General features: G+C 45.5%; 1 protein-coding gene across 4 annotated transcripts; it reads right to left on the reverse strand.

The window, feature by feature from the left end:
- Positions 1-24484: 24484 nt before the first annotated feature.
- Positions 24485-86823, reverse strand: CD2AP (CD2 associated protein). Of its 4 annotated transcripts, none has more exons than XM_069975829.1 (18): positions 86588-86823; positions 65176-65336; positions 52845-52995; positions 50381-50481; positions 48425-48545; positions 45423-45619; positions 44471-44558; positions 42463-42557; positions 40112-40210; positions 39833-39869; positions 37679-37741; positions 37369-37528; positions 36127-36269; positions 31730-31851; positions 31136-31237; positions 29876-30078; positions 29434-29497; positions 24485-28139 (listed from the first exon to the last, which is right to left on the reverse strand). In XM_069975829.1, exons 1-18 carry the CDS (start codon positions 86589-86591, stop codon positions 28098-28100), a joined length of 1953 nt encoding a protein of 650 aa, XP_069831930.1. In that variant the 5' UTR covers positions 86592-86823; the 3' UTR covers positions 24485-28097. The 4 variants fall into 4 exon arrangements, with proteins under 4 accessions (XP_069831930.1, XP_069831929.1, XP_069831932.1 ...); XM_069975828.1 differs by having other exon boundaries at positions 37679-37744; positions 86588-86822; XM_069975831.1 differs by lacking the exons at positions 65176-65336; positions 86588-86823 and adding an exon at positions 59262-59374 and having other exon boundaries at positions 37679-37744.
- Positions 86824-108422: the final 21599 nt, after the last annotated feature.

Below are 108422 nucleotides of genomic sequence, written 5' to 3' on the forward strand. Positions count from 1 at the left end.
CTAGGGAATCCCCGCAACGTCCCCAGAGAGCGCGTATCATCCGGGGGCCGGACCGACACTGCCCCCAGCCCCACAGGCGTACTGACATCTAAGGACAGTACGCCTATGGGGCGGGAGGCGGTGAGGTGGGGAGCGGGACCTCCTAACTTCCCCGGGACGGTCCGGTTAGCTGGCCTCCGCGGTCCGGGTTCGCACCGCGGTCCGCCAGTTGAGGGATCGGGGGGGGGGGGGGGGGGCACCATTTGCCTTCTCTGCCTAGGGCACCAAAACTTCTTGTCCCGGCCCTGACATGTAGTACAGGTGGAAAGCAGTACAGTACATATAGTACAGGTGGAGAACAGTACAATATGTATAGTACAGGTGGAAAGCAGTACAGTACATGTAGTACAGGTGGAGAGCAGAGTATACATAGAGTATACACAGGTAATAGCACATCATACACTGTAACTAGAGAAAGCAGGAAAGATTTACTTATATCTGAAAAGATAACCAGTGGCAATATTGTACAATGAGGTTCTGCAGCAGCTGAGGTGTATGATGAGGTTCTGGAGCAGCTAAAATGTATTATGAGGTTCTGCAGCAGCTGAGGTGTATTATGAGGTTCTGCAGCAGCTGATGTGTATTATGAGGTTCTGCAGCAGCTGAGGTGTATTAGTTGGTTCTGCAGCAGCTAAAATGTATTATGAGGTTCTGCAGCAGCTGAGGTGCATTTTGATGTTCTTCAGTTGCTGAGGTGTGTATTAGTTGGTTCTGCAGCAGCTGAGGTGTGTAGTATGAGGTTATGTGGCAGCAGCTGAGGTGTATTATGAGGTTCTGCAGCAGCTGAGGTGTATTATGAGGTTCTGCAGCAGCTGGGGTTTTTTATGAGGTTCTGCAGCAGCTGAGGTGTATTATGAGGTTCTGCAGCAGCTGAGGTGTATTATGAAGTTCTGCAGCAGCTGAGGTGTATGATGAGGTTCTGCAGCAGCCGAGGTGTGTAGTATGAGGTTCTGCAGCAGCTGAGGTATGTACATACATACTTTATGTATACATGCACATCCACAGCTGTCGGAGTAATCATTTCCTATTACCTACATTAGAGCAGTGTGAGGTTTGGCCGCGGAGCCATAAGCTGCTTAGTGAATAGCTGATGAAAAGAATGTTATCCCTCCATTTATATAATGAACAGAAGCAAAGAACCATCCAGAAAATACTATATCTATACTATATAGAAGCAGGGATGTAGCTATAGATATGACGGCTGCTATAGGAGCCATAGTGTGAGGGGCCCCCATCCCTTTCATCATTGCTCCCTATGCTGCGGTTTAGTTTCCCATCATTAGATGACGGGGGTCCTTCTCATTTTGTTATGGGACCCTATCAGCTATTGTCACATGATCACTTATATCAATGTTCTCTAACTTAGGTCTCTCCAGCCAGACTGTGACTTTCTGGGCATGCTGAGACCTGTAGTTATGGAACAGCTGGAGAGACACATGTTGAAGACCACTGTTTTACATGGATGCTAGAAATTATTGGAGTCCACTGGCTGGTACTATTATATGGGCACTGATATGGCAGCATGTCCTAATATAAGAGCACTGCTGAGTGATAAGGGGCCTGGTAATGTGTACCTGTCATTTTATAAATACTGTTAGTACTGGTGACAGATGATGTTAGTGCTGTCACTGCTGTTATTGAGCCGTCAGAACCCCCTCCATGGTGCACAGATATTTCTCATTGCCCCCATTTCTGTGTGAGACCAGAGCTGGAGGATGGACACAGTTGGTGTGCGCTCTCTCTTGCACATAGCACTTCCTGTGTCTTGCTTCGCCTGTTACTAAAGACAGATTTAATCTAACATCAGGCAGTGGACAGCAGATAGCAAGGAAGGGAGACATAAAGGGGGAGATTTATCAAACATGGTGTAAAGTGAAACTGGCTCAGTTGCCCCTAGCAACCAATCAGATTCCACCTTTCATTTTCCAAAAAGTCTGTGAGGAATGAAAAGTGGAATCTGATTGGTTGCTAGGGGCAACTGAGCCAGTTTCACTTTACACCATGTTTGATAAATCTCCCCCCCTAGTGTTCAATGCAGTAATCTAGGGTTGTAAGCAGTGGCGTCGCTATAGGGGTCACAGCGGTCGCCATGGCGACCGGGCCCCTACGCTAGGGGGGCCCGCACGGCCCCCCTTGCCACTTGTCTCTGAGCATCCCAAGAAGCTGCGGCCGCGCAGCTTCTCGGGATGCACAGATTGCTTTGATGTTCCGCCCGCACAGTGAGCGGGCGGAGCATTAAAGCGATCAGAATACAGGAGCAGGACCTGTCAGCGTCCTGCTCCTGTATTCCCTCCCATAGGCTGCTGGCACTTCATACCAGCAGCCTATGGGAGGCCGGGCCGTGACCTCTCCGGCAGGCGTGAGGATGTGACGTCATCACGCCTGCCGGAAGTCCCGTCCCTGCGGCTCGCAAGATGGAGCCCGAAGAGGAGGAAGAGCTGCTGCCTGCAGCCACACAGCCCGGATTAGGTGAGTAGGATGTTTGTTTTTTAAGGGGCACCTCTGGGGGCATTATTAGCTCATGGGGGCACCTCTGGGGGCATTATTAGTATATGGGGGCACCTCTGGGGGCATTATTAGTATATGGGGGCACCTCTGGGGGCATTGTTAGTATATGGGGGCACCTCTGGGGGCATTATTAGTTCATGGGGGCACCTCTGGGGGCATTATTAGTATATGGGGGCACCTCTGGGGGCATTATTAGTATATGGGGGCACCTCTGGGGGCATTGTTAGTATATGGGGGCATTGTTAGTATATGGGGGCACCTCTGGGGGCATTATTAGTATATGGGGGCACCTCTGGGGGCATTATTAGTATATGGGGGCACCTCTGGGGGCATTATTAGTTCATGGGGGCACCTCTGGGGGCATTATTAGTATATGGGGGCACCTCTGGGGGCATTATTAGTATATGGGGGCACCTCTGGGGGCATTGTTAGTATATGGGGGCATTGTTAGTATATGGGGGCACCTCTGGGGGCATTATTAGTATATGGGGGCACATCTGGGGGCATTATTAGCTAATGGGGGCCACCTCTGGGGGCATTATTAGTTCATGGGGGCACCTCTAGGGGCATTATTAGCTCATGGGGGCACCTCTGGGGCATTATTAGTTCATGCGGGCACCTCTGGGGGCATTATTAGTATATGGGGGCACCTCTGGGGGCATTATTAGTATATGGGGGCACCTCTGGGGGCATTATTAGTATATGGGGGCACCTCTGGGGGCATTATTAGCTCATGGGGGCACCTCTGGGGGCATTATTAGTTCATGGGGGCACAGCAGGGGATCCTACATACAGGGGGCACAGCAGGGAATCCTACATACAGGGGGCACAGCAGGGAATCCTACATACAGGGGGCACAGCAGGGGATCCTACATACAGGGGGCACAGCAGGGGATCCTACATACAGGGGGCATCCCACACAGCGCAGTTACTACTATACAGGAACCTACAGGAGGAAGAAGGGGAAGGAAGTTGCTAGAAATGTGCGGAGCCTAAATTGTTTGTCTCGCAGATTCTGAAGAGATGAAACGTATCTGGAAGGAATCATCATGGAGGATGGAGAGGAAAAGGGAAAGTGACTCCTCAGATCAAAGAAGACGTCACCTGTGAGTCACTGTATGACACTTTTCTTATTTTGTAGAACATTATTTAGTAGGGGTGCCCCGAGGTGACAGCTACTACATTATCTGTACTCAGAGATATCACTGTGTTATCTGTGCTGTTACATAGGACTGCAGGTGACTACTACATTATCTGTACTCAGAGATATCACTGTGTTATCTGTGCTGTTACATAGGACTGCAGGGGACTACTACATTATCTGTACTCAGAGATATCACTGTGTTATCTGTGGTGTTACATAGGACTGCAGGGGACATCTACTACATTATCTGTACTCAGAGATATCACTGTGTTATCTGTGGTGTTACATAGGACTGCAGGTGACATCTACATTATCTGTACTCAGAGATATCACTGTTATCTGTGCTGTTACATAGGACTGCAGGTGACTACTACATTATCTGTACTCAGAGGGATATCACTGTGTTATCTGTGGTGTTACATAGGACTGCAGGTGACATCTACATTATCTGTACTCAGAGATATCACTGTGTTATCTGTGCTGTTACATAGGACTGCAGGTTACTACTACATTATCTGTACTCAGAGGGATATCACTGTGTTATCTGTGGTGTTACATAGGACTGCAGGTGACATCTACATTATCTGTACTCAGAGATATCACTGTGTTATCTGTGCTGTTACATAGGACTGCAGATGACTACTACATTATCTGTACTCAGAGGGATATCACTGTGTTATCTGTGGTGTTTCATAGGACTGCAGGGGACATCTACTACATGATCTGTACTCAGAGATACCACTGTGTTATCTTTGGTGTTACATAGGACTGCAGGGGACATCTACTACATGATCTGTACTCAGAGATATCACTGCGTTATCTGTGGTGTTACATAGGACTGCAGGTGACAGCTACTACATTATCTGTACTCAGAGATACCACTGTGTTATCTGTGGCGTTACATAGGACTGCAGGTGACATCTACATTATCTGTACTCAGAGGGATATCACTATGTTATCTGTGGTGTTACATAGGACTGCAGGTGACATATACTACATTATCTGTACTCAGATATACCACTGTGTTATGTGGTGTTACATAGGACTGCAGGTGACTTCTACATTATCTGTACTCAGAGGGATATCACTGTGTTATATGTGGTGTTACATAGGACTGCAGGTGACATCTACTACATTATCTGTACTCAGAGATACCAGTGTGTTATCTGTGGTGTTACATAGGACTGCAGGTGACTACTACATTATCTGTACTCAGAGGGATATCACTGTTATCTGTGGTGTTACATAGGACTGCAGGTGACTACTACATTATCTGTACTCAGAGGGATATCACTGTTATCTGTGGTGTTACATAGGACTGCAGGTGACATCAGGTGACTTCTCCAGGTTGCAGAAGTTCAAACTTCATCATACCCTGCTGACAGTTTATAATGGGAGTTGTAGTTTTGCAGCATGTGGCTCTTCAGGTTGCAGCACTACAACCCCCATCGTTTCCAACTGGCAGTTCATGATGAGAGTTGTAGTTTTTCAGCTGTAGAGTCAAAGATTGGAAAACAATGATTAGACAATGACACAGTACAGTCCATTAATTATAGGGGGCAGTAGTGCAGTACATGAGGTGGAGGCAGTGACAGGGCATTAGAACATGGTGGCACATTAGAGTAATTGGATATAACGTTAGATAGGACTTTGCCTGATCGGGTGAGATGGGGGGCCCCAAGCTAAAATTTTGCACCAGGGCCCATCAGCCTTTAGCTACGCCCCTGGTTGTTAGGTGTTGTTAGCAGTGGGCTAGTTGGTGTTTTGAATGGGCATTTGTCACGGTGGGCAGGAGTGGTGATGCCCACCTCTGGGTATACAAGCCCTAGGCTTTGTAAAAGGTTGCACAGTGTGTAGGTGCGGCGGGTAGTAATAAGTCCAGCACTTAACCAATGGCTTCCCTTGAATACTCTTCAGTGCACTACAGTGCAAAATTATTACAGCAACATGATATCCGTTTTCCTGATGGACAACACAGAGCTTTCAGCTTTGGGTGCTTAGAGTACAGACAGTAGGTGAAGTAGTATACAGGTAAAAAGTGTAGCTGAGCTGAGTAGGTTAAGTGGGTGTAGCTGAGTTGAGTAGGCTTGGGGGCTGTTGTGAGGACCTTGCCTAGTGGTGCAGTACTCTGCCGAGATAACTTCAGCTGTGCACAAAGACAGGGGAGAGTGAGACACCAAGTGGTGATGGTGGGGAAAGGCACCCATCATCCCAGAGTATGATACCTGACCTTTTTACAGGTGAAATACAGGACTTAGTGGCACACCTGTACTGGGACACTACACCTACTTTTTTTCTGAGGTGAGGAGTATTTTCTTATTTATTATCACAGTTGCATATTGAAAGACTAAAAAACAGTGTTGATTTATCAATTACGTAAAACGCATCATTGTACGAAAGAGTAAAAATGGCTCCAATATATCAGATTGGCGAAAAGGGAAGAATACACTTGGCTCAATGGTTCCCATGTCAGACACCTGCCTCTCCCTCACTCCACCTCTCGTCCTGTCCACTTTACATACATTTTGCACTGATAATGGCCGTCCATTCATAAACTGACCATACATTATCACTTGTATGAATAGGGAAATACTGAGGTCATTGCCCAACATGGTAGATGCTCAGTGCAGACGACCTTGAGCCGACATTGATCTCCTTTGTGTAAATCCTATGGGGGTGCGGAGGCTCCTGAAGGTGAAGAAGGATCTTTCTCTGTTAAATAGCTACAAGAGTGATGAGCCACGTGAGACCTTGTGATAAAAGCGATAAGAGGCTCCTCGTGAAGAACTCAGCGTGAATTGCATCCATTTTCACTTTTCGCTGTTGTCATTGAGTAACATTTATTTCAGAGTTATTGCAGTCTGGGCCATCAATGTGTGATCAGTAGGGGCTGATCCCAGTATAGCCCTATAGCCCCAGTATAGCCTCTATATCAACTCTGTACTTCACTTCTGTACCTAAAGCAAATGTACCATCAGGTACATCACTTTGACGTGTCTCCATTAAAGTGAACAGTGTCTCGTCACAGAGTGGAGGGGATATTGTCACACTGGGGGCACGCGGCCCACCTCCAGGGCATAGTGCCAAGCTAGTGCATGAGAAGAGAGAGGGTCCAAGCATGATGGTAAATTAATTTTAACACTGTGCTGGGTTCATTCCTGTGGCGGTGGTTGGTGCTACACTTATATAGGGTCAATATGTTTATATTGCAGTACCTGCGACAGCCACATGAACACAGATGGCACTGTGTCAGTCACTGTAGTAAAGGGGAAAAGTTGCTATAGTAAGTGCCTCAGCCTCATCACTGATGGTCCTAAGCAGAGCTGATTTATCATAGTTCAAATGTCTCAGATGCTCTAAACCCACTGCGGCACATCCCAAGGCCATGGTGTCATGTATGATGCACCTCAGCCTGTCTCTCTGAGGAACTGTCTTTGGGTACCTGAGGAAAGAGCTGACACAAGCAATCTGGGAAAGTAGTTAAAGTCTGTGAAATTATATGTTTTTGCTTACCACAGAAATGCCCCTTAACCCCTAAGTATCCCTTCCAAAGATAAGGTTTGTGGCATGAAAATTTGCTGGCACAAAGCCGTGCACTTTTCTAGTCAGGACCACAGTAACCAGTTTAATCCAGTTCTTTGGGGACAGAGGGTTGGACTTGGGCACTTCTCCCTCTTTGGGAAACCTTGTGGGAATTTGGTGTCCCACCACAGGTGTTTTTGTCTCTCCTGTGCACCTGTCAAAAAGCCTTTTCTTTCAGGTTAAAGTGGTGATGAGGTATTCTAAAGTTTCACCACTAGGTGTCAGTATTTACTATGTCCTTATTTATATGCACAGCTGAAGGTAGTAATGGGTTAATGTTTTATGTGTACCATATGTTTGTTGTTTACCAATAGGAGGTGCTCTTCCCTTCCAACCTATCTCTTTTCTGCTTTCTCCTGCATGCACTCATCCCCACCACTCACGGGCGGGCATGCAGAAGCCCCTGTAGGATGAGTTTCACTGGTGGAGGAAGTGCTGTTTAGTCTTATTCAGATTCTCAGAGAGGGATGACGCAAAGACAACTGTTCCTGATGTAGTTTAGCCAGGGCCTGGTTGATGCAAGGACCCCTGTCAGGGACAATGAAGGCAGTGTAGTCTAGACACAACAGTGTACAGATGCAGTTAGAGACTAACAGTTCTTTTTCTAGGAACATAACATTTACTATGCAGTGCTGAGCACTTTAAAGGGAGAGGTCACCTAGGAACACCCTGACCCATGCTGAGAACACGTCTAAAAGGAGCAGAGCAGTATCCTGAAAACAAGAGGAACTAGCCTCGATAGGACAAAGTAGCCAGTACAGAAGGCCTATGTATGCTATCGCGCAGTGCAGGTAACTGGGACATCCCGGGCACTTAGCTACAGCCAGATGACCACACCTGGGGCTTGTATTACCCTACTGGGCAACTCCTCTCCTCTACTCTACCTTGTAAGCACTGCTACAACTACTTCTCTTACTGCTTCTCAAGCACCTCTTCAAGCACAAAATGTCAAGCACTAAAGTCTGTGTAAAGAGTTATCTATTTTGTGAAACGTGTACTGTTATCCTGAGAAGCCTTACAGTATAGCTGTCTTATTTTTATACTATCTAGACTCTTTCGTCTTCTATACGCACCTTTCTGTGGGTGGCGGTACTGACAGTCCGGGTGGGTCAGTTGCCACTTAGGACTACAGTAACAAGAGCCCAAGGGACCCAGAACAACCTGTCAGGTCACCGACCATCTGGGGAACTCAGCCAGCCATACTACAAAAAGCAGGTACCAACATCACATCCGTGTGGTGAACAAGCACTGGTGTCACAACAACTGACACCTAACACATGCCTAAGTACGTTCAACACAGGAAGGTCATGTGACCTATTTCTCATAGAGAAGCTTAACCATTGCTCAGTCATATACCTCGGTGTATGCACTTTTTAAGCAGCAAAAAAATACAATATATGTTAGACATGTTTAGACTCACCGTATCCATACAGGATCATCCCGACAGACGGGAATCTACCACCTTACATCAACCTATATTGTTCAGCAGATTAGGGGATAGGATATTGTATATGTTTTAAAAACATCCTGATCCTGAAGGTCAATGTTGAGGACTGACCTATTATGTTATTACCTAGATACACTCATCCCTGTCCGCATGATCTAACGCCCTTCTGTATTAGATGGTCGGCCGTTCATCTCAATGACCTCTATGTGTGATGGCCACGAGGCAGGGGACGTGGCTGCTTTCTGGAATGATTGTGTCTTTATGAGATGAGATTTTATCTGTAGCTCATCGTTCACACAGTCCTGATGGATCTATCACCCCAAACCACCACGCTTCTGGTCATGTAACAAAATCAATTCTAGGCCGTCACTCCAGGACCGCGCTCGGCTTTATTCTGTTTATTGGAATTATTTGGTTATTATGAAATCGAAAAATAAACAAAGAAAAAAATAAAGAACCTAAGAAAACCCTCAATGATAAGGTATATAAGAGGCGCAGAGGCTGCGGCCATAGGGAGGAAAGAATAGCCATGGTTGTATAACCTAATGGGAGCTTTGCAACTTGTACTGGTGAAACTTTAAAGTGTCACTGTCGTTTAAATTTTTTTTTTTTTTTTTTTTTGCAGAAATCAATAGTCCAGGCGATTTTAAGAAACTTTGTAATTGGGTTTATTAGCAGAAAAATGCATTTTTATCATGAAAAATCATTTTGAAGCTCTCCCCCCCCTGTCTTCATGGAGAGGGGAGGGGTGGAGGGAGATGATTCACCAAACAGGACAACAAAGAGTTAATTTACAGCTACATGACCGGGCTATCTCCTCTAAAGTCAACACTGACCTCTCTGACCCCTTAATACCGGCTTTCACACAGGTCTCGCTGTGTAATCCTTTGTTTTCTGCTCTCTGCTGCCGACTAATCTCCCTCCTCCCCCTCCATAAAACAGACAGGATCCGACTGATGTAAAAGAGACAAGATTTCCTGATAATGAGCAGTGGATGAGAGAGAGGAGGGGGGGGGGGGGAAATACGATGGTGATACTTTAAGAATAAAATATTGATTTGATCATACTTTTGCAGTGAACACAGGGTAAGGAGTCTTTAGAACCTATATAATGGGTGCTGGTGTTTTTACTTGTCTGCTAAAAGTTGCTGAGATGTCAGACGCTATAACTACACCATATAGGAAGGGCACTGCATGCTTGGTTACTGCACCATTCACTGTGTATGTGGCTTTTAAAGGGGCTGTTCACCAAAAAATAAAATTTTTCATATCAACTGGTCTCAGCAAGTGCCAGAGATTTGTAATTTACTTTACTATTAAAAATCTTAAGTCTTTCAGTACTTATCAGCTGCTGTATGTCCTGCAGGAAAGGTTTTCTTTTCAGTCTGACACAGTGCTCCCTGCTGCCACCTCTTTCCATGTCAGGAACTGTCCAGAGCAGGAGCAAATCTTGTCCAGACTGGAAAGAATACACCTCTTGCAGGACATACATCAGCTGATGGACTGGAACTGGAAGACTTAAGATTTTTAATAGAAGTGAATTACAAATCTCTGGCACTTTCTGGCACCGGTTGATCTGAAAGATTTTTTTTTTTTTAGAACATCCCCTTTAAACATAGCCAGGTTAAGCAATCCTCCGTGTAGCTGTATCCTCCATGTAGTTCATGCTGGATGTGAGGTCTGTGAGTCTACTGTTTGCTGTGAATTCTCTGCTTTCTTTCTACACAGTCCAGGTGATTTTCCTTTTGTGCGTTTTCTGCCCTATCTACAGAATATGAGCTGTCCTCCATGTACGCTCTCCCTCCTCTACACACTCTGAGTTGCTGTATGCAACATCCACCCCCTCCCTGCTGCCATCTATAACACTAAGAAAGTCTTTCTCTGTGTGACAGATTGTTCTTACCTCTTTCTGAGCAGAAGCAAAATGGTAGGAAATTTCTAATAAAAATTATAGGTGGGGTCTATTAAGAATGGTGTTTCTCATGCTGGTAAATTAACATAGTTATACTTGTGGGGCTCATCAAGATAAATATTTTTGTGTGAATACACATATATATATATATATATATATTACTGTATTATACTAACCACTGCTTTAAGAGCAGAGTGTTGGTCGGTAACCTAGACAAACAGCTGTCAACTATGAGAGAAAAAGAGCAGCATATCAGGACAAAGAGCCAAATTTGCTAGATGATCATATAACTATATTAGCTGAGAGGGGAATACCCCTTTAAGTGCACTGGCACTGTGTATAAATATATCTTTATATAAATATATTACACCCCCACCTGTGTTCTGTGACGTGCTATAAGTGCCTCTTTGTGTGTTTTGCTCACGTAGTGGTCTTATCTGACATTGAGGGAGGTCATTGATTGGCGCAGAGGGGGCGGAGCTACTCTGAAATCTCTTACTATTGAGCGCTGATGAAGCCGCTATAGAACTCCATTGATTTTCGTAGCTTAAACTACAGTCAATAGCCGAGGGGTCAGTCAACAAGGCTTAATGTCAGCATCAGCAACAACAAAGAATGTGGAAATGGCAAAATCATGTGAAACGTATGACCACAGGCAACAAAAGAACCTGCAGTAGATTAACACACAAAGAAGGACATGTATCACACAGTGGTCTTAGCCTGCTCAAGGGTTTATCCAGAATAAGAAAAACATGGTCGCTTTCTTCCAGAAACAGCGCCACTCTTGTCCTCAGTTTGTCTGTGGTATTGCCAATTGAATTGAATGGTGAAAGCTGTAATACTGCACACAACCTGAGGACAGGTGTGGCGCTGTGTTTAAAGCTAATTGTGGAAATCTGTTTAGGGTGCGTTCACACCTACAGGATCTGCAGCAGATCTGCAGCAGATTTGATGGTGCAGATTTGATGCTGTGTTCAGTTATTTAAATGAAATCTGCTGCAGATTTGCTGCAGAAAATCAGCTGCAGATCCTGTAGGTGTGAACGCACCATAAGGATCCATTTAGATGACATATATTGACGCAAACGAGCACTGATCAGTGAGATCAGTGCTCAATTTCAGTGCCTTTACAAGACATGACAAATCACACGGCCAGGCCACGCGAATGATTGCTACATCGTTTGTGCAGACATTAACATTTATTGTTATTGGCAACATGTCTCCTGTTAACACACAAAGAAATGTGGGCTGATAACAATACTTACCACTGCCCAAAATATCAAATCGTGGCTCATCGCCTGATCGCTGGACTCCTCCCGCGCCTCATTTATTATGATTTACCCCTGCTTGCTGCTGGAAGTAGGTGTATATTTGTGGCTCTGGGTCCAGGGTCGGGTGTATGGCCAGCCGGATTCACTTAGAGGCGTGAATTTGGCCGGAAAAAAGGGGTACGAGTATGCCAGTCCTTATAAATGTCCCACACAGAATGCCTGCTGCAGTACACACCTGGGCCTGGCCCAGGGCCAGAACCCTTGTCAGGAGCTATAGCTACAGATTTCTTTGATTTCATCTATTAGAGACTTTAAGCACAAGATGCACTGCTATACCCAAAGGCGGGGTAACTATCCACCTTGCCTACGCCTGGGATCCTTCTGAAATGTCAGGACAGTCTACAAAGTCAAGGGACTGATCCCCAGTAGGAATGTACTGAAGTATCCTACTAATTCCGTTCAACTACCTTGGGAAACCTCGAGGAGTTAGCTTTGCCCAGTTGTTCAAGCCTGGGATTCGTGCTACCAAACCCGACAGCCGCTGAGCTGGTTTGGCAAAAGGTGGTCTTCCCTCTATTCTCTCTTCTAAGCGTGAGTACGATCATTCTTCCCTACCGTAAACTTGTGTACTGTACGCCCTACTGTACGCTCTACACTATCCTGACGGAATACATTTCTACTTAGGCAAGGTCCCCAAGACAGCCCCTAAACCTGTTAAAAGTCATGGTAAACTTCTATCTTATCTCGAGTTACTACCTTAAGCACTACTGTCACCTATGCCCGCACCTAGTGAGCTGTTGGTAACTGTAACCTGTATTGCACTGAAGTTCAAAGTAAAAGTCATCTTCTGGTTAAGCGGTGAACTCTTTGTCCGCCTCACCTGCACCCACACCTACCCGTACCCGTACAAGTGCTAATACCATGTGTGGGTAACGCCACTCCTGGCCAATGTGACAAGTGCCCCAGAGAAAACACCAGAGCCCCCCGGCGGTATACCACCCAAGCACCCTGGGCCACGGGAATTGTAGTTCTGCAACAGCTGGAGGGCGGCTAGTTAGACCCCCCTATTGTAGGGCATGTGCTCCTTTTGTCCTCCCTATAATCTGGCCCTGAATACTCCATTCTCTGTACATTACATACAGACATGAGTGCATGTGGATGAACCGGTGCCGATGTCACATCAGGTCTACATCTGCAGGATAATGGATTGAAGGGTAAGCACTGAGATATAAGTGTAGTTCAGGGCCGTAGCTATACACTCAGAGTGAGGGTAACTCCATTAAAGACCCTCATTTATTATAAAGAGTACAAAGCCAAGAAGCAAAGATGGCCGGCAGATCCAGACAGCTATAAAATATGTCAGTGCTGGAATGTAAAAGCGCCTGTACACGTGCAAAAACCACAGCAACACTCAGCTAATGCCAAGACATACATTACATCACCATTACCATATGGCAGCGGCACAGCATGGAGAGATTACAGTGCCCCAGCATACTGCAAGCCTCTCTACACACCATCTGCATGCATCACCACACACTTACACAGTCCTTTCTTCAGGGTCCTGTTAGATGGAAAGATTATCGTGCAAAAAATCGTTATATTGTTTGAATGTAAGCAATAATCATTCTGTGTATATGCAGGAAACCATCAACCGTCTATCGGAAATTCGCTCTTGTGTCATTGATCCTTTGAGCTGACTATAAAATCCTTGTTAATCGTTCACAAATCATCTGGTGCATGTACACCTTGTTCGCTATTACGATTGTTATATCTATCATATACTAGAATAGAGTATACGAGCGATCGTAATTGCGATTGTAACTAACGACTATCGTCCCATGTATTATGGTGAATGATTTCAGGTCCTTCCCAAAAGCGCCCATTCACAATCATTTATCGGATAAAACAAAAAATAGCCTTGTCTAATAGAACTCTTAGGGTCCTATTACACCGTACGATAATCGGCCCTATCCAGTCGATTATTGTTCCGTGTAATAATCAAAACGACCAGCCGATGATCGTTGTCATTGGCTGATCGTTGATATAGGTTTGGACCTATAATTGTCCGCCACCAACCGCGTATCGCTACGTGTAATAGCGGTGCGTGGCCGGTGGCAGACGATTAGCAAAGTGCATGCATTACCTATCCATGGTCCAGGGCTCCTCCTGCACTCTGCTTCTCCCTGGGTCCCGCGCGCTGCAGCTTCAGAGCGTCCTGTCTTAGCTGACAGGTCGCTCAGCCAATGACAGGTCGGGACCGCCGCACCCAGTGATTGGCTGAGCGGCCTGTCAGTTAAGACAGGCGCTCTGAAGCTGCAGCGCGCGGGACCCAGGGAGAAGCAGAGTGCAGGAGGAGCCCTGGGCCATGGATAGGCAATGTGTGCCAGTTTAGCAAGGGCTGCAAGGGCATCGGTAACAGTGTCCATGCAGCCCTTGTTAAACGATTATCAGGCCGTGTAATAAGCCCAGGAAACGAGCGCCAATCTAGCAGATCGGCGCTCGTTAACAGTTAATATTAGGCCCCCATCGGCCCGTGTAATAGTACCCTTAGGGTCCTATTACACAGAACGATAATCTGCCAAATCAGGCCAATTTGGCTGATTATCCCTTCGTGTAATAAAGACAAACATCAGCTGATGGAACGTTCATCAGCTGATCGATCTCGTTTATTAAAGCCTTAAAATAATCGGCTGCAGGGCGTGCATCGATACATGTAAAAAAAAAAAAATTACAATAAACATTATACATACCTCTCCACACTCCTCTGTGTCCTTCTAGCTTCTGCCCTCTGCCCGTAGCCGTTGCTGGAACTTCAGAGCCGGTCTCTAAAGTAACAGGATGTTCAGCCAATTACTGGCCGAGATGGGACAGTGCTGTGGCCAGTGATTGGCTGAGCTGTCTGTCACTTCATGGACCGGCTCTGAAGTTGCAGTGGCAGCTGCAGGAGCGGGCAGAAGCGAGAAGGACACTGGGAATGTGGACAGGTGTGTATAAGGTTTATTATTTTACAATAGGGCACGGACATCGCTAATGATTATCAAACTGTGTGATAGGCTCAGTAAGCGAGCGTTGATCTAGCAGATCGGTGCTCACTTACACTAGTGATGGGGCCGTGTAATATGGCCCTTAGTGCCCTATGGTAATGGCGCAGTGCGCTTTGGAGCAGGGACACCTGTCAAACTCAGGAGACCCTGAGGAGTTGTTAGGGGTAACTGAGACAGTTTTACTTTACACCATGTTTGATAAATCCCCCCTGTGTCTGTGTATACAGTATATGATATTAACTAGAAAAAGAAGTGACTGTAAAGGACATCTTTCTGTTCGTGGACCCAGTGCATTGCATGGACAGACCAGTGATTTCAGTGGGAAAAGTGTAATACTTCATACCACCTGTAGTGGCGCTGCAGAAAAAAATGCGACAGGCTGCTCAGTCAATCACATGCTGCGGGGCTGTGCACATATCATAAACAGTAGCAGCAAACTCTATGGGTCCATTCATGCATTCTTCCAATATTGCAGTTTCCGGGAAAGAAACCATAATGTGACCTCACTGTGCAAACCTTAACCCAATGGCAGTGATGGGCTGAAGCTCCCCCCCCCCCCCAAAAAAAAAAATCTTAGTAGATTGCCGACACAAAAAAACATTAATCCAATTGACAAGTGGGAAAAAAAATCTAATTATTCGCTATAAGACAGACAGGTCTCATCTTAAATGAGTGGAAGGTTCCGGCAATTGAATGTAATGGACTGGACCAAACAATTTACTGACAGATGCATATACTCTATATACTGCTGCACAACATGAAGGTTAATAGAAGCGGCTGCCATGAAACATGGGATCCCTAACAGGTTAGCCCCAATTCCTTAACCCAGGGGTAGGGAAGCTTGGCTCTCCAGCTGTTGTGAAGCTACAACTCCCATGGCTGTCCTGGCATGATGGGAGTTGTAGTTTTGCCACAGCTGGAGAGCCAAGGTTCCCGACCCCTGCGTTAACCACAGGAATTGTGCATCTATCTAACCTTCAACAAGTACTGCGGAGAAGTGACCCCAGGCCAGGTCATACATCTAATCTACAAGGGTCAAGACTTCTATCTATCCAAGGATGAATGGAGCGGCACAATGGACGTGGCCTCGGGGTCATGTGTGTATTTGACAACAATTGGGGATCTAATCCAGGCTGGTCCCGGGGTCATGTCATTCTTCTACCCCTTGGAAAGCTGGAAATGAGTGAGAAAGAATGGCAGCATAGCCTATCCTGAAAAGAAAAGGGTGACCTGAGCCAGTAGCATGATGGAGGGGTCAACTGGTCCAAGTCACAGGGCTAAGGAACTACATCGTCCATCTTACCATTAAAGAGGTACTCCGGCAAAAAGAAAGGAAGTCAGGAAGTTATACAGATTTATAAATTACTTCAATCTCAAGTCTTCCAGTACTTATCAGCTGCTGTATGTCCTGCAGGAATTAGGGTAATCTTTCCGGACTGACACAGTGCTTTCTGCTGCCACCTCTGTCCATGTCAGGAACTGTCCAGAGCAGGAGAGGTTTTCTATGGGGATTTGCTGCTGCTCTGGACAGTTCCTGACTTGGCCAGAGAGGTCAGCAGAGAGCACTGTTTCTGAATGTAACTAAACAACACTTCCCGCAGGACATACAGCAGCTGATAACTATGGGAAGACTTGAGATTTTTAAATAGAAGTAAATTACAAATCTATATAACTTTCTGACACCAGTTGATTTGAAAGAATTTTTTTTTCCGCTGGGCAACCCCTTTAACCCCTTAAGGACAGAGCCTGAAATGGCCTTAAAGGGGTATTCCCCCCAAAATTATTTTTGCATTAATACGCTGCCCACCCGTAGCTTTTCATCTTTCCAATATACAGTTATTATAGATTCTGCAGTTTTGCTGTTATCCAGCTGCATTCACCCCCACGGAATGCATAGAATCATCAGACCTCAGTCCAACCCGACACGCTCCCTCTCCTGGCCCCCACCCTCGTGTCGGCATCACGTGTCCTCAGTCCCAGCACAGTGAAGTGACTGAGAACACTGATGGAGTGACTGCTGTTAGAGAGGGAGACAGTGATCAGCGCAGCTAACTAACAGCAGCCACCCGGTCACCCCCAGCCCAGAGCTCACCCCCTGTGTCCAGAGCCTCCCGGCGCACCGTCCAGCACTCACCCGCAGCACACAGCCCCCCGCCCCACAACCAACCGCCCCCCCCCCATCACCCGTGGCATCCCTCACTCACCCACAGCATAGCCCCTGCAATCGGCCGCGGCAAGCTCCGCCCCCCCGCAATCGCCCGCGGCAAGCTCCAACCCCCCCCTCCCCCCCCGCAATCGCCCGCGGAAAGCTCCGCCCCCGCAATCCCCCGCGACAAGCTCCGCCCCTCGCAATCGCCGGGTCACCACCAACTCAGCTCTGCTACACCGACACCGCCAACTCAGCTCTGCTATCTGCTACACCGCCAACTCAGCTCTGCTATCTGCTACACCGCCAACTCAGCTCTGCTATCTGCTACACCGCCAACTCAGCTCTGCTACACCGTCACCGCCAACTCAGCTCTGCTACACCGTCACCGCCAACTCAGCTCTGCTACACCGTAATCTCCAACTCAGCTTTGCTACACTGACACCACCAACTCAGCTCTGCTACACCGTCACCGCCAACTCAGCTCTGCTATCTGCTACACCGTCACCGCCAACTCAGCTCTGCTACACCGTCACCGCCAACTCAGCTCTGCTACACAGTCACCGCCAACTCAGCTCTGCTACACCGTCACCGCCAACTCAGCTCTGCTACACCGTAATCCCCAACTTAGCTCTGCTATCTGCTACACCTTCACCGCCAACTTAGCTCTGCTACACCGTCACGCCAACTCAGCTCTGCTACACAGTCACCGCCAACTCAGCTTTGCTACGCCGTCACCGCCAACGCAGCTCTGCTACACCGTAATCCCCAACTCAGCTCTGCTACAACGTCTTTTCTAACTCAGCTTTGCTACACCGACACCGCCATCTCAGCTCTGCTACACTGTCATCATCTCCTTCATTGTCTCAGCTCTGCTACTTCACCATCATCAGGCAGAAGCATTGCATGATGGGAAATGTAGTTTCCTATCTTGGATATAGATCGGCTTTTAGAAAAACTTGTAACTCAGGAACGGCAGCAGCTAGAAAGATGGGAGACGGCTCAAAATACTCAGAGGGACTTGGTGAGTAAGGCCAGCTAGGTTTGGGAGCATTACATTATTTTAGCTCTTGGGGAGAATACCCCTTTCTAGGACAGAGACAAATTTTATGAATTTGACCTGTGTCACTTTATTCATTAATAACTTCGGGATGCTTTTACCTATCCGGCTGATTCTGAGATTGTTTTCTCGTGACATATTGTACTTTACATTTCTGGTAAATTGGAGTCGATACTCATAACGAATCTTTATGAAAAAAACAAAATAACATGAAAAAATGCATTTTTCCAACTTTGGAACTTTTCTCCTTATACAGAAAATGGTTATGCCACATAAATTATATATTAAATAGCATTAGCAACATGTCTACTTTATGTTGGCGGCATTTATTAAACGATCTTTCATTTTTTTAGACAATAGGAAGCTTAAAACATTAGCAGCAATTTTCCAAATTTTCAGTAAAATTTCAAAATCAGATATTTTTAGGGACCTGTTCAGGTTTAAAGTGTCACTGTCGTGAATTTTTTTTTTGCAGAAATCAATAGTCCAGGCGATTTTAAGAAACTTTGTAATTGGGTTTATTATCCGAAAAATGCATTTTTATCCTGAAAAAGCAGTTTGAAGCTCTCCCCCTGTCTTCATTGTTCTCCTATGGAGAGAGCTAAAGAAAAGACCAAAACAGGACAACAAAGAGTTAATCTCCAAATCCCTCACCCGTTATCTCTTCTGACCATCACCAGTGACCTGTCTGAGCTCGGATTACAGCTGTCACCCAGCTCCGTGCCTGTAATCCTCTGTTATCTGCTTTCTGCTGCCGGCTAACTCCCTCCTTCCTCCTCCCCCCTCCCCTCTCCCTAGAACAGACAGGGGACGTCTCCTGCAACAAGTCACAATTTTCAGATTTTTCAGAGTGGATGAAAAAGAGGAAGGAGGGGGGGACCTGGGAAAAGGCTTTTTACATGCAGATAATGGCAGATTTGGCTAATAAACCCAATTACAAAGTTTCTTAAAATCGCCTGGACTATTGATTTCTGCAAAAAAAAAAAAAAAATACGACAGTGACTCTTTAAAGTATATTTGAGGGGCCTGTATGTTAGAAAGCCCCACAAAGCACCCCATTTCAGAAACTGCACCCCCCCCCCCCCCAAACTCTGCAAAAGCACATCCAGAAAGTTTTTTAACCCTTTAGGGGAGTCACAGAAATAAAAGCTAAGTGTGTAAGAAATTTGAAAATTTTAATTTTCTGTGCAGAGATTTTATTGTAATCCAATATCTTTCATAATTATAAACCTATTACTAGAGAAATGCACCCCAATATTTGTTGCCCCGTTTCTGCAGTTTATAGAAATACCACATATGTGACCCTATTGCGCTATTTGACGCAACCACAAGCCTCAGATATAAAGGAGCGCCTAGTGAATTTCAACGTCTCCATTATATTTGGTCATTTTTGACCGTACCACTTCAGGTTGGCAGAGGCTCTGGGGTGCCAAAACCTAAAAAACCATTTAGAAAACTACACCCCTCAAGGAATGTAACAAGGGGTGCGGTGAGCTTCTGGACCCCACAGGTGCTTCACAGATTTTCAGAACAATGTGGTGTAAAAAATTTAAAATTCAATTTTTTACACTAAAATGTTGTTCTAGCCTTCATTTTTCATTTTTACAAGGGGATAAAAAAAAAAAAACACCAAACATGTAGCGCAGTTTCTCCCGAGTACAGAAATACCCCACATGTGGACATAAAGTGCCAAGCGGGCGCAGGACGAGCCTCCAAAGGGAAAAAGCGCCAATTGGCCTTTAGAAGCTGAATTTCACTGGAAAGGATTTCAAGGGCCACGTCGCATTTACAGAGCCCTCGTGCTGCCAAGACACTGGAAACCCCCCACAAGTGACCCCATTCTGGAAACTACACCCCTTAAGGAATCTAACAAGGGGCACAGTGAGCATATGGACCCCACTGGTGACGGGCACAAATGTGGAACAATGTGACGTGAAAGGGAAAATTTTCATTTTTTTCACATTCACGGTACAAATGTGGTCGTCATCAAGGGGTCCATATCCTCACTGCACCCCTTGTTAGATTCCTTGAGGGGTGTAGTTTCCAGAATGGGGTCACTTGTGGGGGGTTTACAGTGTTTTGGCAGCATGAGGGCTCTGTAAATGCGACATGGCGTTCATCATCTATTCTGGCCAAATCCAACCTCCAAAATCCAAATGGCGCTCCTTCCCTTCGGAGGCTTGCCCTGCGCCCACATGGCGCTTTATGTCCACATGTGGGGTATTTACGGACTCGGGGGAAATTGCTCTACACATTTTGTGTGGGTTTTCTCTTTTAACCCCTTGTGAAAATGAAAAATTTAAGGCTAAACCAACATTATATTGTAAAAAATGTAATATTTCATTTTCACGCCACATTATTCCACATTTGTGCCCGTCACCAGTGGGGTCCATATGCTGACTACACCCCTTGTTACATTCCCTGAGGGGTGTAGTTTCCATAATGGGGTCACTTGTTGGGGGTTCAACTGTCTTGGCAACACAGGGGCCTTTCAAATGCAAAATGGCCTTTGAAATCCATTCCAGCCAAATCCAGCCTCCAAAAACCAAATGGCGCTCCTTCCCTCCGGAGGCTTACCCTGCACCCCCATGGCGCTTTATGTCCACATGTGGGGTATTTCCGTACTCAGGGAAAATTGCTCTACACATTTTGTGTTTTTTTTTATCTTTTAACCCCTTGTGAAAATAAAAAATCAAGACAAGATCAATGATTTAGTGTAAAAATTAAACATTTTTTACACTAAATGTTGGTCTAGTCTTGATTTTTTTCCATTTCCACAAGGGTTTAAAAAATAAAATGAACGCAAAACATGTAGGGTAATTTCCCCTGAGTATGAAAATACCCCACATGTGGGCATAATGTGCCATATGGGCACAGGGCAAGCCACCAAAGGGACAGAGCGCGATTTTGAGTCTGGAATGGAGGATGGAGGCCATGTCGCAATTACACAGCCCCTGTGCTGCCAAGACAGTAGAAACCCCCCACAAGTGACCCAATTCTGGAAACTACACCCCATAAGGAATCTAACAAGGGGTGCAGTGATCATCTGGACCTCACTGGTGTCGGGCACACATGTAGAACATGTGCCGTTTCACGTCCCAAATGTGGCTGTCACCAGGGAAAATGGTGTCCTTCCTGATCCCCCTGTTACACCACACTCTGCACTTCTTCTGGGGTCTCCTGTTTTCCAGTGTGGGGGACGTCACCTGGAAAATGTTGTCCTGGTGCGATACGGGGTCCTTCATATCCAGAAGCGCTGGGTCCGCTTCATGGCTGCTAAATATTAGGGCTTTATTACGGCTTCTGATATTTTTGGATTGTGCCGCAGTTCGCAGGATCAGTTCCCGAACGATCTTCCCTCTAACTCCGAGAAAGGGGAGGAGGGGGGGGGGATCTGGGGGCTGGATTCTGGTGTCCCTTCCTTCATACACTCTAAGGGTACGTGCACACTGCGGAATGGTGAAGGATAACCCTTTGTGTATTCCGCAGCTGGCACTCGCTGGCGGACTGATGCAGGCGCGCGTCTCCGCTCGTGTCACACTCCATTCTATGCACGGGCGGATTCCACCCTCTGTTCAAAGAATGAACGTGTTCATTCTTTGGACAGACAATGGAATCGGCCCGTGCATAGGATGGAGTCTATGACACGGGTGGAGACATGCGCCTCCATCAGTCCGCCGGTGGGTGCCAGCTGCGGAATACACAAAGGGTTATCCTTCGCCATTCCGCAGTGTGCACGTACCCTAAATCTGTAAGAGTACCCTGAGGTACTGTCACAGAGTTTGTAGAATTTCACAACATACCGTCATCTCTTATTGGGACAGTACTGGCGGAAAAGACGTGTCTGGGGGGCAGCGTACGCTACGCTACCCCCAGACACGTCACTGGATGATGAGGATAAGGATGAATGGAGGAAAGAAGGATCCCCCCATTCATCCTCACTGGCTGTTTCAGTGTCGAAGGCAATAATAGCGTATGCGTCCGACGCCGAAAACACCCTGGGGGCCATCTTCATATGGGGACTAGTATATGGGGTATGTAAATGTGTAGTGGTGTAGTGTAAAACTTTCATGTAATGTAGTGTTTTTTAAAAAAATTTTTTTTTGACAGTAAGAAAAAATATACCCACGCCAATAAAGGAGCTGCTGATAAATGCCGCACTTATGTGCAGCACTTAGCAGCAGCCAGTGGTGGTAGGATATAGCGGGGAAAAAACGCCCCTACGGCAAAAAGGAGGAGTTGCTGATCAGCGGCATACTTACGTGCGATGCTGATCAGCACTCAGCAGCGTTAGGGCGCAAAAAAAGGGGGGGGAAAATTGAGAAAAAAAAAAATCTTTTTAACTCAAAGCAACTGATCAGTGAATAATATTCACTGATCAGCCGCTAGGGGGCAGTAGAATGGATGACCCGGAAAGCTGTCTGTATGGGAGACGGCCCCTTTAGCCTCTGCTAAACTGCAAACTCGCAGCGGGAAATCCTCTGCGGATCCGGTACATGTGAAGCTACTCTCAAGGGGTTATCCAGCGCTTCAAAAAATAGCCACCACTCTTGTCTCCAGGTCAGGTGTGGTTTGCAATTAAGCTACATTCACTTCAATGGAACTGAGTTTCAAATCCCACCCAAACTGGAGACAAGAGTGAAGCAAAAGTGGCCATGTTTTTGTAGCACTGGATAACCCCTTTAAGAATCGGTGCAAACAGGACCTCCCATCCTGGGATGTATGTGCTGGCCCAGTTCAGTAGAAAAAAGGTAAAATGGCTACAGGAAAATATGAGCATTATGGCCTCCTGTCCTGTAGTCTTTTTCAGATTTGGCAACTTGGACTCCCTAAGGTGGCATCCAACTTCTGCAGCCGCTGGGAGTCAAATGCACAGTGTTCTGCTTCGGATAAATTGCTAAAACTGAACAGTTCAGCAAGTCCCCTGAACACTAGTCCTGGGATGTAGGTGCTGGTCCAATCCAGTGCCATCGAAGAGAGGTTTTCCCATGAGTGACCTTGATTATTCTAACAAGCTACAGCCCTGCCCAATGTATACGGAAATGATTGAGATCAGGAATCATTCACGCAGAAACCCAGACAGCTCCAGAGGACAAGTGTCTCCATGACGAGTCTCAGGCGCCGGAGCCATCACTCGGACGTCTCTGACTTGTCACTTATTTGGCTTTTAGGGACAGAGTCTTGGCAGATGAAGGGTGATGAGATGTCGGTAGGAAAAAGCTGCAGTTTTCATACTTTTCATGGACTTGGAAGATGCACAGGCTGATCATTCTATTTCTTGGATTTGGAGACAGCCACGTGGAGGACATCTAGTGGTGGTGAGCAGCATAACAATACAACCCAAACTATAATAAATATACCACGCCGAGAGAGTATATAAGGCAATAGACATTGTAGAAGCATGGACCAAACTGGACCAAGCTGGCAAATCTTCATCTCAGAACATAGAGCCGGCCGGCCTGGAGTCTCTGTACAGGCCCAGGGAATCGCTCTCATCGTATTATACACATGGATGGTACATTTTCTATATAGGATGAAAGGTGACTGCCATCAATTACAGCTGTAACACAATGCCAATATAGTATTGCTATATACACTGCATAGATGAGTGACAGACATAAGCCCAATAACAGTTCTATATAAGGGTCCATTTACACAGAAAGATTATCTGCCAAAGATTTGAAGCCAAAGCCAGAAACAGACTATAAACAGAGCTCAGGTCATGAAGGAAAGCCTGAGATTTCTCCTCTTTTTAAAATCCATTCCTGGCTTTGGCTTCAGATCTTTGGCAGATAATCTCTGTGAAAACAGACCCTAATAAAGGGGTATTCTGACACAAATTATTGTGTCTGGTACTGCAGGTGAAGCCAATGCAAGTGAATAGGGCCAGGCTCCTCTGTAAGGGTACATGCACACTACGGAGTCCCCGTCGTGGACTCAGGCGTCCGCGTGTACCTCCACCTATGTCATAGACTCTATTCTATGCATAGAATGGATTCTGACACGGACGGAGACACGTGCGGCCGCCAGAGTCTGCGAGTGGGTGCAAACGGGTTTTCCATCGCCATTCTGTAGTGTGCACGTACCACCCATGTCCTCAGGTTGTGTGTAGTATTACAATTTCGCTCCATTTACTTCAATGGGGCCAAGTACCTTTAACATAAAAGTTACCACCTATCTGGAATTGACCCATAGAGGAGCAAAATGTGAGTATTTTAGAAATTTCATTGGTGGTCCTGGGGGTCAGGAATAACCATCCCAGGATGGAGAAAGATACAGCAGGACATGGATGAAGAATCTGGGAGAAAGACTTAAAAAGATGACGAGAGACAATGGTGGAAAATTTCCTCATTTTATTACCTGCCCTGAAAGCATGCATTATATTACAGCACCTGTAAACAGTCAATTCAATGCGCTGACATAAGCAGCTTTGTGGGATCTGGAATGTTGAGTATTAACGCTTGATAGAGTTGACATAAGAACGGACATTAATGTGACACCTCCGGCGGCTGGAAACATTCATAGCAGCTTACAAGAATTACTTCAGCCATCATTCCCCATTGCACTTGTATCAAATTTATTGCTACATGAAAAAAAGGCCAATAAATCCCATAGAACCATCATTACTATACTGATTGTCTACATGGAGATTCCGCTCTATGGAACCTTCCTGAGCAGCAACCTGGGGACTACAAATCCCAGCCAGGCTGACAACACTTGTAGTCCCTGCAGGCCAGCTCAGCCTTGTTTGACATCACAGACCCCCTGACCCTGGATAGCTAGGGGCCATACTGATTTTTATTACAGAACAATAATGCAGAAAATTAAAAAAAATCCCCAATAAATCTAAATCTTGCGCCATTTCTTTCATAGTATCTGCTGTTTTTCTGAGCTACAATACCTCTGCATAGATGGAGATAAACTGTAAGATTTTTACTTTATGCTGCCACCTCTAGAGGGAGCTATATATCACAGTATTAAGTGAGCTCCCCCTAGTGGTGACAGCTGGAAGCCAGAAAGGGATATTTCCATGATTATTCCCTACAAATCACCAGAAGAGGGGCGCCTTGTCCACCAAGCAATATAGCATATGCAATAATGCTCCAGCGGTTTGCTGTGGGTTGAACAAAGATAGCAGAGTTCAAGTTTCATAGGGATTCCCAGAGGTTGGAACCCCATCTATCATACTTATAAGTGATAACATCTTGGGACTCTAGGTCTATGCAGAAGGTTTGGAGCTTTGTATCAGCACAGAATTATGAATCTAATAATAAGGTTATAGTGACATGTCAGAAGGTTTGAGCAATGGGGGGGGTCAGGTGTAGAGACCCCATGACTGCTGAAAACCAAGACTTTCTATTAATCTATACACTGTTCGCCTAGCTAGGTGCTTGTGCTTTCAGTGTTCGAAGGACTCTCCACAACCCAGCCCCCCACATATCAAAATCTATAACACGGCCAATAAAGCTGCCATTAAAGCTTGAATATAGCACAAGATCTTTGTACCTACTTGACAGAAGATTTAAACTTACTGGGGGTGGACACGTGAACACAGAGGCTGATCTCATATGGGTGTAAGAGACATAAAAAAAATACAAATCAGACAAGACATTGATAACCATCCCCCCCCCCCCCATATAGACAACCACACATAAGAAAACTGGTGAAAAAAGAACAATGTTCTTGGCTGCAGATTTACTTTTTTTTTTTTGTAAAATATACATATTTCTATATCTCAATGAAGTGGGAATAAATGAATGTACACTCATTATCAAGAAAGGGTTTAAAAAGGTATAAAGTATTGCATAGTGCTAAACAGTCTCTGATCGGCCCGGCGTATAAAAACGGCCACATTTTAGAGGGGCTGATCTGGTCTTTACAAAGGAAGGGGAAGGAACTGAATGGGTGGAATGAGATTTGTAGGTGAATTGGGGAATAATCCAGTGTAAGTGCAATGCTCCTACCCGAGTGCGTATGTCAGGAGATGGTGGCCGTGCAGGGGCCAGGCGCTCAAAAGGTTAATACAGTAGGAGCATCAAGCATCTTCTATACAGGTCCTATTATCATCCATTCCTTATTGTCTTCACAATCTTTGCTTGCTGTAAACCAGGGGAGGGGAACCTACGGCCCTTTACCTGTTGCAAAACTACAATTCCCATCATGCCTGGACAGTCTTTGGCTATCCACGCATAATGGAAATTGTAGTTTTTCATTAGCTGGAAGGCCGAAGGTTCCCCATCCCTGCTGTAAATCACAGACATGTCAAATGTTTTTATCGGTTAGGGTCTTAGTACTGAGATCTCCACCAATCACTAGATACAGTTAGGAAAAGCACTCAGCAGCGGACTACACTCCCCAGCTCAGCGCTCAAGCAGACTCATTGCAGGAGGTAGAGTCCATAGATGTGTGCCTCTCCAGAGTTTATTTGGGGGGGGGGGGTTTGGGGGGTCTTAGTTCTAAGACCTCCGACTGCGCTAATTTTTTGTACTCCCCTTGTCATGTGATACAAGACAGAACCGTATTGTATTGTGTGTCAATCGCCTCACCAGTATAAATAATGGATGTCTGCATTTAGTGACAGCAAGCAGAGATCTTAAAACCTGTGAGCTTAAAGGGGAAGAAGCACAGCAAAAACAGCACTACCCCTGTCTTCAGGTTGTGAGTGGTATTACAATTCATCTTAATTCATGTCAATAGAACGAAGCTGCAAAACCCACTTCCAACCTGACGACATGGGTGGTGAGGTCTTTCGAAGAAACGGTCTGGACAACCCCTTTAATAGAGGAAACAATACTGTATAGAAAGACAGCGAGGCAGAACAGACCTGTGTCACTGTATCACTCTCTCTCTCAGCCCTCACAGGTTAACCCTATAGTGCAGAGGTGCACAACCTGCAGTCCTCCAGCTGTTGAAAAACTACAGTTCCCATCATGCGTGGACACCCTTCGTTTATCCAGGCATGGTGGGAATTGAAGTTTTGTGACAGCTGTTGTGCCCCCTTGCTGTATGGCCACCTCCCTGTTTAAGGTTAGGGCTATAGGGTGACTATGGCTGAGGAGTCACCATGTCGTGCCATATCACAATGTGGTTGTGTTGTGGCTGCCAAGTTGCGTTCAATGCAAATCCATCCTGTTGCGTCGCGCTAACTTGGATATTGCAACACAACCACATTTCGGCAGCATAACACATGGATCTCTGGTCACATGACACAAGTCCTGGCCAAAGCCGCCATGTAGCGCTAACCTGTAGCGTAAACCATCTCAGACAGACGCACTCCAACACGATCCCTTGTATATATCCTAGTGCAAGTGACTTGATGTCCAGGTATATAGAATTTTTTTTTTCTTTTTTTAAAAATGCATATATGAGATGCTTCCAACATACAGTATATTAACATATAACTATTCCATATAAATCTAATTATACACAGCTTGTTATTAATACTCGAGCTGTGCGCAGGCACAACCGTGGGCGATTCTGGGTAAGAAAAGCTAAAAATATACAAAAAAAAAAAATCAATATATTTCCCTTTCCAAGTATAGGAAAATATCAGCTAGCGATGATCTAAGGCTATTGGAGAACCCTGATAGGACTATATTACACATCATTTGCAGACATCCCCTTATTCAGAGCATAGACATAGGTTTCTTTTATAAAATTACAATTATAAGTATTTAATAAAAGTCTGATACACAAATCCCTCTCTTTACATACAAGTTCAGTAGTATATTCAAGCAAACCCAGTTATGCACAGGAGGGTCGCGCTTCCAGCACAGTAAGAAGTTAAGGCCCCTTTTATCTTATTGGCAAAAAAAGGAAAAAAAATTGTCCTCTGAAAAAAAAAAAAAAAAATCTCTGTATAACGTAATAAGTTTAATCATGCTTCGGTAGAGGTGAGAGAACAGATTATTAAATATAAGGAGTGAGGATGCAGGAACCGGGCGCCTCACGACAACTGTACGGCCTTCTTCAGCTTGTCGATTTCACTCTGTGGGGAGAAAACAAGAAAAAAGTTACTGTAGTAAAACTTAAAGGGGTATTCCCCCCAAGAGCTAAGAAAATAAAATTCCCCTAAATCTAGCTGGACTCACTCCCCAAGTCCCCCTGAGTATTTTGAGCCATCTCCTGTCTCTAGCTGCCGCCATTCCTGAGTTACAAGTTTTTCTAAAGGCGCTGGCAGGGAAACTGCATTTCCCATCATGCATTGCTTCTCCCTGATGAGCTGATGATGTAACAGAGCTGGTGATGTTGGGGGGGGGGGCTCCACTCACCTCTGCTACATCACAGACTCAGCAGGGCTGGAGCTGACGTATCTCTGCAATGTCTGAAAGAACACACTCTTCACTGCTGCCGCGGGCTGTCGGCTATGTTGTGGGACCGGGGGGAGGGGGGGCGTTATGCGGGGGTGCCGCGGGCGGCCGGCTATGTTGTGAGATGGGGGTGGGGGGTGCCGCGGGTGAGATGCGGGGGCGGCAGGACACTGCCAGTAGAGGCCACTACAGGCAAAATGTATAGTTGGCCAGATCCTTCTCTGCTAACAGATGGGTGATGCTGGTTTCTGAAACCAATATAAGTTGTTGAGATGAAAAGATACTTTAAAAAGAGGCTATTCCACTTCTTCCAGAAACAGTCCTCAGTTTGGTTCTGGGTTTACAGCTCGGTGCCACTGAAGGACAAGGACAGGAGTGGCGCTGTTTTTTTTTTTACAAGAAAGTAGCTGTTCTTTCTCTCATCCTGGATAACCCCTGGCACACATCTGCAACTCTGCACAATATAGGGCCCACTGTATTCTATGGGCCAGTGCACATGACTGTAGATTCCAAAGTCCATGCATTTTCTTGGAGCCCAGATAGTAAAAAACAGATATGCTATTATATGGACTGTATCTGCAGTTCGAAACTTCTATTGGCCTCCCAGTCCGTGACTGCAGACCGCCTAGGGGTGACACTCTGAGCTGTCTGTGCCCTATAGATCTGTGCTGGCCTATAACCACCTTGTATTTACTAGAACATGAATTATTTGCCATTGATATCCATGTAGAAAAGCAGAGCATCAGTCCCACCTCTGACAATGGGGATAAGTCTTGTGTGGAACTGCAGGGTATCACTGGCACATCCGCAGCATTATCCAGAGAGCGTCTGCTGGATTTACCACAGGTACAATGGGGATAAATCTTGTGTGGAACTGCAGGGTATTACTGCTGGATTTACCACAGGTACAGCAATGTGTGAACATAACCTTATGATCTATAAGGAAGCATGCAGACCGTACAAGCCACTCACTTCTAAACTGCTCCGCAGCATTCTTTCCTCTTCTAAATCTTTCTTTATTTTATCCAGCTCATTCCTAGGGGGAAAAAAGTGTAAAAGTGCATAAAAACAGAAGTCTCTGGGGAAAAGGGCAAATTGTATCACATGAATCCTAATATTTAAAAAATAAAAATACATAAAATAATAAGTAAAGCTCAAAAATAAATTATACACAAATAAATAAATAAATAAATAAATATAAAAAGTAAGAAACTAACAATTAAACAAAGAAAATATATTACTCTCCCCCAGGGGAGGAAGAGGGTGAAGCTGCAGGTAAGTGCAGGAGGACAGACAATGGCTGTCACAACTATTGCTCCCCCTGTACAACATTCCAGTAACACTTCTCACTGTATATACACACAGTGTTCCCCTCTATATTATGCAGGAGGATATAGCAGACAGCACTAGGTACCTATGTTCTTTCCTGAGTGCGTCCACTACTGTTAGCAGCTCGCTCATCTGGGCTCTGAGCTCCTCTATCTCGCTCTTTTTTCCATCCAGATCATCAAGTTTTGGTTTGACGTCCACAATGACAGGACTCATAGGGCTGACGATGGGTTTGGACAGAATGGATATGGGTGAGAATACAGGCATGGGCGCTGCAGTCACTGATGGCTGGAAAGAAAAAGACAGGTCCGTTATATGACGTCCAACTGACATCGACACATGTGACACACAAGATAGCAGCCAAGGCTCGACTGTCTGACAGCTTTGTCTCCCAGTGGCCCGATGACTGGACAGATGGGGTAACCTGCTGTCAGAATGCCCTGGCTGTAGTTTATCTACATGAGGAAAAATGGATCGGCCTGTTAACGTATATGGGCAGATCCTTCTCCCCCAGTACATCATCTTCTCTTTAGGAAAAGTTTGGGGGCCCGCAATACACATTAGATAGTCGGCCAGCTACTATATTTTTTTTTTAAAAAGGCAGGTTAGGCTGAGTTCACACTATGTTTTTGCAATCTGTTATTTTGCAAAAAAAAAAAAAAAAAAAAAAAAAAAAAGGATGAAAAACAGATAGAAAAACAGATGCAGCTGTGTGCATCCGTTTTTTCATTTACTTGCTATATATATATATATATATATATATATATATATATATATATGCAAAAAAGGGGGTCCGTGGAGCCTCGGTTACGAGTCTCAAAACACGGGAATAGCCAGATATCCCTCTCTCCAGAGAAGGAAGCCCATTGCCATATATATATTTATAAAACGCATCAAAACACATTTTTGTGTCCGTCAAAAAGAACAGATCCGTTTGTTTTTTTTTGGTGTATTATATATATATATATATATATATATATATATAATGGAAATCAATGGAAAAACAGATGCACCAAGTTAAAAAAAAACGGATTGCAAAAGCGTAGTGTGAACCCAGCCTTATGCTGACATGTGTGTAATGTGTCAGTGATCAGAGTGGAGATCTAAGCACATCCATTGATCAGAAACATAAATTCATATATATACATCGTGACATAAGTGCTTGATAAATGACCAATCCTCTTGATCTGCATAATAAAGTCCATAATCCTCAAAAACATAATTCATGATCATTCCATGGTATAATCCAATCACATCACGGTTATGGGAGGAGGCCGACACTCATATACACATATATATATATATATATATATATATATGTGACTCTGAACATATGGCTGGTTACCTTCTTTACTTCCGGCGTCAGTGGTTTGGCACTTTCCTCCTCCTCCTCATGAAGATGATGATGATGTTGTACCTTTTGGTCCTCAATCAAGTCTTTAGTTTTCTACAAGAAACCAAAAGTAAGTTGAAGGCTATTCTCTCATTATCAGCTAATAGTAGCTATGTATTGTAGAGGGGGGCGGGGTAGAGATGAGAATTATCCAAGATTAGACTAAAACACAGCTACTTTCTTGCAAAAGGAACGCCACCCTTGACCTCAGGTTGTGTGCGGCATTACAATTCACCTCCATTTATTTTAATGGAACTGAGCTGCAAAACCCACAGCCAACCTGAGGACAGGAGTGGTGCTGTTTCTGAAAGAAAGCGGCCTAGACAACCCCTTTAAAATCATCTGCCATATTATAAAAAGCTGACCGGCCTCTTAATATCTCAGTAGAGGACACTAAATCTGGCCATACATTCCCAATAGCAGACTCTTCTAGAGGTGGATTATCTCCCAAACAACAACAGGATGGGTTTGGCCAGCTTTTCTGTAATGTGCATGGTGCAGTTTCTTATACCGAAGAGACAATCTTCAGCCATTGGCTGTACTTACAGAGTGCAAACCATTGAAGCGTCCCGGGGGTCTCTTGCCGGGCATCTTTGGTCTGCTGGCAGTGGGGTGGGAAAGGTTTTCTGAGGTAGTGACCACGTCATCAAAGCTGAGTTCAGAGGGAGCTGCGGGACAAGGAGAGAGCATGGATTTTACTGTCCATTACTGAAATACCAACCTAAGTCACTATATACTTGATAGTTGACTGGAGAGATCATTTATATGGCGGCCATTTTGCTCTCACAGGGGCAGCCCAGCATTATTCCACAAAACAGCAGTACTGGTGTAACCCCTGTAAATGCAGCTGTATCTGTCATCACCCGCCTCTTCTGGTGTCTATAAGACCCCCTACACCAGCCGGATCTCTCAGATAACAACAGTATAACAAAGTGACATCCATGCAGGCTGGTTGTAACTACTTGGGAAGAGCAGGGCTGGGAAGAGAAGGGCTGGTCTCCTCTGGTTTGGCTCGACTCTGCTGTCATGTAAGCTCCACCAATGCAGGTTTTTTCTGAACTTAGCTTTAGGCATGAATAGAGAAGAAAACATTCCATAACCCAAACCAGTACAAAATATACTGCTGGGTCCTGTAGACTGATAGGATTCTGATCTATCACTCCCAAGATACAGTTACTTACCTGTACTGTAAACCCTATTACAGCCATACCTCTCCCAGCTATGATGGCTAATGGTGTGCTTACACAGAGAGATTTATCTGACAGATTCTTAAAGCCAAAGCCAGACAAACGTGTCCATGTAAACACACCCTAAGGGCCGTATTACATGGTGCCATCACTTTAGTAAACAAACGCGCTTACAGGGCCTATTACATGGCTTGGTTATCGTGCAGCAAGGGCTGTGTGTGCGCGCGTGCATATTATATATATATAGTGTTAATGATGTCCGTGCAGCCCTTGCTGTATAATAAACTGTATACATTACCTCTCTGCTTCTCCCTGCAGCCACCGGAACAACATCAGAGGCAGTCTGTGAGCTCACAGGCTGCTCAACCAATCATTGGCCACGGCGGTCCTGTCTCGGCCGGTGATTGGCCGAGCAGCCTGTCCGTTCAGAAACATGCTTGGAAGTTGTACCGGTGGCTGCGGGGAGCAAGGAGAAGCAAAGACCACCAGCGCGGAGAGAGGTGTATACAGTTTATTATTTTCTTTACAGATTTATCAGCTGTTGGCTATTACACATAGCAATGCATGTCTGGTGGCTGATGATTTAAGTCAAAACCTAAAGATACGATCAGCCGATGATCGTTGTCTGTAATACACGGAGCGATGATCTGCCAAATCGACCAGAATCGGCAGATTATGGCTCCATGTAACAGGGCTCTAAGGATCTGTACACACTTACGTTGTGGTGGATCTGTTACTCTCAGGCCCAATAGACCCCAATGACTTATAACGTCTGTCTGGTTAGGATTCAGATATGAACAGATCCTTATTATATTGCATTCCAGGACTGAAGTGTGGTGGACAGCCCATGGACAGGGAAACATTTGAAGCAAAATACATATGTGGCTGCACCTTCCTTTACATCAACCATAGTGAAAGTGCTTTTAAGCATCACTAGCCAAGCAAGTCCGGTACACGTCCGCCATGCTATAACCTGCAACAATCTCTCAGAACATGCAGCTCAGTGTGATACTCCACATACATGTATCATCCCCTCCAGCTACACAGCACAGCCATAGCGTTATACCCAGTGAAGGAAAAAAAATAAATATATATTATAGATGGTCATTGAGGTAAATGAGTGAAACTTTTACAGGTGGGAAAGAAAACGGGAAACTCTTTAAAGAATACCGTCACTTTAGATACACCATGTATACAGCTCTGTGTTCTTCCAGAGATATATAGCTCTCTGATCGAGGAACGTATGCATGGAAGAGCTATGGCCGCCATTGTTCTAGAAAAGCGTGGGGTCTAAGACTGAGAACCCAGCACCAACACTCGATAATGGTGTATCTGAAGAATAATAAAAGCAAAGGCATTCCTTAAAGAAAGAAAACAGATACACCATGTAGCAGTTTTCACAAAGTGCTCCTTTAAAGATGAAATATTCTTTATATAGTTCTCAGCTCTATTTTCTCATACAGAGCTCCATGTATAAAGATTAAAAGTAAAAAAAAATATATATAAAAATATTCAGACTGCCTGCAACCACCACTAGAGGGAGCTCAGCGAATACAAATTTATTATGGCATCTAAACCATACACTGCGCCCTCTAATGGCAGCTTCAGGCAGTCACAATTTTACAAATCACAACTATATAGCAGATGTGGATCTCTGCACCATAAAAATAGAGAACCGAGTCTATAAAGAGATGTATAAGTGAGTGCGGAATACTGAAGCTATTTAGACTAAGGAAAAAATGGTATTCCTAAAGATCTAATTCATCTAAGCAAACTGAGGACTCAGGTGAGAGAACATGAGCTTACCAAAATGGAGAAGGGTAGGGGAAGTTCCTGATACGAAAGAAGGGATACATGGCAAACAGGAGAGGAAACAAAATCTGGAAAGAAAAGTCAAGGAGAGGAATGTCTAGAACAAAGATCGTGAAATAAAAATTACTTTGCAAAGCAGAAAAAAAAAAAAAAAAAAAACATTTATAGAAGAAAAAAAGTAGAGAGTCTGGACATGCTGAGAAGAAGCAGAGAGGCAGGCAAGATGGAGAACCTATCCCCCCTGGAGTCGGGACGTCACATGTAGACTGTGTGCATGCTGCCCCATTACATCCAGAGTGGCACCAGCCTCAGCTTCCTGCTGGTTCAGGGTAGAGCTGTGATGATGCAGGAGACTCTAAATATGACACAGTGCAAGGCATCCGAGGAGCTCACACTGCCAGCACTGGCTGTCAGTCAATTAGTTTTGGCGTCATAGAAAAAGTCACGTAATATTTTTTAGGTCTCCTATTACCTCCTATACCACGTTTTTCCGACCAAAATAAAACCGGTCAATTGAGCATCAATTTATGTGACTGCTATAACTGAGAAGAAGGAAACTGTCTCTAATTCATGGTGAAGGCCTGGTGTGTGTAGATCAATTCAGGGACCTAGAAAACACTAACGGGTGCCCTCTTCCATGACTCCCTTGTCGCTCCACCAAAAACATGTTAAAGGGGAACTACCAGCAAGTTACACAAATCTAACCAGCTAATAACCCCTTCTAGCGCCCAGGACCTTCCTCCTCGGCACTGTTCCTATGCTGTTAGCAGAGGAATCCTTGGACCAGAGCACCATTACGAGCACTGCCCTGCCCCCATAGCACCAGCTGGCTCCTTCTAATGACAATCAATGGATGGAAGGTAATGGTGCATTTACACAGGCAGATTTTTGAAGCCAAAGCCAGGAACAGACCATAAACAGGGAACGGGTCATAAAGCAAAGACTGAGATTTCTCCTCTTTTCAAATCCATTCCTGGTTATGGCTTCCAAAATCTGTCAGATAAATCTGCCTGTGTAAACGCACCATAAAAGACAAACTATCCTCCTCAGCCCCCTGTGCACAATAGGAACATATCAGCAGGTTGGATTTGTTTAACCTGCAGATGGTTCCCCTTTAAGGGACATGTTGGGGCACTAGTACATGGATTATTGTGCGACAAATAGTTATATCGTTCAAATATAATCGATAACCTTTCCACATGTATACAGGCAAAGATCAAATGACTGACGGAAATTTGTTCATACGTTGTTGATGGCAACTTTTGAACGGACCATAAAATCATTGTTAATCGATCACTAATCTTTTGGTGTACGAACACATTGTTCCTTCATTATTGCGATCGTTCATATACTAGAGTATACAAACGATTATAATGAACGACTATCGTTCTGTGTATTGTGGTGACTGGTTTCAGGTACTTTGCAAAAGCACTTGATTGCAATCGTTTATCGGAGAAAAATTGTGTTGTCTAATAGGACCCTTAGGCTATGATTATGAACACATCTACTGTTTTCAGGCAAAAAAAAAAAAAAATCCTTTTTTTGAGCCTTAATTTGCAACCACATTCTATTGATGTCAATGGGAAAGGAGTTATTGAAGAGTGTAGCATAGAGATAGCTGCACAACCTGACGCATCAATGTGACCTCCAGGCGGCTCCAGGTGAAATGCTCGCTGCAAACAAATGTGCATGCATGAACTGAGAGAGAGCTCCGATACCATCTCTGTAATAAGTCACATGACGCATGCAAACCAAAAAGAGAGAAACATGAGGAGAGAATGACGATTACTGGGACTATATGGCTGGATTATCTAATCCTCAGGAGGACAGCGATGATGATGATGATGATGAACACGTCCACTCGGCACACAGAGGTCATGCACAGGAGACCGCCGTCCTCCAGATCTCCATACACACATGGCCGCCACGTCTCCATCTACTTACTGTGTTCTCGTTGACTTTTCACTGCACTCGGTTCAACTTCCACAGATTTTGGTCGACTAAGAATTTGCTCAAGATCCATTTTCGTTTTAATCAATGGCTCAGGTTCAGACTTTGGTCGACTAAGAGGCGATTCTCCATTAGGCCTGAAAAGAAAATAGCGCAAACTCCATGAGTTTCATCGGTTCATCTGTAACATCTATTATCATCCTCTAGGTGGCGCTGTGTGCATGGAAAACAGCAACTCTGTCACTGACCAATAAGATATTGAAAATGACCAAATGTAAACTTAGATGTAATGTATGTGCACAGTAACTCCACCAGCAGAATAGTGAGTGCAGCTCTGGAGTATAATACAGGATGTAACTCAGGATCAGTACAGGATAAGTAATGTAATGTATGTAGACAGGGACCCCACCAGCAGAATAGTCAGTGCAGCTCTGGAGAATAATACAGGATGTAACTCCGGATCAGTACAGGATCAGTAATGTAATGTATGTTCGCAGTGACCCCCAGCACAATAGTGAGTACAGCTCTGGAGTATAATACAGGATATAACTCAGGATCAGTACAGGATTAGTAATGTAATATACGTACACAGGGACTACACCAGCAGAATAGTGAGTGCAGCTCTGGAGTATAATACAGGATGTAACTCAGGATCAGTACAGGATAGGTAATGTATGTACACTGTGACCTAACCAGCAGAATAGTGAGTGCAGCTCTGAATATAATACAAGATGTAACTCAGGATAAGTAATGTAATGTATGTACACAGTGATCCCACCAGCAGAATAGAGAGTGCAGCTCTGGAGTATAATACAGGATGTAACTCAGGATCAGTAATGTAATGTATGTTCGCAGTGACCCCCCCAGCACAATAGTGAGTACAGCTCTGGAGTATAATACAGGATGTAACTCAGGATCAGTACAGGATAGGTAATGTATGTACACTGTGACCTAACCAGCAGAATAGTGAGTGCAGCTCTGGAGTATAATACAAGATGTAACTCAGGATAAGTAATGTAATGTATGTACACAGTGACCCCACCAGCAGAATAGCGAGTGCCGCTCTGGAGTATAATACAGGATATAACTCAGGATCAGTAATGTAATGCATGTACACAGTGAGCGTGAAGGAAGGCTATTGATCACACAGAGGGTTTACTAGACTGGTACAGTGCAGCACAACCTCAGTTGTTCAATGTGTTAGGTCTTTCCTGAATAAGACACTTTGCAACTTACTTGGATGGAGGCGTAGAGAAAGCTGGCTTTTCTGGTCGCTTGGGTGGGATGCTTGCTGGCTTCCCTATGCTATTGGACTTGTTTACAAGTATGGGCTTCTTGGGAGGTACCTGAGGAGCGGCTGGTTTGGAAGGCTTAGGTTCCAGAGATGGCTTTTCATCTGTAATGTGATGGAAAGATTAAAGGAACCTTAGTATACACATGAAGTCTCGAGGTGTGTGTCTAGGCGCCATTCACACTGTACTACAGCTGCTGCAGTGGATGGTCATGACTTCCCCAGCAACATCAGCAAACCACCGCCTGTACTCACCCTTCTCTTCTGGTCTTGGTGGAGTAAACCTCTTCTCTGTTAAACGAAGCTCCGGCTTTGGCACTACTGGAATAAAGAGAAGATAGGATTAAGACAAATGCACCAAGTTCTTTTATTTTTCACTAGATTACAGTGTGCTCCTTCCCGATGTAGCACCAAAGACCCATTCACAACTACATAGCAACTGTCCAGAGATTATATTACCTTCTATCTCCCCATCAATATATGGTGTAGGTACAGATAGTACTGCCTCTCTGACACTATATGATCTAGGTTACAGATAGTACTGCCTCTCTGACACTATATGATCTAGGTTACAGATAGTACTGCCTCTCTGACAGTATATGGTGCAGGTACAGATAGTACTGTCTCTCTGACAGTATTTGATATAGGTTACAGATAGTACTGTCTCTCTGACAGTATATGGTGTAGGTACAGATAGTACTGCCTCTCTGACAGTATATGATGTTCATACAGATAGTACTGCCTCTCTGACAGTATATGATCTAGGTAACAGATAGTACTGCCTCTCTGACAGTATTTGATATAGGTTAGAGATAGTACTGTCTCTCTGACAGTATATGATATAGGTTACAGATAGTACTGCCTCTCTGACAGTATATGGTGCAGGTACAGATAGTACTGCCTCTCTGACAGTATTTGATATAGGTTACAGATAGTACTGTCTCTCTGACAGTATATGATGTTCATACAGATAGTACTGCCTCTCTGACAGTATATGATGTTCATACAGATAGTACTGCCTCTCTGACAGTATATGATCTAGGTTACAGATAGTACTGCCTCTCTGACAGTATATGGTGTAGGTACAGATAGTACTGCCTCTCTGACAGTATATGATGTTCATACAGATAGTACTGTCTCTCTGACAGTATATGGTGTAGGTACAGATAGTACTGCCTCTCTGACAGTATATGATGTTCATACAGATAGTACTGCCTCTCTGACAGTATATGATCTAGGTTACAGATAGTACTGCCTCTCTGACAGTATATGGTGTAGGTACAGATAGTACTGCCTCTCTGACAGTATATGATGTTCATACAGATAGTACTGTCTCTCTGACAGTATATGGTGTAGGTACAGATAATACTGCCTCTCTGACAGTATATGATGTAGACATAGATAGTACTGCCTCTCTGACAGTATTTGATATAGGTTAGAGATAGTACTGTCTCTCTGACAGTATATGATGTAGGTACAGATAGTACTGCCTCTCTGACAGTATATGGTGTAGGTACAGATAGTACTGCCTCTCTGACAGTATATGGTGTAGGTACAGATAGTACTGCCTCTCTGACAGTATATGGTGTAGGTACAGATAGTACTGCCTCTCTGACAGTATATGGTGTAGGTACAGATAGTACTGCCTCTCTGACAGTATATGGTGTAGGTACAGATAGTACTGCCTCTCTGACAGTATATGGTGTAGGTACAGATAGTACTGCCTCTCTGACAGTATTTGATATAGGTTAGAGATAGTACTGTCTCTCTGACAGTATATGATGTAGGTTACAGATAGTACTGCCTCTCTGACAGTATATGATGTTCATACAGATAGTACTGCCTCTCTGACAGTATATGGTGTAGGTACAGATAGTACTGCCTCTCTGACAGTATATGGTGTAGGTACAGATAGTACTGCCTCTCTGACAGTATATGGTGTAGGTACAGATAGTACTGCCTCTCTGACAGTATATGGTGTAGGTACAGATAGTACTGCGTCTCTGACAGTATATGATGTAGACATAGATAGTACCTTCAATATATCATGTAGGCACAAACATATTGGGAGAAAGGCAGCAGTATCTGTGCCTGCATTATGTTTACAGACAGTACTGAGAGAGAAAAAGGGAGCGTGCACTGACTTGCAGGCGTTTGCAGCCACGGGTGGCCGAATACTGCCATGTGGTAGAGACGGAGAGGCAGACACAAGGAGCCAGTACGGTCTGTGTGCATATATATTATGCCTATACTATATTGTGACTTTAGGAAATAAGCCCAGATAGTACTGTTTCCCTCAGAGAGGTGGATCCTACTGCAGACCTGCGTTCACTCTCCCAATATTAAATACTGAGTAAATAAACAGCAGCCATATTCAGAACTTTATAGTAATGCAGCGCTGTTACATACCCGGACTTTTTGCAGGCGGTGGGGGCTTCTTTGGCTTCTGTAAGAAAAAAAAAGAAATCACTTGTGATTATCAAAGCGTCTGTAGCTGCATAAGTAACAATGCAGTAGCCCAGGGCACCCAGTGGAGAAGCAGCTAGGACGGTGAAACCAGTTCTCTTGGCTGCAGCTTGTATCTGATAACACAATAGCCAGGTCTGCCATGCTATAACCTCACACATTTATTACTCTGTAGAATCAGGCATGTCTCTTATGACATTAAGATAGTAGGGGTTCACTTACTTCCTTTTCAGAGTCTTGGATTATAGCAGCAAAGTTGTCAGGAAAAACTCCTTCCCTCCCGTTGAGCTCACCTCTCCACCAGCCCGGATCTCCGGAGTCCTGAGAACATGCAAATACCAGATTGTAATTGTGCTCTTCACTGTCTGCATCACATGATGACAGTGTGATATCGCCACCCCAGCCCCACAGCACAGCCTTACAGGTTGCTATTCTCTCATTGCTGTATACGTTAGGGTTAAGGCTCACTGTATCTCCTTTTGACTTAAAGGGGTACCCTGGAGAAATATATATTTTTTCCCAAATCAACTTGTGTCAGAAAGTTATACGGGTCTAAAATCTTACGTCTTCCGGTGCTCTCTGCTCCCACCTCTGTGGATGTAAGGAACTGTCCAGAGGAGTAGATGTTTTCTATAGGGATTAGCTGCTGTTCTGGGCAGTTCCTGACATGGACAGAGGTGGCAGCAGAGAGAACTGTGTCAGACTGGAAAGAATATACCCCTTCCTGCAGGGCATACAGCAGCTATAAAATATAACTTCCTGAAAGACTGATTTGAAAACATGTCTTTTTCCTCTGGAGTATCCCTTTAAAGGGTTTATCCAGTGTTAGAAAAACATGGCCACTTTCTTCAAGAGACAAAACCCTTCTTGTTTGGGTGGGATTTTGCAACTATGTTACAATAATTGCAAGCCCCACCTGAACTGGAGACAAGAGTTTTGCTCAGTGGGAACGAAGCCTTAAAGAAAGTGGCCATGTTTTTCTAACATTATATAACCCCTTCAAGCTTTTATAGAGTGGTATCTATGGTAATGTATGGGGGTGCATTTGCGGTTCACAAGAATCATGGGTCACATAGTTGCAATACAGATGTTATAGGGTCACTCTATATATACTAGAAGACACATCTGAAGCCTTTTGATCTGTCCGTGATCAGACCCCTAGTGATTGCTATAAGTGCAGTAAGTGTGTTCTCCTCCCATCTCTGTGCACGACTGACACTGTCTGCCAATGTATGTCTATAGGACTGCCTGGATATAGGTGTCACACACAAAGAGCAAGGAAAGAAGAGCCCAGCAGCACGCTTCTCCCAGCATGATCTACCAATTGGTCAGGGTCTGAACATCCCTACCAGTAAAAGTAGCAGGACAATTTAAAAGGGTTATTTGAAACTTTTACACTAATGGCCAATCCTCAGGCTAGTCCATAAATATCTGATCGGTAAGGGACCATTATCAGGCGGTCCCACTGACAAGTCATTTCCCCAGAGCTGAGATGCAGGAATACACAATGCAATAGGCCAGATGAGACAGCAGCCTACATCGTGTAGTGGCCATGATGGAATACTGCAGCGTATCTCCTATTCACATCAACAGCAGCCGAGCTGCAGGAACCCAGTTTGGCCATTGCATATTGTATGGCGCTGTTGGCTTTAGGGCCCTATTACACCAGCAGATTATCTGACAGATTTTTTTCGAGCCAAAGCCAGGAATGGACTTCAAACAGAGAGCAGGTAATAAAGGAAAGACTGAAGGTGGTATTCCACGGGCCGATGCTAGATCGGCGCTCATTTACTGGGCCTATTCCCCGGCCCCGATTATTGTTAAACAAGGGCTGCAAGGACATCGTTACCGATGTCCTTGCAGGTCTTGCTTAACTAGTATACATACCTATTCATGGTGCAGGGCTCCTCTTCTTCGGCTTCTTCCCGGGTCCCGCGCGCTCCTCCAGCTTCAGGGCGGCCTGTGTCAGCTGACAAGCCGCTCAGCCAATCACTGTGCGGGACCGCCGCGGCCTGTGATTGGCTGAGCGGCCTGTCAGCTGACACAGGTCGCCCTGACGCTGGAGGAGCGCGCGGGACCCGGGAAGAAGCAGGAGAAGAGGAGCCCTGCACCATGAATAGGTAATGTATATCGTCAGTCGCCGGCCGCACACCGCTATTCCACGTAGCGGTACGCTGTCGACGCCCGACAAATATAGGTCCGGACCTATGTCAACGATCAGCCGATGACAACGATCATTGGCTGATCGTTGTCTCTAGTCCACAGAGCGATAATCGGCCGAATCGGGCCGATTATCGCTCCGTGGAATAGGGCCCTGAGATTCCTCCTCTTTTCAAAACCTGGTTTCCTGGTTTTGGCTTAAAAAGATCTGTCAGATAATCTGTTGGTGTAATAGGGCCCTTAGGCTTTGTTCTCTATTGTATGCCTGCACCACTTGACAACAGGCCATCTATAGAAAAGTCCCAGAAAACCCCCTCTAAACGGTGGCTGTGTGACACCCCTGAAAATAACCCCGGATCTTACGTTTTCCTCAAAATTAATGCTCTAATGTTACATTAAATGTGAAAACTTACCTTATTGATCAGGTGGATGATGTCGCCCTCTTTAAAACTCAGCTCGTCATCATTGGTCGCCTCATAGTTGTACAGTGCCCGGCACGTCTCTTTGGCTGTGAGGACAGAAATAATCCTGATAACCGGTCTATAAAAACCACAATAACCAAAAGGACAACAATACAAGACATGAGACTAATAATAATCTCCTTTTCTGTACTCGATATCCGATATCCGGGACAGGTTCAAGCCCTGGAGTGTGCACCCATAGTCCCCCAAACTGTGACAACGTTGCCCCCTATCTTCTGTGTTATACAGAGAGCAACAATACTCAGAATTACATTATTATTGTAGTTATAGTCTTGTATATAGGAGCAGTATTATAGTAGTTATATTCTTGTATATAGGAGCAGTATTATAGTGGTTATATTCCTGTATATATGAGCAGTATTATAGTAGTTATATTCTTGTATATAGGGGGCAGTATTATAGAATATTCTTGTATATAGGAGCAGTATTATAGTAGTTATAGTCTTGTATATAGGAGCAGTATTATAGTAGTTATATTCTTGTATATAGGGGGCAGTATTATAGTAGTTATATTCTTTTATATAGGGGGAAGTATTATTATAGTAGTTATATTCTGGTAAATAGGAGCAGTATTATAGTAGGTATATTCTTGTACATAGGAGAAGTATTATAGTAGTTATATTCCTGTATATAGCAGCAGTATTATAGTAGTTATATTCTTGTATATAGAAGCAGTATTATAGTAGTTATATTATTGTATATAGGAGCAGTATTATAGTAGGTATATTCTTGAACATAGGAGCAGTATTATAGTAGGTATATTCTTGTATATAGGAACAGTATTATAGTAGTTATATTCCTGTATATAGGGAGCAGTATTATAGTACTTATATTCTTGTATATAGGAGCAGTATTATAGTAGTTATATTCTTGTATATAGGGGGAAGTATTATAGTACTTATATTCTTGTATATAGGAGCAGTATTATAGTAGTTATATTCTTGTATATAGGAGCAGTATTATAGTAGTTATATTCTTGTACATAGGAACAGTATTATAGTAGGTATATTCTTGTAGTATTACTGCAGTATTATCCTGGGGTAACGTTCCATATACAAGTAAACACATGCTTATCCTTGCCGCTCTTAGGTATTTATAGAAATACTTGTACACACAACTCCTGTTACTTAGACAGGGAGCTCCCTCTATAATAAACATGTACTTTATGTCTTGTCCCTTTTTGCCCCCATGGCTATGATTTTCTTCAGTTTTACAATGTCCGCCTCCAGCTCTGGCACAATACAGCTGTTTTCTTGAAAGATATAAGTTCATATTATTCCCATTAGTGCTGGATACTTGACTGATACTTATGACACCAATGTGAAGCTTGTTCTGCTAGTTTTCTGTCTTAAACACAACCTCTTCCTGGTGCACCCAAGCCTTAGGCCATGTTCACATACGCAGGCAAGGATGCAGATTTCCTGTGTAATCTCCTGGGATCCCCAGAATGGTGGGAAGACGGCAAACATAACTCCCGACGATGGGTTTCTTTTAGTAGATTAAAATTTATTTTCATTGTGTAATAAGAAGTGGTGCTGCAATTTCCCAATATACTTTGTTTTTAGATCCCTGTAAACAGACATACATTCTTAAAGGGGTTATCTAGGATTTGAAAAACATGGCTGCTTTCTTTGAAAAACAGCACCACTCTTGGCCTTAGTTTGTATTGCAGCTCAGTTCTCTTAAAGTGACTAAAGGCGAACAGCAATACCACACACAACCTTAGGAAAGCAACTGGCGCGGTTGTGGAAGAAAGCAGCCATGTGTTTTTTTTCTACTCCTGAATAGAAATGAGCACAATTCCAGCATACTCAAGTCTGATCGTTCAGCATTTAAATACCAGTGGCCTGCAATAGGTCGAAGCCAGTGGGCATAAAGTCTCCGAGATGGCCCTAAAGACTGACGCCAAGATCCCATACATTACCTATAGGACACCTACCTTTAGGTTTGCTGTCTGTTTCTGTTCTAGAGAGATCTGAACTTATCGTTCGAGCGACTTTTATCGGTGGCGTTGGGGTGGGTGATGGCTGCAAGAAAAGGAAGCGAGATAAAGTAAAACTTGACTGAAATCTATACATAATGCAGCCCTGAACACCTCCATACCCGAACATAAGTTTACTCAAGAGTAAAGAATGTAACCAGCAGCATTACTACAATGTTTATAGGTCTGACGGAGCCCTATGTCTCAGCACTCGCTCAGTGACATCACAACGCAGATACACACATTACATCACTAAGGTGCCGCGGCCCTGCTATTGGAGAAGGGCTACAGGACACCATATGATAAGGATAAACCAGCTCATTGGCTGAAGTGGTGTTAGGCTATATTCACACACCTGTAGTGCAGTCCGCGACCGCCGCCCACACTACGAGTGTGCATCTGTAGTGCTCAGTGCTTCACGGAGCACTACTTTCCCACTTACTATCATAGCGATCCGGGCTGCAAAAGTGTGGTCCGCATTACATGTCTTTTTCTTTTGCGGCACGGATCGAGACAATGCACACACGTACGGACGTGTGAACGGGCCATTGAATAGCATTGGTCCTATGTTCTGTGCGCAATTGTGGACAGAACAATGGATTTGTAAATGGAGCCTTAGACTTCAGAAAAATATTCTAGTTGTTAAAAGGGTATTGCCAGTTAGTCACTTGACATGCAAGTGAAGCAAGCTGGAGTCTGATTGTTCGGCATTTGATTACCAGTGGCTGGACAAGCTGGATGCAACCCTAGGGAGCACGGGAAACAATGGCCCCTTAAGGCTGCATCCAACTTCTCCAGCCACTGGTAATAAAATGACTAACAATTAGACTCCAGCATGCTCCAGTTGTGCTCATTACTAATAGATAGCAGTGCCTTACACACAAGGCTTGTACCATACCAGCCCCCTTACCTTCTCAGGCTTTTTGACATCTGTTTCGGAGTTGGGGATCCGCGTTTTCAGTCTCACTGAGCCTTCTTTGAAAATGTCTCCAAATCCGACCCCCATGATTTTCTTTGGCTGTGCCACAGACAGCGGAGGCACTTCTGAGTTAATGGCTGGAGAGAGGAGCGGAGATGCAGGGGAGGCAACAGTGGCGGTCGCTGGTTCTGCAGGACAGACAGAACCCGTGAATATTTACAGCCTCTTATATCTATCTTATCTTATATACTAGGCATATGTGACGGACAAAGCACAAGTGGTTCTGACACATGTTGTCTATCACATCCTTGCATCATAGGGACAGGATATAGGTTCCATTCAATGACTGTAGGCAGAGATCTGAAAAAATCTCAAGGAACTGATAACAATGGTCGCCCAGACAAGGTTACCAATCCTTCAAGATTTGCAACATGTTCTATATGATGGAGATATTGGACATTTGTGGTCTCTAAACTTTGGGTTAGACTAGATGGACCCAGTGGTCTTTTTCTGCCGACAATCTTCTATGTTTCTTCAATCTTCTATGTTTCTAACCTACAGCTATGAACGAACTTTAACTCCTAGCAATGTCTTGGCGCCCTGGTAAGTCATTCAGCCTGACAATATGGCTCCTAGTTAGACACCAGCAAGGAATCTGTTATTCCAGAAAAGCCATATTTAAATCCCTTTAGATGGCGGGATGAACCAGTGACCATCCAGATGGCAGAAGCTCCACTGTTCACTACACGCCAGTCTGTGTATGGAGAACATATTACTGACATTGGCGTATAATCCAGCAAAGCAGAAAAGTGCAATAAGTGCCATCTGTTATATAGTACGCGGGGAGCAAGGGGAGGGTGACTGAGGTCAGGGGAGGGTATATACGAGGTCAGGGTCACCGGGCTGAGTATATACTGTAGATAATCCCCCTCCATCTCTGCATTTCTTATAAACGCTTGTGATAAATCTATAAAACACAGCCTGGCATAGTAATCCTGCCTGCAATAAAGAGACATGGAAGCAACAGGTGTATACACAGCACTGGGCCATACCATCCAGTTTGCTGCCCATATGTCTCATCCAGAGAGGTGAGTGACGTCCATACACACTGTTCTTTATGTACACAGACAGATGTTGGATTCCTCTAGACTCCATTATGGGGAGTGCAATATAGACATCTGTACAGCTACCATGAGGTGGTAGTGGGGGCTGCTTGCTTTGCACAAAGACTTCTGCTTCCAGGACTTATAATTCAAATCCAAAACTACAGATTCCAAGATCCTTAATGTAAGCTGAAGCAGCCGGCTCTGGTCACACCCTATCCTGCTTATCTCTATGGCCACTACTGCCCCCTGGTACACCAGCTGTGCTGCAATTCAGCTGCATAAAAAGATGCAGGATCTGATGGTGTAGTTATCTCCCTTTTCTAGCACATATACCGTGGTATACAGCACACACCAATGCACATAGCACAAGTCTGTTTCTAAGTACATGACATCTAGTATGATGACGCATATATTGGGGGTGGCCATCAGGGCCAAGTGAATGGCACATGATATAGCTCCAAGCTGGGAAGAGACAAGTAACCGGCTTCAGAACCCTCCTGAATCGGCAGCTCCTGGAAGTGTGGATCAAGTGCAAGAAAAACCTCCAGGGCCGTGGGGCGGAGCAGACAAGCGGGAGGCAATCCCTTGTCTATGTCTCTGCAGCTGAATAAACTCCCTCCATGCAAATTATCACCTTCCAAACAAACTTCAGCAATATTTCTCAGTTGGCAAATACTCCTAGGATGAGACGTTAAGTTGTGGTATTGTCTGACATTAGGTGGAGTCTCCTCTGTATAGTAACTCAGCCTCTGTCCTGCAATCCATTCAATGCACCCGGAAAACACTGTATACAATGCAGCTTATAGAAATCTGGCAAAGTTACAGATTCCGGATATCACAAAAAATAATGAAGGTTAATGAGTGATCTTAGGAAGCAGACGGCGGTGCCCGCTGCTCTACTGCGGCTTTACTGGGCAAGTATCTGGCGCCGTGCAGAACGTACGCTTCCAGCCTGATGCAAAACATATGTAATGACTACATCTTATTTATATCCGGCCACGTGCACCAGCCAAGCCCTGCCTGCCTGGAAACCCTCCTGACACCAGAGGCGCTCACTGCTGCGGATTATGGCCAGAATCACATCCACTTCAAAGTGTTGTGTGTAAGGGTTAAAGCCGCGCTCCGCTAAAGACAAGGAATGAAGGAAGGAGAAAGGGAAGCAGCTGCAGGGAGAGAGGTCTATGTCTGATCGAGCATTTATAGCAGGGTCCCCCCAAGAAGGGGCTCTCCAGCACTTGCAAAACTGCAGTTCCCATCATGCCTGGAAAGCCAAAGCTTTGACTGTCAAGGCATGATGGGAATTGTAGTTTTGCAACAGCTGCAGGGCCACATGGAAGGCCCTCCTCCCCGCCCCCTTCATCACTAGGAAAGCCCTGGGCAGGATTTTTCCTATTCATCACCTAAACACCTGCCTTAATGATCCAGTTCATGTGCAGTGTTCACACAGGTGATGAATAGGAGAAATTGTTCTAGTGGCATTCCTAATGATGAGGAGGGCGGGGAGGAGGGACGGAGGGGAGGTGCAATCCTAGGGCATTGGTACTAGACCACACCAATTTGACACAGGGCTGGAAGTTTAAAGGTTTTTTATGACGATAACTGCATCACCTGCAAACGGACCCCAGGACAGATCTTGGATTAAAAGCAGCTATCCGAAGGTACAAGTGGTTTGGGGGGGTCAGATTGTGGGTACAGAGTCACTTTAAGCAGACCACTAACATGCCAATAAAGCACTACTAGTTATCCAGGATCCGCTACCTTTGGCTCTTTACCAGATGTCAAACTACAACCCATTCCTCAGGCCTTAGGCAGTCATGGCAAACTGAGTGTTGTAATTCTGCAACAACCGGAGCCAGAGTTAATAAGATACAAACTCATTCCCATTACCTGGATCTTCAGAACTTTCTTGACTCTCTCCATCATCTGACAGGTCCAGTTCTTTTACAAAGTTTGACGGAAAGAGGCCCGATCGCCCATTAATGGTCCCGCTCCACCAGCCTTCTTCAACCTTTATAACAAAGAAAAACCTCATATCCATTAGCACACAACTTCACACAGGCTCCTGCAATCTACTCCTATAAACACTATGCATGTTGTACAGATTTGTAATTTACTTCTACTTATAAATCTCCAGCCTGGAAAGACTGGAGAGAATACACCACTTCCTGCAGAACACTCAGCAGCTGATAAGTACTGGAAGACCTAAGTTTTTGTAAATAGAATGTACAAAGATCTATAACTTTCTGACACCAGTTGATATGAAACGATAAAAAATTTCGCTGGAGAACCCAAAGGATTTTTTCAATTTTACAAAACTAAATGCAATCTTGTGCTTGCTGTTAGAGAAGCCAATATTGGTTAGCCTGGGCTCATTGCACATACATCACCTATTGGGTCAGGGGGCAGCAATGTCCAAAAGTGTTTTGTCAATCCCTTCACAGGTAAACTGGCCCTCCATTATAGGGATCGGTGCTCGGACCTCCACTAATCTGCTAATTCTGCCATATTCAGTGTATGTTGATGAGAATATCCCTTTAAAACGTTGTTACAGATGGATCATCCTAATTGTTTCCATTTAGTTTCTGAGCGGCCACGTGATTTACATAATGTGACCTAACACAGCGAGATAAGAACAGGATGTAGTGGGACGGATTGTGGAGAGAGAACAAGACATGTGGCGTATTGGGCGAGAGCCAAGAGCTCAGATCACATCCCATCTCCATGTGTTATAGAGACCTATGTAGGATTACAGCTCCGCAGCACAGAGACTGAACCACTGTGAGATTGAAGAGAAGAGGACGCCTAGGACTGTACACAGGTCACCCCAAAAACTGCTCCACATCAAAGGTTTATGATATAACTATGGTGTGTGTTAACTTAGTCCGATTTATGGTATTATATGGGTTACCCCCCATACACGGCGATGACAGTCATTGCAGTGGTCCTTTAAGTGCCCAGCTGATATCGATCCTTCTATAAAACACTCCTCCACCACTATCTTGATATTTATGACAAGCTTGTGCTGTGCCAGATCTAATACAGAGTAGTACAGGAACTACACAGAACATATAGATCATGTTTTCTATGGAAGAGGCAAGTACAGACTGTATGGAAAAACAGGTTAGTATTGGTCTCCACCGTGTACAAGCAATTTCCTCACACAGACACATACTGCCTGCTGCTCACACCCTCTGTTTTCTGTATAGAAGTGAGAAGGGGAGTGGATGCAGCAAAGCTGAGTTTGTTGTGAATAGCATTAAAGGGGCGCTGTATCGGTGGAGTGGTCCGCCACGTGGTGGTAAAAGCTCATGGGACGCTGTATCAGTGGAGTGGTCCGCCACGTGGTGGTAAGAGCTTACAGGATGCTGTATTGATGGAGTGGTCCGCCTAGTGGTGGTAAGAGCTCACAAGACGCTGTATCGGTGGAGTGGTCTGCCACGTGGTGGTAAGAGCTCATGGGATGCTGTATCGGTGGAGTGGTCCGCCACGTGGTGGTAAGAGCTCATAGGACGCTGTATCGGTGGAGTGGTCCGCCACGTGGTGGTAAGAGCTCATAGGACGCTGTATCGGTGGAGTGGTCCTCCACGTGGTGGTAAGAGCTCATAGGACGCTGTATCGGTGGAGTGGTCCTCCACGCGGTGTAAGAGTTTACAGGGCGTTCTATCTGTGGAGTGGAGCTCACAGGACGCTGTGGCCCATTCATATCAATAGTCAGCATAGAAAGCCTCCGGAAATCTAACAAGGCTTCAAAGTACAAGACTTTATAGCGGGGATCCTGGTGGTATAGAGGATATGGCCTAAGTATCCAATAGATATGTGTACATATACGATGCGGCTGCTCACCTCCTCAGTGATATCCAGGACTTCTCCCAGCTTCAGCTCCAGCTCGTCCTCGTTCTGTGGAATGTACTCAAACACCACCTTACATTGCCTTTTCTTGGATTCTGGAAGGAATAAAATGAAAATAAGGCATATGGACTTCCTATATATACATATAACCTGCACTATGGGCTATAGGGACCTGTCCACACCAGTGCAGTAACCATCGGCAAAACTGACCAAATATTACAGCAAAGCAGCTGTGGGCCTGGAATACCGCCATGGTCTTTATCCACATTCTATACAATAATCCGCTATGACAGCTAGGACTCTAGGAAACTACAGGAACAGCAAGACACAGCTCCTTTTACTTATTTTTACGGCCGTGAAATTGCTGCCATAAAATCCTGCTGAATGGGAATTACAAGCCATTTTTCGCCATGTATGTGTTTGTTTTAAGGCTAAAATACAGCGTCAGACATAAAGACAGTACAAAAATGGTGTCTGCTCCCCACTTGTCATCACACCTTGGTCTGCCTGCTCAGATAGTCGCTGACTGAAGCTGCCGGCAGTGATTTGTGGTCAGCAGTGGCAGCGGGCGAGTACTGCTCATTTTTTAGCACAGCCAGGCCACTTTAAATAAAAAAAGTTGCCAGACAACTCTTAAAGCGGATCAGTCAGCAGAAAGACAACTGTGCAAATAAGCCCACAGCTAGACAGGGCTTCCCCTCTGGATTCAGGGCATTACTTCATCTCCATAGTCCTTTCCACCACAGAGATAGAAGCCTTTTTGCTGACCTGCAAATAAAGGCCCTTTTCCACGGAACGATTATCAGCCTGTGGAATAGAAGGCAACGACCACCCAACATCGTTCATAATGGCTGATCGTTGCAGTCGTTTGCTTTTCAACATGTTGAAAAACAATCGACTGATACAGCAACGATTTGCTGCCGTCGCTCCGTGGAATAGGTATGGCGGCAGCAGACGCTGCTGTATGCTATGGGCAGCCCGGACGACCTAGCGATCACCTGGACAGCCCCCCTGGAACCACCCGCTCGCTACCGCCACGTGGAATAGTGGCGGCACTGAGCGGGGAACGAGGAGCAAACAAGCATAAAAGTTCAGGGATTGTTCCTAAGCATGGTAAAAGCCAATGTGCTCTTATTCCCTGCATCTGTATTTAACTCAAACTACTTACCCCATTTATCGGTCAGTCACTAGATAAAGAGGATATGAGCTAGTCTCTCCTGGAGTGCTGACACGTTACACAACACCCCTAGGACTTTTGAGCCTCATTTGCAAATTACAAAAAAAAATATTTTTTCGATGCAAGAAAGGACAACGAAGATCTGCCCGGAATCATGGGAGCTTCAGCCAAACCCGATCATTTGCCTGTTGAATGCTTTAGTCTGCAGCCAGAAAAAGACCAGAATGAAAGTCCTAAGTCTCCTAGGGCTGTATCCATCTTTTCTAAGCAGAGATAAGCCTCAAAACGATCAGGCTGGGTTCAGCTGAGCTGACTGGTCCCATCTAGTCATGGGCTTATTTACACCCGTTTTCCTGATGACAGGTCCACTTTAAAAGGGGTAGTGCGGTGTAAAGCATTTATTCACTAAATAACACACATTACAGTTATAATGTTATACAACTTTGTAATGTGTATTTTTTAAGTGAATGCCCCCCTTCCCCATGTTTCCCCCCACCTACGCTAGACCCGGAAGTGTGGTGCATTATACTTATGGAATCACTGTCAACCCCGGCCGCCATCTTGGCACAATCACGTCTTCTTCAGGAGGCCGGCCGGCCGGACCGCTCCAACCCTCCTTCATGCCGGCCCCCCTCCATCGCGTCATCAGCTGCTCGGTTGCGATTGGCTGAGCATAGTTATGCATAGTTATGCTTAGCCAATCCCGGCTGAGCAGCTGATGATGCAATGGAGGGGGGCTGGAGCGGTCCGTCCGGCCTCCTAAAGATGGCGTGATCGTCCCAAGATAGCTGCCTGTTGTATAACTTTGTAATGTGTATTATTTAGTGAGTAAATGCTGTACATCACACTACCCCTTTAAGGGTGCGTTCACACGTACAAGATCTGCGGCAGATTTGATAGCGCAGATTTTAAGTTGCAGATTCAAAGCAAATCCAATCTGGGCCATCAAATCTGCTGCGGATCAGCTGCAGATTAAAATCTGCGCCATCAAATCTGCTGCAGATCCTGTATGTGTGAACGCACCCTAAGGCAACAAATGAACTGCATGGTTAAGGTCAATAGCTGTGACCTGAAGGGCTGTAAAGAGAGCCTGGAGAAAAATCCCCTGCTCCCCTGCCACTCCCATCCTGGAGATCTCATAGGGCACAGTAGTCAGATCCTATCCCCCGCAATCACTGGAAATAGGGGAAAAGTCATTTTTGGAATATTCCTTTAATAAACATTATATTCTAGATTTGTCTCAGTCATGGCGATACAGTACAGAGATGGAGAATATCCTACTTTTCTTGAGGGATTTGTTTGGCGGTGGTGGCGGCGGTCCCATCCCTGGAATGCCGATCACGCTCATCCGCTGCACCAGGCTGGCCACATTTCCAGACTTTTCCCTTTTATGTAAGTTCTCCTCCTTTGGTTCTGCGTCCTTCTTAACTTCCTACAGGGAACAGAAAGCAACAGAATTAGTAATATCCCAGAGAAGGAGGATGAAGTCATGGAGCCGTCTCCATGTTCTTAGTTTATAGCGAAGCTGGGTCACTGGCAATGGCTGCCTGCATAGTTGTCATCCGGCTTCTGTGGTGTCCTGAAAAGCCACCAATGACTGAACAGTCCTATACTGGAGAGAAGTAGTTGTCAGCCATCTTTTCGGATACACGTACAGACAAATCATTTCCAGTATGTAAGTCGCCCAACAGGGAAACAAGGTGTAATAATAGCAGCAGCCGCTGATCCTGTAAGTGATCAGTATCGGGAAATGCAGGAATGTGAGCAATGCAGGAAGCAGGTAAGCGCTTGTCCTGACAGATCCACCAAGTGATCACTGTGACAGAGGACGACTACAAGAACGGACGGCTCCTGTTACATCTAACTATAGGATATGGCCAACAGATGTCGTCTCCCCCGAAGCATGATCCGCTTAGAGGAAAATATACAAGGGCGACAATGGTGGAATGCTACAGGACTGCTCCGGCATCACAGCACTCATTGTCTCCGTTAGTATTGTAAGCTACAATGCATGGCTGTGGTTTTTGAAGTGTCACTGTCATTTAAATTTTTTTTGCAGAACTCAATAGTACAGGCGATTTTAAGAACCTTTTAATTGGGTTTATTAGCCGAAAAATGGATTTTTATCATGAAAAAGCTGTTTGAGGGTAGCTTCACACGTACCGTATCGTTGCGTATTTAATGCTGCATTTTTATTGCGATTTTAACATGCGAGTTTTGATTTTCACATGAAAATCATGTAAAAATCAAAACTCGCATGTAAAAAAATCGCACCAAAAACGCAGCAATAAAAACGCAACGTTAAATACGCAACGATACGGTACGTGTGAAGGCACCCTGAAGCTCTCCCCCTGTCTTCATGGTTCTCTTATGGAGAGGGGAGGGGTTGAGGGAGATGAGGCACCAAAACAGGACAACAAAGAGTTAATTTACAGCTACATCACTGGGCTATCTCCTCTGAAGTCAGCACTGATCTCTGAATACCAGCTTTCACACAGTCTTTTAAGTCTTTTTGAATGCAGATAATGGCATATTTGCCTAATGAACCCAATTAAAATCGCCTGGACTATGGATTCCTGCAAAAAAATAAATTGACAGTGACACTTTTAAAAGGCTCCGTACAAGAAACCTGTAGTAATAACGTTAAGAGCGCTTCCTAATATCTGACTCCCAGGCTGACGTATGACGGCTTGACATTACAGGCCCAAAGCCTAAGGCTGCACAACTGATGACATCATGTCTCCAGGTACACTGATGTCATAAACAACTACGCCCTCCCATGCCACCACCGAGGAGGAAATGTGTACAACATGTCACACAATGGAGGCGGTGGTAATACCGAGGCTGGCTGTTGTGTGTCATTAGGACGGCCATAAAAGGTGTAATCACTGCTTAATGATGGCGTTCACCGCTCAACACACCCCGCACCCGCCGCAGGGGCCGCTCCTCTCCTGGATGTCTGCCACCACACAACCAGCAATTCTCTACTATGTCCTCCCAAGCCAGACCGGCTCGGGTCACTATATCTCCAGAAGCCAAGAGCTTAAAGGGATTAACCTAGAATTAGAAAAACATGGCTGCTCTCTTCCTGAAACAGCGCCACTCTTGTCCTCAGTGTGGGTGTGATATTACAGCTCATTTGCTTTGATGTGAATGTACCCGACTGTAATACCACACACAACCTGAGGATAAGGGTGGCGCGATTTGTGGGAGAGCGCAGCCATATTTTTCTAATCCTAAATAACCCCTTTAAGAGTCTTGGACTTTGAACCCGACTTGTCTTCCTTATTGTGAGATGTTGGGTGACCGTACACATAATACAGCAGCCATCATGTTTAGAATCAGCCAATGGAGAACAATAACTGAAAGGAGAGGGGGGGGGGGGGGGTCTCTGCTGCAGACAACTCCACTATAAGCAGTTGTGTGGATGCTAAAAGTGTTTCATTCCCCTGCAGCGCGACCACTGAGAGGTGAAGCATTACATGCGTTGTCCATGTGATGCAGGACAGGACAGATCCTCCAGAGAGGGACACGCTTTATATGGGATCTTCACAACAGAGGAGGATGGTAAGGATGTATGGAATGGTTTTTTTTTAACCATCTTTAACATCTATTATCCAGGACCTATATAAGAGTTAGCAAGTGTCCTCCCAGTTCACAGTAAGGCCGGGTTCACACTGAGCAAAACTATCGGAATTGTCCGCTGCGGAACGCCGTTAGCCTCCCTCTCATAATGTGAGTCTATGGGAGGCGCGCGCTGCTGTTCTCATAGCGTCTCTCCGCGCTGAAGAATGAACATGTTCATTCTTCAGCGCGGACAGAGCAGGAGCGCGCCTCGACTCCTATTATGAGAGGGAGGCTAACGGCATTCCGTGGCGGACAATTCCGATTTTCCAATTTTCTCAGTGTGAACCCGGCCTAATAGAAGACAGACCATACATGTCACCCGCACTCAAAACATAGACAGTATATACATCGGGGAGTAGGCCGGGCTCTTCCCAGGGTGTGTATAGAGACATTTATAGCCTACATAATGTAGCAGCATGTCATCTTATAGCCACAGAGATGAGTCAGCAGAGGTGTAGAGAGTGGACACCAGTGACAGCTGTCACCTAACATACCTGCCTATAGCTGGGGGCGGGTCCTGCCATCTCATACACTGCGCTATAGCGGTAAGATGGTGTGTGTCTCATAGATGCCCTATATCCACCTGGCACACTGCAGCTCTACCAGTCATACACTTATAGGCACCGTCCTGCAATTTTGCATCAAAGCAAAACATTGTGTTACATAAAAACCTCAAAGCTTTAAAGAGGCTGCATGAAGCTCACACTCTAATGGTACGAGATGTACAGGGATCATACCTGCTGCTTAAAAGGTCTACTAAGAAATGTCATTGATCCAGACAGGTCATTGATCATTCGATCGGTGGGAGAGAAGCGCTAAGTGTATCCTTGGAGGAGACGGACCCTTGTCTACCAACCTGCCAAAATTATCGTAATGCAATCCGCCCAATGCAGTAACCTCAATAGCTGAAAAGAGATCACGTGACCATTTCTCTTTACCACAGTGTCACAATGTGTTCTCTGTGGATGGTCACACAGATGTGACTGGTATTGTGGCAGCACTAGGAGATCTAGCTATACCTTGCTGCTCAACTTTTTTTCCAACATGAAATGAATGCAGGAAATAACAGGGACACAGCAGTTATCTAGTCATGACTAGGGATGCACGATGCACCGATATTCCGGGCATTAATACGGTTCGGTACCAGGATTTCCTGGTATCAATACTTTACATGGCCGGCAGCTAGCTGAGCGCCAGCCATGTTCTCTGTGCGCCCCCTGCCCCCTAGAGTCACCTCGGCTGACAGCCTACCCTCCGCTCCTGACGGCGCCAAATTCAAATAGCCGGCACTTAGCGATAGCTTGTGCCGGCTACTTTACTGTGTACATGCCGCTGTCACACTGACAGCGGCATATAACCCCTCCAGAAATGATCCTGCGGGCAGCAGTCATTTAAGCAGGGAATGTCCATACGCCGCCTGATCACCCCCGCCCCCGGCGGCGGGTCGCACGACGTGATGAGTTGATCCAGAGTGATGCTCAGTTTAGAAGCGTCTCGCTGTGCTGCGGCAGGGCTGTGGAGACCCCGGACTGTACAGAGTATAGGCCGCCCAGTATGCCTGTCAGTGTCTTCTCACTGGAGGATGAGACACTGCACGTCAAAGTCCAGGGGCTGAGTCCTAGCGAGCCGGTGACGCTGAGGGCCGTGGTGGTGCATGAGCAGGGCTGCCTTTTTGACTCCTGTGCTCACTTCAAGGCTGACAGGTGCGGCACTGTAGACTTGCAGAGGGTTGTGGTTTGAGGCACTCCTGAAGACAAACGGGCTAGGGGCCTGGCAAATTAATGTTTCTGGTACGTCCTGGTAAATTCCGCCCCTCGCCAACAAGCTCCTCCCCCGGAGCCCACCGCAGGTGGGATACTGACTCTCCATGCCAAGTTGGCACAATGCAGCCTTCTATCTACCTCCTGTCTATCTACCTAATCTAATTTTTCTTTCTCTCTCTCTCTGTGCAGTCTGTATACACTGTGGCAATCTACTTCATGCACTGCCACACTATATACAGGCACTGGCACCTCTGCTTGCCTTCTAGGATTTTTTTTTGGTAAAATAAAAAGATTTAAAAAGAGATTGTCCTTAATGTTATTTAAAAACACTGCATAACTACTGCCCCCAACATACCCCAAGAGCTGAAACAGTGCATAACTACTGCCCCCAACATACCCCAAGAGCTGAAACAGTGCATAACTACTGCCCCCAACATACCCCAAGAGCTGAAACAGTGCATAACTACTGCCCCCAACATACCACAAGAGCTGAAACAGTGCATAACTACTGCCCCCAACATACCCCAAGAGCTGAAACAGTGCATAACTACTGCCCCCAACATACCCCAAGAGCTGAAACAGTGCATAACTACTGCCCCAGCATACCCCAACAGCTGAAACAGTGCATAACTACTGCCCCTAGCATACCCCAACAGCTGAAACAGTGCATAACTACTGCCCCCAACATACCCCAAGAGCTGAAACAGTGCATAACTACTGCCCCAGCATACCCCAACAGCTGAAACTGTGCATAACTACTGCCCCAGCATACCCCAACAGCTGAAACAGTGCATAACTACTGCCCCTAGCATACCCCAACAGCTTAAACAGTGCAGAACTACTGCCCCCAACATACCCCAAGAGCTGAAACAGTGCATAACTACTACCCCTAGCATACCCCAACAGCTGAAACAGTGACAGTTTATAACTACTGCCCCCAGCATATCCCAACAGCTGAAACAGTGCATAACTACTACCCCTAGCATACCCCAACATCTAAAACAGTGACAGTTTATAACTACTGCCCCCAGCATACCCCAACAGCTGAAACAGTGACAGTTTATAACTACTGCCCCCAGCATACCCCAACAGCTGAAACAGTGCATAACTACTGCCCCAGCATACCCCAACAGCTTAAACAGTGCATAACTACTGCCCCCAGCATACCCCAACAGCTGAAACAGTGACAGTTTATAACTACTGCCCCAGCATACCCCAACAGCTAAAACAGTGCATAACTACTGCCCCCAGCATACCCCAACAGCTAAAACAGTGCATAATTACTGCCCCCAGCATACCCTGATAGCTGAAGTGTTATTGTCTATAAAATGATTACAAACAGAATAATCGCAAAAAAGTCAAAATTTGCTGCTTTTTAGTGAAATCACATCCCAGAAAAAAAATTCAGTGATGAAAAGGTCACATATATAACGGTCGAGGGGGGCAGGCATGCATTATATTTCTATAGTTGTGTTTTTCTTGTTTTTTAATTCTTTATTAAGTATCGAATTGGTATTGAGTATCGAAATAAAAAAAGTTGGTATCGGTATCGAACTCAAAATTCTGGTATTGTGACATCACTAGTCATGACATAGCCGAGCGTGTCCCTCACCGGGTCTTATTGCAACATCGTGAGCTGGTGTCACTCAGGAGTACAAGGTATGCTACAGGTTTAAAGGGAAGGTCCAGTCCATACAATCTTATAGAGAGGGCGGTTTCCACTACTCTAGACCTTCCCTTTAAGTAACCAGCAGCTGAAGGTCCCTAGACCCCCTGTTATTGATAAGAAGCAGGGTAACACTTCACCAGCTGATCTTATGGGCTGCAGCAGCCGGACCCCCTCCAACTACTAAGCAGCTCAAAATTTACAATCAAATCCAGCTCTGCTACATCTGTGTACCAAGCAATCCAGTAGGAAATATTAGATCAAGGAACACAGGGCACAGTGCTGAGCACACAGGGTACTGCTCCTTACCATTACATTACACAGCGCTCCCAGCATGTGTCACCTCCAGTCGCACAATCCCATCTCCAGCCTCGTCTTCTGCCGTCTATATACCTATCCCAGCCTTGTCCTGTATATACACCTATCCCAGCCTTGTCCTGTATATACACCTATCCCAGCCTTGTCCTGTATATACACACACCTATCCCAGCCTTGTCCTGTATATACACACCTATCCCAGCCTTGTCCTGTATATACACACCTATCCCAGCCTTGTCCTGTATATACACACCTATCCCAGCCTTGTCCTGTGCCATCTATATACCTATACCAGAGAAGACAACAACAAGCGGCAGCACTCACCGGCTCCAGAGACATGCTGCTCGGTCCGCACACGCCCTGGAGAGCGCGCCGCCTGGGGGAGGGGACACAGGACAGGACTTGTCAGGTCCCGGGAAGTCGCTCACCTGCTCCTATACAAACACTGATCACCAGTCCATGTGAATCTAGCTCGGCCCCAGCAGCTCAGCCTATCAGGCTCTGCTGGGAGGTGTAGTCCTACACTGGTTGATGAGGTTTTGCCGTCAGCAGATAAAGACGCTGGAAAGTCCAAAGTTCTCCAAGTTTCTAATCGGCTTGGTTTCAATTTCTAGATCTTCTATGACTGAAGTGGAAGGAAACTTCTCGTCTCCTGTTTGCAACAGTGTATCAGTGCAGGCAAAATGTACCCAAATAATCTAATAATCCTATGATTTCCTGTGGCAAAACTACAACTCCCAGCATGCCCTGACAGCCGAAGGCTGTCAGGGCATGCTGGGAGTTGTAGTTTTGCCACTGTTTGGAGACCACAGGGACCACAGGACTCCTCAGGTTGTAAGCAGTATTACAATTCAGCTCCATTCACTTTAATAGAACAGAGCTGTAATACCACACCCAAACTGAGGACAGGCGTAGCGCTGTTTCTGGAAGAGTGCAGCCATGTTTTTCTAAGCCTGGATAAACCCTTTAAATGTAAAATAAAGCATGGTGGGCTTAAGGGGTGGAGGTGGAATTTTTTTTACCTCAGGCTACCATTATACAATGCATATAAAAATCTGCCAGGTGTGTATGTATGTATGTATGTATGTATGTATGTATGTATGTATGTATGTATGTATGTATGTATATATATATATATATATATATATATATATATATATATATATATATATATATATATATATATATATATATATAATTTATATTACACACACATATATGAATATACAAGGCTACCACCGAGTTTGCTTAGAGTGTGTCATCTATCCGTCTGGACGGTCGCCATCCGCAGTGACGTTCCCAGAGTCACCTGCACAGGATCACACGACTTGGGAGTAGTCAGGGTGTGGCAGGGACGGGATCTCCTTGCAGTACATAGACTGTGTGTGGTCTGTATGAAGACGCAGGTGATCTGGTGAGGAGGAGGGGGCAGCTTCCCACCGGGCGGGCGGGTGGCCAGGAGCTGACAGGAACCTTCTCATACTTATCTGATCAACTATTCCAACAATGCAGAGCTCTTCCTGTGCTACCTCACCGGGCTGCATCCTGCGCTGGGGATCACATTACACACAGTGCAGCCGGCTGTCCCCTAAGGGCCCTGATCCACCGGACGATTATCGTTCAGATTATCGTTAAATCGTTCAAATCTAAACGATAATCGTTCGGTTGAAATGCAGTGAACGATTAACGACCGAACGAGAAATCGTTGATCGCTTTATAAGACCTGGACCTATTTTTATCGTTGCTTGTTCGCAAAACGTTTGCATTGAATAAGATGTCGTTCGGTGGTTTGCAGTAGATACGAACGCAATAGCGAAGAAAAAACGATCGCAAATACGATCATAAGTAACGATCTTGTTCCATGGAAATGAGTGAACGTTTTCAGGTCTTTCGCAATAGCGGTCGTTTGAGATCGTTAATCGTTCACGATTATGCGAAGGATAATCGTCCGGTGGAATAGGGCCCCAAGTCTGAGGTTACAGCAACCCAGCACACTGCTCCCTTATAATCAGTCAGGGGGCGCTATGGTGTGCGATCACAGAGAGTAGGGGAGACTGAACACAATGAGCACATCCCCATCACTACCCGAGACTGCCAAGGATGGAGGCATTATTCCCTCCACTACTTCAGACCGCCAGGGATGGTGCCATTATTCCCTCCACTATACCCCATATCACCAGGGAAGATGGCAATATTCCCCTAAAGCTACTGCTGTCCAGGTATGACAGGAATTTGCAACAGCTGGATGAAGGTAAGTCTGACACCCCCTGACTTGGGCCGGGTCTCCTAGTGATAATACTTCTCTTCTAGCAGCTTCATCACTGGGACAGGAGTATCACAAGCCATATGAACGCCCACACTATACCAGGCCTGTGTTCTGGTAGTCGGCATGTGATACTATGAGTGCAGCATGTGACACATGAGGAATCACAGAGCTTTATTCCAAACTTTGGCTGTCCCCCCCACCTCTCAGCCTCCCCCATCCTTATCATCTAGGACATGTATCAGTGATGTGCACCCTGAGGCCCGCCTGCTGTTAAGTAACTACAACTCCCAGCTGGCAGAGCATGTTGGGTGTTGTAGTTCGCCAACAGTTACATAACCCAATGGTAGAAATAAACCTTATTGTCAGATAGTCTTCTCATGTATTGTACTCTGCCCCCGAAGTAATCAATCGGTCTGTATAATGTTAATAAGAAATAAAAGCCAAGACTATAATCTGTCAGCATGTGACTGGAGACATCTGGGCGACACATTTCCCTGCTGGAAGCATATACCAGCGCCGTCCCGGCAGCCCCTCCAAAATTCCAGAGGATTATCAAGACTGAATATGGCAAAAACACTGATCGGCCTAAGAGACTAGCGGAGTCTACCTGCTGACTCTCCACAATTGCCCCCAAAGGATAAATGATTGCCAACCAACAAATAGGCTCCCATATTAACAGCGGGCGCGACTTGCCAACAACCTAATAGTTTCCAATGTGCTTCCCATACCATAAAACAATAACAGAACACATACTCACCTCCCCTGCTCCCCCCATACTGCAGCTCTCAGATCTCCCATTGACGCTCCTGCTTCTTCCAATGACGTCTTGCTCCCCTCCTCAGCCAATCGCAGAGAGAAGGGGAGGTGATGTTATTGGAGGATGTTAGCGCAGCACAGGAGAGAGGACCAGAAGATTTCAGAGCTACAGTGTGGTGAGAGCAGGGATGGAGAGTATGTGGTATTTTTTTTTATAGTCCAGGCGATTTTAAGAAACTTATTGGGTTTATTAGCTGAAAAATGCATTTTTATCATGAAAAAGCAGTTTGAAGCCTTCCCCCCTGTCTTTTGGAGAGGGGAGCGGTGGACGGAGAGGAGGCACCAAAACAGGATAACAAAGAGTTAATTCACAGCTACATCACCGGGCTATCTCCTCTGAAGTCAGCACTGACCTCTCTGACCTCTAATTAGGCTTTCACACAGGTCCCGCTGTGTAATCCTTTGGTCTCTGCTGGCGACTAATCTCCCTCCTCCCCCTCCCCTCTCCATAGGTTACACAGGGCCCGACTGATGTAAAAGAGTTTAGATTTCCTGATAATGAGCAGTGATTGAGAGAGAGAGGGGGGGGCTGGGGAAAGTCTTTTTGAGTGCAGATACGGTGGTACCTCGGTTCTCAAACAATCGGTTCTGGAAGGCAACAATGTAAATCTAATATATTGGTTCTTACACTCTGTGGGTCAGGTGCAGAGCACCCGGCACACAGAGCGTAAAAACGCTCCACGTTTCCCGAAACAGTGAGTCAGGAGCGGGAGGCTATTTAAACTTGCCGCAGTGCTCCCGCTCCTCTCAGCTGCGGGGGCCACCCTGTAAAGAAGTGGGGAATCCCATCATGAGGGGAATCCCCGCTTCTTTACAGGGTGTCCTTTGCAGCTGAGAGGAGCAGGAGCACGGCGGCAAGTTTAAATAGCTGTCCGCTCCTGACTCTCACTGCGGGGACAGGCTGTAAAGAAGCCGGCCTGCCGGCCCGGAGCACTTACTATACGCTTACCCAGCTGGTACACTTCTATAGCCTGCGCCGCACCAGTGCTGTTGCGCACCCGCTCACCACCTTTTTGCTCCCGCTGCTCCCCACCGCCTCTGCAGACTCTCCTTCACCCTAGAGAGGCGGTGGGGAGCAGCAGAAGCAAGAAGCTAAGAAGCTGGTGAGCGGGGGCGTTGCAGGCTATAGAAGAGTACCGGCTGGGTAAGCGTATAGGAAGTGCTCTGGGCCGGCGGGAGGATGTGGAGACACAGGTCAGTGCGGCCGCCGTCTTTACAGGGCGTCCCCGCAGTGAGAGGCAGGAGTTCAGTATAAACATCAGCTGACAGTTATCCCCCTGATTTTGTTTGGATACCGAGCAATGTTCGAGTACTGAGCAAAACATCAGGGGGGAATTTAGTTTGAATACCGAATTGTTTGAACTCCGAGGTGTTCGGGAACTGAGGTATTACTGTATTTGCCTAATAAACCCAATTACAAAGTTTATTAAAATCACCTGTAGTATCGATTTCTGCAAAAAAATAAAAATAAATAAATAATAAAAATACAACAGTGACACTTTAGATAAAGGGAAAGGGAACCTGTCATATGTAAAACTGAAATTCCAAGACTTCATCAGCACGGGGCATACAGGGACGACATGGATAACTTTTCCAATCGCCGAAGTTACCATTTAGTGCATACGGCTCGTATGCAGACTCGTTTTTACATTTGACACTATTCATGCTCCTACAAGCGATGCAGAACTACAACTCCCATCATGCTCTGAGAGCATCTGCAACCATGTAGACATTGAATACCCTGAGTCTTGGCTGAAAAATTTCTCCAGGACTCCGTATACTGACCGGCCAGCAGTATCAGATTATTGCTAGTCTCACTCTGGCACCATGGACAATCACCTGATTATAATGGCTGCATCCATCACTGTGCAGCATAGCGCCACTGTTCTGGTGACCTGCTGTACTGGACACAGACACTGTACGCTGTACTGTACTGAGCTGTGACTGGTTATAAAGGGGAACACAGGCTCCTTCAGCTGATGGGAACCATAACCAATTTTTATATAATGGTATCAGAACAGAAAAACAAAATTTTATTCCTGAGAAAAAAATTACTCAGTCAGAATGACTGTATTATGTCTGGAGCCCAATGAGAGAGCTCCTATAGAGCAACACTTCTCAGACTTTTTGTACTCAAGGCTCTCCCAACAGAGCAAAGGGATGCCGGGGCCTCACCGCACTGACCAAGAGGATGCCGGGGCCTCACCGCACTGACCAAGAGGATGCCGGGGCCTCACCGCACTGACCAAGAGGATGCCGGGGCCTCACCGCACTGACCAAGAGGATGCCGGGGCCTCACCGCACTGACCAAGAGGATGCCGGGGCCTCACCGCACTGACCAAGAGGATGCCGGGGCCTCACCGCACTGACCAAGAGGATGCCCGCATCCTGATGTCCCGCTCATCCAATCAGTGGGTGCGGCGGGAAAGAGCGCTGATTGGCTGAGCGGGAAACCAGGAGCCTTAGGGTGAGTTCACACCTACCGGATCCGCAGATGATTTTTTTATGCTGCGAGTTTGCATCGAAATCAGCTGCGGATCCTGTACTGTGAAGCTCAATGGATCCACTGCCTGCATGGTACCTGGCCCCTTTAACTCCTGTGCCGCAGGGGCGGCGATCGGGCGTGCGGGGGTTTAAGGTGGCCGGGGCTGTAAGCTGCGGGCAGCCGGTGGCGGCGCAGGAGTTGAAGGGGCCCGGTCCCATGCAGGCAGCGGATCCGCTGCGTGTATGGGACCCATTGAGCATCACAGTACAGGATCCGCAGCTGATTTCGCTGCAAACTCGCAGCATGAAAATCAGCTGCGGATCCGGTAGGTGTGAACGCACCCTTAGAAGCAAGACGGAGCGTGGACAGGTAAAGTATTCACCGGTCGCTGTGGTGTAAGGGGGATGAAGCTTTACTTACTCGCAGCAAGATCAATGTAAACCCATAGAAAATAACAGTACCAGGAATCACAGAGCATTTTGCTGCGAGAGTGCGAACCCAGCCAAACCCTGAGATTGTTGCAGTCTGGGAAAGAACTGTGCAGCTTATAGTTACAGCGTTACAGGTTACAGCGGTCACTGCTCAGGATTACATGAAGACAATACCAGGACTGGTTACTGAGGGACACAATAGACCCTGGAGTGAATTCACGGCCAAGACGTTCTCCTTACCTTAACAAAGTTATCCGGGAAAGCCCCCCGCTTGCCATTGAGCTCCCCTTCCATCCAGCCCTCCTCATCCAGCCTCTTGACGTTCTTGATGATGTCCCCCACCCGCATGGTGAGCTCGTCCTCGTGTACCGCCTCATAGTCATATTCCACAACGTATTCAACTGGAAGAAAACAGAGAGAAGTGTTAGGACATTGGTGTAGCGGTATACATCCCGCGCTGTGTCACTGTGCAGCCCTGCATGTACATTTTATTTACCCACACTGACACCCAATAGGCGCGGGCATCTGCCCAAGTTTGACTAGTGAGGACTTCAATGTAACAGCATAGTCACAGCTCGACTAAAAAAAAAACAAAAAAAACCTCAAAAGTGGCAAATAGCCGACTATGTATGGGCAGCTGCCTCTCCGAGCACTGTTATGTCAGGATGCCATCTTGCCAATGTATCCCTGCCTTGGAAGGCACAAACATTGTGTGATCTCACCCTAAAAGCGCCTTTGCTGTACAGAATGGAACACTGTGAGCAGAGTCATCTCATCATTAGAAGGTAAGTGAGATATTGGCAGGATCCCTGTCCAGTCTGTCCTGTATATCGTTTAGTCTGCACCAAACACTCAATGAAATGACTATACGTACTGTACACACAACCAGTAACATCCCTCGCCGGCATCAGATAAAAGTGTATGTAATATGAAGCAATACTACTGGTATATGGCAATATATAACCTGCACCTCCCGCCATACATTATAGGTTATGTGCCATGTTACATTCGCTATGTATGGTCCATATCACAACCCTCCCACAGACATACTGGTGACCCCAAAACACAGAGCTGGCAGCCGATCACAGGCCCGACTCCTCTCTGCACACATCAAAGGCCCCGCCATAGGAAACCACTTCCTTTATTTCATCAGAAAGACTCAGAGAAAAATCTTACACATCAGCTGCACATTTTGTGTCTGGAAAATAGACTATAACACAAGCACTGCTGCCAATTGTGAGGCTGGAAATAGATGTGTAAATTACTCCTATTTGAAAATCTCCAGTCTTCCAGTACTTATCAGCTGCTGTATGTCCTGCAGGAAGTGGTGTATTCTTTCCAGTGTGACACAGTGCTCTCTGCTGTCACCCCTGTCCATGTCAGGAACTGTCCAGAGTAGTAGGAAATCCCCATAGAAAACCCCTCCTGCTCTGGACAGTTCCTGTCAGCTGGTCTGAGGCTTCAGAGATATGATGGTACTGAACCAACAAGGGTTAATCGCGGAGCCATACAAGGCAAGGTCGAAACTAGAAAAAAAAATTTCTTTGCCAGCATTCATCTTTTCTGCCATTTACACAATGTAAAAGTATGAGAAGTGAGGACGACTTCACTAAAAAAGACGCCGTAAACGTCTGTAACCTCTATGGAGCGGAGAGACGGGCAAAGCAATACGGTGCTCAGCGAGTTTCACTTCGTCCCATCCCAATATATAATCTGATGACTACGATGGTTTCATTTCCATGGCTAAAAATTATGTGAGTGCTGACAGCACGGAGGATGTGAGAACTGAGCAGGGAATGGGTGTCCTTGTGGTTGTGCTGAGTGTACACCAGCAGGGGGTGTACTACCAAATCATGTGATCCCCATATTTTCCCAGTTACCGTTTGGTGTATACAGCTCCTATGCAGACTAGTTTTTACATATCGCTATTGATGCTCCTCCAGCCGATGTAAAACTATAGTTCCCATCAGCCTCCCGCTGTCTAGGCATGATGGGAATTGTAGTTTTGCAACAGCTGGAGGGTCACAGGTTGGAGAACACTGTTCTGGACGCCTAAATCTTGCCCTGTAAATATGCAGACTATATAAAAAGTGAGCAAATACAGAACATAAAGATGAAACATGTTTCTAAACTAGGGGGATACACGTCGGCGGGGGGACATGTGCTGCCCATCTGGACTTCATGCACACAGTTACAACACAAGCTGTATAAAAATACACCAGTTTAAAAACCACTTAACTTCAGTGGAATTGAGCTGTAATACCACATCCGAACTGAGGACAGGAGTGGAGCTGTTTCTGGTAGAAAGTGGCCAATCGTTAAACAAGGGCTGCAGGGACATCGTTACCGATGTTCTTGCAGCCCTTGCTTAACTACTATTTTAGTGCTTGAAAAAGCACTATATTGTAATCCGTATTCTTCCTCTTCCGTTTCTTCTTCCAGCCATTCTTCTGCGAATATTAAATCCCGAACCGCTTTGCGCACAGACTCCGTTCAAACTGTGTTTCGAAGCCCTCGGCGGTGACAGGTGTGCTATCTATTTTGGGTTTCGATCGGATTTGTCGTTTTTAAGAAATTAAGACCCCTAATTTCCCATAGAAAATAATGGCCCATTGGAAATAATGGCCACACTGTAAACGCTCACAGCCAATCACAGCACATATGCAAATAGCTGAAATATAGCAGCCAATAGGAACTCTAAGATCATTTCATGCAAATGTATCACAACATTCACATAGTCACATGTCCACTATTGGCCAATAGAAGATGTAATATATGGAAGGTCCTTAAAGGGGTTTGCCGCCCTCAAAGGGGCGGGACCCATGGCACTCTTAAAGGGGCGGTTCCCAGGGTTAAAGTTTTTCTTAAAAGGAAGTCACTGTTAAAGGGGCGCTCTTTTCAAGCACTATGTATTTCCCTGGAAATGCAAATCTAGTTTTAGGGTGCCTTCACACATACCGACTCGCAGCAGAAAACTCCCTGCGAGTTTCTGCTACGAGCCAAGGTCCTGGAAGGCCCCTATCACTACATACAAGCAGTGGTCTGAAAGACCGCTGCATGTATGTAATGCAGCCGCCCCCTTAACCCCTTTGGCTCCCGCACCGCTGTCTCTATACATTACTTGGCTCTGGCTGCACGGGGTCCCGCTCTGCTGCCCAGCCAATCAGTGGCTAGGCAACACACCGATTGGCTGGGCGGCAGAGCAGGACCCCGGGACCCCGTGCAGCCAGAGCCAGGTAATGCATGGAGACAGCGGTGCGGGACCGGTGCAGGAGCCGAAGGGGTTAAGGGGGCGGCTGCATTACATACACGCAGCGGTCTTTCAGACCACTGCTTGTTTGTAGTGATAGGGGCCTTCCAGGACCTCGGCTCGTAGCAGAAACTCGCAGGGAGTTTTCTGCTGCGAGTCGGTATGTGTGAAGGCACCCTAAATGTGTTTTATTGCACTTTTTTCTGTTGCCGACTGTAACAATACACTAGTGCATGGTCTATGTCAGCATTATGCTGTCTCTGGCATGGCTGTGTAGAGGCATATGCATGGTAGGACAAGGGCCTTCAGAAGACCCCCGGGGTTACCATGGTTACCAGTCTGAAGCCGGGACCTCACCGCAAGACTTCTGATATCAGCTTCAGGAGATCAGCTGTAAAACTGACAGATCCCTATTCTGATCCCGGTGTAAAAAGATCAGAATAAGGCCCATAAGTAATCGCTGTAAAAAGCCACACCAGCGGTCACCAAGGAGTTAAAAGGATATGCCAGTGAATTGTTTTTCTTTTAAAAAACACTGGTACCAAAAGTTATACAGATTTGTAAATTACTTCTATTTACAAATTCCCAGTGTTCCAGTGCTTATCAGCTGCTGTATGTTCTGAAATAAATGCTTTATTCTCTCCAGTCTGACACAGTGCTCTCTGCTGCCACCTCTGTCCATGTCAGGAACTGTCCAAAACAAGAAAGGTTTTCTATGGGGGATTTGCTGTTGTCCACAGTTCCTAACATGGACAGAGGTGGCAGCAGAGAGCACTGTGTCAGACTGGAGCGAATACACCACTTTCTGCAGGACATACAGCAGCTGATAAGTACTGAAAGGCTTTCTGGAAACTCCAGACAGGTCACTCCATAACAGGGTGATGGTATGCAGGAGTCCAGCGAGACATGACTTTCAGGAACATATCAGTGACCTGCACAGATACAGCAATCCTTTCTAGTATAGTAAGAAGTGGCATCTTTATCCTCCTCACAGTGAGGAATTCCCCCAAACTCGCCCTTCTCTTTCCTGCTGACCGGGACACCCCGCTCCTCACACACCGGTGACCAACAGGCTTCTAAGAGTTTATTCAGGGAAGTACGGTAAGTAGCAGGGGACAATCCTGTAAACTGGTTCTCCGACCTCAGGTAGTATCGGGTGTGCACATAAATTAGAACTGTGGTGGGTATTTCCAGGAACAATCTGTATATGCAAAACAGGAGTCCGTGGAGCCTCAGTTGCGAGTCTCAGCGAGTTCAGTGATAACTGTGTTTTGTTGGTCGATTCGCTATTGCCCCAACTAGCCAGAATCCTACTCCACACTGACGAGGGGCAAAAACCCCGAAACGGCTGTCTGTGGATGGAAGCCTGCCTTTGCAAGCCCTTGTCATGATTGCAATACTCGCACCTTGAGTTAGACATTGACAAAAAGGGGCCACCCTGGTGTTTCCCTATTTATGTTCCAATACTCGCAACCGAGTGGGACTTAAGGGGCTATTTATCAGGGTGGTGTGGTGCTCTCCCCATCATGGAGGCACCCCGTGGCAACAGGCTAGTGATATCTGGCTATCCCGTGTTTTGAGACTCGCAACTGAGGCTCCACGGACTCCTGTTTTGCATATTAAAATTTTTGGGGGCATCAGTGGAGACTCTTGATTGAGTACTTCATTGGAATTTTTTTCACTGTTCTCCTTGAGTTCAGTGATAACTGTGTTTTGTCAGGAACAATCTGTAGTCATTATTTTATTATCATTTCACAATGACCAAGAACCACAATGGTACCCTGTATCTCACAGCTGTGTCATTATAATACAGATCAATTACTGCCAGGAAGGGGAGAACGTCCACAACAGCAAGAGAGGCCGGACTTTAGCGCATTTTAGGGCAATCCTAATTTCACCTTGTCTTATACCCCAGAGCTGCTCTCACTATTCTGCTGGTGGGGTCACTGTGTACATACATCACATCACTTATTCTGTACTGATCCTGAGTTGCATCCTGTATTATACTCCAGAGCTGCACTCACTATTCTGCTGGTGGGGTCACTGTGTATATACATCACATCACTTATTCTGTACTGATCCTGAGTTGCATCCTGTATTATACTCCAGAGCTGCACTCACTATTCTGCTGGTGGGGTCACTGTGTATATACATTACATTACTTATCCTGTACTGATCCTGAGTTACATCCTGTATTATACTCCAGAGCTACACTCACTATTCTGCTGGTGGGGTCACTGTGTATATACATTACTTATCCTGTACTGATCCTGAGTTACATCCTGTATTATACCCCAGAGCTGCACTCACTATTCTGCTGGTGGGATCACTGTGTACATACATTACTGATTCCTAAAGCTCCTGTATACAGGCTGTGTATGCCCATTATCTCCACATGAATGGCGGCTCCTTGTTATCACATGTCACAGTAACACAAGACTGAGGACACAATATCAGGATTATTTCCAGCACAGATCAACACAAAGTGAACAAATAAAACATCTGTGATACTGCAGGAAAAATACATCCAAACTATACTGTCTACTCTGCAAAAGTGTGTGTGCTTACTGCAGCTCCATCAAACAGGACCCTGCCTATCTAGTCTCCTTCAGCATAATAAGATTACAGCTCCAAACCCAGTACACTATTATTGCCTGGTTATCTAGTCTTCAGCAGCATAAGGCCATAGATAAAAAGCTCACTACGCTATTACTAGTGGTGTAGTCCTGCTTATCTAGTGTCCAGCAGCATAATAAAGATCACAGCTCACTATTGTTAGGGTGCGTTTACACAGACAGATCTGACAGAGAATTGAAGCCAAAGCCAGGAACAGATTACACAGAACAGGAGATAAAGAAAAGAAAAGAGATTTCTCCTCTTTCCAAATCCATTCCTGGCTTTGGTCTCAAAAATCTGTCCGATAAATCTGTGTAACTCCTACCTATCTAATCTTCAGCAGTATGTCATCATAGATGAAACCTTACTACACTATTGTTAGTGGTGTAGTCCTGATTATCTAGTCCCCAGCAGCATAATAAGATCAGAGTTCCACCCTTCTACTTCACTATTGTTAGTTGTATAGTTTAGCCTACCTGGTCTTCAGTAGTATCAAAGATCAGAGGTCAAAGGCCACTACAATATTTTTAGCGGAATAAACCTGTTTATCTTGTTTCCAGCAGCGTAATAGCATTGTCGTTCCGCCCCCGCTACACTATTTTTAGAGGTACAGTCCGGTCTAGTCTCCAGCAGCCTAAGACCCAGTATACTATTGTCAGTGGTGAAATCCTACCTATCTACTCTCCAGCAACATAGGGCCCTATTCAACCGGACGATAATCGTTCAGATTATCGGAAATCGTTCGAATCTAAACGATAATCGTTCGGTTGAAATGCAGTTAACGACTAACGACCGAACGAGAAATCGTTGATCGCTTTATAAGACCTGGACCTAGTTTTATCGTTACTCGTTCGCAAATCGTTCGCATTGAATAAGACGTCGTCCGCAGTAGATACGAACGCAATAGCGAAGAACAAACTATTGCAAATACGATCATAAGTAACAATTATCTTCCCATGGAAATGAGTGAACGTTTTCAGGTCTTTCGCAATAGCGGTCGTTTGAGATCGTTAATCGTTAACGATTATGCGAACAATAATCGTCCGGTGGAATAGGGCCCTTACCCACATATGTGGCAATATATCACTAACAGTGTAGTAGCGTTGTCATCTAGTCACCAGCAGCCCTTCATACCACAGGTAATGTATGTGGAGCAGGGCGCCACCCAGTGAAACCAATAACACATTGTAACCAGCTTACACTGAGCCAGTCCTGGCACTCAGTACAAAGGTGGTGGGCAATCATGGGCAGTGGTGGGCACAAGTCTCCCGCTCATCACTGGCCATATAGTATTCCTTGCTGTAATGCAGGTCATGCTTACAGTAAACAAAGCAGCCAATAATACCGCCATATAAGTCCTAGCATGGTCTGGATAGATGTTGTGACCTATGCACTGCACAATCCGGCAGGTGTGCTCACCTGCTCTACCCCTCCCCGCACTGTAACCACAGGCATGCTCAACTCCACCCGCAAAAGGTGTTTAGCAAACAGATCCTCACACCGTGACCTCACAGACCGCAGGAGAACAAGGAATCTATAGAAATACCTTATCGTCTCACCTCACTAATGTATCCGATAGGAGCTCAATGAGAAATCCGTAGGTGCACAGCGGGCAAGGCAGGGAAGAGAACCAAGATGGGGCACAGAGAATAAGGCACTGGGTGAGCGTTAAATCGGTAAACAGAAGAAAGCGGTGGGCAAGTTTTAGAGGGAAGAGGAGAACAAAGCACCAGGTAATCCTTATGGCAGACAAACAGTATGATGTAACAAGCTATACAGAGGATAAACTAGTGCAAACCACTGGAGAAGCCTAGAAGGGAAAACATTAGACAGCAGTGAGCGAGCCTCAATAAGAGCCAGAAGAGAGCAGTGAGCTTAAAGAACATATCCAGAAAAGAGCAATGAGCGAGCTTAGAATAAGTAACCAGAAGAGGGTTGTGAGCGAGCTTAGAGGGTACAACCAGAAGAGAGCAGTGAGCGAGCTTAGGGGGTACAACCAGAAGACAGCAGTGAGCAAGATTAGAGGGTACAACCAGAAGAGAGCAGTGAGCGAGCTTAGAGGATAAAACCAGAAGAGAGCAGTAAGCAAGCTTAGAAGGTACAACCAGAAGAGAGCAGTGAGCGAGCTTAGAGGGTACAACCAGAAGAGAGCAGTGAGCGAGCTTAGAGGGTACAACCAGAAGAGAGCAGTGAGCGAGCTTAGAGGATAAAACCAGAAGAGAGCAGCAAGCGAGCTTTGAGGGTACATCCAGAGGAGAGCAGTGAGCAAGCTTAGAGGGTATAACCAGAAGAGGGCAGTGAGCAAGCCTAGAGGGTACAACCAGAAGAGAGCTGTGAGTGTGCTTACAGAACAAAACCAGAAGAGAGCAGTAAGCGAGCCTCAATAAGACAAACAGAAAAGATCATTGAGCAAGCTTAGAGGGTACAACAAAAAGAGCTGGGAGCGAGCTTGGAGAACACAAGCAGAAAAGAGCTGTGAGCGTTCTTAGAGGGTACAACAAGAAGAGAGCTGTGAGCGATCTTAGAGGGTACAACAAGAAGAGAGCTGTGAGCGATCTTAGAGGGTACAACAAAAAGAGAGCTGTGAGCGAGCTTGGAGAACACAAGCAGAAGAGAGCTGTGAGCGAGGGACCAGGGACAGACCATACAGGTTCTAGTTATGAAACAAAGAACTGGAACAATAATACAGATCTAGCGGTGGGTAATGAGACACCCCATAGACACAGCTGTATTTCTCATCCTGGACACCTGGACAGGTAGAATGGTCTCTGCCTTTATACACACTGTAGCCCATGCTCGCCCTTATCTATTGTAGCCTTTGTCCTCTCGGCTATGCAGGTGTGTGTCCTGTAAAGTGCTGCGTCCTCACATGATCCAGGTAAATATAGTTCCTTACCTCAACGTTTCCCAGGTCTACCATTTATATAACACATTACAGGATCAATATGTTCCCACCCTACAACTCCCCAATATACTGATCACCAGGACACATCAGAAAGTAACCAGTACATCACACCACTAGAGGGAACCTGCCATAATACTATAACCCCCATGATGCCTGGAGGTTTTGCCGACACCCTCCGTACAGGGGACACCGCAGATCCCTGCACGGCTAAACCTAAAGCTTCAGGAGAAGTAACCGCGGATAAAGCGACTTCATAAGGAACCTGTGCGATCCTGTAACAAGTCCAGTCCTGTGGGAATTCACATGGGAATAGCAGTGTAGTGAAGTCATGCTACCTTACAGACATTACATAGCGGCCCACGTCTGGCTGCCGCACATCAACCAACTAATCCAGTTCCCTATAGCAGTGCAAGACTACAACTCCCAGCAACCCCCACTGATCAAACTCAAGATCACCAGTCAAAGGTAATTAACAATGACAGATTTGCTTAAACCAGGATTGGGGAACCTCCGGCTGTTGCAAAACTACAATTCCCATCATGCCTGGACATCAACCTTTAGCTTTGGCTGTCCAGGCATGATGGGAAATGTAGTTTTGTAACAGCTGGGGGGCCGAAGGTTCCACATCCCTGCCTTAAACCATCATCACCGCCACTTACCTGTGCACCATCACGACAGCGCCACTTAAAGGGGTTACTCATCCTTATATAATTAATGGTTTATCTTAAGGACAGGCCATCACTTTTATACGGCTGGGTAACCCTACTTTAAGTGGATTATTTAAAAAAAAAAAAAAAAAAAACCTCCAGTAAGGAATTCAGTATTCTCTCACATACAGCTACAATAAGGAAACCCAATCCACCCCGCAGGCAAAATATTGCCTATTTAATCTACATTGGATGTACACATTTACAACCTTCTTTTTTTTTTATTACCTCAAAGCTTTAAAAAAAAATAAAAGGGTGTCTCCAAGGTAACAGACTACATTCCAACCCTGAATGTAGTCTGAACCTTCGGTTATGCGTTTAGGTGACATTAGATAAATGGTGAACAAACACAAGACCAGGGGTGCCCTGACACCGATGGAAAGACAACAAAGTTAAATAGCTGCTTTCTTCCAGAAACAGCACCACACCTCTCCTCAATCTGGGTGTGGGTTTTAGTAGCTCAGCTCCATAGAAGTGAATGGAGCAGAATTGTTATGTCGTGCACAACCTGAGGACAGTGGTGGCCCTGTTTGTGCAAAAAAGCAGTTGTGCTTATCTAATCCTGGATAATCCCTTTAAAAATGATCAATTTCAACAAGCCTGGGAGAAAAACGCACACACCTTTTGCTCCAATGCTCCCTATTGGTAACACACACAGCGGAGAAGAGTGTGCTGGTGTATGGACTGTGGGAGAAACAGCCGAAAGAGCAACAGTGTACGGCCGCCATTACTCTCTTCCATATGGTAAATCAGCAGGCACCACCATGGGGCACTTTAAGATTCTTTTTCTAGTGAGATCAGTAAAAGATTTGTATACAAAGTAGGTCGCAGCTCATACCCTTTTAACTATATACCCGGCATATGTATCCATCTTATCCAGACTCCTGTATCTATAAAGTTTTGGCGCCAATTCTCTGTACACAATACCGCCATTACTCCACTGACGTCCACTGATATGAAACTCCTAATGTATAGTAATAGTCAGAACACTTATGCCACATCACACTGCCATCCTCCGCTGCCCCAGTCTCTACCCTGATGTAACACCAAAAACTGCACCCAGACAAAACTTCTTTGCATGCAATGCAATGCATAACTTTGTATGAAAGAAAGCAGCATGTCTCCACTATGTACAAGATTCTAAAGGGTGTTCGGCAGAATGGGGATTACAGCTCTGGATGTGACTGGAGTGTACCGCTGCCCATAATTTTTTTTATCGGGATTCTTTCAGCAGTATAAGGGGGGGGGGGGGGGGGGGGGCGGCCTAACCTTCCCCTGATATAAGGGGAAACAGGAAGAATGCAATGTTTATAGGGAAGTCAGAGGAGACGGCCGTTTGTAAAAATAACACTCATTCTAGTCTAATACAAAAGTGAAGTCATTTTACACATTAGTCTCTCTTTATTTTGCATTTTTGAGTTACACCACTGATATACAATGTATACCATGGCGTACCCACTGAGTACTACAGAGGGTGATTATTGGCCAAACAGGCTGCTATTGCCTTGAGTAATAGCGCTAATGTGTAATCAGGTTGATTTTACCCATAAAAGACAACTCCTGCACTCATCAAAAAAAAAACATGAACTGAAGCTCCAGTTGGTGTCTTTTATTTTTTTCTTCACTTCCTGGTTTGGGAAAGCTCCCACGATGCACTTTGTCTCATGTGATGTCTAACTGACTCTGTAGAACTGTTAGATGGCTTACAGCTTGCTCAGCCAATCAGAGCTGAGCAACCTGTGTCATCTGACAAAGGAAGGCTGGCCTAACAGGGCTTAGATCCGCCTCCCCCTTGAGTATGTCATTGTCACAAAATGGCTGCCACAGAGCAGCCTGGGGTCAACAGTCATTAGGTAAAAATGAGTTCACTTCCTGGTGGGGGGCAGATAGGTGATTGAAGCATATTACAAAGTTATATAACTTTACAATGTGTATCAATTACTAGAAAAGAGATTTTCACCGGAATACCCCTTTAAAGAATAGGCCTAATTTTGTGTCTACATCACTTACATGTCACCATAGTAAAAGACTATAAGCAAACTTTGTGTCATCTGACCCTCCATTCTCCAGTTTTTAAGCCGCTAAATGTAAGAAGAATGACTGCAGGATCAGACTACACAGGATTTGTTTGTAGTCTGTTACTATGGAAACACAGTTTTGCAAAAGAGCTGTATATGCAAAAAAACAAAACAAAAATCAAACACTACTTTTTTCTATTTTAAATGCTCTGGAGCTACAGAAAAGAAAAAACAATAGGGTACATGACAAAAGATGTGTACAGAGTATGTAAGAATGTGCCAAGTTTAGAAGAGAACGTCTAGAAGTAAACTAAAAACCCTAAAACTTTATGCTGATCTTAGCTGCTTTTACTCTGGTAACTATTTATCAAGTTCATGGGAAAGTGATGAAACATTTTCCTCATCACTCCCCCACCCATCTCTTCCAATTGCCTTAACTCCTTAGCGACCCATGACGTATCTGATACGTCATGGTGCCGCGGGGGGTGTTCAGAGCGGGGTCCTGCCGGGACCCTGCTCTGAATGGCGCTGATCACGGCTGACATGTGCAGCTGGGCAGTGCCTCTTTTAGCTGGCGCGGGTCCCGTTGCCGCGTCGGCTAATTAAGCCTCTAAGTGCAGCTGTCAAACCTGACAGCTGCACTTAGATGCTTAGATCCACACATCCCTGGTGTCTAGTGGGACGGATCTCCCCCCCACGATGCGATCGCCCGTGCTGGGCCTCAGCGTCGGAATAACACTGATCCCGGCTCGGCAATAGATTGCTATGGCCTGCAGCAGGCTATAGCAATCTATGACCGATCTGATGGATCTTTGCTGTGTATATACACAGCATTGATCTCTATGAGAGATCAGTGCTGTTTATATACAAGTCCCCCAGGGGGACTTCTAGTTAAAGTAAAAGTAAAAATGTTTTTTTATTAATAAATAATCCCCTCCCCCATTAAAATTCCAAATCACCCCCCTTTTCCCATTTTATAAATATAAACAAATAAATAAACATATTTAGTATCGCCGCGCGCGTAATCGCCCGAACTATTAATTAATCCCATTCCTGATCTCGCACGGTAAACGGCGTCAGTGCAAAAAAATTCCAAAGTGCAAAATTGCGCATTATTGGTCACATCAAATCCAGAAAAAAATGTAATAAAAAGTGATGAAAAACTCGTATATGCGCAATCAAGGTACCGATAGAAAGAACACATCATGGCGCAAAAAATTACACCTCACACAGCCCCATAGACCAAAGGATAAAAGCGCTATAAGCCTGGGAATAGAGCGATTTTAAGGAACATATATTTGTTAACAATGGTTTAAATTTTTTAGAAGCCATCAGATACAATATAAGTTATACATGTTATATATCATAGTAATCGTAACGACTTGAGGAACATATATAATAAGTCAGTTTTACCATAGGGCGAACGGCGTAAATGCAAAACCCCCTGAAATCAAAACAAATTCCTTTTTTTCTTTCAATTTGACAGCGCAAATTATTTTTTTCCAGTTTCGCAGCATATGTTATGGAAAAATAATGCCTGTCATTGCAAAGTACAATTGGTTTCGCAAAAAATAAGGGCTCATGTGGGTCTCTAGGTGAAAAAATGCAAGTGCTTTGGCCTTTTAAACATAAAGTGGAAAAAGCAAAAATTGTCTTTGACCTTAAGGGGTTAAAAGCGTTATCCAGTGCTACAAAAACATGGCCACTTTCCCCCTACTGTTGTCTCCAGATTGGGTGGGGTTTTGAAACTCAGTTCCATTAAAGTAAATGGAGCTTAATTGCAAACCGCACCTGAACTGGAGACAACAGTAGGGGGAAAAGTGGCCATGTTTTTGTAGCGCTGGATAACCCCTTTAATACTGCATTAGGAAAGATGTTGCCTAACATAAACATCCCCCTTAATTTTGCACTGGATGTGTGCAGCGCCCAATACAACGATGCCAGATCACCTAGTGTACACAGCTCAGCCCTGGCAGACTGACTATACGCAGGAGAGCACTGTCTCTGCGGCTATTTTACCTCTGCTTGCTAGTTGCAGGTGTTTGTGGGTATGAAGTATAATGACATATAAACAGACTCAGACGTTGGTCCTGGCACAACACCTGCAGGTGACGTCAGCCCTTGTACACGGCTCTTGCCTGCCGTCACGTGCAGGAAGTGACTGTCGCCTCCAGAGATTTAAGTAATCAGACTATATAAATAGGAATTGCACTGCCAAAGGGGTGTACAGTGTTTCATCAAAGGATACAACAAATACTACTCCACCTGGGGACCTGGCAGAGGATGCAAATACTCCACTAATCTGGGCATGCGGAATCAGGGAATATCCAACATCTATAGGTCCTCCAGCAGACCGGCTGCCAGGCACTTCATACCAGTCCAGGCTGTTAGCAGCAAAAGTCGTCCCTTTATTCCCTAGGTGACTTAAAGGGGTACTCTTTAAAAAAAATTACATTACATTACATGCAGTATATCACTAATCCAACATACTAAACATGTATACTTATCTGCCCCAACATTTCTTCCAGCACAGGGGACGTAGCTTCAAAACCAGCCTGTAAGGGTAGCAGACTACAATTCCCATCATGCATTGCTGACATCCACTGCAGGTTGTCCTCCTCCACTGGTCTCCAAACCCCTGTGCATCACATTAGTTCCCATCCTCTGCTGCTTTATAGACAAACAGCTTATCCTCCTACAATTCTTAGTGCTGCAATTCAGCATGTGCGACCAGGAAGTTAAAGTGACTGTACCACCAGGCCCAGGCTGAAGCACTGGAGACGGGCCGACCCACCCCCAGTGGGAAGAAACTCCAGCCCCTCCATGACGTGACTCCATTAGAATCAATGGAACCCTATCATAGAGGGGCTAGGGCTTCCTCCCACTAAGGGTGGGGTCGGCCCGCCTCCAGTGCTTCAGCCTGGGCCTGGTGGTACAGTCACTTTAAAGGGGTTATGCAGGATTAGAAAAACATGGCCACTTTCTTCCAGAGACAAAACCACTCTTGTCTCCAGATTGGGTGGGGTTTCAAACTCAACTCCATTAAAGTAAATGGAGCTTAATTGAAAACTACACCCGAACTGGAGACAAGAGAGGGGGAAAAGTGGCCATGTTTTTGTAGCGCTGGAGAACCCCTTTAAGCTCCACTCACTTCAATGGAACCAAGTTGCAAAACCTGCAGCCAAACTGGAGACAAGAGTCGTGCTGTTTCAGGAAAAAAGTAGCCATGTTTGTTTTAAGCTTACGTAACCCCCTTAAAGTGTCACTGTCGTTAAAAAAAATTTCCGCAGAAATCAATATTCCAGGCGATTTTAAGAAACTTTGTAATTGGGTTTATTAGGCAAATATACCATTATCTGCATTTAAAAAAAACTTTCCCCAGTTCCCCCCCCCCTCCTCTCTCTCATCCACTGCTCAAAATCAGGTAATCTCACCTCTTTTACATCAGTCAGATCCTGTCTGTGCTAAGGAGAGGGGAGGGGAGAAGGGAGATTAGTTGGCAGCAGAGAGAAGAGAACAAAGGATTACACCACAGGGAGCCGCTGAAAGCTCCAATTCAGAGGTCAGAGAGGTCAGTGCTAATGTCAGAGGAGAGAGCCTGGTGATGAAGCTGTAAATTAACTCTTTGTTGTCCTGTTTTGGTGCCTCATCTCTCCACTTTCCATAGAGAACAATGAAGACAGGGGGAGAGCTTCAAACTGCTTTTCATGATAAAAATGCATTTTTCGGCTAATAAACCCAATTACAAGGTTTCTTAAAAATCGCCTGTACTATTGATTTCTGCAAAACAAATTTTAATGACAGTGACACTTTAAGGCTATAATCACACACTGTAAAAACAACGGCTGTATTTGGGCAAATAATGTCTGTTGTTTCAGAAATAATGGCATTGTTTGTGCAACGACGGCCGTTGTTTTTACATAGTGTGAACACAGCTTTAGGGTACATTCACATGGAGACTACAAGCGGATTCCGCCGGGCGGTCTCTGCTTGCAGTCCCACCTGTTCCGTAGACTCAATGATATTTGCCAGCGTATTCCACTGTCTTCCCGAAGAATTAACACGTCTATGGAAGGGGCGGGACTACATGCCCCTTCTCCACATGGATTCCACAGTGTGAATGTACTCTAAGGCTGCATTCACACGTTCCGTGTTTCGCACACATGCTCTGCACGGAACACAGACGTGGAATGCCTGTAACGGACTCTCCCCCGCCCGGACAGCATCTGTGATAAGATGCTGGGAGCGAGGGAACTGTACAGATATGCGCCACGCTGTTATAACAGAGCCACGCAGCTGCTTCATTACAGCACGGCGCATATCTGTACAGTTCTCCCGCTCCCAGCATCTAATTACAGATGCTGTCCGGCAGGGGAGAGTCCGTTACAAGCATTCCACATCCGTGTTCCGTACAGAACACGGAACGTGTGAATGCAGCCTCAGGCCGCATTCCCACACTGCAGTTAACACAGCTGAAACCAACAGCCATGCAATCTTGCTGAAAATCGTGGAAACACATCACATCACTATTGATGAATGCATGGCAATGTGGTTTCAGCTGCGCACAAACTTTAGAATGGAGTCAAGTACTCTATACTGGAATACCAAAGGGATACTCCAGAGGGGGGGAAAAATAAAATCACCTGTCTAGAGTAGTAGAGGTTTTCTATGGGGAGATGGCAGCACTGGAAAGAATACACTACTTCCTGCAGGACATACAGCAGCTGATTAGTATTGGAAGAACTTGCAGTACAAAGTCTAAAGAGACGGTACAGGGAGCCAGGTATCTAACTAAAAAGGATATCGGAGAGCTTACAGCAATGCTTACTGGGTTGAACACTCCTTAAAAGCTCCACCCCCAACTATTGGGCAGAACACTTATCAGAAGGCTCCTCCCCCTAGGTATGCCAGGCACAATATAAAGCCTCTCTACATACAGAGTATTATATTCCATAGGACTTAAACAGAGGTGGGATCACTAAATATACATGTACACAGCAAAAATCATTGGCTACATGTACGCTGCACTAAACACGACCACCAGCAAGGAGGTGGGGGCGCCAGAGTGCTCATCATAGTTATATTAATAAAACAAGTCTTTAAAATGAGATTAGTTTGTTACACAATGTGGACAGATTATTTCTCTATTGCTGTCTGAGGAAGGAGGAAGAAAATACAAAGACTACAGGAAAGAGACCGGAGTAAACCTGAGCCAACAAAGGAAAGCACGAAGCGGACGCATGGCCGAACACAGCTTCCTCCATGATCTTTAAGAGTAAGAGTCTCAAGTATTTTGTGGCGGGATTTTCCAGGACTTTAATAATGATGGTCTATCGGTAGTTATATCGATAAATAAAGAGCCAGCCACAGCGCCATACTGATGGTTGTGGCTGTGCCTGGTACTGCAGCCAAGTCCTATGTGACATATGAGTTTTGCAGCACTCTGACACTTGGTGCATTATAGTGTATATTCCAATGACAGAAAGGAGAAGACCTTCAGTGTTTCACAAAGCCGACATACATCAGAGATAAACTATAATCCTCAGAAATCCCAAAACCTTAGAAAATTGCAGGCTGCCCTATATGAATGCAGTGTGCACAATCCTAGTGAACTGTATAATAAAGCGTGCACCACGTCTGCCTCCTGGATACGGGATCCCCGGCAGAACAGGGGACATAATAGGATCTTACACCTGATCCTATGCTGCTACAAGGAGCCTTTATAGGTTCAGAAAGCCAAGAAAGTGTAATGAGGAGGCGAGGTGGATTCCTGAGACGCAGGAGAACACAAGGAGGGATCTTACAAGGGATACAAGACGCTTGGTATGGAGGGTACAGGGCATGGGGCGGCTGTAATACTATATAGCATTCCTCTATCATAGCACTGTATGGCTATACAGCACAGGACTCTGTACATGCACGGGATGCAAGGCAATGTTTCCAACCTGTGGTCTCCAACTTTTGCAAAACTAAAACTCCCAGCATGCCCTGATATTGATTTGTAAATTACTTATATTAAAAAAATTAAGTGTGTTCCAGTCTGACACAGTGCCCTCTGCTGCCACCTCTGTCCATGTCAGAACTGTCAAGAGCAGGAGAGGTTTTCTATGGGGATTTTCTGCTGCTCTGGACAGTTCCTGACATGGACAAAGGTGGCAGCAGGGAGCACTGTGTCAGACTGGAGAGAATATACCACTTCCTGCAGGACATACAGCAGCTGATAACTATGAAAAACTTTTTAAAATAGATTTTTTTAAATTGAAGTAAATTTAAAAAATCTATATAAACTTTCTGACATCACTTAATTTGAAAGAAAAAGATTTTAGCTGGAGTACCCCAGCGCAGTTATGCAACACAATCCAATATTTCACTAGTAAACAATCCATCTACCAAGGCTCAATCCAGGACAAAACCTCCAGACCGGAGCCCAGCCTTATGGCCCTATAGTCGTCTAGAGGAGCAAACGAGCGCTCTCAGCGGGGGGGCTGCCCGGGTGATCGCTGATCGTCCGGGCAGCCCATAGGATACAGCAGCGTCTGCTGCCGATACTCCTATTCAACGGAGCGATGGCAGAAGATCGTTGCTGTATCAGTCGCTTGTTTTTCAACATGTTGAAAAACAAGCGACTGCAACGATCAGCCGACATGAGCGATTTCGGCTGATCGTTGCACTCTATTCCACGGGACGATTATCGTCCGTAGCGGCCGAATACGGACGATAATCGTTCCGTGGAATAGGGCCTTTAGACCACAGGAAGCGGCAACACATGGCCCAGAGCTTCCTGCTAATCCCAGCACAAGACTGATCCCTATCTGCGATGTACTGTATGGGCCTGTCCTCCTCCCATATTACACAGTATGCAATGTACCATCTTACAGGATCACAGGCGCAGGGGGCTAGCAGAGAGCTGCAAAGACTGTCCTCTGGGGGGGCGACATTGCTACCAGTCTTTTACATTCTGTTCCTATCTCTCCACAATAGAGGGGGGGAGGTGACACCAAGAAAGAACCACTATACGGACAGCACCCGTGTATACATACCGCACACAGCAAGGTGGATGACAGGATTGTTACTCCTGGGGGGCAGCATAAATGAACAAACACAGCCGATAACTGGAGTGTTGTAGCAGGAGTCTCAGTTGTACAGTATGCGGCCCCCCATCTGCCCGCAGTGTACAGTATGCGGCCCCCCATCTGCCCGCAGTGTACAGTATGCGGCCCCCCATCTGCCCGCAGTGTACAGTATGCGGCCCCCCCATCTGCCCGCAGTGTACAGTATGCGGCCCCCCCATCTGCCCGCAGTGTACAGTATGCGGCCCCCCCATCTGCCCGCAGTGTACAGTATGCGGCCCCCCCATCTGCCCGCAGTGTACAGTATGCGGCCCCCCCCATCTGCCCGCAGTGTACAGTATGCGGCGCCCCCCATCTGCCCGCAGTGTACAGTATGCGGCCCCCCCATCTGCCCGCAGTGTACAGTATGCGGCCCCCCATCTGCCCGCAGTGTACAGTATGCGGCCCCCCATCTGCCCGCAGTGTACAGTATGCGCCCCAATCAGCATGTCTGACCCCGCCGTGTAGTCATCAATCAGCTGCACGGACGGGCAAACATCCCACCCCTAAGTATGTGCCGCCCATCCTGCCAATGTATGGGAACATTTAGCAGCGGCAGCTCCCCTTCCTTGTTTATACAGTAAACTCCTCAGCAATGTGGGCACGGCTATGGGAGGCTGCCGCACCAAGGACTGTGCTTACCTGCACCGCTCATGTGTATGGGGGGGGGGGGGTACAGGAGCCACATACAGAACAGGAACGGGCGCGGAAACCCCTGCAACAAATCTGCTGTGTGTAACTGTACCCTATTAGTATACACTATAGGTACAGCCACATATCTGCTGTGTGATCATACTCTATAGGTACAGCCACATATCTGCTGTGTGATCATACAATATTAGTATACACTATAGGTACAGCCACATATCTGCTGTGTGATCATACACTATTAGTATACACTATAGGTACAGCCACATATCTGCTGTGTGATCATACACTATTAGTATACTCTATAGGTACAGCCACATATCTGCTGTGTTATCATACACTATAGGTGCAGCCAGAAAGATAAATGATCAATAGATAGATCGGTAAGTAGATGGATAGATAATCTACTGAAAGAGTAGTAGATGCTTGGAACAAACTTCCAGCAGATGTGGTTGGTAAATCTAAAGTGAATGTAAACCTGCCTGGGATAAACATTTATCTATGGGTCCTATTATAGGGGACAGTTATCGTGTGAAAAATCGTTATATCGTTTGAATTTAAACGATAACTGTTCTGTGTAATTGCAGGCAACAATCAAAAAATCTTTCATGTGTCGTTGATCTAGATCTGAACCTAAAATTATCGCTAATCGTTCGCTGTAATTCCACAGTCGTTCACTCAAGTTCTGCATTTTTTCACTAATCGTTCAGTGTAATGTTGCGTTTACACGAAGCGATAATTCGCCCAATCGATCGTTTAACGATTTTGAAGCAACAATTTGGTTTTTATAACGATCGGCATTTAGACGAATAGTTAGAAAAATCGTAAGAAAATTCGTAAGAAAAATCGTTAATGCGATAGTTTTTAAGATCGCCTAAGCCCATCTTTTACATAGGGTGAATCTTTAAAAGACGAACGACAATTTGAGAACATGCTGAAAGATCAAAAAGAACGATTTTTCGCTCATCGCTTGATCATTTATTGTGTTTACACGGAACGATTATCACTCCAATGCGATCGTTATTGCGAATATTCGAACGATAATCGTTCCGTGTAAACGCAGCATAATTGCACATTGTTCTGCTGGGATCAGAAGGAATAAACGATCATAGTAACGATCGCAATAGCGATTGTAGTAACGATCGTAACTAACGACCATCGTTCTGTGTAATATGGTAAACGACTTTAGGTTAACGATGAACAATCTCAATTGCGATCGTTTATCGTTAATCACTAAAAATGGCTCCGTGTAATGCTGCGTTTACACAGAAAGATTAATCCGACAGATTTTGGAAGCCAAAGCCAGGAACGGATTTGAAAAGAGGATAGATCCCAGTCTTTCCTTTATGACCTGATCCCTGTTTATAGTCTGTTCCTGGTTTTGGCTTCAAAGATCTGTCAGATAAATCTGTGTAAACGCACCCTAATAGGACCCTACCCTAAGATAATAAGAAGGTAGATACTAATAGAGCAGACTAGATGGAGCAGGGGGGCTTTATCAGCCAAAAATATTCTATGGCAGACAGACTATAAATCCTGGAGCATTCCCCATCACTACACACCATTGGTCTGCAGCCTGTGATTCTCCAACTGCTGCAAAACTACAAGCCCCAGCATGCCCACAGCCTGGGAGCTGCATGTTTTGCAGCAGCTGTAAAGCAGTCAGTGCAGAGTGGTCTGAACAAGGAAATTGCACATTTTCTTCCCAAAAAGGTGACACAAGAGATCTCCGGATCTTCCACCTTGTCACACAAGCCTGATGGGATCATCGGCGAGGAGGACGGGGTGCGATTACCTCACTTCTGAGGACAGGTGACCCCGCTTTATGTCGTCTCTGTTGTACAACTACAACTCCCAGCATTCCCTATGTCTGACATGGCATGCTGGAGGTTGTAGTTTTGCACAGACTAGTTGGAGACCATTGACTTCAGTGTTCCTCACCCTGCGGCTGCCCAGACTCTGCAAACTACAACTCCCAGCATGCCCTGACAGCGTCACAGAGTCAGAGAGTAATCCAGGCATTGCTCCGGCTCTATGATGTCATCAGAGCTGGCTATGACATCACAGTACATAGAAAACCAGCGCAGACGCCTAACACTAAGCTGTTGTCCATAGCAACACACAGCCCATAGCAACCAATCACATCAGGCAGAGAGTAGGGGGAGCACTGGCTGATATAGAAGCAAGGCAAACAGGACAAACACTAGTCCTCACAGAACTTGCTGAGGACACGTCATATAGGTGACGTCACTACACCTGGGCCCCCAGAGGTCAGGGCCACAGTGTACAGTCAGCACTCCCGGCGAGCAGTGCGCCCCCTCAGGTCACGTGACCCCGTCCCCAGGTGTGCCGCCGCCTCCCCGCCAGGCCCAGGGCTGTGTCCCGGAGCCCGCACTCACCCATGCTGCCGCCCGGCTGCGGGGAGTCGTCCCTCTCCGGCCTCTCGCTCCCCTCGCACAGCGCTCTCAGCCCATCAAAGTCCGCTCCGGTCCCCGGGAGGCTCCTCCGCTCGGTGTCTCTCAGCTCCCCGTCCCGCCCCACAGCCCGACACGGCCGCAGCCTCCGCCGACAAGACGACTGACTACTAAAACTAGAACGCCAGCTCGGAGCCCGGCGCTGTCACGTGACCCCGCGCCAGCCAATGGCGGCCCCTCCTCCCGCAGTCCCGGCTTGATTCCCTGAATCTCCACACAGGGAGACTCCGGCCTGCCCGCTGTTACCAGGTGTGCTGACGTCACCGCCGCCTGTCACCACGTCACCAGCCCGGCCGCGCGCTCTGCTGTGCTCTGACGTCACGTGTACTGGAGAGCAGAACCAGAAACACTTTATATATTCATCTACTGCTATACTGTGTGACGTGTACTAGAGAGCAGAACTGTATATATATGTATGTATGTACTGGAGAGCAGAACCAACCATTCATCACACAATATAACATATATATATATATATATATATATATATATATATATATATATATATATCATCTACTACTATACTGTGTGACGTGTACTAGAGAGCATAACCAACCACTCATCACACTATATAAGCTATATATACAGTATATATATATATTATATAATCATCTACTGCTATACTGTGTGATGTCACATATACTATATCATCTACTATATTGTGTGATGTCAGTAGCGATATTTGATAGGGGGCAGGGTGGGCGGCCGCCCCCGGGCCCACTCTGGCAGGGGCCCACTGTGATCTCCAGAGATTATGCCATGTAATCACTCCTGTGGCCGGAGGCAGAGCAATTCCGCCTCCAGCCACAAGAGGCCGCTACCTTCCCCCTGCACTTGAGTCACACACACAGAGCAGAGACTCAGGGAGTGAGCTGACTCCTGAGGCTGACTGTGACAGTACTGCGTTGCAGGTAATTATGGCGTCCTTTCTTTTTCTGGGGGGAGAGGAGGTGTGGGGTGTGATGTGCTGGTCTGGCCAAATGACGGGGACCTAATTTGGAGTTACAGGCTACTGGGGGGATGCAGCTTGGGGTGTGTATACCTGCTGTATTAGTGGAAAAAATGGCGGGCGGGTGGTAAGAAGAGGGTCTGCCATGTGTCCACTTGGTAACTGCTGCTTCTGCCATAAGATAGAATGAGCTTTCTGCCTCAGGTAGCAGACTCTTTGCCTCACTAGGGGACGGCTGCACAGCACAATCCCTTACTTTCACTTTCACTTATGCAGAGAGCCGACACACATTAGAGCTGACTGGAAGGTGTGTGCCCTGTCCCCTCCACTACTAAACCCCCCATATCTACCTATACTACTACACCCCTTATCCACTATACCATACTACTACACCCCTTATCCACTATACCATACTACTACACCCCTTATCCACTATACCATACTACTACACCCCTTATCCACTATACCTCACTACTACACCCCTTATCCACTATACCTCCACTACTACACCCCTCATCCACTACTACACCCCTTATCCACTATACCTCACTACTACACCCCTTATCCACTATACCTCACTACTACACCCCTTATCCACTATACCTCACTACTACACCCCTTATCCACTATACCTCACTACTACACCCCTCATCCACTACTACACCCCTCATCCACTACACCTCCACTACTACACCCCTCATCCACTACACCTCCACTACTAAACCCCCCATATCTACCTATACTACTACACCCCTTATCCACTATACCTCACTACTACACCCCTCATCCACTACACCTCCACTACTACACCCCTCATCCACTATACCTCACTACTACACCCCTTATCCACTATACCTCACTACTACACCCCTCATCCACTACTACACCCCTCATCCACTACACCTCCACTACTACACCCCTCATCCACTACACCTCCACTACTAAACCCCCCATATCTACCTATACTACTACACCCCTTATCCACTATACCTCACTACTACACCCCTTATCCACTATACCTCACTACTACACCCCTTATCCACTATACCTCACTACTACACCCCTTATCCACTATACCTCCACTACTACACCCCTCATCCACTACTACACCCCTTATCCACTATACCTTCACTACTACACCCCTCATCCACTATACCTCACTACTACACCCCTCATCCACTATACCTCCACTACTACACCCCTTATCCACTATACCTCACTACTACACCCCTTATCCACTATACCTCCACTACTACACCCCTCATCCACTACTACACCCCTTATCCACTATACCTTCACTACTACACCCCTCATCCACTATACCTCACTACTACACCCCTTATCCACTATACCTCACTACTACACCCCTTATCCACTATACCTCACTACTACACCCCTTATCCACTATACCTCACTACTACACCCCTTATCCACTATACCTCACTACTACACCCCTTATCCACTATACCTCCACTACTACACCCCTCATCCACTACTACACCCCTTATCCACTATACCTTCACTACTACACCCCTTATCCACTATACCTCACTACTACACCCCTTATCCACTATACCTCCACTACTACACCCCTCATCCACTACTACACCCCTTATCCACTATACCTTCACTACTACACCCCTCATCCACTATACCTCACTACTACACCCCTTATCCACTATACCTCACTACTACACCCCTTATCCACTATACCTCACTACTACACCCCTCATCCACTATACCTCACTACTACACCCCTTATCCACTATACCTCACTACTACACCCCTCATCCACTACTACACCCCTTATCCACTATACCTTCACTACTACACCCCTTATGATGTTGGTCATTTCCAGCATCTTGTACTCAGTATAATGGGGTCACCCAGCTTTCCCAGCATCTAATACTCAGTATGATGGAGGTCACCCTGCTTTCCCAGCATCTAATACTCAGTATGATGGAGGTCACCCAACAAAGCAGCTATGGTTCTTTTATCTTGCATAACCCCTTTAAATTTTACATGGCCATATATGTGAAAAGTAGAAAGCCTTTTACACTGCTCTCAGTCCCTGTTCTCTATGAGTAATGTAGTTAAATATTTCCTTTATTATTTGGAAAGCAGTGTCTTCTGCTGAGGTTCCCTATGGGTAACTTAGTCGGTTGGGGGCCCACTCAGACTTGCTCGCCCCCCCTAGACTGAACCCCTAGCTACGCCCCTGTGTGATGTCACCCAATACACTGCAGAGCATAACCACTGATCACACTACATAAAAAGTCTCCACAGAGTTTGCCGTCTGCCCCCATAGAGACACATAGTTCAGCATGGGAGCTGTGTACACAATGCGATAAGGGATTTTTAATCAAGATTTTCTGCTTTGTTTTAGATGCACTGGATAACAGTGGGTTAAAAAAGAAAAATTGTGCACCCTTTAAGGGGTTAAAAAAGGCCGTCCAACCAGTCATGTCAGAAAATCCGCACTTAGACTGAACTCACAATATTCCAGGATTTCACGCTCCACACAAGTATATAGCCCTGTAAAATCCTCCAATACCAGGGTCCTCAACCATCAGGTCACCAGCTGTGGCAGAACTACAACTCCCAGCATGCCTCTATAGGTGGGTCCCCAACCATCAGCTCACCAGCTGTGGCTGAACTACAACTCCCAGCATGCCTCTATAGGTGGGTCCCCAACCATCAGCTCACCAGCTGTGGCAGAACTACAACTCCCAGCATGCCTCTATAGGTGGGTCCCCAACCATCAGCTCACCAGCTGTGGCAGAACTACAACTCCCAGCATGCCTCTATAGGTGGGTCCCCAACCATCAGCTCACCAGCTGTGGCAGAACTAAAACTTCCAGCATGCCTCTATAGGTGGGTCCCCAACCATCAGCTCACCAGCTGCGGCAAAACTACAACTCCCAGCATGCCTTTATAGGTTGGGTCTTGTAAAATCCTCTAATACTAGGGTCCCCAACCAGTGTCGGACTGGCCCACCAGAGGACCGGAGAATCCTCTGATGGGCCCCCAGCTGTAGAACCTTCACTAACACTGACTGACATGTCGTTTCTCACTGGTTCTTCATTGGTGGGCCCCAGATACCCCAGCCTGACACTGTCCCCAACCATCAGCTCACCAGCTGTGGCAAAACTACAACTCCCAGGATGCCTCTATAGGTGGAGCTTTGTAAATTCCTTTGTAACGATATCAGGGTGCCCAACCATCAGCTCACCTGCTGTTGCAAAACTACAACTTCCAGCATGCCCAGATGCTGGGAGTTGTAGTTTTTTACCATCTGGAGGAGGGCCCCAGGTAAGATAATTCTGCTATAGTCCCCATTACAGCTGTCAGGGCATGCTGGGAGTTGTAGTTTTTTACCATCAGGAGGACCCCAGGTTGGATAATTCTGCTATAGTCCCCATTACAGATGTCAGGGCATGCTGGGAGTTGTAGTTTTTTACCATCTGGAGGAGGGCCCCAGGTTAGATAATTCTGCTATAGTCCTCATTACAGCTGTCAGGGCATGCTGGGAGTTGTAGGTTTTTACCATCAGGAGGACCCCAGGTTGGATAATTCTGCTATAGTCCCCATTACAGATGTCAGGGCATGCTGGGAGTTGTAGTTTTTTACCATCTGGATGGCCACAGGTTGGATAATTCTGCTATAATCCCCATTACAGCTGTCAGGGCATGCTGGGAGTTGTAGTTTTTTACCATCAGGAGGACCCCAGGTTGGATAATTCTGCTATAGTCCCCATTACAGATGTCAGGGCATGCTGGGAGTTGTAGTTTTTTACCATCTGGAGGAGGGCCCCAGGTTGGATAATTCTGCTATAGTCCCCATTACAAATGTCAGGGCATGCTGGGAGTTGTAGTTTTTTACCATCAGGAGGACCCCAGGTTGGATAATTCTGCTATAGTCCCCATTACAGATGTCAGGGCATGCTGGGAGTTGTAGTTTTTTACCATCTGGAGGGCCACAGGTTGGATAATTCTGCTATAATCCCCATTATAGCTGTCAGGGCATGCTGGGAGTTGTAGTTTTTTACCATCAGGAGGACCCCAGGTTGGATAATTCTGCTATAGTCCCCATTACAGATGTCAGGGCATGCTGGGAGTTGTAGTTTTTTACCATCTGGAGGGCCACAGGTTGGATAATTCTGCTATAATCCCCATTATAGCTGTCAGGGCATGCTGGGAGTTGTAGTTTTTTACCATCAGGAGGACCCCAGGTTGGATAATTCTGCTATAGTCCCCATTGCAGTTCCCTGCTGATATTTTTAGACCCTGTCATTTTCAGTTTTTATAGTCGGCTCAGATTTCACGTCTTCGAGTTCATCACCGGTGTAGAGGAAACCAAAGCCCATGCAGGAAAAACCTGCTTCTGTCTAAGGTGACCGCAGAATGCAGTTTTTAGTAGGGAGGTTGTTGTGTCATACTAAATATATATGAAAATACCGCATGCCCACGAGGAGATGAAGTCACCCATAACGAAACGCACACCTGCCTGATCAGGAACAGGCGTTATATATTCACTGAGACTGTATGATGGAGAGATGCTGCTTCATAGACTCTCATCATATGGACCACTCATTTATTTCAGTAATTGTCCAATGCCAGCCAGGGAGCTCCCTTATCTCTCCCAGAACAAAGGGGTCGGGCAGTGATTTTTCTATCATACCCAACCCTATGACCAGGGTCGACTCCAGGCTTTTGTGGGCCCTTGGGCGACAGATCCTCAGCGGGGCCCATCATCTATCCATCCACTATGCACAATTACTTAAAGGGTTGTCCAGCGAAAAAAAAATTCTGGTGTCAGAAAGTTATACAGATTTGTAATTTACTTCTATTAAAAATTCTCAAGTCTTCCAGTACTTATCAGCTGCTGCATGTCCTGCAGGAAATGTTTTATTTTCAGTCTGACACAGTGCTCTCTGCTGACATCTCTGGCCGAGACAGGAACTGTCCAGAGCAGGAGAGGTTTTCTATGGGGATTCATAGAAAACTGAGAAAGAGGTTCTGTCTCTGCCAGAGATGTCAACAGAGAGCAATGTGTCAGACTGAAAATAAAACAACATTTCCTGCAGTTGATTTGAAAGAAAAAGATTTTCGCTGGACAACCCCTTTAAGACACCACTAACATACACAAACACACATTACTGACACACACACTTACTGACATACACATTACTGAAACTGACTCCCACACACACTCTGACACAGATTACTTACTGACACACGCATTACAGACTGACACACACATTATTAACTGACACAAACACACACAGCAGTTACAGCTCAGCCTTCTCCCTCTTCCTCTCTGTCCAACTGTAAGGTTGAGGACCTTGGGGTCATGTGATCAGGTCCTTCACCCTTTTCTCTCTCTGTGCAGATCCTGCTCCTTCTCCTGTGTCTTCTGATGTTCAGCCCCTCACCCTATACTACAGTGAGGGGGCTGAACACTAGAACACTGGGCCCCTCTGCCTCTCTGGGCCCCTGGAGGCGCTGTGGCTCCAGCACTTGCCTGGTTAAGTCCTGTGCTGATGCCGGCCCTGCCTATTACCACAGCCATCTTCTGTTGATCTTTGTTCAGAAGAGCCTGAACTATAGTATAAGGTGTATGGGCATTATCCCAGGTGCCCCTTGTACCCCATATGTGAACTGCCAGATATTCGGCTCACATTCTCTGTGATATTGCAGTCAGGTTTGGCCGTTGTATTCCCTATACCAGCACTGTACAATACATGCGTAATATAGAAGAGATGGCGGACACGTCTTGAGGATTTATTCTTCCTGAAAAGATTTCACGTCCGACCACATCCCCTTTTCCGACTGGCCGCAGAGATGATCTGCTGAAATCTGGCCGTGGACTATAATGGGGGCTATCTGCTGTATAGCAGCCACAGATGGGTGACTATAGCACAGAGCAGTGTTGGTGTCGGTTTCGCACACCCCTCGCACTCCCACACTCGCTTACTTTTAGATGTTTTCTCTTCTATAAATACATAAGACATAGGCTGCGGTCAGGCACAGGAACGAGAGCTGGTGGCTTCTCGCTTTGGCTTCCTTCCCCATGAAGCAGTGTGTTTGGTTCAGTATTGTGCGAGAATCAGAAGGCATGATGGGATTTGTGTGGACCGCTTAGTTTCTATCACTTTCCAGTATCAGGGTGTAGACCGCTGACCTCATCACATCTGCTTGATTGAAATTCATCTTAGTGTGTCACCTGTTATGGTGCGTTTACACGGAACGATTATCGCCATAACGGTCGCATTTGAGCGATAATCGGCTCCTGTAGACACAGCGAACGATCAAGGGACGAGCGAGAAATCGTTCATTGTGATCTTTCAGCATGTTCTCAAATCGTCGTTGGTTGTTCGCTAAAAATTCGCTTAGTGTAAACAGTCAGATTCATCCTATGTGTGAGATGGGCTTAAGCGATCTTAAAAACGATCGCAATAACGATTTTTCTGAGGATTTATTCGTTTAAACGCTGATGGTTATAAAAACCAAATCTTAGCTTCAAAATCGTTAAATGATCGATTGGGCGACTTCTCGCTTTGTGTAAACGGACCATTAGAACAGCAGTTTATGCTTCAGAGCTGCTTTTCCTTCTTTAAAGGGGTCGTTCACAAAAAAATTCTTTCAATTTTGCGGCCAAGACGAAGTGCCAAAGGGCAGGAAACAGCTGTCGCTGTTAGCGCTGATTGCGTCCTCTCACTATGTTTGTGCCTGTCTGTTTTCCCATGTGGGTGAAATAAAGTACACCTTTTAACGAAGACATCAATTGGTGAGTGCCATATCTCTTCATATCTTTCTCGGATAAGATTACTACAGTCTATTTGTATGATATAGAGCACCACCGATGTCACACAGATTTACGCATTTTATAAGCCCGTGTTCCCAGTGCCTGTAAATCACAACCGCAGTGCCGAGTCTCCTTATCTACCCTGCTTGCTTACTATAGCATTATCATAGAGGGAAGAAAGGCATTATAGCGTTATCATAGAAGACAGAAAGGCACTATAGCAGTATTATAGAGGGCAGAAAGGCACTATAGCAGTATTATAGAGGGCAGAAAGGCCCTATAGCAGCACTATGGCAGTATCATAGAAGGCAGAAAAGCACTATAGCAGTATCATAGAAGACAGAAACGCACTAAAGCAGTATCATAGAAGGCAGAAACGCACTATAGCATTATCATAGAAGGCAGAAAGGCACTACAGCAGTATCATAGAAGACAGGAAGGCATTATAGCAGTATCATAGGATGCAGAAAGGCACTATAGCATTATCATAGAAGGCAGAAAGGCACTATAGCATTATCATAGAAGGTAGAAAGGCACTATAGCATTATCATAGAAGGCAGAAAGGCACTATAGCAGTATTATAGAGGGCAGAAAGGCACTATAGCAGTATTATAGAGGGCAGAAAGGCCCTATAGCAGCACTATGGCAGTATCATAGAAGGCAGAAAAGCACTATAGCAGTATCATAGAAGACAGAAACGCACTAAAGCAGTATCATAGAAGGCAGAAACGCACTATAGCATTATCATAGAAGGCAGAAAGGCACTACAGCAGTATCATAGAAGACAGGAAGGCATTATAGCAGTATCATAGGATGCAGAAAGGCACTATAGCATTATCATAGAAGGCAGAAAGGCACTATAGCATTATCATAGAAGGTAGAAAGGCACTATAGCATTATCATAGAAGGCAGAAAGGCACTGTAGCAGTATCATAGAAGACAGGAAGGCATTATAGCAGTATCAGGATGCAGAAAGGCACTATAGCATTATCATAGAAGGCAGAAAGGCACTATAGCAGTATAATAGAAGGCAGAAAGGCACTGAAGCATTATCATAGAAAGCAGAAAGGCACTATAGCAGTATCGTAGAAGGCAGAAAGGCACTATAGCAGTATCATAGAAGGCAGAAAGGTACTATAGCAGTATCATAGAAGGCAGAAAGGTACTATAGCAGTATCATAGAAGACAGAAAGGCACTATAGCAGTATCATAGAAGGCAGAAAGGTACTATAGCAGTATCATAGAAGGCAGAAAGGTACTATAGCAGTATCATAGAAGACAGAAAGGCACTATAGCAGTATCATAGAAGGCAGAAAGGTACTATAGCAGTATCATAGAAGACACAAAGGCACTATAGCAGTATCATAGAAGGCAGAAAGGTACTATAGCAGTATCATAGAAGACACAAAGGCACTAAAGCAGTATCATAGAGGGCAGAAAGGTACTATAGCAGTATCATAGAAGACACAAAGGCACTAAAGCAGTATCATAGAGGGCAGAAAGGCCCTATAGCAGCACTATAGCAGTATCTTAAAAGGCAGAAAGGCACTATAGCATTATCATAGAAGGCAGAAAGTTGAGTTTATTGGGTGTGTTCTCTGCCATGAGCAAAGTCATGTATGTATTGTATGTGGCGTGTACTGTAAATATAAGCCAGGTCACAGGATTTACCTATGGCTCCTGTATTTACTCGGCTGTGTTGTAATCATTTTATTACTATGTGTGAGGCATGGGGGTGGGTTTTATGGCTGTGTACTATGTATTGCACAATAGCCGGGTAGTGATAAGGCTGCTGCACATTCATTCTCAGTACCTGGAGCCCAAGGGTGCAAAGACTGGGCCATAGTAGAGATTCCTATGAGGACCTCATGCCATTGAGGGGCGCCCTTTCTTCTCCCCTCTATGTTCTGTAGGGGGGAAAGGTTATACAACATATCAAAGTGGCTTCCGTGAACTTTAATGGAACTGAGCTGCAAAACCAATACCAAAACTGAGGACAGTAATCTTAAAGGAGAAGTCCGGCCAAAATTAATTTTTGATATGTTGTTACTTATGAAAAGTTATACAAATTTCTAATGTATATTAATTATGGGAAATGCACATATAGAGCTATTTCCCTTAATTTAGTAGATCAGGAAGTGTTAGAAATATCTCTGAAGTGACGTCACGACCCAGGGTGTAATTCCTATGGAGTGTCCAGCAGGGGGCGCTCTCTATATAGAAGTCTATGGGACTTAATTGTTTCTATGGGTTTCTATGTAATGTAATGTAATGTAATGTAGTGTACAGTGCTTTATTGAATGAATACATCTATGGAATACTTAGGGGAGCAAGTGTCCTTGCTCCCCAAAGTATTGCATAAATGTATTCATTCAATTCATTCAATACATTCAATACACAGTAAGCCCACCGATCCGCCGCATTTCCGCCGAATTTCCGCCGCATTCCCGCCGATCCGCCACACGCTGATCCGCCGCATTCCCGCCGATCCGGACCATATACATTGAACTACAGCTCCCATCATCTGCTTCTAGTATGAACAGGTGATGGGAGCTGTAGTTGGGTAATGGATATGACATGCCGCCGGGCGCAGGGGGGAGCCGCTCAGTACACAGCAGCTCTCCCCCCTCCTCCTTCCGTGATAACTTCCGCCTATACCAATGCTGAGTCCCTGCGCTGATGCCGGGAGCCGGTATATGTGAGCGGAGAGCGGCGGCCAGGCAGGGACTCAGCATTGGTATAGGCGGAAGTTATCACGGAAGGAGGAGGAGGAGGGGGGAGCGCTCCTGTGTACTGAGCGGCTCCCTCCTGCGCCCGGCGGCATGTCATATCCATTACCCAACTACAGCTCCCATCACCTGTTCATACTATAAGCAGATGATGGGAGCTGTAGTTCAATGTATATGGTCCGGATCGGCGGGAATGCGGCGGTTCAGCGTGTGGCGGATCGGCGGGAATGCGGCGGATCGGCGGGCTTACTGTGTATTGAATGAATACATTTATGCAATACTTTGGGGAGCAAGGACACTTGCTCCCCAAAGTATTCCATAGATGTATTCATTCAATAAAGCACTGTACACTACATTACATTACATTATATAGAAACCCATAGAAACAATAAAGTCCCATAGACTTCTATATAGAGAGCGCCCCCTGCTGGACACTCCATAGGAATTACACCCTGGGTCGTGACGTCACTTCTTCAGAGATATTTCTAACACTTCCTGATCTACTAAATTAAGGGAAATAGCAGTATATGTGCATTTCCCATAATTAATGTACATTAGAAATTTGTATAACTTTTCATAAGTAACAACATATCAAAAACTAATTTTGGCCGGACTTCTCCTTTAAGTGTTCTGCCAGCTTAAAGAAGAACGCCCAGATATTTTATATATATATATAAATATATATATATATATATATATATATATATATATATGTATATAGTGGTACCTTGGTTTAAGAGTAACTTAGATTAAGAGCATTTTCCAAGAAGAGCTCTCAGTTTTTCAAAATAGCTTTGGTTTAACAGCTCCCTGTACTGGGTAAGAAGGGGGAGGGGGGGAGGGGCATGGCCTGTATACGGGGTCTACAGCCCTGTACTCTAACCTAGGTAGTCTCCCTCACTTTCCAAATCACAGCAGATCCACTTCAGGCTGGGGCTTGCATCAGGGGACAGGACTGTGGAGGTAATCTCTTCATAGCTGTAACCCCTCTCTCCCCTGACAGAGAGTGCTGCATGTATATGCCCACATCTGTTCTGCTCATTCCTTCATGCTCCCTGCAGTCTCTATACACACTGCTGCTATAATGTGTCTGCACTCACACTTAGCTATACACACTGCTGCTATAATGTGCCTGCACTCACAATTAGCTATACACACTGCTGTATATAAAGCTTCTGTCACTGTCCTCCTGCACAGCTCTGTGATTCTCACTTCCTGATTGGCCATGCTGAGCACACACCCCTCCCCCATTGCTGTCATGTGACCACACAGACCTCTGACAGCAGCCCTGCTTCTCTATTCTAGCCTGTTGTACTACGTTACCATATTATGGGGATCTGCAGCTCCATCCTGTATCTACAAACTGCTGCAGTTTTTTTCAGGTTTATGCACTTACTATACATTATACTCCATGTGCTGATTGCTATACTGTACAGTAACTTATTATATCACATATTCTGCTGTTTCTGAATGTTTGTTTCATCTGTTTTACATGTTATTCAGAATATAAAATCATTATTTTTGGGGTGTGGAACCAATTGTCTGTATTTATATGATTTCTTATGAGAAGTTTTGCTTTGGTTTAAGAGTGGATTTGAATTACAAGTGCGGTCCCGGAACGAATTAAGCTTGTAATTCAAGGCACCACTGTATATACAAATATTATAACTAAGCCAGTATTGTCTCATTTGGTTGTTACTTTCTATCTGAAACTTCCTGAAATGCTTTCATTCAGTTGGGTCATGTGATGTTATGTGACCCCTTAGAAAATACATGTGTTTCTGTGCTGTCAATGCGGTCACCATCTCTCCAGCAGACCCTCCTGTATGATGAAGCTGCACTGACTGTACCACACAAGCTCTTCACAGGGGGGGGAGACAGAAACTGATGACGATTATACGGCTCCAGTCACACAGTTATAGTAGATGTGATGACTGCCCTGGCTGTATACTTATAGCTTATTTAGAGATATATAGGGAAGAGGCACAGACAGTACTGAGCTGTAGCTGCTGATGTGATCCTCGGCTGACGCATCATGGGATAAAGAACAGATTTTAGGAGAGGATACAGTTTGAAATCTGAAAGTGAAGATGGTGGTTGATCTGAGGTCACATGATCCAGATAGAGATAATATAATGTCTGGATACAGCTGAGCTTGGATGAAACAGATGATGCTGCCGGAACAGTGATGGTGAGTGTGTATCAGAAAGTTATACAGATTTGTATATATATTTTTTTTATTACAAAATCTCTTATCAACTGCTGTATGTCCTGCAGGAAGAGGTATATTCTTTCCAGTTTGACACCTTACTCTTTGCTGCCACCTCTGTCTATGTCAGGAACTGTCCAGAGCAGCAGCAAGTCCTCATAGAAAACCTCTGTTTGTGCTTCAGAGCTGCTTTTCCTTCTTTAAAGGGCTAGTTTACAAAAAAAATCAAATCAACTGGTGCCAGAAAATGCTAGGGATTTGTCATTTACTTCTATTAAAAAATCTCAAGTCTTCCCATACTTATCAGTTAATATATGTCCTATAGGAAGTCGTGTATTTTTTGACTGGAGAGCAGGAGAGGTTTTCTTTTGTGGATTTGCTACTGCTCTGCACAGTTCCTGACATGGACAGAGGTGGCAGCAGAGAGCACTGTGTCAGACTGGAAAGAATACACCACTTCCTGCAGGACATACAGCAGCTGATAAGTACTGGAAGACTTGAGATTTTTAAATAATATCAATTTACAATTCTGACACCAGTTGATTTATAAACAATTTATAGTTTTCTCTGGAGTACCCCTTTAAGTGTGTTTACTATACACTATTATATCATAATTGACCCCAGGCTATATGGCCTATCCCCGAACCAGATCTAACTACCTGGCAGAAAGTCTGAAGGATTCTCAGACATTCCCCAGAATTCCAGGCAGACTATTGTGATTGTATAATGGAGACTGTAGAAGTTTCTATTGTTCTGCCGTTTCCTGCCAGTCTCTCATCAGGTTAGGCTATTTATAGCCGGGCACACACATACCGTGCCTTTCCTTGCTGACCGCCCCCTGGTCTCTGTGACATAAGCCGCCGTTATTTACCTAAGTAAATTGACGGAGCTTCATGGGTTAATGATTGATGGACATGTAAGGAGAGATGGGAGCCCAGAGGTCTCATACACTGCAATATTACTATACATAGGCTATATACTGAATTCTACTGTGAACATCTGCAGCAGGGTGAGATAGTCTGCACATGTGGCTGGTGCCGCTCCTCTACATTATGTCACCAAGATTTCCAGGTTTCTGGATACAATGAAGATAAATGGCTCCCCGATTATATATTCCTGTTTATCTCCAGTAGATCTCCAACCTATCCAGAATTATTAGGGAACAGTTGCAGTCAGTAATGAGATCCACAAACTACAATGGTTTTCCCTTCCACTGGTATCTGCTTTGGGCAAATTGAAGCCTATGGTTAGTTATCAACCAAGTATAGAATACTGAGGACATCTAGGGGTTAGATCAGGTAATGCAGCACTACTTGAAGGGGTTCTCCGGAGAAAATGTATTGTTTTCAAATCAACTGGCGTCATTAAGTTATTTAGGATTGTAAATTACTTCTATATTAAAATATTGTCTTCCAGTACTTATCAGCTGCTGTATGTCCTGCAGGAAGTTGTGTATTCTCTTCAGTCTGACACAGTGCTCTCTGCTGCCACCTCTGTCTGTGTCAGGAACTGTCCAGAGCAGTAGCAAATCCCCATAGAAAACCTCTCCTGCTCTGGACAGTTCCTGACATGGACAGAGGCGGCAGCAGAGAGCACTGTGTCAGACTGAAAAGAATACACCACTTCCTGCAGGACATACAGCAGCTGATAAGTACCGGAAGACTAGAGATTTTTAAATAGAAGTTATTTACAAACCTGTATAACTTTCTGACACCACCTACCCACCCAGGGGACCTAACTATCTACTAGAAGGCATTATCTACTTACTTAGGGTATCTACCTACAGGGGGTCGACCTACCTACTAAATGGGGGAAACCACCTACTTGATCGAGGAAACTACTGGGGGACTTGTTTTCACACTGGGGGCATCTGTTCACCTACTGGAGGACCTATGTTCATAATATGGGAAACTAGCTACCTATTGGTGGTACCTACGAGGGGACCTACCTACCTACTGGAGGACTATGTACCTTCCCTTGGAACCTGTCTTCCAACTGGGCGAACTTACTTCCCACTAAAAGTATTTACCTATTTGCTGGGGACCTACCTTCCTGCCAAAAGGGATCTACCTTTCAACTGGGGACCTTCAATGTACATACCTGGGGCACTTACCTAATCCATTCTATTTCCTGTATGGAGGTGCACAGGATGCTGTTGTATTGCAATAAGGCCCTCTAGTGGTCAAGTAATAAAAGTTTTATAACTTTAAAAAAAAGTTTACAAATACAAAAAAAGAACAAAAATTGGACGTTAAATCCTCTCCTTTTTTCCATTTACAAAGAAAAAAATATTAACATAATAGGTATTGCTGCATATGTAATAGACCAAATTATTAAAATATCAGGTCATTTATTATGCATAGAGAAGGGTATAAAAAAAAAACCCTAAAAAATAAAATAAAACTATGCCAGGATTGCTACAACTTGGTCGCTTTAACGCCTCCCAAGAACAAATAAAAAACAAAAATAATTTTAAAAAATATCCAAAAACTATTTTACAAGGGGTGTTCTACCATATATTATAAAATAAAGAATGCTGTCAAAAAGTACAATCTGTCCTGCTAAAAAAAATTCCCCATAAAGCTAAAAAAAAAAAAAGTTAAAGGTCTTAGAAGGCCAACCAAAAATCATTGAGGCAGAATGAGGTTACATTTTTTTGGCTTTAGAAATGCACAGTAGGCAGTGCTCTAGTGACACCTAGAGGCCAACATTGGTGGTGCAGGTTGGCAATGTTTCACATTAACAATTTAGAATGGAAAGTTTTGGAATTTATGGGGTCATACTTGGAAGCAAATGTGCTGCTCTCCTGATGTCCTTATTTGTGGTCGCACTGTTTGGGTAAAGTAGTTTAACTGGCTCCTTTTTTAACTAACATTCACTATGCATCTAAAAATGTTGGCGCTAACATCTTTGTTATATGAAAATTTATCTTCATGCACTTTTTGTTGTTTTTACTTAAAGTGTCACTGTGGTTTAAATGTTTTTTTTTTTTTTTGCAGAAATCAATAGTACAACCGATTTTAAGAAACTTTGTAATTGGGTTTATTAGGCGAAAAATGCATTTTTATCATGAGAAAGCAGTTTGAAGCTCAGGACAACAAAGAGTTATTTACAGCTACATCACTGGGCTATCTCCTCTGAGGTCAGCACTGACTTCTGAATACCGGCTTTCATACAGCTTCCACTGTGTAATCCTTTGTTCTCTGCTGGCGACTAATCTCCCTCCTCCCCCTCCCCTCTCCATAGGTTACATAGGGCTCGACTGATTTAAAAGAGTCGAGATTTCCTGATAATGAGCAGTGAATGAGAGCGCGGGGGGGAGGGGGGGGGTGGACGTGACCTGGGGAAAGGCTTTTTTAATGCAGATAATGGCCTATTTGCCTAATAAACCCAATTACAAAGTTTCTTAAAATCATCTGTACTATTGATTTCTGCAACAACAAATACGACAGAGACACTTTAAAGAGTCACTGTCGTGAATTTTTTTGCAGAAATCAATAGTCCAGGCGATTTTAAGAAACTTTGTAATTGGGTTTATTAGCCAAATCTGCCATTATCTGCATGTAAAAAGCCTTTTCCCAGGTCCCCCCCTCCTTCCTCTTTTTCATCCACTCCAAAAAATCTGAAAATTGTGACTTGTTGCAGGAGTCGTCCCCTGTCTGTTCTAGGGAGAGGGGAGGGGGGAGGAGGAAGGAGGGAGTTAGCCGGCAGCAGAAAGCAGATAACAGAGGATTACAGGCACGGAGCTGGGTGACAGCTGTAATCTGAGCTCAGACAGGTCACTGGTGACTGTCACAAGAGATATCCCGTGAGGGATTTGTAGATTAACTCTTTGTTGTCCTGTTTTGGTCTTTTCTTTAGCTCTCTCCATAGGAGAACAATGAAGACAGGGGGGAGAGCTTCAAACTGCTTTTTCATGATAAAAATGCATTTTTCGGATAATAAACCCAATTACAAAGTTTCTTAAAATCGCCTGGACTATTGATTTCTGCAAAAAAAAAATTCACGACAGTGACACTTTAAGTTTCAGTGATGTATGTAAAAAAATTATTGCTATTTGGAAATCATTAAATTGCTGAAAGTGCACCTGCTGTTCTTGTTATGTGTCAGTAGGTGGCGGTGTTAGGCTAGAGCATGGATCCCCAAACTTTTCAGACAGGGGGTCAGTTCACTTTCCCTAAGACAGTCGGAGGGCTGGACTATAAAAAAACAAACAAACTATTAAATCCCAATGCAAAATGCCCCCCCCCCCCCCCCAAAGTAAAAGTATAGGCGATAGGGGTAGATGTTTTGTTCTATCCCCTATTAGTAATGTTCTGGGGTCACTTTCCTAAACTTTCCAAGCTAAGTTGGCAGGGGCAGCATCTGGGGTGGCAGGGAAAGTAGATGGAGTGGGCAGAAGGAGCAGCTGGGATGACAGGCAGGGGGAGCAGATGGGGGCAGGGGGAGAAGCTGGGGGGACAGGCAGTGGGAGCAGATGGGGGCAGGGGGAGAAGCTGGGGGGACAGGCAGTGGGAGCAGATGGGGGCAGTTAAGGTGGCAGAGAGAAGATGGGGGCAGCTGGGGTGGCAGGGGAGAAGCTGGGGTGGCAGGGGAGCAACTGGGGGGACAGGCAGGGGAGAAGCTGGGGGGCAGGGAGAGCAGCTTGGGGAGCAATGGGAGAAGCTGGGAGGCAGGGAGAGCAGCGCAGGGGGGGGGTGCAGGGGAGCAGATGGGGGCAGGGGGAGAAGCTGGTGGGGCAGGGAGAGAGGCTGGGGGGAAGAGGGAGCATCCGGGAGGCAGAGGTAGGCTGGCCAGGTCCCCCCCAAAGCAGCTTCGGTCCGGGGTGAGCTTCTTCCGGCACAGACAGCATGTATCACAGTCTGGAAGCTCACAGCTGCAGCCCCGCGGTCTCTCCTGCCTTAGCAGCACATGTGACGTCATTGCCGAGCAGGAGAGAGATACGGGACCACGGGGCTGCAGCCGTGAGCTTCCGGACTGTGATACATGCTGTCTGTGCCGGAAGAAGCTCACCCCGGACCCGATGCTAAACCCCGGCACCCAAAACCCCCCCTCCGGGCATGGACCAGGCATCCGTGGTCCGGTGCCTATGGCGGCGAGGGTTAATAATAGTATTTGCCCTAGGCACCGGACCACGAGTGCCTAGTGGCAAATACGGCCCTGGCGGCGGGGGCTGGATAAAAACGGTCAGGGGGCCGCATGCGGCCCGCGGGCCGTAGTTTGGGGACCCCTGGGCTAGAGCATTGTTTCTCAGTATGTAGGATGCAGGATCTGTACTAGGACACTGCAATAACTCCACATACTGATTGATCAGTAATGCCGTCTATTTTGCAGAATATTGGGGGGCCAAATGAGCCACGTGTAATACTATCATGTATGGCCCCTTTGGGGGCCAAGGGGGGCCTGAAGAAGTTAGGGTCTACATACATAGATACATAACAAAATGGTGCCCAAAATGCTGGGCCAGCACTGACAGTAACATAACGTTGGCCACTAGGCTAATAAAGCAAAACAACAGTTTTATATTAACAATAAACATATAAAAGGAAGAAGGTCCAGGCTTATACAATGTAAAATACACAATAGGATTTATAAGCCTGTATCCACTTCCCTATATGTGTGTATTGTGTATATAAAACTTTTTGTGGTGGTGTCCCAGCATTTTGGGCACCATTTTTGTGTATACCTGTACAATTGATGCATTGCTATTATGCTCTCAGGTGACTTGACAGATTAACTATATGATTAACGATTAACGATTTTGAATAAACGATGTTTTTTTATAACGATCAGCGTTTAGACGGAACGATACATCGTACGGAAAATTCGCTATGCAATCGTTTTGCGATCGTTTAAGCCTATCTCACACATAGGTGAAATCGCTGAAAGAATGTTTACACGGAACGATCTGCGAATTTTTTGCGAACGATCAACGATGATTTAAGAACATGTTGAAAGATCAAAATGAACGATTTTTTGCTGGTCGTTTGATCGTTCGCTGCGTTTACACATACGATTATCGTTCGAATTCGACCGTTATCGTGCAAAAACGAACAATCAATCGTCCCGTGTAAAAGTACCATTAGTAATCCAACACCTCAGTGCAGAAATACATACTGCCCTACTGCCACACCTATAGTAACTGAACACCTCAGTGCAGAAATACATACTGCCCTACTGCCACACCTATAGTAACTGAACACCTCAGTGCAGAAATACATACTGCCCTACTGCCACACCTATAGTAACTGAACACCTCAGTGCAGAAATACATACTGCCCTACTGCCACACCTATAGTAACTGAACACCTCAGTGCAGAAATACATACTGCCCTACTGCCACACCTATAGTAACTGAACACCTCAGTGCAGAAATACATACTGCCCTACTGCCACACCTATAGTAACTGAACACCTCAGTGCAGAAATACATACTGCCCTACTGCCACACCTATAGTAACTGAACACCTCAGTGCAGAAATACATACTGCCCTACTGCCACACCTATAGTAACTGAACACCTCAGTGCAGAAATACATACTGCCCTACTGCCACACCTATAGTAACTGAACACCTCAGTGCAGAAATACATACTGCCCTACTGCCACACCTATAGTAACTGAACACCTCAGTGCAGAAATACACAATGCCCAATCTGTAGAAACCCAACACCTCCCTGTAGAAATACATACTGCCCCATCTGTAGTAACCTAAGGGCCCTGATCCACCGGACGATTATCATTCAGATTATTGTTAAATCGTTCGAATCTAAACGATAATCATTCGGTTGAAAATGCAGTTAACAATTAACGACCGAACGAGAAATCGTTGATCGCTTTATAAGACCTGGACCTATTTTTATCGTTGCTCGTTAGCAAAAAGTTCGCAAATCGTTCGCAATACATAAGACATCGAAAAAAAAACGTTCCAATTACGATCATAAGTAACGATTATCGTTCCATGGAAATGAGTGAACGTTTTCAGGTCTTTCGCAATAGCGGTCGTTTGAGATTGTTAATCGTTAACGATTATGCAAACGATAATCGTCCGGTGGAATAGGGCCAGCAGGGGGAGATCTGACTGCAGGGAGATGACTCCTTGACCCCAGTGACTCCACATACTTCACTTGCATACAGGACAGGTAATATCTAACATATTACAATGTTAGGCCATGTTCACACAACCTAAGTTCCGTAGTAATCACGGCCGTTGCTAAAAATCAGCAACACCACACGTAGTGCTGTAGGCTGAGGGAATCCCGGCCGGAGTGTATACACATAGTATACGCTCCGGCCTGATCCCTAGCGGCGCCGCAAAAAACTTACCTGTCAGTTCTCTGCAGCCGCAACTCAGTGAATAGCTGCAGCAGAGAATCTGTCAGTGCACACTATGGAGCGTGCACGCTCCATTGTGAGCAGCAGCGAATTGGGATGCGGGCGCGCACGGATTTTCGTGCATCCCAATTCATCAGAAGTAAAGATCCTCCGGGTCACAGAACGGCTTTACCGTCACATTATATATGTATTATCCCTTTAAATGTTAGTAGTATACATCATTCTGACCACTAGGGGGCCCTATTTAATAAGGATTCAGCAGGAAGACCTCAGATGACATCTCCGCTGCCTGAGAAATGAGGCATAGCCATCCTGACACTTTCTGTATTGGAAATCCCTGCTATGTCTTTGCAGTAACCCGAGGCGGCAGGGACGTCTGTGTGTCCCCGACCGTAGGGTAGATTTATAAAGAATCCTGTCATATACAGTAGCGTCTCTGTTGAGATCTCCGCTTGCTGTCAGTGAACGGGAACGTTCTTGTTTACTCTGTACAGATCTAAGACTTCTCACAGCTGATGGTTTGTTACAATTGCTTCCAATCTAGACAATGCTCATTGAGCTAAATACCTCCTGAGCTGCTCAGAGTCCAGGCTGCTGAGCTCACAGAGTATTGCCTAGACTGGATACAAATGTATCAAACTCTCAAATGTAAGAAATATTTAAAGGGATATTCACTTGACCGACTCTGCTATGAGAAGATCAGATATGCCTTGTCCCCTTTTCCTGCAGGCCGTATACACAGGGGAAAGGGAGGGGATATACCATGTTTCCCCAAAAATAAGACAGTGTCACTGTCGTTTCATTTATTTATTTATTTATTTTATTTTTGCAGAAATCAATAGTCCAGGCGATTTTAAGAAACTTTGTTTTTGGGTTTATTAGGCAAATATGCCATTATCTGCATTCAAAAAGACTTTCCCAGTCCCCCCTCCCTCCTCTCTGTCATTCACTGCTCATTATCAGGAAATATCGACTCTTTTACATCAGTCGGATCCTGTCTGTTCTATGGAGAGGGGAGGGGGTTGGAGGGAGATTAGTCATCAGCAGAGATCAGAGAACAAAGGATTACACAGCAGGAGCTGTGTGGAAGTGGCTATTCAGAGGTCAGTGCTGACTTGAGAGGAGATAGCCCGGTGATGTAGCTGTAAATTAACTCTTTGTTGTCCTGTTTTGGTGCCTCATCTCCCTCCACCCCTCCCCTCTCCATAAGAGAACCATGAAGACGGGGGGAGAGCTTCAAACTGCTTTTTCATGATAAAAATCATTTTTTCGGCTAATAAACCCAATTACAAAGTTTATTAAAATCGCCTGTACTATTGATTTCTGGAAAAAAAAAAAAAAAAAGTAAACGACAGGTACACTTTAATTTTTCCTTGCAAAGAGGCACTATGTCTTATTTTGGGGGGAAGTCTTATTTCTGTCCCATACCCTTACCCTGTTCTGTCTGGGTGAGAGGTAGATACAGTCACCCTGTATTGGTCAGCCCTGTGTCTCTAGAAGTCCTCGCGATCTCCGAGTCACTACTTGCTGCAGAATTACTACCCCTGCTACTACTACTACTACTTATCCAACAACACGGTGTTACCTGAACGTCTTATAGGTCAGTAACAGCAGACCAGACCTTCTTGTCTCAGGTCTCGTCACATTGCAACTTATAGTGTGCCAAAGGGGTCCACTGTCCTAGCAGGGACTCTTCCTTGGAGAGTACCGCTATCTTTGCCCAGTAGGGGAG

The sequence above is a fragment of the Dendropsophus ebraccatus genome, chromosome 6 (genome assembly GCF_027789765.1).
Source record: "Dendropsophus ebraccatus isolate aDenEbr1 chromosome 6, aDenEbr1.pat, whole genome shotgun sequence".
Lineage (NCBI taxonomy): Eukaryota > Metazoa > Chordata > Amphibia > Anura > Hylidae > Dendropsophus > Dendropsophus ebraccatus.

Coding starts and splice junctions, on each gene's coding strand:
- CD2AP (XM_069975828.1), bottom strand. Junction 48,546..50,380: donor TCCTGGATATCACTGAGGAG/GTGAGCAGCCGC, acceptor TTTGTTATAAAG/GTTGAAGAAGGCTGGTGGAG. Junction 37,529..37,678: donor ACCAAGACCAGAAGAGAAGG/GTGAGTACAGGC, acceptor ATCACATTACAG/ATGAAAAGCCATCTCTGGAA.